This window comes from Phoca vitulina, unplaced genomic scaffold, assembly GCF_004348235.1.
Source record: "Phoca vitulina isolate PV1807 unplaced genomic scaffold, GSC_HSeal_1.0 scaffold18, whole genome shotgun sequence".
Classification (NCBI taxonomy): Eukaryota; Metazoa; Chordata; class Mammalia; order Carnivora; family Phocidae; genus Phoca; species Phoca vitulina.
In genome coordinates, this window is record NW_022589721.1 from 22624887 (window position 1) to 22769065 (window position 144179).

Below are 144179 nucleotides of genomic sequence, written 5' to 3' on the forward strand. Positions count from 1 at the left end.
GCTCTTTTCCCTACACGTATCATGTTCATGGACACTCAGAAATCTTGCAGTAGGCATTATGCCGACAGCATTCCCACAGCCCACTGGCCTTGGAGGACAAAGACATCCTGGGCATTCATAGCTGTGCAGGTCAGCGCTATTAGTAACTAAAAATAATCAGAATTGCAATAATAAAAACAAAGACTGTTTAGTTCAAGGCAAAAAATGTTCAAGCCTAATGACTGAATCGGGAATGACTGTAGTCAGGCAGTCTGAGAACTCTCTGGAATAAGCTGTCACCGAAGGAAGTGATCCCAAATATGTGGACATGGGCCGAGACTGGTATGGTTGGAGAGAACCAATCAGGGGAGGAGAGAGAACCAGGCAACAGAAGAGGGGGATCCAGAATAGGGATTGAAAGAGAAATTACCTCAGTAACTACTAGCTGAAGACTTTAGTCTTCATTTAATGCCAAGTGAGGAGGATCAGGAGAGATATTACTAAAATCAGACTTCATTTATTCATTTAATGACTGTTTCTTGAGAGCTTAATTTATGCCAGACTCTACAGATACCAAACAAACAAAACCAAAAGTCTTTGTCTTTATTGCATGGAAATCCAGGTGTGTGCTTGAGTGCATATAAATACTTGGGTTTCCATTTATATATAACTGTATATCATTATATATATAAATGGATATATTTATATAAACAATGTATATGTAAACCTTATATAATTAACTATGTGTCTGTTGTCTCTGAGGGGAGGAGGGTGGTGATTTCTCTTAACCAACCTTTCTGTTACGCTTTTTAAGCTCTGGGTTAGAGAATCCATTACGATATTGCTGAGGGGAGGAACCTGAATCAGATGGATTCAACCATTACATAAATTCACCTTCTTGGTGGCTCGAGTGGCTCAGTAGTAGTCTCTCCCCACAGACAATTCTTGTCATCCCATACATGGTCATTCAAGATAGGGCCATCAATCCCTTCTGAGGCTGCTTTGTTCAGCTGGTTAAAGGTTAATGTTGATGCCAGATTGGAGATTTCAGGACCTGGGTGGGTCTGCAGCCCTATCACTTGTTTGATAAGAACAGCAGGGTTCAGGGTAAGGGAATGTGAGTGGATCCCAACAACAATTGATTTTTTGTCTTGAAAGACAACATAGCAATGCAGCACAGAATGTTCCAAAGTTCTGCAGTCATTTAATTGTGGGTTCAAGCCTGGTTCAGCTACTGCTTTGTTTAGCAATCTTTAGTAAATCAATCTTTCTGAGCCTACTATTCTAATCAATGGCAAGTGAATAACAATATTCTCTTTTAGCATGGTAGTGGAGAATAAATTAACTTATATGTATATAGCCTATAGTACAGTATCTCACCCATAGCCGATAATTAATTATATCTATGTTAATCTATCTATCATCTATCTATCCATCCATCTATCCATCCATCCACCAATGTATCTGTCTATCTCACAGCTATATGTGGTTGGTCAAGGTTCAATCTGCTGCATTTTCCAGATGACCTTGAAGCCATGAATAAGGGAGTCTCTAGTTGACACATTAATACTATGATTATTGATTCATAAAGTTTGACAATGATAGGGGCAAGTAGATAGTGACTTGTCAAAATTGTATTTATTTTTGAAGATTTATTCACTTAACATTTTAAAATTAAACATAGAATTTCTATAAAATGTATTATTAAACACAACATATATTTTGAACTTGTGGAATTCACAAAAGCATTTATAAGAATTGTGTGCACCTTCTAGATTCATTATATTTTTAAAAATCTGCTTATACTTTCCAAAGCTTTGTTAACTTATAAATAATTCTTTATTGATCTCTCAAGAGTTCGATCACTAGTCTCATTAAATGTTGCCTCAGGAAAGAATAATACTGTTAATTGTGATCAAAATAAAAAAAAATAAAAAAATAAAATATATCAAAAGTATAGAAGATAGATTATATTATTGTTAACAACTATTGAGGTTATTTGGAATGCAATGAACAAGTGGTTGTTACTGCTTTTCACTGACCAGATCTACTTCTGGAGTCTTGTTGTACTTGAGATCTGTGTCCCGTGGTAAAGTCGTTGGTCACATTCACACTACCACGTGTTCTTCTCTAGTTGTATCTTTTAATTTTCACATATCTGAACATTCAGTTTATTCAGCAACATAGTGAATACCTACTTTGTTGGTCTGTTCATTCATTCATTCATTTAACCTTTGTTGGGAGTTTAATATATTACAGGCATTAAATTAGGTTTTGGGGACACAGTGTGACCCAAGACATAATCTTCATCTCAAATAAGCTTATGATACAATGTGAATGGGTGGGGAGGCTGTATATGGCTGGCATTGCCAGCCATGGATCATTTTGGAAGGCTGGTAAACCAAAAGTAAACCTGGAGTCTGGGAAGTCTTCCTGGAAGAAATGGCACATAAGCTGAAATTTTAAAATAAAATAGACCATCACCAAATGAAACTGGAGATTAACATTTTAGATAGACTGAATAGCATCCATGAATACCCCAAAAGCAAAAAACAGCAGCATTTTGAGAAACAAAGGTAGTCCAGAGTGAGTGTGTTAGCCGTTGAGATATAAAGATAAATAAGACAATTATTTGTCTTGAGGATTGTTCTATCTTCTGTAAAGGAGAGAACTGTATCGGAGGATCAGAGGAGAATATGTTAAGCTACTGTACTAATATGTACAAAGTCCTTACGATTGAGAGAGTAAAGGAGAGAGTACCTTAATGCGCCTATCAGGGAAGGCTTCACAGAAGAGATGACTTCTCTCCTCTGCTTGATCATAAGCTCCTTGAAGGCAAGGAACATGTCCTTTAAAAAATATTGCATTGTTTGTTTACCCAGCACAGTAACAGGTGCCCAGTAAGTGCTGCATAAATCCCTAGTTTAATGTTATTTGTTTCAGTGACTCTTGGGAGGCTGAAACAAGGGCTGGTAGCATAGAATGTGCCTGTGGTGGTGACAGCCGAGGTTAACACGAGGACACTGCCATGATACTGGACTGTGGCTTCTGCCCTGGGGCTGCATTCTTTCTATTAATTCACTTTTACATTCATTCATTGACCAGCTATGTGTTGGAAATTGGTTCAACGCTGGTAAATGTAAAGATTATTTGCTCATGGCCTTGCCCTTGACAAAGTTGAGCCCAGAGCTGGGAGACAGAGATATACACATATTATTAGACCAATGTGAGGTGAACAATGCTCTACCATAGCAGATAGTGCTAAGAACCACAGAAAGAAGAGCGGTAATCTTCAGGGGTTGGGATGATGAAGTGTGAGTAGGACTCATCCTTGGTTTCCTTCTCTTCTCTTCTCTTTCTAGGTCCCTGCCCTCAGTAGTCCATCTGGTGTCATATCTTCCACCAACCTCGATGCAGCTGACTCGCAAATCTATTATTACCCCAGCATGGCCTCTTTCCAGAGCTTCATCCATTTATATCTAATTCTTGCGTGACACCTCCACCTAATGTCCTGCTGACACCTCTAACTCAATTTGTTCAGTGCTGAGCTCATCGTTTCCCTGCAAAACCTGTTCATCATCCTGCTCCCTGTTGTGTGAATAGCTCCCCACTAGACCCAGTCATGTGGGCTCTAATGCTCAGGGCTAACCCTTTCCTTTCTCCACTCCTGAACCCATCTCTTTGTGTCTGATTCTTCCTCCTTGATATCACTCATGCCATCTTCTCTCATTTCTAACACGGTTACCATAATTTAAACCCTCATTTCTTCTATCATGGGAGTAAAAGACTTTCAGCCAAGAGAAAAACAACATGGGTATTTATAAAGCAAAAACAGACCTCTAAGGTTTATTTCTTGATGGACAGTTTCCAAGCAAGCAGGGACATTCTGGATTCGTGGGTCTCAACCTTGGTTACTATTGGAATTACCAGGACAGCTGTAGAAATCACTGATGCCTAAGTTCTACTGTAATTTAATTGATCTGGGGTATGCCTGGCACATTGAGGACTTTAAAGACCTCTCCAGGCAAGATTCTGAAGTGAAATTAAGGTTGAGAACCACAGGACTAGACCAAGAGGACTCAGTTCTCTGCTCTTTGATTGGCATTCCACCTCCATCACTAACTAGAAGAGTGAACAAAACTCATGTACACAGTGCTAAAGATGGAAATTTCTGAAGACTTTGAAAAAGATTAAGCAGAAGGGAAATAAACACAAGATGCATCAAGTACAAAAACATTGTTCTGATACAATGATAGTCAACTTTCTTCAGTCTGATGGATGAATATGTCACTATAGCACAATAACCATAGAAGCTGTCTAAAAAGGAATATACAAACATAATGGCATGAGAACACCCTTGTCTCATACTTGTTCTCTCTGCTTCTAATTTTCCTCACTTCACTCATTCTCAAGCATTACTGCCAAATTAATTTTCTTGTAAAATAGTTCTGAACATATCAATCTCTTTCCCAAGATATAATACCTCCTCATTACTTATAGGAAAAAAAATCAAAAGTTTTTTTCCAATTTGGCCTACAATTCACTGTTCCAATTTTGTTTACTATAATTCTCTTTCATGCATTCCTGCCTTCAGGGTTTTGCTTATGCTGTTCTGTATCATTGCTTCCTTCCAATTCCACATGTTAAAGTCCCCTCATCCTTAAAGATTCTACTCATATACTACCTCCTCCGCAAAGCTTTTCAGGATCATTTTGCCAGAAAGCAATTTTTTCCATCCTCTGAAATAGCATAGTCCTTTTGTCATCTTCATAGACTAATTTATTAACAATGAAAAACTTCTCACATTAAAATTTGTTAGTTCATAAAATTAATTATTTCAAACCATTCAGTGTTCATTGAGTACCTGCTGTATGGGCTTTGTGTTAGGGATATACATAGACCATGGCAGACATGGTCCCTGCCTACAATGAGAGTCTGAGCAGGGTACAAGGATTTTAATTAGGCAAGTGACATTATTATTTGTGATTATGTCTGGGAATTTGAGAGGAAAAAGCAAATGGGTGTCAGACTATAAACTTTCACACTCTGATAAGAAAGTGAATCATCTTTCTAGCTAAAACAAATAGGTGAGTCAGTGATGATTAGACTATTAATTCTAGAAAGTTGGTCTTAAAAGTGTGTGAGCTAATGATAAAGAAGCCCTTGATTTTGATGAAACAATCCTGGAGAGGCCAGGCCAGTGAGTATCAGTCTATTGCTTCTGGTAGCAGGAGGTTTGGGGGAGCATGTGAAACTGAGAAGATTTAGGCTTGATCATAGCCAGATCTTCTGCAGTACTCATTCAACTGATTGGATAATGTGGTATCTGGGGTCTTGCTAAGAATAAGCAGTTGATGGGGACCCACTAGCAGTCAAGTTGTGGATGGAGTGGGATCACTAACATTGTGTCTGTCACCAGCTGCATCCACCGGTAGAAAAATGTCAAGACAATGAGGGGGCCCCTGGCAATGACCAGAGGTGGGAGGTTGAGGTGGGGAGGAAAAAGTATTACTACTTCCTGCTTTGTTCACTAAAAGAGGTAATAAATTATCCTCTTTTAAAGAGCTTAGTATTTAGCCCTCATTGTAAATACCCCTTGTGGAGAGGTTTGAGAGAATTGATATCCTCTTAAATTTTCTAACTAATTTCAAGGAGCCAAGAGCCCTTTCACATGGTATTTACCACTTTCCACTTTAGTCATTTAAATAATGTTTTTATCACTCCTACTTAGACTTGGAAGAAAGATCAAATTATCTTCATATTCCTTGACATGCTTACTGCCATTTTTAGTACAGAGTAAGTGTTTGACAGCCATTATTTTTGTCAACAAATGAATGAACAATGAGTGTATTAGTTTTCTAAATCTATTGTAACAAAGTACCACAAAACTAAATAGCTTAACAAATCTATTGTCTCATGGTTCTTGAGGCTGGAAGTCTGAAATCAAGATAGCAGCAGCATTGTATTTTTAAGTATCTCTTCAGACTTCTCTTTAGCTTGTAAATGGCCATCTTCTTTCTGTGGTCCTTTATATCATCTTCCCTTTAAGCATGTCTTTGTGTCCAAATGTCCCCTTTTGATAAGAGCACATCAAATTAGATTAGGGCTCACACAAATGCCCACACTTTAACGTGATTTTCTCTATAAAGACCTATCACCAAAAAAGATCACATTCTGAGGTACTGGGGATTAGGAATTCAACATAGGAATTTTTGAAGGGACAGAATTCAACGCATAACAATGAATAAATTCTCTAAAACTCCATATACTCTTCTTTTTTCTACTTTCTCCATGTATCAGAAATATTCTAGGGGCACCTGGGTGGCTCAGTTGGTTGGGTGACCAACTCTTGATTTTGGCTCAGGTCATGATCTCAAGGTCATTGGATCAAGCTCCACGTGGGGCTCCACACTCAGCACAGAGTCTGCTTGAGATTCTCTCTCTCCCTCTGCCACTGCCCTTCCCCCTTGTTTGTGGGCTCTCTCTCTCCCTAAAATAAGTAAATTTTAAAAATCTTAAAAAAGAAAAAAGATATTCTAGAGCAACAGTGTCCAGTAGAACTTTCTGTGATGAGGAAAATGTTTTCTATGTGAGCTCTTCAATATGGTAGCTGCTGGCCACATGGGGCTATGGAGCACTTGAAATGGAGTTACTGTGGCCAAGGAGTTAAATTTCAAATTTCATTTGTTTTAACTTCATTTAAATTAATTTAAAGTTAAAGAGCCACTTTTGGCTAGTGGCTACCACATTGGAGAGCACCGTTCTAAAAACAGGGAGGTTGGGCTAATTGCTCATTAAAAGTAAAAAAATTATATTTCCATGATTTGAAATACATAGGTCCTACGTGAATTCATATTTGCATGTTTCTTTTTAAAGATTTATTTATTTATTTTGGTGGGGGTGAGGGGCAGAGGGAGAGGGAGAGCGAGAGAATCTCAAGTGGACTCCTGCTGAGCGTGGAGCCCGACAGGGGACTCGATTTCACCACCCTAAGATTGCGTGACCCGAGTCAGATGCTAAACCCACTGTGCCACCCAGGCCCCCCTGCGTGGTTTTTAATATCAGAGATAAATTAGGAATATGTACTCCTCATAGAGATAAGGATGAGGCAAGGCAGAAGATGAAAGTTGCAAAGCTACAAGCCTGTAAGGGCCAGGTGTTAACAAGCAGGTGCAGAGGCTTCAGGGGAAACCCAGTGCAGGCTGTCAAATGCAGCCATTAGACCAGTCAGTCAAATGTTGGCATGAGGGAACGTAGTTTCAGTATTCTTGAATCTTCTGATTTCCCACAAAAAGCTAGAAATCCAGGTTTTCATGTGGAATCTTCTGTTTTGTTTTTTTTTTTTTTAATGTTGGTAACTGATTTTAACATTCTCCAGGCAATCTCAATCTGGTTAAACACCAACAAAACATCTGTTGGCTGGATATAACCTTGAGACTCCCAGTTTGTGACCTCTGTTTTGAAACAAAAATTTCAGAGATTTTCTTAGAAGGATTTTCCTTGATTTTATTAGCTGAAAATAATGGGACTCTCAGAAAACATCAAGTTTTAGATAATACTCCTGAACAATGAGTTCTTTTTACACATTCCAATTTAGAGAACCAAAATGATGGACATTTGAAACAAATGTATTGTGAATTTCAGGATTGGCTTGCTTCCAGAAGCTTCCAAAACTTACATTGCGCTATGATATTCCCAGGACTAGCAGATGTGTTCCTGTCTCTGATCTTTTCCCATCAATCCAATTCAGAGAACAAAAAAGAGGAACCAACAGAAGGAAGATTGGCAATTGGCAGCTTTGCAGATGCTTAGATCTCTCCTTGACATATAGGAAGTCTTTAAAAAGACATAAGGTGATAAGTGTAGTAAATTCTTTGTCTCCTATAAAAACACTCGTTTTTACAAAAAGAGAGAGACAGAGACAGAGAGAAACCAAGAAACAGACTCAACTATAGAGAGCAAACTGATGATTACCAGAGGGGAGGTGGGTAGAGGGATGGGTGAAATAGGTGACAGGGTTTAAGGGGTGCACTGGTGATGAGCACTGGGTGATGTATGGAGTTGCTGAATCACTATACTTTACACCTAAAATTAATATAACACTGTATGTTAACCATGCCAGAATTTAAAAAAAATAAAAAAATATTAAAAACACTTGATTTTACTTAAAAATTTTTTTAGTTCATAAGATTAGTTTTTCAACCATGCAGCATTCACTGAGCACCTGCTTCCTGCCAGGTCATGGACAACATGCTGGGGATGGTGCACAGGCCAGGCCAGACAAGGCCCCTGTCCACAGCAAGATTCAGAGTTGAGCAGAATAGTTGGACTTTAGCATATCTTCTTTAAGACATCGATTCCAATTAGAAGAAGTACTGTGAAATTGAAGTGTCAAGTCGTAGGAGATCCTACTGAAGATTGAGGGCAGCAGAAAGCCCTAATGATACCTGGGGGAGTGAGTGGAAGTGTAAGTGTTAGCTCAGTAAAGGGGGAGGTGGGAGCAGGGTCAGGCATGTGAAATTCTAGGGAAGGAGATGAGGTTGTCAGTGTCCAGGAGCTGAAAGCATGCCCCATGCCTGGCAGGTAGGTGAAAGTAAGCAGGAGGCGCCTAGATGAGGCTTGTCAGATAAAGATTTGTAGCTCATGATCAAAGGCAATGGTTTAAGATGCACTCTACAGCAAAAGCAATAGGCCCAAGGAAAGCATTCTGTAGTGGCTGTGAGGGAAGAACTGGGCTCTTGCTGCTAAGTGACATGTGAGTAAGGGCTAGTCCTCTGTGAAGTTCAACATCAGCTCAAAATGCGCAATCCCAGTGCAAAACGCCCCTCCTTGAGCATTTTAGACCTCATTGTGCTGATTCTCATTGGAGGCAATTTTTCTCCCCTGGGGATATTTGGCAATGTCTGTAGACATATTTTATTGTCATGATTTAGGGGGTATGTCTACTAACATCAAGTTGGGAAGAGGTCAGGGAGGTCATGCTGCTAAATATCCTATAATGCACAGGGCAGCCCCCACGACAAAAAAGGATCAGGTCCAAAACATCAAGAACAGCAAGGTTGTGAAACCCCTGGTTAAGGTGAACATCAAAGGAATTAATGGGGCCGGGAGCAGGTAGGGTGTCAGGAAGTGGGGGCAGGGACCATACCTGCAGTTTTATGTTTCAGTTTGCAAATAGGAAATTGTATTAAGATAAAAAAGTTATGTGTTGGCTATTTGCTGCTTTCTTCTCGATCTACCACTGCAATGGCATCTCCCGAAATATCCAGGCTAGGCCAATCAGCCTTATTTACCATAATAATACTGACTATAATTCTGTCTGCTTTACCTCAAAATAAGTGTTTAGAATATTGATTGAATAAATAAATGAACATCGATTTATTCCCAGAAAATGAAATTTTGCATAATTACAATAACTATTGAGCTACTAATTTGTGCAAGGCACATTCTAAACTTCGACTGAATCCTTACAAAAGCCCCACAAGGGAATTATTAACTATAATTTACAGAGAAAGAAACAGAGGCTCAGGGATGTTCAGTCCCTTGCTGAAGGTCAAACAACAATTGAGTGTATTTGATACCACAGCCTGTCCTCTTTCATTGCTCTGAAAGGGATTTTGCATTGAGAATGGGATGTAAGCCAGATTTGATCTGCCTTACCCATTAGTTGGAATCAGGTATGGCTACATATATGAAAACCCCAAAGAGCAACCCGCCATAGAATGATTTCGTTTTAATGCACGTAAGTCACGTCCAAGGTAGAAAGAGCAACTCCAAAGATATCAGAGGTACAGACTCCTTCTATCTTACCTATCCTTCCTTAGCACCTAGCTTCCATTCTCAAGGCTGTGCCGTGGTCCATCATCATGTCAGCTGGAGCTCCAGCCAGTGTACCAGTGAGAAGGACGGAGGAAGGGCTAAAAGAGGAGGTGCTACCTCCTGTTTGATTGAACTCATTTTCAGGTAGCACCACTGAAATTTCCACCTAAATGTTTTCCCTTACATGTCATTGGCCACCACCAAGGAGCCTAGGAAATGTAATTGTTTTTTCAGCTGTTATCAAGGAAGAAGGAAGGAGGGATGCATACTGAGGAGGGGAGCTGCCCTGTCTGCCAGGCCACAGCAGTGGTGAGCACACTTGAAGCAAAGTTGGAAGGTCTCTCCTGTGATTGAAAAATCCCAAGAGAAGAAGGAAGATGACGATTTAGTTACTGTGAGTTGAGTTTGGACCCATGAAGCCCTCTAACAAGACACAATCTTTCCACGGTTAGATTTCAAAACCAGGAGGCTTTGGCTTCTCCCTGTTCTCCCTGTCTCCTCTCTCCAACATTTGGCCTGCCCTCTTTCCAGCCTTTCTCAGTTGACCTCCTTTCCATTTCTTCTTTGTCCCTTATCTTTTGCTTCTGGCCTTTGGCTTCTGTCTCTTCTCCATACAGGGAGGATCGGCAGAGCATCACAAAGGTAACTGCCATGCCATCATCCTCAGGCCTTACCTTCCTTCTCCACTGCCCCTCTTCATCCTTCATCTCTGCTACTTTGTGGAAGCCTGACTTGTGTCCTTCTGGGAAACTCTCCCTCCCGACACGCAGTTTCCATGCAGATGATTGCAACTGTCATTTCAGACATACTTGAGGGCCCCTGGGAGGCAGTCTCCACACCGCCCCATGAACCTGCCTCCCATCTTCTCATTCATTCAATCATTCTTTATTCATTCCTATGGTTATTGAACACCCTCTATGCCAGGCCCTTTGAAAGGCCTAGCAGGCTCTCCATGGTTCCTGTCTTGTGGTGCTTTGGGTCCAGTGGAGGAACCACATGCAAATCATAGAGCCGTCACTCAGCCAGTTACAGATTTTGGTAAGAACTGTTAGGGAAGGGAGTTATGAGCACATGAAACAGGAGCTACCTTGGTTGGAGAAGCCAGGGAAGTTCATCCCTAGGTAGTAAAAGGGATGAATGGCAGTTATCCAAGTGAGGATGAAGAAGCATGTTCCAGCAGAGAGAACCACATATACAACCAATACGAGATGGGAGAGTGGTTTTGTACTCTGCACTGCTCACTATTCTTAGATTGTGAATAGAAACAAAAACTCTGCCTTCAAGGAACTTATATGTGAGTGAAGAGTATTGGCAGTAAGCACAAACAAATAGGATACCTTCTGGTACTGACCTATTTAATAGAGAAAATGCATTTGTTTGAATGATGGGGAGAAGGTTAGTGTCACTGGAGTGCAGTGAGCAAGGGGGGAATGGATGAGGATGCATTCAAGACGTAGCCAGTGACCATCTGGGTCTTGTAAGTGATGGTAAGGTCTTCCAGAGGCTCTAAGAAGCCTCTGGGATTTCTTAAGTAGGAAGATGACATGATAGGATTCACACTTTAGAAAGATCACTGAAGTCTGAGTGCAAATCCATGGACTGGATGAGCTTTCTGGGCAGTGAAGGCCAGGTGCCCAGCCATGAATTCAGAGAGGACAGAACTTTCCTCTGTGACCTGGGCAAGTTAATGAAGTCTCGTTTTTCTCACCATAAACTGGAGGTTATGATAAGTGCTCCCAGATTCCTGGAAACCTTCTAATGAGATGATATTTTATGCAACCTTGCATGAAATCTTGCATAGGGTTTACACATCCAGCAACTCCTCTCCTTCCATTTGCATGCCACTCTCCTCGAACAAATGACGCAAGGTCTTGAGTGGGCACGTTTTGATCATGAGGTGCAAATTTTATTTTTATTTTATTTTTTTAAAGATTTATTTATTTATTTGAGAGAAAGAGAGAGAGCACGAGTGGGAGGGACAGAGGGAGAGAATCTCAAGCAGACTCCCCTGCTGGGTGCAGAACCCAATGCGGAGCTCCATCTAACGATCCTGAGATCATGACTTGGGCAGAAACACAAGCGTCTACAGCCAATCACCTGGCCACCCAGGTGTCCCCTGAGGTGCCAATTTTAAATGGGGACCTAATCGATTAGATGACAGGTTAGAGTCTCGACAGTTTGTCTTAAATCATTCGTAAGTTAAAAGTGAAGAATATGCTGGTGCTCCATTTGCACTTTGAACTTTCAAAATGGTTTGAAAACAACTCGATACAGCTTTCTAGTGCTTCAAAAGCCTCAGCCAACCCCCTTACTGTCTCTACAGGCATGTGAAAGGAAGGGTTGTCAGAACTGGAAACAAAAAGGGGCTCAGAGGGTCACTGTAGGGGATGTGAGATAAAGAATTTCTTCAGAGAGAGTCTTCATAAAGTCAGTTTCCTTTAATTCCTCTAACATCTCAGCTAAATCTGGTGGGCTTGGACACTGGCCCAGCTCCCCATCTTTAGCCCCTGCCTCCAGGTCCTATTATTTTGTCTTGCTTAGAATTCTCATTCTAAGTACAAGTCTCCTGCCTTGAACACACCCAAGAAACCCAATGAGCAACCGGCATGAAGGAAGAAAACCACACTGCATGAAAGCCGCATATCCTCCACTTGGCTGAAATACATCTTTTAACATTTGAAAGAAATAAAGAAGAATATTCTCTATATGAGAGAATCAATCGGTTCTAGGGGATCAAAACCAGTTATAACAACTGCTGGGATCTTGCTTCCATGAAGAGCCCTCTGAATGATAATGAGACAGCTTAATAAAGGATGGATGATCAGAAGATTGTGGTGACATAAAACTCATGACCAAGGTAATTTTTTCGCAACTGGAACAAGACTATCCTTGAGGGGTTTTGTTGTGGTTGCTGTGTTTTTTTGTTGTTGTTTTTGGGTTTTTTTGCTGATGGACACCAAAGAACATGTCATAACCCAAAGTTCCTACATGCAATCATATTCAGTCCATGGGGTGGAAAGAAGGTAAAAAGTTGCAAGCAGAACAGAAAGATTTTTTAATTCATAAAGAAACGGAGCTCCACTGGACTGGTAGAAAGATCCTTCCCTGTGATGGCTTGTGCATAATCAAATGGAGACATGTTGAAATTCGTGGAATAGAGGGACTTCTCCGATCTGAATTGTTGCTCAGGGAACTAGGTGAGGCTGGCATAAATAGATGGGTCTGCCCTCTGCATAGGAAAGTGAGTTGTTTACTGCACAAAGCCTGGATCAGATGAAGAATAAATGAGATAATGCAAGAATCAAAGCTAGATTAAGCTGTGATGGATGATAATTGAAGTTTAGTATGGGGGAAAATTACCAGCCTGTATCTAAGTGTTCATATTTCTATAAATCTTGCCCTAAATTGTGATGCATCATCTATACATTCTAGTAATGAATAGACACATAATTTATATTATTCCTTTCATACAGAGATAGATCTTGTAGGGAGCAGTCAGATATTTGCTTGTGTGTTTGTTTGGGCTTATTTCTCCTGCTCAGTCTTACCTTTAAGCTTGGGAAGTCTGACTAAAAACACCACAGTTCATCTGCTGGCAGTTTGTCAACCTGTGCCTTGGGAAAATATAATATGTTTCTTCCAGATAGATCATGTAAACCTAAAATCTATTAAACATCATAGGCAGCTTGAGCATTAGGACAGTATGTTAGAACAGGACTGCTCAGAGTCTGGTCTGTGGACCAGAGCTGATAAGAGAAATATTGAAAGCAAGCATGTAAGGGCTTTTATAATAACTTGATGTTGCCACGATACCTAAATTCAGCACCTGAAATGAGACCAAGTATCACCTGCGATGATCTGAAAACTAAAAAAACAAATACAAAACATAAGTAAGCAAACAAAACAACCAGTCCTTCATCACAAGAGTACTAGAAGCACCAGGTTCAAGAAACAAACACAAAATGGTCCACTTTGTCCTTTGATTCTAACACATGGACCTGCCTGATGGGTGCGGTCATCTACCTGCCTGCGCTGGAGTCATTGGACCTCCACTTGGAAACATGCTACAGACTCTCAAAACAGTCCTTTTCTCAAGAATGGGGAAGGTAGTGGAAATTTAAGAAGGCCAAGCTCAACACTTACCATTCCAATAGTTTTTTTCTTTAAGATTTTATTTATTTATTTGAAAGAGAGAGTGAGAGAGAGCACGAGCAGGGGGAGAGGCAGGGGGAGAGGGAGAAGCAGACTTCCTGCTGAGCAGGGAGCCTAACAGGGGGCTCAATCCCAGGACCCCAGGATAATGACCTGAACTGAAGGCAGATGCTCAACTGACTGAGCCACCAGGCACCAGCCAATAGTTCTTAACTGATTACTATGCACTGGCTACCGTGGGTTCTAGGGCTATAAATATGAAAAGGAAGCTCTCCCTGAATCAAAGAATTTAAAGTCCAGTTCGGAAGACTAATAAACAAATGATTACAATAGAATCTGATTAAGTCAATAAAACTTTGTTCTCTCTTTCCTTCCCTCCTGTCCTGTTTTCCAGAAATACTTATTTCTCATTATTTTAAACACCATGTGTTATGCTGAAGATATAGGACATATAGGGCTGAATAAAGACATTGCCTTACCTCTCACACAGGGATTTCATCTTTATCAGAAAAAAGCCATAAACTAGGCAACCACAGAGTTTAATGAATCACTTGTATTAATTGATTACTTTATTAAACGAGCAGCAATTATTACAAGGTAAAGAGAGCCATGACACATGTGCTAGAAAGATCCGAACATGACTCAACTTATGTTGAGGGTGGGAGGGCCAAGTGGGGAAAGTGTCCATGAGGGTGGAATTTTGAGCTGAGCTCCAAAGGGTGAGTGGGAGTTATCCCAGTGAAGATGAGGACAAAGAATGTTCTAGGCAGAGAGAGCAGCGTGTCCGAAGATCCGGGGGCACAAAGGAAACCAATGTGGCTCAGGTGCTATGAGAGAAGTATTTATCTTGCAAACCTAAGACTCTTACAGTCTACATCTTACTTATACCTGTTAGTCTGGCTCTCACTGTATGCCTTTTTTTCTTCCCCATAAATAAAGAAGTCCAGGTAATTGGATCCATCCCTACTCCCTTAATCAGGAGAATGCCTTGCCTTAACAAATGGGAGCCCTTTCTTTCTTCTGGGAACTCCCTTTCTCTCAGTCCATTGCTGGGACCGTAGTGATGAATTTTATTACCTCATTCTTGATCATTGGATTAAATTCACCCATTCAAAAAGGCACCACCTCCTCTGCTCTATTCTTCCTTTGCATTGGCTAAACAACACTCTTTTTTATCTTAATTTAATTTTATTATGTTATGTTAATCACCATACAATACATCATTAGTTTTTGATGTGGTAATCCACGATTCATTGTTTTCGTGTAACACCCAGTGCTCCATGCAGTACGTGCCCTCCTTAATACCCATCACCGGGCTAACTCATCCCCCCAACCCCCCACCCCTCTAAAACCCTCAGTTTGTTTCTCAGAGTCCATCGTCTCTCATGGTTCATCTCTCCCTCTGATTTCTCCCCCTTCATTTTTCCCTTCCTTCTCCTAATATCCTCCATGCTATTCCTTATGTTCCGCAAATAAGTGAAACCATATGATAATTGACTTTCTCTGCTTGACTTATTTCACTTAGCATAATCTCCTCCAGTCCCATCCATGTTGATGTAAAAGTTGGATATTCATCCTTTCTGATGGCTGAGTAATATTCCATTGTACATATGGACCACATCTTCTTTATCCATTCAACTGTTGAAGGGCATCTTGGCTCTTTTCACAGTTTGGCTAAACAACACTCTTGTTCCGTTGTCTCTAATACTAACTAATGCTGAGCCTCCCATCTCCTCTCTTAGCAAACCATGTAAATAGAACACCTGGCTGGCTGAAAGAAGTCTTCCTCTCATTGCTGGAAGTGCTGCTCACCTCCTCGGCATTTTCCCCAACTCAGGAGTTCTGGCTTTTTCTACCAACTTCAATCATCACTTCTCTGTTCAAATCTCGTCCCAATTTATAGCAGGTTCTCATAAAATATGGTATGGTGAAAAGAGAGTATACTTTGTGTCCAAATCAATAGGAATTGAAATCCAATTCTGACACTTCCTACTTGTGTGACCCTGGGGAAGCAAATCATCCTCTCTGAGCTTCAGTGTCCTGCTTGCATGTTATACACAACCAATGAATCGTTGAACACTACATCAAAAACTAATGGTGTACTATATGTTGGCTAATTGAACATAATAATAATAAAAAAATAAAATAAAATATTAGAAAGATAAAAATAAAAATATACATCTGAAAAAAAAGAAGCTAATGAAATGCTTAGCCTCTAGGCTTGTTATAACCATTAATTGAGGCATTGTACTTAAAGCATCTAATTCTCACTGAATGATTCTTTTTTTAGCCACCTAGTTTGTGTTTTAAAGCCCATTTGATCACCATAAAAACTAACTCAGATAGAAAAAACACTGCAGCCATGCAAGAGACAAATGACTAGAAACTCACATTGTTAATTACAGTCTCAGCCCTGCTCACTGAGGAATCTGACACAGATACATGTTGTGTTTTTATTAATATTTCATTTAGCCAACATACTATCACAGAAGCCAGTCTATCTCCATGAACTGCTCTTTAACTTTTTTATTAGCTTATTAATGGGGTGGGGGAGATGGATATCATTTAATGGGACATCTCTCCCTCCCTATAAAAAGCATGACATTCGTAAATTCAAGAGGTCATACATTTGCATCCAGCCGAGGGGGTCATCTGGCTGGCTCTGATTTGTAATTCTAAATTCCGCACTGCTGTGTAGTCTGGAAGGGAGAAAGAGAGAAATGAAGATAAACCGAGGGTGGGGGAAGAGACAGAGGGGTAGGGATCTATGGATGAGAAAGCAGAAACAAAGCTGTCCCTAATATAAGGAGAGTAACTCAATGCCATGTGATCATGTGAGCCTGGGTCCTGGGGAGGGAGGGGTGGAAGATCAGAGCACCAAGTTTCTTCGAATCAGGCACTTCTAGTCTGACAGGCAGGACAGAAGGTTTCAAATGAGTTGGCAAGTATGGAGTGCCTCCTGAGTGCTTGGCACCGTGCGGGGGTACAGAGCGTCAAAAGGCACAGTCCTTGACCTAAAAGAATTGCCCATCTATTGGAGGAGAGAAACTGTCAATACAATATTACCAGAACAATGCACTAAGTGCCATAATGGAAATATGTTCTATGAGCATTGATGATGAAGATGTAAAGTCTTTCTGGGGAAGCCAAGAATAGCATCACAGAGGAAGTGCCTGACAGGTCACTTCACTAGAAGCAGCGTGCTGAGATGGAGACATATTTGGGGTATACTCTTAGAGGAGCCAGGTAGTAAGGGAAGTAGGATAGGTCAGGGGAAGCACCATGTAAAGATGTGCTTTGAAATTGTACCGTAGAGGTCGTCTTACCTGAGGCAAGGGCTAGAGCTTTTATTCGCCCTCATATCTCAGTCATTTGCCCTGGGTGGGTTGTTGGGCGTATGTGGTCATGTCGTGGAAATCTCTAGGGAAGGTGGATCCTAAAAGCCAAAGGCAAGCTTGGGAATAGTTAGCATCAACAGCCAGTATCTGCAGCTGCTAGTAGTTGAGTGCACCTGTGCTGTGCATGGAAACTGGGTGGGGCACTCATAGCACCTGCTAGAGGAACACTTGAGATGGCTCCTTTGCTTCAATGAGTTGGGAAGATGCTCCAGCATCTCCTGTGGAGAAGCAAAAGCATGCACAAGAGTCAAAAGAGTTGGCAGGATTAGTTTTCCTTAGAAGGCATCAGCAGTCAGGTGTGGGTGAATGGGAGTGGGGGCTAGGCAAAGGGGATGAGGCTGAGAGATTGGTGGTTAACAATGTGGACTGGGGAGTGAAATCAATCTGGGTTTGAATTCTGAGTGTTGCTTATGGACTATGTGACCTTCACAATATACATTACTTTCCCTGGCTTCAGTGTCCTCATCTGTTGAATGGGCATGATAAGGCTACCTTTCAAGATTGTTGTGAGAATGAAATGAGACAATGGAGGGAAACCACTGAGCCCAATACCTGCAGCATATTAACTTTCAATAAATGGTAGTCATCCCAATTATTATAAAGCTGGACATACTGAGTTTTGAAAATCTTGAATTCTATTCCAAGGACTTTGGATTTTATCCAGAAGTAATGATGGTGGTATTGATGATGGTGGTAATAAGAGCAGCAACAATAAGAATTTAGAGGTGAAGTTGTAAGCCAATGCAGCCTTTTAAAAAGTAGGAAATTTGCAGGTCTGTGCTTGAGAAGGATACTTCGGTCAACTCTGGAGAATGGATTGGAGACAGGAAGAGAGGATGGGCAGGACAACCAGCTATGGGGCTCTCTCAATAGACCATACAAGAAACAATGAGGGTTTGAACTTGGTCAGAATCATGGGCCAGGAAGAGGCTGAGCAGGACCAGAGTGAAGCCAATGAAATCCCATAGCAACAAGGCTCAAACTGCATGCTTGCGGCTCTGCGGCTGCTCAGATAAGCCACTCCTACTACACGCAGTATAAAGGCAGCAGAGGGGGTGTCTGGGTGGCTCAGTTGGCTGAACAGCTGACTCTTGATTTCGGTTCAGGTCATAACCTTGGGGTCCTGGGATCAAGCCCCTCGCCCAGCTTTGTGCTTAGCATGGAGTCTGCTTGAGATTCTCTCCCTCTCCTTCTACCCCTCCTCCCATTAGTGTGTGTGCTCTTTCTTTCTCTCTCTCTCTCTCAAATAAATAAATAAACCTTAAAAAAAATAAAGCAGTAGAGAGTGGCATCCTGCTCTGGGTAAGATCTTTTATTAATGGGAAACTGGCTTTGTGGATGCAGGTGGCCCTTGGTAAAGATGATTTCAATGATGCTCCCAAGCCTTCTCCGTCACTGTATCAAGTTTCTGTGTACTCTAATTCATTAATGAAGGGACAAAGGAGGAATCTGAACATACTTTACTCTCACCATTATCTGGAAGAGTTTTGTGATGAAACTCATCGAGCATAATGAAATTGCTCTTTTCTGCTAAAATCCCATCTCTGTATAGATTGGCCTCGGTTACAATCCTTGATGAAAATGGGGAAACATGCTGTATTAAGTTGGTTTTAAAAAGGCCCTCTAGTATGACCCTGCTCTGAAGAAAATCAATAGACATATCTCAAAAGATAAATACAAATAAAAAGGTAGGTCCTGCTCAACTTTGCTGAATTTCCACCTGTCCTCAGAAGTAAGATGGTTGGAAGAAAGCTCATTACCTCTAGATTATACTGAGCTCAATTTAGTGATGTTCCATGTCCCTTCCAGCTCTAACATTCTGACTCCGTGACTTGCAGAATTATATTTATAAGGGAAGTTAACAGTTCTAACATTTATTGAGTCATCACTCTGTGGCAGGCATTGTGTTAACCACTTTATATGTGGTATCTTATTTAGAATTCATGGTAAATATAGATACAATATCTACTATTGCAATTTATAGTTTATAGCTAGGGATACTGAGGATTGATGAAGCCAAACAGAGAGGGAGGGAGGAAGATTGAGATCAGAAGTCAAATATATCCAGTTCTAAACTCTGTGAACTCTGATTTCCATCCCTTGCCTCTTCCTTTCACTCATCCCTAATGATGCTAATCTTTTGACATTCAGAACAAATCCCCCACCTGGTCACTTAGCAGATATTCATTAAAAGCCCTGGATGTTTTGTAATCTCTCTGGTTGTCAGTGAACTATCACAGTGCTTACTCTTGCCATGGGCCTCAGAGACACGAAACCCAGCATCCTGTGCTATTCTGTGCTTGTTTAATGGGTGGGATTCATTACCTCAATCACAGTAACAGCCTAAATGGTAAGACCTGCTTCCCACTTCTGTGTTTCCCTCACACCATCCATCAACAACCTGATGCAGCAAGGACTCAAAAATAGATATTTTTCTGTCAAATCAAAAATTTTTTGGAGTAATTTGACTGTAGCTTGGCAGATCTTGTTACTTGTACTTCTCTCACTGTTGAAGGTAGTTCTATAACTCCAGGGATTTATCCCAGAGGGATGCGTAACCCATTGAGAAATGACTACAAATATTTTGAAGGATAGCATCCTACATCACAGGATCTGTAGATGTGTAGACTTGTGTTTAAGTAAGAAATTTAGATAAGATTCCTTGATAAGTATAGATGTCCATTTATGTTGTAATTCCAACACTATGTAATGAGTGCCTCTTATGAGCTGAGCACATTACTAAGAGATGTCATGCAGTGGTAAGTAAATACATATAGCATTGACCTTACATGTCTTATCACCCAGTAGAGAAAGAATAAACTGGATAATTACCTATATGTATTTTTTTATAATTCCGTATGGCATATTTGTATATTGGTGCATGCATCTTGATAGATAAATATGACCCTATCTGGATATATGAAACATATAATGCATATTAATTTAGCTAATCATTCAACAAACATTTATTGATCATTTGCTACAGTATGAGACAATCCTTAGAAGTTACATACTCTCCTGTTTCCGGGGCAAGAGGCTCATTTTTACGGACACTATGTCGGAGTACATACAGAAAGATGTGTACTCCCAATATTTAACTTCCCAAGATTTAACTTCCACACACCTTTGTTTGCATCCTAGCTCCCAGCAGTTACTGAGTCAGTGACTTTGGGTACATTATTTAACCTCTACTTAATCTCACCTGTAAAATAGAAATAATAATAGTACTCACCTTAGAGGGTTTCTGTAAGGATTGAAAAATATTGTATGTTCAAAGGCTTAGTTCAGGCACACTGAAAGTCCTTATTCCCTGCCTGCTATTATTATTTAAAACTGGAGAAGCTGGGCTGCTTGGTTGGCTCAGTTGGTTAAGTGTCTGCCTTGGGCTCAGGTCATGATCCCAGAGCCCTGCATTGGGCTCCCTGCTCAGCAGGGAGTCTGCTTCTCCCTCTCTCTCTGCCACGCCCCCTGCTTGTGCTCTCTCCCTCTGTTTCTCTCAAATAAATAAATAAATAAAATCTTAAAACAAAAAACTGGATAAGTTGGATGGGGAGGAGAGGAGTGGATGCCTAGCAGTAGTTACTGTCTGATGGTTTTCTGCTGGAGACCTCTCGGAGACAACCTCCAGATTCTTCACGTCATCCTCTCTGTCCAGGAGGAGTGCAGAGCCCCAGTGAATGGGACTAGAAAAGGTGCTGTTTGTTCCATGTCACCATGGAGCTACAGCTCCAAGTGGGTGAAAAAAAATCTCTATTTCCAGAAAGCTAAACATTTCCTTTTCCTTGAGCACCTTCCATGTTAGACTTTCAGACATGAGCAGGTGGCAAGATGCTAAAGGGAGTCCTGGAGGACAAGTAAGTAGAGCCAGAACAATTCCCAGAGCTTGGGGTAAATGCTTTTACCTGGGTGATTGGCTTGCCAGATTTCTGAGACATGACATGAAGAACAAAGAGCCAGAGTTTATTAGTTGAGCCTAGAAATCACCAACTGCTTGCTACAAACAGAGAAGTGAATTAAGTTCACTTTAGCGCAAGTTTTAATACTTGACACTCAGGCATGTGTTTTCTTTCCTGCTGTCCGAAGCTATCTAAACTCTGAATGGCCATTTGGGCTTCTCTTAATGCAATTTGAACTTTATAGATAGTAGTAGAGCTATGTGTGTGTGTGCGATGTATGTTTTAGCCCCCCCAGTGGATGTTTAGAAATAAGTTCCTCTGGCCTGTCCATCTTTGTATCATTTATAGTCTATGTTGTTTCTAGTACAGGACTGGCACCCAGTAGGCATTCAATAGGATGTCATGATTACTATTTGTTGAGTTGATGAAAAAGTGACTTTAACTTACAGTGGCTCCACATTGCTTATATAAGATCAAGTTTAATAACCTCAGTTTGGCAGTCATGCTTTCTCATGGATTGAGGAATGGGAGAGTCACATCTTGAATATCCAGCTCTTTCTGCCTTTCCCACCCCAAATGAGCCTTCTCTAAGGAGCTTCTGCCCTCTCCAGATGCAACTAACTCACTGCCTACTCTGTGCTGTTTTCTTCTTAGATTTGTCAATTTAAGAATGCAGCCTCTGATCTCCCCTGCCCCATCCAGCCATCTCTCACATTTGGGGGGAAATGCCACTCCTTGTGTTACATCCATCATGATTTTTTCAGCTCACACTGATCATCTCTCTTCTAAACTTAATTACTGAGCATCTGTCTCTATCTCATGTTACAGCGTTTGTTCATATGGACCATTTTCTTCCCTTAATACTTGAAATTATATTTACCCATCTAGATCGTAGGCTTCCTGAGGGCCAGAACCAATATTTCTTTTTCCTAGAACCTTCCTCCACCTTCCCTATAGCACCTAGCATAATATCAGGCATGGAAAAGCACAATAATTATAGATTTATTAGACATTCTTATGTAAAATAAGGTGGTGGAAATACAGATGCAAAGAGAGAGAGAGAAATATTTTCCTGGAAAAGAAGATATCCTATTTCCTGTGCCAGGTAGTTTTCTTGTTAATAGTATTCCACTCTCGAAGCTCCCTGTTCAAGGATGGAGTACCTATTACAATCATCTGCATAAATAATATATGCTAAAATGCTTCTCTGTGCCACAAATATTGACCTTGTTTAATAATGGATGAGGGACTCCAGTACTACCCTGGAACCATGCTGACACAGGTTTATGCCCTTGCCGTGGGCTTATATTTATAGCTTTTGTTTCTTAAGCCTGAAATTTACCTAACTTTCTTTATGGAAGGATATTTTTCCCCTGAGGCTCTACTATGATCCTGGAAATTGAATTCAGTAAGGCAAGTATGGTGCAGATGAAAGGGAGGAATCTCACTCCATCATCAAAAAGAAAGCTAAGCTTCCTTCCTTTAAATGATGTTCCTGACATGTTCCTATTTGTATCATAGTTTTTCAAGACCTCACTATTGCCAAAATAATAATAATAATAATAATGCAAACAGCTGAAATTTAGTGAACACTTACTAAGTGCCAGGTTTGCTTCCCATAGCCCTTTATTGTATGGTCTCATTTAATCCTCAGAAGAATTCCATGAGAGAAGAACTATGATAATGTTTTTCCTACAGATGAGGAAAAATGGGATGTGGGAGGTTCACTACTGTGTGAAACACACCTCTGGGGAGGCAGTGTTCTGATTCCCACATCAACAATCTGATTCAAAACCTTAAGCTCTAAATCACTATGATAAATTGACTTTCTGTTTGTATATCCACACAGTGGAAAATGGTTGGTTTTTCTTTCTAATCATCCATTCTTATGGGAACAGCCCTTTACTTTTCCCTTAGAAACCATCACTCCTGAGCTTTCTGTCAACAGTTTGTTCATGGTGAATAATTTAATAATGGGCCTTTGACCCAAGTCCAGTGTGAGAATGATTGCAAAAATGATCTCAATTTTCCACCTTCCCTGTATCCATGCCCTTTGTAATGTGACTTGGAAGGTCTTACCATTAAGTTCCTCCCTTCAATACGCAATGACTTTGTGACTTAGTGTGGTCAATAGGATGCAGCAGAAGTGATGTGTTAATCTTAAATCTAGACCTCAAGGTGTCTTGTGAGTCTCTACCCTCTCTCTTAGAACGATGCCACTGCCATGAAAAAAGTCTGAGCTAAGTTACTGAAGGAGAGACACATATAGGAGAACATGGTTGTTCTAGATAAATTTACTCTAGAATACTCAGTCTGCCATTGCCCAAATATGCAGAGAGCCCATGCAAGATCAAAAGCTGTCCCACAGTTGATGTCAGATGTACCAATGAGCGCATCTGACACTAACAGAACTACCAAGCCCATTTGCAGACTCATTCACAAGAATGAATTATCATTGTCATTTAAATAATGTTTTAGAGTGACTTGTTATGAAGCAATAGCTAACTAATATATCTGCCTAGCAGAGACCTCCTGAAAGTTTTGCTATAGTTATTGAGAATGCTCATCTATTCACTGATATTGCTAAGCTATTAGGATTTAAGCTGAAACTGTTGATGGTCTCTTCTACCTGAGAAGAGATCGTTTGAAAAGACAAATGCCAGTGCAAAAGAAACAGATATGAAAGATTAACTAAACACATTTCTGATAATGTTCTTTGATCAGTTGGATCCACCAATGCCTTAAGTGAGTACATTCATTTTTTTAAACATTTATTTATTTATTTATTTATTTATTTATTTATTTATTTAAAGTTTTTATTTTAATTCCACTCAGTTAACCTACAGTGGTTTATTAGTTTCAGGTATACAATATGGTGATTCAACATGAAGCCAGGAAATCCTTGAATTTTCTTGTAACATAGCTCATAAATTCCCTTTATTTTTATTTTTACATTTTTGCTTAAAATAGTTTGATTTGGCTGTCTTTTATTAAACAAGAGTTCTGATTAAAATGATCACTGTAGACTTCACCATGGCTTTAACAAACATCATCAAATCCCTTACCGTTCTCTGTCCTGCTCACACATGTCTTCATCTGAGAATGTCCTCTACTCATATATCTACCCAGAACTTTAGCATTTGATGCCCAAACCTTGCTTCAAAATCTTATGAAAATAAGGTGGAAGGAGTAAAAATGGGGTTAATTAGCAAAAGTCAGAATGGAAGTAACTGAGAATGGAGTAGGAGGAATACCACACCTTGAAGCAGACACGAGTCAAGGTCTAACTCATTAATTCAAACACGGAACAAGTACTTATTGAGTAGCTCCATATATCCAGGACTGTGTTAGGTCCTGGGAATATAGAGGACAAAGCAGACAATTCTCTTGCTCTCAGGAAGCTAATTTTTTAGGGAGGAGATAGATACACACAATGAATGAATAAGCAAATGGACAAGATAATTTCAGACAAGGATACATGGTTTATCATCAACACAGCGAGGCAGCAGAAGGAAAGTGACTCATGTGGGACTGGACCAGATGGGAGCCCCGGAGACACCTCCCCCCCCACCTTAAGAAGTGATATTGATCAGAGACCAGGAGAATGAGAAGCAACCAGCTAAAATAATCTGAGGGAGGGGCATTTCAGGCAGAGGTAAATCCAGTACAAAGGTTTGAGATGAACACACGTTTTTGTGTCTTGAGGACCAGGGAAAAAGTGAAGTAAAGTGAAGGGAGTGTAGGAGGGCTTGCCAAGAGCTGAGGTTGGGGAAGTGGCCAGAGTCTTTTAGCCATAGTTAATGGGAGTTTGGATTTTATTCTGAGTGTGAAGGAAAGCTGTTGAGGGTTTTTAATAGCAGAATGGCAGGATCAATTTTATAGGTTTAAGTTATAAAAGCTATATGAAGATTGGATTATAAGGTCAAGAGTGATAACAAAGAGAGATCTGTTAAAAAGGCTTTGTGACAGTTCAAGCAAGAGCTGGTGGTGAAACAGACTACAGAGGAAGCCAAACCTACAGATGAGATGGGGAGAATTCGTATCAGTGCTGCCACATAGTAGAAGGAAGGGACTGGGAGTTATCAGCACAGCCTGACTACATAGACATAGACACTCAGACACACAGACACGCAAGTACACATGCACATACACACAGGCACGCACACACAGAGACACACCACAGACACACATGCACAAAGACACACAAACACACACAGACATACAGACACACCCAGACACACAGACATGGAAAAACAAACAGACACACACACAACTAAATCTCATGGATAATCATATTGAATTTAAAATCAAAGAAAATCACCTAAGTTTAAAAAATGAGCAGCTATTTTATTTTTAAAATATTTTATTTATTTATTTGAGAGAGATAGAGTGAGAAAGACAGAAAACACAAGCATAGGGAAGGGTAAAGGGAGAGGAAGAGATAGACTCCCCGCTGAGCAGGGAGCCCGATGTGGTACTCCATCCCAGGACCCTAGGATAATGACCTGAGCCAAAGGCAGACACTTAACCAACTGAGCCACTCAGGCGCCCCTGAGCAGCTGTTTTAAACTTCCATTATGCTTTTGCTTTTCTAGATGAAATAAATTTATGATAAATATCTAGGACATATTCAGGCTCATACATACACATATGTTTAGCTTTATAAAATTAGAATGGTCATGCTATATATCTAATTTTATCTGCTTTTTCACTTGACATTAAATTTATCCATTCAGTGAATATTTATTGAATGCCTATTATCTGCCAAGTACTTTTCTAGGACCTGAGGTTGAAAGCAGGAGACAAAAGAAACAAAACTTACTTTGACCATCCTGGAGCATACATCCCAGTTTGGGGAGACAACAATAAAGGTGATAAGAAGAATATATAGATTTTAGGTGGTGATAGGAGCTAAGGGGAAATGCAAGAGTGTTGGGAAGGGTTGACATTTTTAGAGATGGAAGCATGGCATATTTCCATTCTCTTAAATGATTAACCAAATATTTTAATGGTTCCTCAATATCCATTATGCTAACTAAATTTAAAAATCCTATTTTTAATAACAACATATATTCATTGTATTTAATATTTCTATTGAATTTGTACATTTTGATTGCTTTTAATTTTCTCTATTAAATATAATTATATATTCTTCTCTACAGACACCTAGGTTTCTCATATTTCCTTAAGCACAAACTTACTTAAGGCTCTTGAAACCTGTACCAAACTACCTTCCACAGAGAAGTCCGAATCTATATTCCAAGGCTCAGTGTTTGAGAATGCCTTACTGCTGCATATTTACTTAAGTTCCTGCTTCATGAAACTAGACGCAAGAAAACATTGTCAGATTTAAAAGGCTTTACTACATATTTAGTTTTGAGCTAGGAAATCTTATAAGATCCACTGAGCTCCTTATCAGCATTTTAGAGAGGGAAAATTGAGAACCAGGGGAAAGAAGTGCCTTGGCTAGATCATCAGAGAATGATCAAATCATTAGACTATATTCCAGATTATCTACCTCCCAGTCAAGACTCCTTGTACCCCTTGATTTAATCATTCCCATCAAGTAGGCAAACCTTAAAGTATTCAAGAGAATTTCCTATAAGAGCAGCAAAATTGCTTTTGATATAGTACCTCAAGGACTATGTACAATGGTGCTTCTTACCCTTTTCTATGACAATCTTATTTATATTGAATGATCCAGGCAGCTATCCCGTGCTCAGCACCAAGGAGAGCTCCAGCAAGCCTGTGGCCCTTGTTCTTCAGACTTTGAAGCTTATTTCCTGAATAATTTAGTATTTTCTGTCTTTGTTTCTATCTTTGGGGAAGAACTTTCTAAGCCTTAAGAGAGATGTTGTATTAATATTAGTCCTGATCTCTTAGAATAGTCATAGATTTCACAGAGACGGCTAGCTCTTCATTTACATCAGGGTGGACCATGGAACTGGATTCTTGCTAATGGAATATGAGCAGAAATTATATGTACCACCTCCAGGTCTGGGACATAAAAACCCCATGCACATTCTTCTAAGTTCTTTCCGAACTTCTGGGGTGGTGGCACTCAGAAGAAACTTAGAAGTCACATATTGAAGACAGAGCCATCACAGACTTGAACCCTAAGGTAGAGGAGTGCTGAAGAGTCACTGATAACCTGGATACCCTACCCTGGGAATGAGAAAGAAATAGACATCTTATTCTGCAAGCCACCGGATTCTTGAGTTCTTTTTATTAGAGTACTTTACAATAATTTACCCTACCCTTCCTTGACATGTTTCTTTTGTTTTCAACACAAAAGCTTTCTGCATTTGTTTGAAATCCCCCCAAATATTTGCTATTCACACTTGACTATTCCTCAAATTTTCTCTCCTTCCTTAAACTTCCTTTTCTTCTTGCACATTTATGTCAGCTTCTAACACATGCAAAATAGTAAGGTCACCTAACCTGTACTCTCAATTTCATTTCCTCTCACCTCTCCCACCAAGAGAACTTCATAAAACAATGATCTACTGTTTTTATTATAGCACCCACCTCTTGCTCTATGTTGTGCCCAAAACTTTTGCCTACCACAATGCTTTGCTTTTCATGACCAAATCCATCTTATCCTCTTCTTTTCCTTTTTTTTTTGTGTCCTCTTTCTACTGCTATCTTTACCTCCATCCTATCTCTGTTCACCACCAAACAATGAGAAAGGCCAATCCACACCTCCCGCATTTACTTTCCCTTCAGAGTCTCCTCCTTGTCCTTGAGATCTGATGTGTTCCATGTTTTCTGAGCTGGAATCCCTTTGCAGTCACATTATCAGTGGTATTGTCTCAGCTCTACTCTTCTTGACCTCTCTCTATCTTTTGACCTTGTTCATCACTTTTTCCTAATGGGATCTCTCCTTTTATCTTTAAGTTACTGGTACTCTCCAGTTTTTCCACATGTTTTTGTTTATACTTGACCGTTCTTCACCCTCTGGTTTTATGCTAAATGCATATGTTTTCTAAGGGCCAGACATCAGCACCCATGAGCTGTCTCTCTTTCCAAGACTGTATTAATCGTGGTGCTCTGGTCATATTGGAGTCATTGCTGGACTTCAAATTTGCACAATTTCTATGACATTGCTCTTATTATTTCCTCTTGCCTTCATTTCCCAAATATTTACTACAGTTATACCCCTTCTCCCAGTTACCAATTAAATGTTACATCCTCTATGAATCTTTCTCTGGATATCCCAGATGAAAATTTTATCTCTGTCTGAAATCTTTTTATACCTTATGTATATCTCTACTATGAAATATTTTAGAATGAAGTTATTTGAATAGAGCCAGATACATTGTTGGCACTCATGGAGTATCTCCTTCCTGAAAGAAATAATAATAGAACCAAAGAAAGATCCAAAGGTACTCTTTTCCTGGATAATTTTGTGAAATTGCAACCAAATAACACACACACAACCTGTGATCATCAGGATCCTGAGTATAAATTGCAGTTTACCTCACAAGGCCTCATGCATCAAGCTCTGGGTGTGTTCTGTACCACTTTCCCTCTCTCTCACTCTCCCTCTCTCTCTCTCTCTCTCTTTTTTTTTTTGAGAATGATGAATCAGACTCATCATGGTATTCAATTAATTCCACACAGCTGACTCCTGAGGGAGTTTGTACCCAATGTCCTCTAACTGATGATCAATCATGCTCTTGTGGTTGGTACCCAAGGCGGCGGGCAGCAGGCCTGTGACAGGCTCCAGGTTGTCGAACAGAATATGTCCCCATCCAAGCAGGAAAGGTTCCTGTGACCTTTGATGGCATTTGAGAGAAGTCATTTGCTCTGGCTTTTCTGAGGCCATATTGATCTCTGCCCAGGATTCAATTTTAGACAAACAGGCGACATAATTTATGTAAACTGGGCAGGTAATTAAACTCTCCTCCCAGGCAAAAAGGTCAGAGCAGAATATTTAAAGTTTCATTTCTAAGTGGAAGCAGTTAGCTAAAAAAAGAGAAAGAAATCTCGCTGGGATTGTCATGTTGCCAGCTGATACCCTGTAAATTATATGACCCAGATTATCTTCCTAAGAATAGGTCTGAATTCTCTTTGCTGAAGGAACTATAAAAGGCGAGAATACTCATGAAGCACCAAGTTTGCATATTCAAAATGACTGAGGGGCAGGACACTTAGTGCTCAGTTGCAGTGAAACAGTCAATAACTTTTTCTGAGTGATTTCTAAACAGTATCAGATTTAAATAAAAGTTGTGAGTACAGCATGAAGAATTTCCTTTCTTTTCCCCTGAACTATTTGAGAATCATTTGTTTACATGATGTCCCATCACCCTTGGTTCTATAACCAAGACCATTCTCCTGTATAATCACAGAGCAACTATCAAAATCAGAAGGTAACATTGATACATTACTAACTAATTGTCAGACCCCATTTAAGTTTCTCCAGGTACCCTAATTATAACAAAAGGATGCAGTTGAGTGTTGTATTTAGACATTGTGTCTCTTTAGTTTCTTTGAGTCTATGATAATTCCTCAGTCTTCCTTTGACTATCATGACCTTGATATTCTTGAAAGAGTACAGACCAATTATTTTGTAGAACATCCTTTGATTTGGGTTTGTCTGCCGTCTCTTTGTTATTAGGTTTGCAAAATGCACCTTTGGTGAGAATATCACTGAAGTGATACTGTGTCCTTCACACTTTTTTCTTGTTTGTCAGGACACACATGATTTGCACTTGTTCCCTTACTGGTGATGTTAACTTTGACCACTTTATTAAGTGGATTCTGCTAAACTTCTCCTCTGTAAAATTATTCCTTTTTCCGTTGTGGTTAACACATTTTTTGAAGGGAAGTACTATGTATGAAACTATGTAAATATCCCACTACTCATCAACCTTTCAATTTATTCAATTAATATATTTATATTATTATAGACACTTGGATTCTTCTTTTATTCAATAACTCATAATCCATTACTCTTATTAATTTTTGATGCTCTAATTGTCTGTGATTTGACTAGTGGGAGCCCTTTCAAGCTGGCTATGTGTCCTCCTGATATGTTCCCATCCATCTTCGAACACTTCTTTACATTCTAGCCAGTAAAGATGCTCCAGGCTCATTTTGTACTTTCCCTGTCACAGCTCTGGAATCAGCCATTTCTCCAAGGAACTCTGACTCCTTTTTAGTGGAAAAAGTATTTAGAAAGCAAGATGTGAGTGCTATGTGTGAGCGTTGCTGTTGGAATAATGCTGCTGTTAGGTCTTTTCTGTGGACAGAGCTGGGGAGTATACACATATACCCTAAATATGCATATGCACACATTTACATGGTACGCACTCCCATATGTATCTGTTTATATACTAAAAACCATGGGATTATATCCATATCTGCAATTCCAGTTCAACACTACAGGGTTCTTTGTGGTTTTCTCCCATTTTATGTATTGAACTCTCTTTTTTAATAGTGAGAATCTTGACTCCATCTTCCTTAATGCATTTATTTATTTGATCATTCCTGTCGTCTGTAACCTATCTCTTGTGAGATTGCCCCCCTCCCCCCATTTTGCAAGGACCATCTGTTCACCCTGCTTGGGCTCTCATATCCTCCACTGGACCATGCTGCTGCCAATCCCTGATCCCTCATGGACACCCTTTTCACCCTGCCCAGGCCCTGACACCACCTGTCTGCCATCATTGCTTCTCTCACTGCATAGGTGCCCTCCTCACGTTGCTTGGGCTTCAGTACCCCAGGCTGAGTTGCTACTGTTGCTCCTTCCACTGCAGAGATATCTTCTCCCTGCTGCTTGGGCTCTGATACCCTGAATTGGGCCACCCTGGGTCCCCCGTGTAGAAATTTCCCCACCTCTTTCAGGCTCTGATGTTGTGTGGGGCTAATACTCTGCATGAATGCTTCCTCACCCTTCTTGAGCTCTGATATCCCAAACCCGGTTGCCGATACAGTCATCCCCCTATGTGCATACTCCCCTTGCCCTGCTCAGGATCAATAATCTTGAAGATCATGCTCACAAACAAATGTCTTCCAGAACCCACTCTGATACTGACATCCCATGGCAGGCCACCCCTTTATTAGAGTGTCCTCCAGCAGTTGAGTGATTTCAGCCGTCTGTGTTGAGCAGCCCTGCAAGGCAGACATCCTCTTTACTCTGCTCAGGCTCCAAATCCTGTGCTGAACCACCTCTCCCTGCCCCTTCCACCCATAGACATCTTCCTTACTCAGCCACACCTTTTCACTAAATCATTTGGGAAGGGAACAGGAAGAGACACTGATATTTTTAGAGAAATTATTTTTTTTAACTTTTAATTTGAAAATGAATTCGACTTTTTTTTTAGTTGAAAAATTCTGACATATTTGTCAGAACTTGGTCCTCAAGAAACTAAGATATTCTGGCATGCATTTCTATTTTCCAAAATAATTCTTTTGTTAGCTCATGGTTCAATAAAAGCATCTGGTTTCTATAATCTTCCTAGGTAAGAATGAACTTCTGACATTATAATATTAAGATCTATAAAATCAGTGTTCCCAGCAGAAAACTGATGGCGCATGGAAATTGGGATAATTTAAGTAGAGTCTAATAAAGAGACTATTTGTAAAGCTGTGGGCTAGGCAAAAAAGTCCACAAGGGATCATGTGGACCTTGGAGTAGTAACCACAGAGAGACTTCACTGTCCCTGGGCCTTGTGTCTTTGGATACCTGCTCACAATCCTGTGGTCCTATCACTGCATCCAAGTCTCAGCATAGGTGGGCTATGCTAGCTCCCTTCTTAGGGAGCCAGGGAGCATCTGGTCTCATCTGTGTTAAATCCTTCCAAGCTACTCCCTGTGATCAGAGTCTTCTTTTCCTTAGAGAGCGTGGTTGCTCTTGATTCTATTCCTTTATTCTCCCCTGCTCCATGATTTCCTCTGCAGTTAGTCCTCCAAGTTCCAGTTCCTTATGTATTAAAAAATTAATAAGAGATCGAAAGAAAAAAACAGCAGTGCAACTTCTGAGAAATCCTTTCTTCTTTCTTGAATTAGTCTGGTTTTCAAGGTCATCATGCCCCTGTTGACATAAGCAAGCAACACTATCCTGAAACCCAGAGCTTGACAGTGATGTATTTCTTCTGAGCATCGTTAGGAAGAGAATGGCTGTAAGGCAATCAGGAGCAATCAGGGTCATTAGAAATCAACATATGTTTGCTTAAAATTTCACATAAATTCTCCATTATATGCATAAGCTGTCAGGTCAGTATTATTATCTCTATTTTACAGGTGAGGAAACTGGGGCTCAAATAAGCTAAGTAATTTGCCTGAAGACACATAGTTTCTCAGTAGCAGGTCTGGGGATTCAAACCTAGCTTTGCCTGACTCGAAATACATTCGTTTTTCACTCTAGCATGTTGTTGACCCATCTTCCTCAAAATACATGACATAATATAAGAAACTGTAATTTACTCATACAATAAATGCTTTCATAATTGCTAACATCACTCGCAAAATAATAGCTTATTGTGAAAACTGGAATCATTTTATGCCTGTGCATACAAACTTATGACATTTTCTTGTCATAGCCCTGTTTTGGCATCCTATCTAACTTCAGCCATTTAAAATGTGCAGTAGTTCAAGTTGCTTAAACTGCCTTACAAGCTGCTGATAGATCTGGAGTCAAGTTTCCAATAACTGGGAAGCATATCCATCCACATTGCTAACTTGGTGGTCACTAGCCCGAAGAAGGCATAGCAAGTGTTTGAGAATTGATGGCCAACCATTGAGGTGCATCACTGAGATAGCTCTTCATGCAAGAGCTTGGTGTTCAGTTGTAAGGAGTAGAGTCCAATGACATCCACCAGCTGCACCATGGGATTGGCCACAGGATTTGAGTGAGATCACACTCTTCTGGGGCATTAGGACCATGCCATTTTGCCCAATGGTGGCTGGTGTGTGTGTGTGTTGGGGGAAGGGCACAACTCTGACAGGCAGTCTTTGCTCTGGAACTCCCTAAGGAATTGTCTGAGACTTTGTCAGGTCTGCATTGCAGTCTGAATCCCTCCCTGCCTGCTTCTCCTTCCTCTTTTTATCTTTCACATGCTTGCTCTCTACCACCCACCCTATAAGCCTTTTACACTGTAACTCTGTCTGACAATCTCATTCCTAGTGGGCTCATTTGGCACAGAGCTACTAAGGAGAACTTTAAAAATAATTCCAGACTTTAGATAACAATAAATATTGCTTCATTAACTGAGCATATGTTGCGTTTCAGGAACTAAGTCTCAGGAACATGAAGATGGATGAGACATGGTTCCTGCCCTCAAGGATCCCACATTCTAACAAAGAAGATAGACACATACACACAAAACAATTATAATGTGAGATGCACAGCAATGCAGGAAGGCTCAAGTTACAGTGACATTGTAAAGAATGGAGACTCAACTCTCTTTGGGAGGAATGATTAGGAAATTTCACTAAGAATTCAGGGAGAAAACTTTGAATTTCCTTAATTTTGCTACATGTTGCTTCTTTTTACCTATACAATGAACAGTTTCTTGTTTATTTCTTTTTATTTATTAAAAGCTTAGAAGCTAAAGTGCAAACTTGAGATAATTCACAAATGTACAATAACTCATTCTTGTAGAATCTTGGAAATGTCAATCTTCGATGGGGTCACCCAAATCCTTGAATGCAGATAATGTCATTATGAGATATGACAGGAATTGGGATTGGGACACAAATCTTTGAGGAAAACTTACTGATTTTGTCACCTGAGTTCAGTGCAAGTGACTCACATCTTCTGTACCCTAGTTTTCTCATTGAAGTGAACGTAAGGATGCTAGCTGATCACAATACCCAATTGTTGAAGTGTCTGCAAGGTGCTCTGTTCATGACAAAATAACACCCAAATGAAGAATATTAAACCATTGTCAATCAGATCGTGCTTTGAATCTATTCCCCGATAACACACTCATTAGGAGAAGTTTAAAAATCATTAATTATGTTTATCCTGAAGAAATTATATATTGATTGATGGGAACACTTGTTTTCCCAAAAGAGAAAAATATGAGGCTCTTAAAAATAGGTTTATTTATGATTGTATTTCAATGAAGTAAAAACGTGGCAGAAATGTCTGTCTTGAGTGGCCAATCCACAGGAACAATAGTGAAGTCCTAATAAAGAGAGATTTGGCAAAGTGTTTTCACTTAAAATAATGTTTTACTTTGAAATAACTGTAAATTTACAGAGGAGTTGCAAAGAGGATACAGAAAGACCCATATAATCTCTTCCCTGTTTCCCTTCATGTTAACTTTTTACATTAACATGGTATATTTGTCAAATTGGTAAATCCCTACTAACTCCAGACTCTTCCAGGATTCATCTAATTCAGGGTACCACACTGTATGTAGTTGCTGTGTTTCTTTAGTCTCCTCTGGTCTGTGACAGTTTTTCAATCTTTCCTTGGTTTTCATGGCCATGACAATTTTAAGGAGCACTGGCCAAGTATTTTGTAGAAAGTACCTCAATTTTTGTTAGATTGGACTTTTTCTCATTATTAGATTGGGATTATGGGTCTTGAGAAAGAATAGCACAGATATGAAATACCTTTCTCATCACATTTTATCAGGGTACATGATATCACTGAGATATAACCATGATCATTTGGTTAAAGTGGTGTTTCCCAGATTTCTCCCCTTAAAGTATTACTTTCCCACTTCCTATTCTCTGCTTTTCAGATCTGAGTCACTAAGTCCAGTCCACAATGCGGGGGTTGGAATTAAGCTTCATTTCCTGGAGGGGGAAGTATCTACTTAGATTTTCACTTTAAAATCTTTCCCATATTTATTATTTCAGAGCCACAAAGGGAGGAGGATATCAAAATAGGCCCCTGGCAGTGCTGTGTGTCCCCCAAAGGTCCACCAGTGGCCCAGGTTGTCCCTGCATGGACCTGACCATGGGACCTATCCAGGGAGCCTGGCTGTGGGGTGGGAGTGGTAGGCACAGTCACATGGGGGTCCCTGCCACATCCTGCCCTGAGGTATCCAAGTCCTCTAGGCATGGGTGAATGGGCCACCTAAGCCCAGTGGGCCATCTTCCTGGGGGTGAGGGGACCCCCACATGCATTCCTGAGTGCATGGAGTGGGGAAAGACATTTGAGTCGGACCCCTATGAACCTGTGCTGGGAGGATACAAGGAGCCTCCATGGGCTGCAGGTGTCTTAGGTATGTCTCAGGCATGGAATTCCCCACCCTGCCCCTGATAGCAAAGCTAGGGAGTTCCTTGGGATCTGGCTTCAGGAGAAAAGGCAAATGTGTTTTGGAGTGGGGTGGACCTTGGCATCACTATGAGTCCCCCAGAATCACAGAGGGAGGGGGCGTTCATTTCCATAAGTCCTGGGGAACCATCCCAGGTTGCCTGGATACTGAGGGTCTGTGGCTGGTGCATGTGCTGTTCGCTTCTGCTCCAGCTGCTCCAACTCCCCTCCCCCACCCAGGCCCTTTTGGCCCTTGCCCACCAAGCCATCTTCCTAGGGCAGCCCATCGTCCCCTACACTGCACCATTAATGAGGACGTTTGAATGGTGGTTAGCATCAAACTCTATATGGCCCGGTTGTCCTTATGGGACTAGGAGCCTGTCTGGTAATCCTCAAAAAACAAGAACAGGGTATCAAAGTAGAACAACAGCATGAACCCAGAAATGCTGCAACATTTGAAAGATTTGAGAATAATAATAACAGTAAGAGTAAAGGCTTCCATTCATTGGAATGAGGGGGAGGTCTATGACATTCCCTAGGGTCTGTCCCATGTGTCTTGTGTATATTTTCTCTAATTTTAATCACATCCTGAATGTTTCTAGTTATCTGAGAACATGAAGACTCAGGGAAGTTTTGTTTTTTGAGCCAAGGCCTTATATATATAGTAACCTAAGCAAGGGTCAAAGCTGGGACTATCAGGCTCAAGCCACCTTACCATATCAGAGGAGGTAAGAAGAGTCAGTATGATAGCAGTGTGTCAGGAATCTAGAGTCCACCCAGCAAGATCGAGCTGGAGGCAGAGGGCTGTATTGAAAGGTAGAGTAAGCAAAGTGTTGAGTCCAAGCAGCCAATTTAAGCTAGAAGCAATGACATATCCAGAAGGAAAGTTAAGGCAGGCCAAACCTGCTTATTTCCCATGCAGCCAGATCATTCCCTTCTCCCTGTCCCCATCTTTCCCTGTTCACCTGTTCATCATGGCACTTATCAGATACTGTTATTTCAAACGCCGTGCCTGTCTCTCTAACATACATCCATGTGTGCCACAGCAGCAGCGCCATGCCTTACAGCCTTGTAGCTCACTACGACATAGCATGGGGCCGGTGCTTCCTAGCTGCTCAAGCAATTTTCACTGAACAAATGTGTGAATAATTATAAATGAAAGTCCCTGATGTCTCAGTGTCCAATTACGTGCTCTATTCACATTATATTATTTCTTCACGTTTGACATCAAATATTATTCACAATGAACTGACGTTAAGGTCATGCAATAGAGAACAATCAGCCTTCTCTGCAGTGGCTGTAGGTAGAGTTTATCTTCAGTCCACAGTGGCACTGCAGGGTCACCAGCACAAATGAGGTCTCAGCTGGCCTGGATGATGGAAGTTCGTCAGAATGGGCTTGCCGCTTGGAGAGTTAGCAGTAGCTATGTCATATTGGTGTTAATCACATGAGTAGCACTATGGTTCTGGCTTCCAAAAGCCATTCCCACTTCACTAACCACCCTAATGACCCCTCTTCCTGTTCATTTAACCTTCTTACCGGAAAATAAGTTTCAAATATGTGGTTAGAACATAACTTTGCATGTTCAGATTTAAATCTACTTAGATTTATCATCTGTAAAGTTTTTATTAGCATTGGTATAATTATTAGACATTATTCCATTCCCAGCACTAGTATTATTAAATGGTTTGAATGCAGTTACTTTATTTTTCCTTACTTTATCTTAAACATATTTGTGGACTTTTTTTTTTTGTCTGAAGTTGTAATCATAGAAACAGTAATGATAATCCAATGTATATATAGAAGATGCTATATTTTACAAGGAACTATCACATATATTAGCTCTTGGGGATAGGGAGTTGTAGTGCAAAACTATGTGCATTAAGAGATTTGAATGAGGTCATTACCAAGGTCCCTTGATCTGTTTAAGGATGGGTAATTATACTTTTTTATATAAATATACTTTGATGATAGTGATTATGAGGCCTTTTAAAATACTCTCAATATGTTAAATGATGTGAAAAATGTGCCTAATGAAACCAATTCCTGAAAATAATTTCTTTCTGTGGTGGTATACTGTGTGCTCTACCTGTCTGGTCATCCCTGGAAGGTGGAGACTGCAAGGCACAGCTGGTCTGGCAGGCTGTGGACTGGGAGTTTCTGGCAGGTGCCATAGCAGCATGCTTCTTACCCTTGGAGATGAAGACTAAAACCGAGGCGCCACTGTTAAATACATTGGAGGGAAATGCCTTATAGCTTATAAGAAAAGTTTTTCATGCTTTGGTGGCCTAATTAACTGGAGTTATTAGAAGAATGTTTGCTATGAGAATGAGTCAATGCAATGAGTTGATGGAAGCAGAGGCCAAACTGAGAGGCATGTATAGGTGGGTAGAGATTGGGAGCGATTTCAGGGTGAGGATGCAAATGACCAGAGTGGTGTTTTATTCAGTACTGGGATCCTCTGCTTTAGACTCTCCCAGAATATTTAAAGCCATCATCCTCACTCAGCCTAGCTTTGCGGTAGAAACGCGTAGGTTGGTTTTGCCAATATACAGATGCCTGAGCTCCCCCTCCTCGACTCCAGTCCAGTTGGCCTAAGATTGACCCAGGCATGGGTACTTTTGAAAGTTCCATGGGATCAAAAAAAAATAATAATAACGTTTAACATACAGCACTTGACAATTCTGTCTGTTGTTTCATAAGCACACAGATATTTTTGGTGGCTTCTTGGGGAAAGTGATTAATGAATAGTCAATATACTTTGCTGAATTTTTGATGCACCATGAGGTAGGTAAAATGGCAGTGAAGATCTCTTGCTCTGGTCCATTTAGTGCTAATGACTTCTGGTGTGATGAGTTCTTAGTGTGTGAGCTCCTCAGGGACAGGGACTGTTTCAGGGGGAATCAGGGTAGGGAACAGATGGTACACAATCGAATTGGGTACTTCGAGCAAAGTTTAAATACATATTTACAAACATGTTAGCAGGCTGCACAGAAACCCCAAGAATAATCACCACCTTGGGAGGTTTTAGCACTCTTGGGCTGAAGGGGGGAAAGGGAAGGAACAGTTACTGGAAACCAATCAGGAAAGGGCTATGACCCTCAGTGGAAGGAGGTACTTAGCCCTTATCCATCCTGAGGCGATTGAGCCAGGGGAACTCAGTCCCTGACCACAGTCTCCTCCTTCTCTCTAATCTCCTGCTGATGCTCCCCATTGATCAAACCCAACCAGAATCCAGGAGGCAAGAAAATCCATTAATAAAGTCCATGTAGTTCTACCTCATGGGACACAAATCAGGGAGCATGTGGGGAGTGGAGAGTGAAACCGGAAGAGCTAGTGGAAAATAGCCATACACATGGACAAAGGGCTTTTCATCTATGTGATCCCTTCCCCCTGGATGCCTACAGTAACTCATATATATGATATTCTCAGCAAAAACTGTGTGAATTATTGCAATCAATGACAAATGAAGATACAAGAGAACAAGAAATAACATTTATTGGATACCTTCCATGTGTCAGGTGTCCTGTTTAGTTTTATTGACTCTCACAAGAACCCCAGTGAAATGAGTTATTGTTATTGGCATTTTACAGTTGAGAAAACAGCAAGTCAGAAATGTTAAGTTAATGTAAGGCCACATGAACAGTCAGTGATGGAGCAGGAATTCCAGTGTGGACCTGGCTGATTTTGGATCCAAGCTCTTTCCCACACCATGCAGCCCTTTTACTCTGAACAGAAGTACAGGTCATAGCCACAGGAAATCTTGAATGATCTCTCTGTGATGAAGCAGATATAAAGACCTATTTATTCAATTCACTTGCTTAGATTTCAGGGCTCCAGAAGTTTAGAGCTTGTTCCTGTCCTCACAGAGCTAGGAATCTCATTTATATGGCAATCATCTATGGCCAGGTTACTGCACAGGTGGGCGATGCTTTAAATAGAAGCCATAATTCATCATTAATTCATCATATTTTTTTCCATTTATTCATTTCCTCAGGAGTGATTGGCATTGTTCTAGGCCTGGGCAGTGCAGCAGTACATAATCTAAACTCCCTGATTACATAGAACTCACACCTTTTTGGGAGCAAACAAACAACTAAATAAACAAAAATAGAGGGTATTGGTAAGTATTATGTAGAGGGTTGAAATAGATATGTGATTAAGAATGATGATGGGTCTCTAAGTCAGTTTAGGTGAAGCTCTTTTGAGGGGCTTATATTTAAGCTGAGATCTTCAAGGTCTGAAGGAATCAGTTCTGACGAAAATCAAGGACAATAGGACTTCCCACAGAGAGAAGAGCTAGTGGAGAGTCTCTAAGGCAGGAATTCTAGGGAATAAAAGAACGTTGAAGAAGCTGAAGCCCGGTGAGCTAAGAGGAGAGTTATGAGATATGAAATTGGAAAAATGTGCAGGGGCTAGATCACACAGGAGTGACTAACCCATCCAAGGACAACAGGAAGTCACTGTAACACGTGGAGCAGAGGGATGGGGTGACCTGACACACAGTTGAAAAGCATTAAGCTAGCTGCTGTCCCGACACCAGACCACAGAGGGAGGGTGTGGGATGAGATGGATCCGCTAGAGGACGATTGCAAGGATCAAGCAGGAGGACTGGAAGGCTGGTTCTAGGGTGAAACTAGTAGAGGTGGAGAGAAGAGGGTAGACTCAGGCTGTGATCTGCAGATACATGAGGTCAAGCAGACTTGCTGATTTATCAGATGTGAAAGATGCAGGAAACAGTCGTTAAGGATGAGCTTACTGCAATATGAAAGATGAGGGAAGGAGTGGCATGAATGAGGATGGAAATCTGGAATTTTGGCTTTGCCATTTAATTTTGAAATGTCAGTTAGAAGCTTAAAGGGAGGTGCCACATTGGTAGTTGGATGCAGACATCTGGAGGGTCAGGGCTGGGGACACATTTTGGGGCTTGCTGGCATAGAGACCCTACGGGAACCAGAGGGGAGCTGGGAGGAGAATACTTGAGAAAAGGGCACAAATAGGGAAGAGGCAGAGTCCTGGACAGAACCCTGGGGGGCAGGGGTTCCAATATTTTGAAGGCAAGCAGAAGATAAACTGGAAGAGAGTGATGAGTGGCTTTTATAATATGTTTTAAGACCCTGACATTTCAGGATAGAGCAGATTTTTTCATTGTAAAAAGAACCATTGAAATCAAATTCATAGACATGGAGACACTCTTCTCTGCCCAGCACTGCATTGTGAGCTGTACGGGGGACTATAACTCCTTTTATTCATTTTCATAATAGCAGCTTATACTTGTAAGTACATGATAGTTTACAAGACATTCTCGAAGATATCAGTTTCTTTTAACAATCTCCAGTGTGTGGGAGTTAGGTGCCATTATCCTTTATTTCACATCTAAGAGAGGTTACGTGACTCTCCTCACTTCTCAGTAAAGCTGGGAAGGGCAGCAGGAATTTGGACAGAGCATGGGATGCCAGTTTCCTTCCACCCCACTGTTTTTTTCCACCAATGCAAATTCTTTGATTCTCTCTTTGAGTGAGCTTTATGAGTGCCACAAGCGGTGGGTTAACTGCATTGCAAGAGGCACTGCTTTCTAGCTCTCTCTGTCACAAAAAAAGTGGACATGTGGGACCTGCCTTTCTAAGGCTCACTTAGCTATGCTGCTTTCTGTGCAGGCTGCCATATTGCTGTGCCACAGAAAACAGTGAACATTAGCTTTGAGGCACAGGGGCTTTGTTTCAAATTCTGGTCCTGCCATTCATGAGATGTATGATATCACAGGAGTCATTTAACTTCTCAGAGCCTCTGTTTCCTCATGGATAAAGATAATGCCAATCTGTAATGGATATTTATTGATATTGCAGCCTTGCATCCATTCTTGCCCCCCCGCCACCTACCCCCCCGCCCCGATTCCACTCTTATGGCCACAAATCACGATTTTGTTTTGATGGCCCCAGCCCACTCTATCCTCAGTTCTGGTGCTCCGGATGAAGTGTCTCTAATCCTCTCCCCCAGAGTGCAACAGATGACCTAGGTGAAGGCTAAGTTTTAAGCAATAAAACCAGGCTTTCCATCCCTCATACTTTGATAATTGGCTTAAAGCTGGTCAAGTGATTAAAGTCAGGCCAATTAGAATCAAGGAAATGTAATGCTGGTGCATCTTAGACCGAGATAATGGAAGAATAAATTCTCTTCCCTGATGGATTGGGTGCTATATTTGAGAGTTTGAGCTAATGAGAGTCACCATAGGAAACTGGAAAATATAATCTATCTAGAAGATGCAGGTTGAGAAAAAGCTTTGGGGGTCGTCATTTGAGCCCTTGGTTGGGCCATGTTTGAGGCCCCTGGATTCTGCCCTGGACTTTCATGAAAGTTAGCAAATCCTCTTTCTTATTTGAGTGTGTCTGAGTTGGGTTTTCTGGCACTTACAAGTATAAGAGTTTAAATTGATAAAATTATCTCAAAGAGTTGTATCAAGGATAAAATTAACAATTATGTGAAGCACTAATCCAACAAATGTTGGAGAGGTTGTGGAGAAAGGGGAGCCCTCTTACACTGTTGGTGGGAACGCAAGTTGGTACAGTCACTTTGGAAAACAGTGTGGAGGTTCCTCAAAAAATTAAAAATAGAGGTACCCTATGACCTAGCAATTACACTGCTGGGTATTTACCCCAAAGACACAGATGTAGTGAAAAGAAGGGCCACATGCACCCCAATGTTCATAGCAGCAATGTCTGCAATAGCCAAACTGTGGGAAGAACTGAGATGCCCTTCAACAGACAAATGGATAAAGAAGATGTGGTCCATATATACAATGGAATATTACTCAGCCATCAGAAAGGATGAATACTCAACTTTTACATCCACATGGATGGGACTGGAGGAGATTATGTTAAGTGAAATAAGTCAATCAGAGAAAGTCAATTATCATATGATTTCACTTATTTGTGGAACATAAGAAATAGCATGGAGGACATTAGGAGAAGGAAGGGGAAATTGAAGCAGGGGAAATCGTAGGGGGAGATGAACCATGAGAGACTATGGACTCTGAAAAACAAACTGAGGGTTCTAGAGGGGAGGGGGGTGGGGGGATGGGTTAGCCTGGTGATGGGTATTAAAGAGGACATGTTCTGCATGGAGCACTGGGTGTTATACGCAAACAATGAATCATAGAACACTACATCAAAAACTAATGATGTAATGCATGATGATTAACATAACATAATAATAAAAACAAACAAAAAAAACTAATGATGTACTGTATGGTGACTAACATAACATAATAAAATAAAAAAAATGTTGCTTGAATTAAAAAAAAAAAAAGAAGCACTAATCCAGAGGATGCTCTTGATAAATAAAGCAATTACCCTGATTTCATCTTCAGTTTCCTTTAAATGCTACACTCTTTCCATGATAACGATTGTAGTGGTCTCAAAAATTGAAAGCTATAAAGGTATCGAAGAAGAACAAGGTGCCGCAGGTTTGTGGGTATTTTTAAAAGTTCAAAGCATTAAGCCAAAATGCCAGTTACCTTGATGTAGACTGAATATCCATCATCAGAAGTACATACACAGAGAACACACACGTGCAGAAATGTACAGGACTCTACAAACATCCATCCTCATATCCAACGAGTATATGTCTCCCTGAGGTGAGAAAGAAAAAAAACAAAATGTGGCATATCGTATCAGATTCATTAGTGGAGTGTCCAAAGTAGATTATGTTAATTCCAGGAGTAATTTTTAATATTTGTAATGTAATATATTACTTGATAAGATTGTGAAACCTTCTGACAGCTTATTAGCTGGTGCCATTAAAACCAAATGTCAACTTTATCAACTGCTGTCAGTGAAATTAGCAATGAAACAGTCTCCAAGGAATGGAGGTTCAATTTGTGTTGGCTAATGGTATGAATAATCACTTGGATTTATATAGCACCTTTTCTCTGAAGGGTTTAAAGAGTTTACATACATCTATCCTCACCATAGCCCTGAATAGAAAGAAGGGACCAAATTTATTGCCCCTACGTGGTTTGTGGTCACTTTATAGCTTTGAGTTTGCAAATCTAGTGCTCAGAATAAGGTTTACATCCCCCAGTTGCTTTGCTTGCAGTTAGGATATAAGGCCATTAGGTGTGGAGAGATGCCCACATAAAAGAATGATAATGGGGAAAAGAGAACAAAGTGTTTTTCCACTTTATTACACCTAAAAATTAAACTGTAGCTGTTGTTAGGAATAGTTAATCGCAAAGAGATAAGAAAATAAGTAGAAATAAGTGTGCCATTAGAACAAATCTTGGAGAACTGAAAAGCAGAGCCAGAGACTATTACAACTGGAAGAGACCTTAGAGAAAATGGAGTTCAGTGCTCCAGTTGAAGCATTTTTGAATTTAGTGCCCCTTCTTGCATTTTCTCCCAAGTATTCATTCATCCTCCTGGTTATAGTATTCCGGTTTTCCTTTGGGAGTCATGTTTTCCTGCTCTCTGTCCATGCAGTTTCTTGGGGGGGGAAGGGGGAGAATGAAACTAATCCTGATTCTTGGAGTGGGACAAGACCTAGATATGGTTGATGGGAGAACTGCACCCCCTGCCTACCCCTGCTTTAGAGATAAGCATGTGATCCCAACAGGGCAGTGAGAGGAATACATGCAACTTTTCCTGAAACTGTCAGGAAAAGGATTTTTTTTCATGGAAGTTGCTAATCTGGCAAAATATAAGCCTGAAGTCATCTCACTTCCACACTAGAAGAATCTGCCTGGGAATGAAGCCAATATGAGTAAAAGAAGAGCTATAAAGGAGAAAAGAAAAAGTATGATTCTTAGTGACCCCATTTTTGCTCCTGGGTCCAGCTCTGTGTGGACCCTTACCCCTTTCACATGAGCCAAATTGAATGGGCTTTGAATATTTGCTAATCAAAGACAACTTCTAAATGTGGTGCTTACTAAACCTTCAGTGTCAACCTAAAGTTGCTCATCTCCAGGGGAGATATATAGTCAGGATGGGCTAGGGTTGGCTGTGGTAATAAACAATCCTGAAATCTCAGTGCTTTAACACTACAAGTTTTTTTCTTTTTCTCTAGCTTACATACAAGTCTATAGTGGGTGGGCTAGAGGCTCCGTTTTGTCTGTTCTTATTCAGGGTTTCAGGCTGATGGAGGAGCCATCACCCGAAGTATTTGTTATTCCTATAGCAAATGAAGAGACAGAAAGATAGGGACAGAGAAAGATAGACAGAGAGACACACACACAGAAAGAGATAGACTTAAAGCTACTTCTTGTAAGGAGAATAAATTACTTATAATAAATAGCATACTGGGGGCGCCTGGGTGGCTCAGTCATTAAGCGTCTGCCTTTGGCTCAGGTCATGATCCCAGGGTCCTGGGATCAAGCCCCGCATTGGGCTCCCTGCTCCGCGGGAAGCCTGCTTCTCCCTCTCCCACTCCCCCTGCTTGTGATCCCTCTCTTGCTGTGTCTCTCTCTGTCAAATAAATAAATAAAATCTTTTAAAAAATAAATAAATAACATACTGAATCTATGGGTATTCATGCTTAAAACCCCAGAATTTCAGGAGTCTATACAATTTTAAATTTCTACGGTCGTGGAACAGTCCCTGGACACAAAATGTACCTAAGGAGTGTTGTTGACCAGTGATTTTTAGCTGTTAAAATCACTAATAAGACTCTTTTTCTGGCTACTGAGTTAACCATTTTGCCAGCTGTCTTTTGCATTCTTCCTACCTAACCACTCAATTTCTTCTTATGGACTAATTAAATAAAGAGAAGTCTCTGGACTCCCACGTCTCAGTGAAAATAAGAAGTAAGGAAGTTCTATAGCAGCATTTCACACTAGACTCAGTATGGAATCTTCAATTACCTTTTCCCAAATCAGAAAGTCAGTTTTCCTTTTTTCAACAAGAGACTGTCTCTACTTCCCTAAGGTATTTGCCTAAAGCATGATGCAGTGCTAATGTCTGCTCACTCACCAAGAAGCAATTTCCTTCCAATTTCATATCCTGGATTCTATGTTGGATGGGAAAAATTTCTTTTGTAGTTACAAATCCCAAGCTAATTATGGCATAAGTTTAAGAGGCATTTAAACACTGAATCAGAGGGAAAATAAGTATCATATGTAGAATTCATAAATAATCTTTAGGCAACATTTGGCTATTTTCTAAAGAGAGAGGAGAGGGAGACAAAGAATTAGCAAGACACAATTTTTCATCGAATTGACTGTGCTTTGTGGAGTTTGCATCTGGAAACTAGCCAGTAATTATCATGATCTGCAAATAAAAACTTACTTGAAGATGGAAACTAAAGGAAAGGAATATGAACCCATTTTTATTCCAAGTCAATGTTCACTTATCCTGCTTTCATTTCAGCAAACACAAGAAGATTATATTCCTGTCCTCTCTTCAATTCAATTGGGGCCACATGACTGCTTTTTGAACAATGGAATGTGAACAGAAGTAGTGTATACTATTTTGGGGCCTGCTTATAAAATTCCCTACTAACCACACATTCTGTCCCCCACTCCACTGGTGATGGTGGAGGTCACATTTTCAAAATCATGAGTTGTAAGGAGCTGGGATCACCAAATCATTGTTCAGAAGAAAGCTACCTAGGGGATCCACAGATCTCAGAAAGAAATAAGCCTATGTGCTAAGCCACAGAGTTGTTTTTTTGTTTTGTTTTGTTTATAGCTAATGTGGACTTTTCCTCTAAATACACCAGAATGTATAGAAACAATCTCAACTATGTTATAGCAATTGCTACCTTGGATTGCAATGACAGAGGAGTACCAAAAAGGGCATTTTAATCTGACTAAGTAGTCAGAAAAGTCTTCCTAGATAAGGTGATAGTTGAGCATTTTTGTAGAAAGAGAAGGCAAACAGAAAGGGCACACCATGCAGAGGGGACAGCCTGTGGGAGGACATGCAAGCATGAGCTAACCCAAGGGGATTTGGGGAATTGCTAGATGACCCACGTGAAGAGAGACATTATTATCTCTTTTCCTGTATAGGGATGTAATGATGCTGGTAAGGAAATGATTATCATTCCCTTTTTGCAAATGAAGAAACAGAAATAGATTTAAAAAAAAAAGCAGTGGGGCGATATGTGATGAAGCCAGGATCTGAACTCATGCCTAGAAAATCTGAGATGAAATTGGTGTTTGGAACATCAGGAACAGGAAGGCTCCTAGAGTCTCTACCACTGATCCACAGTATTTTCTGTTAATCCCTATTCCAGGGATAACCAGTTCCTTATTTTCAGACTGTTCTCTTGAGATTACAGTCTAGGAATAGTAAGCTTCTATCTTACCTCCAGAGTAGAGTACATACTAGTTTCTTTTTGCTTCTATAACAAATTATCACAATTTAGTGGCTTAAAACAACACAAATTTTTTATCGTACAGTTACGGAGGTCATGAATTCAACCCAAGTCTTCCTGGGCTAAAATCAAGGTAAAAATAAGTAATACTGGTTCTTTCCTTGAGGCTCTAGTGAATCATCTGTTTCCTTGCCTTTCTAGCAATTCACGTCCTTTGATTCATTGTCCCCTTCATCCATGTTCAAAGCCAGCAGTGTTGTATTACCTTCACCAATCCTCCGTAATCGCATCTCTCTTTGACCACAGCTGGGAAATGTTCTCTGCTTCTAGGGTTCATTGTGACTAGATAATCTAGGATAATCTCTCTATTTCAAGGTTCTGGGAATTAGGCATCTTTGCGGGCAGTAGACATTATTCTGTCTACCAGAGTTCAATGTCAGTGTTTCCAATGAAGTTGTGTATATAATCAAATTACTGTGAGAAGTCCTACAGGAACAAGAGCACTGCTATCTATGGGGAACCTCCAGCTCCCCACATTGACTCAGATTGTGATACTCTCTTCATAATTCATCATCCACAACTACTCTACTCATCTCCCAGAAAACAATTCTTTCCTGAGCACCCAAATGCTTTGTATAACAGTCCTGAGAACTAACTCTAACTGCACCCTTGAACCAGAATAAGCGCACCTATAATTTTCTCTATTTTCTAAAAACAAATCCTCCATATTTCTTCATTCCTGCCCTCATGATTCATATTCAATAAAAAAAAATCCCCTCTTCTCGTAAACACTAGATATCAGAAGTCTAACTCACAGGAACTGGTTGAGTTGGCTCATAAATTTTTTATTTATGTTAAATGCAATTTTTGGAGGTGTCTGTGTGAATATATGCCATAGTTACAAAGCACAGCAATTAATCCATGTAGATGTAAGCACAGTGTCTCTGGCTATCTTGGGGCATCAGAAAGGACTGAAGGGTGAAAGTAGAATTGCAGGGCACAAATAGAAAATATGATAATGGGAATAGGACAGGCTTAAATTTGAGACATCTTTAATTAGACTTAATCTCATTCAATGGTAGTCTTTGAGCATAGGACTTTTTTGAGCTAGAGATTTTACTCCAAGAAAAATGCATGTATTTGCATAACCCTAATGCATTGCTTGTGATTCCAAAGGAATTACAATTTTTGAAGTCCACACATGGATTCCTATGAGTTAAGAACTTTTGATCTAGTCTACCTTAACACCTGGGCTGGAATTTGCTTGAAAAAAATCTATGTTGCAATCTAAAAGTATTTTCCCAATTCTCTAAGATTTGTGAATATTAAATTCTGAGAACATAGGACTGGTTACATGACAAGTCAGCCAAAAATGCAACCCACATACCTTTTCACTTGAAAAATGCTTTGGAAAAAATTCTGATAAAGTTTCTTCTGATATCCCCAGGGATAAAGTTTTGACAAGTGCTGCCTAGGATGACATTATTGGCAGATGAATTGTAGAATTGTAGAAGTGTAGAATGAGTTAAGTGTCCAAAGAATATTAACAATGGCTCAATGTCACAGAGGAGAAGTTTCTGGAATGGAGACTGTGGACTAAGGACTATTTAATAGTTTTGTCTGTTACTTAGGAGATGCCATATAAGGGATGCATATGGAATATAAATATTATACAATTCAAAATGACTTTAACAAATTAACATGCTGGAAGAAACCAATGAGGTGAATTAGAAAATTGAATTCCAACATTTAGGATGATGATATGAATTACTTTAATAGAAACATATTGAATAGATCGCCATCTTCTGCACTGGCCAGACCACTTCTGAGGATACTATTGGCAATTCTGCCCAAAAGACATCAGTGAATTGGAGCATGCGCTAATGTGAGCATCCCATATGGTGGGTGGTGTGGGGGTTAGGGTGGAATTGGTCTATAAATCATGAAGATTGGCTTTAGGAAACAGGGACCTTTTCCAAGAGCAACGAAGACTAAGAAGAGATATAAATCTGCTATTAAATATTTGCAGTGAATCTATGTTTTGATTGGCTCTTGATCATGAGCCTCTAGATTATGTAATGGAAGTAATGAAGAGATACTTTTCATTTGTTCTGGAGGGAAAAAGTTTACATGAAGTTCCTCACTATGTAGTAACATGTCTGGGTGTCTGGTGGGCTCATTGTGGTTTGCATGTAATCATCAGATAGCCATTGACCAGGCTTGCTAGAGAATAATGTTAACATTCAATGGGTGTTTAGATGGAGGGCCTTTAACATCCTTAGATTCTAGATTACAATACTTTGTATCTGTGATTTATTGTTAACCTTAACACTTCAGTTGAATAAGAGGGACATTAAGGGTATTAATAGTTAGCATTGGCAAGAAAATGATAAGTAAATAATGATTCACACATTTTAGTATTTATTGTTCTGTAGTCTTGTTATAGGATGTATTAGTTTTATTTAGAACCAGGTATTTGATAAATACTTCTACTAAAATAACTATTCTTTGCTGAGTGCTTGTATATGCCAGATGTTTACATAAACCTATGAGGTAGACATGCCACTATTTCCGACGTATAGAATTTAAGTAAAAGGGCCAACAATGTATACACACATGGCAGGGCTAAGATTCAAAACCCAAATGTTTAACCAATCTGCCATATTAATGCCTCTTAATTTTTCTGGGATTCCAATTTCCTGGGTCTGTAACACAGTGGGCTTGGCATGCATAGTCTTCAGGAGTCTCTATTTCTATCCACTTATTGTAGGTTGTTTTTGCTGCTTGAATCCTTTAAATTTTAATAGGGCCAATACAAATGCCTGAACTTGACAAACATTTGAAAAGCAAACATCAATGAAAAACATATAAAATCCTTTAGTGGGCTCTCAGGAGTTTTCCTAAGTGAATCAGAGGAAGCTGAGAGAGGGACATCTAGCTGACCATTAGCACACACTTTGAAAAGAATCACAGATGTGATGCTTTATAAAGTAGATTTGCATTCGTTAAAGGTCACTCTCCACTGAATATTTGCACTTATGTCTAAGACAGAAGAAGGCCACTCTACCTCATTCCTCCAATTTGTCTGTTCCATGATCAATATCAGAGTCTAGACTAGGATGGCTACAGAATCTTACTGCTGCTTAATTTCCCATAAGATTAACTGGACTTCCTGAAACATATGGGGTAGGCTGCAGAGGGAAGTGCATCAGAGTGACAAATGTCCTTATGCCACATTAAGATGCACAATTAATGGAGCTGAGTGCTTCCTGTTATTTTTACACTCTATTCTACTGGGATCTCTCAGCAAAATATTTATATCTTATTTACCAAATAAAGGAAATGTTACAAGAGTGAGTCACAAAGCCCTGCTTTTGAAGAAAAATCAAAGATGTATTTGGCATTTCATACTCTGTCTAGCAATGATCTGAGTGTCCCTGCTCCTTACCAGCATTCCTAGCTCTGATGGAGCCTCTTGTTTTCCATCTGAAGGTTCTGTTCAATGTCAGCCTGGAACACCAAGGTTATCTTTGTTCAAGGGGCTTTTAAAAGTCCCAGGTAAGTCCTCTAGGGACACAGTACTAAGTTCCTCTTGCTGCTGGTCCTATCCTACCTTTTGTCTTCAGTCCCAGTGACTTGTTTGAGATAATGCTCTACTTTATACCCAAGTTTTAGGTACTTAGATCTCTTCTTTTCCTCCGTGTCTGAAGCCTGTTGTCTTTGAAGACTAGATCCTTGGGGCTCCAGGTTGAGGTATACGTAGATATTTCTTCCATTTTATAAAAATACATTGTAAAGGGGTGGGAATTCAGTGATGAACAAGATAGAGATATTTTCTGATTGCATGGATCTTAGAATCTAGTGGAAGTAGACAAAAATAAACATATAAACTAAATAAACAAGATGAGCAAGATGGTTAAAAGAGACCTCTTTGAGGAGGTGGCAACTGAGCAGACACTCAATGAGCTAAGGGAACAAGTGTGCAAAGAAATGACAGAAAGTATTCAGGGTGAAAGACAGTTAAAACAAAGTGAATGAGGAAGACTATGCTTGGGGTGTTTGAGAAAAACTCTCAAGGCCAGTGTAAATTAGAAAAGGGCAGAGTGGGAATGAGTGAGGCAGAAGGTGTAGCATAGCCCAGGGCTCACATCAGTAAGTCTTGAGTGGATCCCAGGTATTCTTTTTTCAAAAGCTCCCAGATGGATTTGAATACAACTGATGTAGAACCTCCATCAGCCCCTGCTGTAGTGAAGTCCAAAGAGATCGTTAGAACCAGGCACTGACCAACTCATCTGTCTGCATTTAGACCTTTTGCTTGAACTTCCTTACCCTTAGAATGAACAAATGTTTAGCTCCAATTCAATCTATATCTTCATCTTCACCTTTCTCCACTTTCCCTCTTGTGGATCCTACTTCAGTCCTCTGGAACTTCTGAAAATTACAAATATGCTTTTATGTGCGCTCCTTCCACCTGGATTTTTTTCCTCCCATTTCACCGGGAAACCCCCACTCCTTCTGCAGTTCTTAGATTAAATGTCACTTCCCCTACAAACCTTCCCTGACTTTGCTCAAACCAAGTTCGTCCTCCCACCTTTTCTCTCCCAAAGCCCCCTGAATGACTCCTTTCTGATAATCATCATATCTGTGATTTTATGTAATTCTGTATTTTCCTCTGCACTGTGAGTTCCATATTTGTTTTGTTTCCTTCAGTACCCCTTATGCTTGGCACCTGGTCTAGCAGGTGAGAGAATGTAAATGACTCATTTGACATCAAATAATTAGTAAGTGGTGGAGTTGACATTTGAATCCCAGCACTTTGACTCCAGAGACCATACCACCTGACTTTTATCTTGTAGTGTTTCCTTTGAATAAATGTCCATATTCTGATTCCTCCTATGCATTGACCTATATGCCTTTCTGAAGTTTGCACCCCTTACTTTTTTCTGGCCTCTACTAATAACCTTGATTCTAAGATTAGCCTGTTCTGTGTCTAATAGCTAATGAATTTTTTTCCATCCTCTCATCCCCAGCATGGCATCTACTTTTTCTTTTTTTTTTTTAAGGCTGTGTTGATCAAACTCTCTGGGTCTTGTCCAAGGTCACACAACTGGGAAACAGGAAAGGCCACTTTCAAATCCAACTTAATTTGAGTTTCAATTCCAGCTCCGTCATGTTCCAACAGTGCTACCTAGATAACTTCTTTGCCTTCGTTAGTATGAATAGAGAGACATCACTGGCAGCTGTGAAGAGTGAGTCAACATAGGCTGAGTAACTATAACTGGTCCCTGCACATAGATGGTACCTGAATGTTAACAATAATTAATAACAAAATCCCAGATTTACCTGTCAGTTCAACTGCTTATCTGACATCTCCATTTGGTCACATATCTTAAACTCAACTTACTATCTTCTCTCTACTCTTATATCTGCTCTTTATTCAGTGTCTTCTACCTCAGTAAATGGCACCATCATCCATTCAATTATCCAGAGTGACTCAATCCTCTTCCTCAATTCCCATTCCCAATCAGTCACTAAGCTCATGAATGTGTCCATCTAGGGTGACCAATTTATCCTGGTTTGCCCAGAACTGTCCCAGCATTAACTGAAAGTCCCCTGTTTCCTGGGCAAACTGGGAAGAGGTCCATCATTCTATGTCTAACTCCTAAACATTTCTCAAATAACTTCACTTCTCTCCATTCCTAGTCTAATTTACCATTTTCTCTCACCTACTATAGCTTTCCAAGTGGTCTCCCAACTTCTACTTTTAACCTCTCTGGTTGACAATCTACTATGGCCAGATTAATCCTTTAAATGACAAAAATCTGATCATATCATTCACTTCACTTAAAATACTTCAATGAATTCCCATTACTCTTGTAATAAAGCCCTAGATCTTTGGCTGGTTTGTATTCCCGTGCATGATCTGGCTTACGTCTCCCTTTCAAAACTCATTCTTCACCACCATCATGCCTTTTTGCCTTTATCCAGTCTACTACAGTCCAGATGCCCTGGGGTCCTTTCCTTTCTCCGAGTGAACTGTACTGTACTGTTCTCTGAACTTTCCCATGTGGTGTTCTCTCTTTCTGATGGATCCCCCCATCCTTTCTTGGTCAGGTCTTCTGTTCACCCATTCAGCTTTAAATCCCAACTTAAACAGTTCTTTCTTGGATAGAAGATTTCCAGAATCTTTAAGCTAGATTCATTAAGTTATTCTATTAGATTATCTCAAAGCAGTCTATATCTTTAAACAACATATTTTCTTTTGTTTTTTTCCTTTTTTTAAAATTTGAATTCAATTAGCCAACAAATAATACATCATTAGTTTTTGGTGTAGTGTTCAATTATTCATTATCAACAACATATTTTCATTTACATTTTTTAATATCTTTTTCTTTAGCTAGGTTTTAAAACTCCTGAGGTCACAGATTATGACTGTCTTGTCCTCATATGTATCTTCAGCCCCTAGCTGTGGCTGGTGAATGGTAAACACTCAACTAATAGTTTGTGAATGAATAAATAAGAGAACTTTATCTGAAGATGTTACTTTGTAAAATTGCTGACAGGGCTATTACTCATGGTTTGCCACTTGTGTATTACTCAATTCTAGGAGCTACCCTACATCTTGTCATTGTTGAATTTTATGGTTTTTATTATGATTTTTCAGTAGGTAGCAAGTAAAGTACCTTGAGGAAGGAATCCTGTACCCATAAGAATAGGTTAAATTGGGCTGTAGTAACAATACCCACATATAAGTGGCTTAACCAAAAGTTTGTTTCCTGCTCACAGGTAATATGCTGTAGGTCCAGGGTGACTCTTCTAAGTAGCAACTCTCCATTTTTTGGGATCCCAGGATACTTCGATTGTTCCTGCTGCCGTTTGGTATCTCCATAATTGCTAAGTCAGAGGAAGAATACACTGGAGGGTTGTGTATTGAACTTTAATTAGGGTAATCTGAAAGAAGCATAGACTACTTGTCTCCAGGACCATTGACCGGAGTAGTCACTGTCCAACTATAAGTGGGGCAGAAAAGTGTAATCCTTCCATCTTCATTGTAAGAGGGAAAAACTGAAAATGAATGAGCATTAAATATGTCTTCCATAAGTGCTGTAACCTAATTTGTACAAATTTGCCCTTTGGGCTAATGGGATATATTGTTAAAGACCTAAGCCATATCTATACCATAATTTCCTTGGGGTTGGGAAAGGCATCGGGTACACTGAACCTGGAACAGGTGTGTGGGAACATGGCTGTCTAGGCAATAGGTACTCAAGATGATACCAAAGTCGAAGGAAGCCCTAAAAGGAATAAAAACATTTCACCAGATAGCAACTTTCTAGAGGGCATTTTGCCGAAGCCTGGTCTAGGGTTTTTTTATATTAAGTTAAGGCATGATATATCTGGTCAAATATCATTGAACTTACTATCACTTGAACTGGGATCAAATGTTCAGCTCCACTAACTTGACTGTGAAGACTTAGTTGCTTCATATTCCTGAGCTTGTTTTCACATCTGTAAAAAAGGGAAGATTATACCTGCCCTGCCTTCTCTCACAGGCTCATCTGGACAATCAAATGAGATGAAGTATTTTTCATGAAGAGTGGATTCTTTGTCATTGTCTGTTGAATAGGTAGGGAAGCACTATGTAAACACTAAAGACAATATAGATATATAACATGGCATTATTATTACAATAATTATTAGGGAAAATGAAAATGAATCCAGAGTAGAAGGAAGGACCATAGTGATTCCCTTTTGAGTATTCACCTGAGGGTATCTCCCTTGATTTGTATTCCTAGAAGAAAGACTGTGAAGGCCTATGTGTTTAAGACATATTGACTCCATTCCACATTTACATATTATGGATTGCCCCTAGCATGCATTGAGTGAAAATCTTTATGAAAAAAAATGGTGCTGTTGCAGCGGGCTGTACCATGGCAGCTTTTACTCACCCTTTCCTGAGTATTTCAGGCTTTTTAGCCTTGAGATAGGAAAAAAAGTAAATATTTCAAATAAACAGCTTTAGGCTGCCATATTAAAATGACAACCAAAAAATGCAATGTGCAGGTCTTGTCTAGTCCTGAGGTACATACACCAACTGAAAAAGACATCTTTAGATTATCAGAGAAATTCGAAGATAGACTGTGTATAAGACAAAATTAAGTGATTGCTGTTACTTCTATGAGGTACATTACTGTCATGGTGTTAAGGAAACCATATAAACAAAACATGACCTTATCATTCAGAAAATCATACCGAAGCATTTACACATGAAATGACATGGCATATGGGATTTGCTTTAAACTAATCTAGCAAGCAAAGAAACAAACAAACAAAATTAGGGAAGTGCTAATAAGTGAGTGGTGATAGTGGCAAAATAATGATTATTGTTGAAGCTTAGTGACTGATACAAGGGAATTTATTGGAGTATTTTTTTCATGTTAGAAAATCTCTATTATAAAAGAATTTCAAAAATTCCCATGTAAGAAGATGAAATCATTCTGGGGATGTGGAAGAGCTTCTAGAAAGCCTTTTTGAACAATCAGTGCTTTTGGGAACTTATCATAAGCAACTCACGCCAAGAAGGAGATTGTTGAGCTTCACTCTGGAACCCATTCCTTTTTTGAGTGTGACTGAAAGATAAAATCCAAATGTGTGATCATAGCAGAAGTGATGTATTAGAAAAATACAGTCTTTTCTAATTCATAGAAGAGGAAGAGGAGAAAAATGATGAGAAACAGACAGCTGGCCCTCAATCACTAAAAATAATTTGAAAGTCAAGCTTTTCTCTGGTCAACCCTCTTTCTTTCCTATGCTGGCCCCCCACCAAAGATTCTTGAATGGCCTGACATCCTGTGGACCTATTTATTCAAATATCTATAAGTATAATCATATGGATACTCAACCCACAAATATTCCTTTGTTAGAGGGATACAGACAAATGGTTCATCCCAAGCTGTAGAAAAATCTAAAGTTTCTAAAAATGGCCAGCAGCTGAAAAGGATATTAGTGATAATCGACTCACTCATATATTGGTTCTTTCATTCACTGAACCAAATTTGAGTGCCTACATGTGCCAGGCACTGTGCTAGGCACTGGGACTCAAATGATGAACCCTCATGGTGTTTACAGTGTAATGATGCAGAGACCCTACATTTTGTTATAAATGAAGAAGTGGAGGACCAAAGAAGGAAAGTGATGACTGTGTGTGTGTGTGTGTGTGTGTAAAATCACACACTGGGGAAAAACAGATATTCACACCACAACACAACCACAAAACCAAAACAAAACAAATCATGATCCACACATGCGTATAATCTTACAACCAGACTAAGCTATTTTTCTATTCCCTAAATGTATCACCCAATTTGGTGTCTTCACATCTATTTCACTGCCTGATTTGGCTTCCCTCTTTCCTATTGAAGAGGGCTAACTCCTCTTCATTCTTCAAAACCTGGAGTACATGTTATTCTCTCAATCGTGCTGTGATGCTCCCTTTCCTGCTACCCAGAGAGATTATATCCTCCCTCATCTGTATTCCCGTAGCACTCTGTTCAGACATGTGTTGCAGCACTTACGACCTGTGCTGTCATTTTTTGTTTATATGTCTGGCTTTCTTGCTGAACTCTGAAACTCTCAAAGGCAGAGTCTATATCTCATGCATCACTGTAACATCAATGCCTGAGACAGTGACTGACTCATAGTAGGTGATCAATAGGTGTGTATTAAATAAATGAACGGATGAATTAATAAATCATATCAAATGAGCCTCTTTGATATAAAGGTTTACTCCCTCAAGAGCAGTATACAACAGCTCCTTCAGCCAAAGTCATAAGATTTCAAAGTTGGAGGAGATCTTACAGATCATCTATCCCAAACCCATAATTTAGCTTTGGAGTACCTATTATGATGGACTGGGCTTTCCTGGTTGGCACAGAATGAATTGCCTTGTTATGCTTTGATTGCTCTAATGATTCTGTGTTAACAGATTCAGAGAGAAAGTAGGAGCCTGGGCATATGAGAGGGGGGGCAGGGAGAAACCAAGGCAAAGTTAAACGTTTACAAATGGGCTTATCTGCCTCAGGGAAAATGGTCACAGACTATCCTAATGACCTCACGGGTTAATACTTCAGACCCTTCCCCCAAATCCTGATTCCCTTCACCTGCTTTCCTCTAAGTTTTCTGTGCACTTACTAACTTTTAACAAGCAATATCACTTACTTATTGATCATACCCATTGTTTAATATCTTCTGGCTCTCGATTTGGTGTTCATTTCTCTGCCTACACTTTTACCTCACAAGCTTATATTCCTAGCAAGCACTGAGTTTTTGGAAGCTATATAGCATAATGCTTTAGAGCAGTACTTGTCATACCATCTTTGGTGAAGGACTTGTTTTTACATTTCCAATTGCTAATCGACCCATGTGTGGATCTATTGTGCATGACTAGCATGTAGCCTACACCACATGCATCTCACCATGTGGGTTCAACAACACCAGAATTGCTCTATCTACTGTTCACTGAGAGGAGTCTGCTGATCACACTCTTGGATGCCAGGCTAATAGCAAATTGCTGTAAAATTTCTTAGTGATTACCCTCAATTTCTACACTTACTTCATCACACACTGCTAACAGACATGAACAGGCACCAGTCTCCAGACCACACTTTGAGGAGAAATGGACTCCAGAGTTCATTGGCCTAGGTTTGAATTCTAGCTCTACCCTTTCCCAGCAGTGTGACGTTGGACAAGTTTTCTTAGCTTTTCTGGGTCTCAGTTCCTTCTCCGCAAAATGGAGATAATTATGGTAGTCCTTATAGAAGACTGTTATAAAGATGACATGAGTTTATGCATGAGAACAGTGCCTGGCACAGAGTCAGTATTCAATAAATATCAGCTCTTATTGTTACCACTTGACCTTTTCTTAATCAGGAACACTCCCTTCATCTCATGGTTACTGACTTTTACAGCCAAGAGTCATTCTGGGAGTACAAGAGAAAGTGGCAGTCAGGAGAATCTGGGGGAGGGTAGCAGGACAGGCATCACGGGCTTGAGAGGGAGATGGTCCCTCTCTTTCCTTCCTCTCTCCTTTTAAGCATTAGTAGAGGGCATTTTGTGCCTCAAGCACAAGAAAGAAAGAGGACATATTATCCTAGCTTTGAATGGCTAAAGATGAAGAGGTATTTTTCTCGGCCTAGAGATTCCTAGATGTTCTCTCCATTTTGCAATGAAGTTTTCACTTCCACGTGAAATTCAGCTTGTCCCAGAAGAGGTGAGAATGTGAACTAGGTGAGAGCCAGAGTTTTTCTGGAGAGTTCAGAACCCCAGCTTTTATCTTGACTTCATGGCCATTGCCCTGAGTTAGCACCTCTTTGGGGAAACGCTATTTTGAGTTGTTAGTAATATGCTGAGAGGTGATAATGCAGAATGTCCCTGGGGGTTGGCGCTTCTCCAACTTTGATAAACATCTATTTGTTGGATTTGTGTATATAAGCCCAGCCCACTTCCTAAAGAATATTTAATAAACACACCACTTTGACATATTGAACATTTAGAAAAGATAAAAGAGAACAGTCAAGTAATAAATAAGGAGGAAATAAAGTCTGTTTACTAAGCTGCTTTGTATTTGAGGGATGACTCAACCAAAATTATACACACATACATATTCATATTATAAACTCTTGCATAGCACTTACTATATTCTAAGGCGCTGTTCTAGGTTTTCATATGACTTAACCAATTTAACCCTCTTAAAAGCCACAGATACCAATACTATCTTTATTTAAAGATGAAGAAACTGATATGAAAATAGGTTAAGTGATTTTCCAAGGTCACACAGGTAGTAAATGGCAGAGCTGGATTTGAACTCAGTCTGGCGCTAACACCCTTGTTCCTAACCCACCTTACATACAGGATGGTTAGAGCTCCACTTAAGGCAAAGTGTATTTAAAGAAGTAGAATGATGTCATTGTCAGGTAAAAAGAGGTTGGCCATTTGGTACATGTGATGTGTATCAAAACTCTGAGTGATTTACTCCCTGACTCTGAACCTTAGTTTACCAATCTTGTAAATGGATGATTTGATAAAACAATTCTTGGGGGCTCTTCTCGTCACCACACACTAGGCTTTTCTGTCTCTAACCACTACCACTGTTTTCTTCTCAGCACCTCTGCTTTGTTCTGTCATCTCTCCATTTCCTGGCACTTCTTCCCATTCCTGTTTGCCCCCTTTATTGCCCTACTTCTGCTGCCACTGGTGGGAAGGAACTTTCCAAGTCATTTCAGCATGAAAGACAATAAATGTACCCGACACAATCCTCAGAGATCAACAAGTGTAAGGATTCACAAATGGGACAAAATTGAGGGCCACCTACCTCTTCATTAATGCTCCAGGGCTGGTATGGATGCTCCCCTCCCACCTCTCTTCACCCCCCATACAGATATCACAGGAAAGTCCAGGATCAGAGAATAATGGTAAGATGACTTAAAGAAAACCCTAAATTATAGTACCCTCCAAAAAGCTGAGACAGTGTTTATTTGATTCACTGATACATCCTCAATGCTCAGCATGGTGCCTGCCACATCCTAAACACTCAATAAATATTTGTGGTATAAAGAAGGTCACCTAGCTCCACTCCTACCCTAAGCATAATACCACCTTTACTGCTATCAATATCTATATAGCTCTGTAGAGTTTAAAATCTCTTTCATACCCATCATCTCATATATTTCCAACTATCTTACTCAATCCTTTGGTGCTAGTGCATCAAGATAAACTGGGCTCACCTCACTTCCTATTTTTTAAGAGGACTTCCCTCTGCAGCAGTGAAAACCTCCTCCACCCCACTCCTTCCCTTCTCCCACCCGAAGCAGGTCAGGGACTCAATTTAAGAAAACTTTTTCTGAGACTCTGCTGGGTCTCAGGCACTCTACCTATGTGCTAAAAAGCCAAGGAGAACAGAATAGCCAACAACATCAGCAGGTAGCAATGACTTAAAGAGCAGGGAAAGGGAAATGCACATAGATTGCCTTCCCTTCTTTAGTCAACCAGTGTGCAGAGTGTTTGCAGAAATAGATGTGACTCACATGGGGGTTGACCACACAGCAGAGTAGAATCCACCAGATAGTCTGTCTTGGTAATGATGGTAGGAAAGAAGGAACTTTGGATGCTTCCTGTGGCACAAATCAGAAACGAACAGTTCTGTTTATTCAGGAGAATATTAGTCACGTTCTCTTTTCCACTAACAATGGCTGACAGTGGATACTGATGGATGCTGAAGGTGAGTACAGAGGTGTTTATTTGATTATTTCATGTCACAAGACTTACTTGTTAAAAGCCTTGTTTTAGAGTTACTTGCCTTCCCTTCTGCAGTTGAAAGTCTGATTTATTAGAAATATAAGTTAAGTAGTCTCTAAGGTTGTAAGTTCTCCTTTTTAAGCCAGAGATGTGCATTGGCAACATGGGCAGATAGCTGTGGGCTTAATTCAGTTGGTACCTCCTTGGAAAATGGGGAGTGGGTACAAATGGTATTATGGGATGACATCAAGTCAGGTAGACACTCACTCATGCTGAGTTAAGATCCTGAAAGACAGAAGTTTGGGGCAGGAATTATTTTTTTCAAGTATCATTCTAGTTCTCCATGGCTTAATCAAGTTGGGAGAGGATAGGTCTTTATTTCTCCAAGTGAATTTTTCTTCCATAATGGAAATTAAACTCTGAAAAAGTAATTTCTTAGGTTTGGGTTTCTTTTAGTGTTGGGCCCAGTATAACAAGGGATATTTCCTTGGGAAGTGTTCATAAAGAAAACAGGAACAAGCCTTTTCTGATGCCTATGAACCAGAGGCTATGTGGATATAAGCTTACTTAATGTTTAGAATTCTTCTGTAAATGATGAAATAGATGTTTCAAGTGATTATGTCAGTGACCCCAGGGTCCAGCAGCGAACCACATGTGATGAAGTGAGCATTTGACCCTAAGATTATTGATAGTTTCATCATATTGCACTGCATCCCCAATAGATCTGTGTGATTGGGTTTGTATCTCTCTTTATCTTTTAAAGATACTCAGTTAAATAAAGGCATAGGATACCTAGTGAGAGTGAGGATAAAAAGAAGGGAAGTGGAAGATATTCCATTCTTCTGCCTTCCCACCCAGCAGAGTCCCAGCCTTGGAACCAAGTTACAATTTCTTCTCAGCTCCCAAACCTGGGAAAATGAGCACCACCAATCCAAACGCTGTGAATCTCCACACTTGCCATCAGTTCTTGGGCCAGCTCTTTCTCATTTCCCCTAGTGACTCCCGCAAACATTTATCACTCTCTCCAAGAACCTTATTCACCTCTTCTCAGCAAATTATCTCACCACAGAGACCAAGAAAAATGAAAACTTTCAATGCTCTTCCAGGAAGAATTACATTGCTATCTTCATTCACTTCCATTCTTCCTTCCTTTTCTCTAGTCTTAGAATGTGAGGTTTTCCTCCTCATGTTCAACACTAATTTGGCCTTATGTGCCCTTGACCCCACCCCTTCTACTTTTAGCTCTGGGAACCTATTAAGTTCTGCTCTGTAGATTATTTCTTCTTTTTCTTAGATTCCTAACTTTTCCTTCTGGTTGCTTCCTTTACTCCATCTTTTGCCTTTTTTAGTACTCAACCATCATGAAAATGTGGTTCCTTGGTAAGGTATCATTCATCACTTTCCAGACTCTCTTATTTCATTCACTGTCTACTTCACTTCTAATTCACTGACTTCTCTACTGACTATGATCTGTATTGGCCTCCCCTATTTTTTGTTGGAACTGCTCTCAGTAAAATACTAATAATTTTCTTTCTTTTCTTTTTCTTTTTTGATCAAATCTAAGGGGTATTTTTTTCAATCCTTAGCCTGACATGTCTATTTTCTGCATTTGAACTACTGATCAGTCTTTGCAAAAGTTTTTGTTCTCCAAGTTCTTCATATATCTTTGACCTTCTTCTTTTTGGACTCCCATTCCTTTGTCCATGTGTTAGTTGTTGGTGTTTCACAATGTTGCATCTGGGCTTATAGCTTTCATGGTGACCTATAGGTAGGTCCTGCATAGCCTGTCGGACATCTAGATTGCATTGTATGTGGGACATCTCCATCTAGTTGTCCATTGGCCATTCAAACACCATGCATCCCAACCAGAACATAGCATCTTAGCCCATGGTATTTTCTTTTTCAGTTAGTGACACCATTGTTCACAGAAATTCCCAAGCTATTAGCCTGATAGTTAATAAAGTATTTTTTATCTTCTCCCCCCACCCAATTACCTATCCAAATCTAATCATCAAATTCAAAATTCTACTTTTTAAATCTTTCTTGAATCTCTCCTCCCTCTCTATCCCATTACTTTTGCCCCAACTATGCAACTCTTACTCTTTAGCCTCAACTATTTTAGCAGCTTCTTGACTGGTCTCTCAGCTTTCAGATTCTTCCTCTTTTTATTCTTATCATAGACACCAGCATCATAGACACCAGAGTCACCTAAAATTAAAAGCTAACCTTTCTATTCAACTGAATTTTTCCAAGACTTCCTATTTTCTTATTACAAGGTTAATGTTAAGTTCCTTTATATGGCATATAACACCCTACATGATCCATTTTATGTGACTCAAAACTTGCCAAGTAGCTAGAACATGTTTACTATGTTTGGCACATAGTAAATTTTCAGTTATGTTAGTTTCCTTTCTTTGATGAAAATGGTGATGAAGATGGTCTTGTACTTCTGCCTACTGCCTTGGCATGTTTCTGCCATTCATTCTCCAGCAATTCCAAAGAGCTTATACTTTTCTCAAAACAACATGCTAACATTTTGCTTCTGTTCTTTTTGTCCACGTAGTGATGGACCCACTAGACAGTGGGCTTGAGGACAGAGATGCTTTCACTCAGTAATTTACTCTAGGCTCTGGCATAGTGCCTGGGAGAGGGTAGGTCCCAATGTATGCCAGTTTAACAGATGAAGGGACAGCAGAATGCAAAATCAAGGGATGAGGTTATAGACTGGAAAAGTGACAGGACTCTGAGAGGAGTCCCAGATCTGCCTCAGACCTCCCTGCAGTTATACAAAGATCTGGCTTTGTGATTTGCAACCACTCCACTACCTTCCAGTTTGTGTCCTTGGCATTTGCTTTAAGGACATGCTTTAATGAAGCCTGCTTTATTTAAGCTTCATTCTTTAGTTCGGGTTTTCCATTTATTAGGAATCCAATATCTTTAGGGTAATACATTCCAAACTGTCTTTAGTCTCAAACACCTGCATAGAAATAAGAAAGGAATAGAAGGCTGGTTTAGATGGATGTAAGGACAGATACAATGGGACCTGTGACCACCTAGGGAAGGGTGTGGGTGAAGGGAATATCTCCAAGGGAGGAAACTACTTCCTTCCACTCCATGGCCAATGTGAAACGACCTTCCTCATAATTTTGCCTAGGATTGGCCTTGACACTGCCTAAGTCTTAAATTACCCTCAAATTGAAGGGAGATAGCAAATCTCTAGGTGCGATTAAGAACCTTTTAAAGGGGCAAAGTTCAGAGGGAAGAAAAAACGTTCTGCACAAAACCATAAACAGTCATGGTCCTTCGGCCTTTTTTGTTCATGATTGTTAATCAGCTCCTTGCCTGAGGATGGAAGGAGTAATGTTTGTGCACATGCTAATCAAACTGTGCCAAAAGTTAGGCTTACACGAGACTTACCCTTCTGCAAAGTAAACATAGGCCGTTACTGGTTATCACCACAACTACAAAGAGTTCTAAGCCAAGTACTATTGATCCAAGTAAAAGAGATAAAACCTGAAGGACTTAGTGTGCATGTTCTTTGGCTTGGGGCAACTTCCGTCTCTCCCATTTCACATTTCACAGCATCATAAAATGAACTATAAGGGCCCACATGAACACAGCTGCCACTGACATTGCCAATAACAAAAGCTCTGAGAGGCTGAAGGTGAGCAGTAGGTAAAATATTGGCATTGTAAGAGGAGCATGGGCTCTGCAGCCAGACAGGTCTATTTCTGCAAATATTATTATAGTGTTATTACCTCTTTTCCGCTCTGGTACTGTCCACTGCCCTGATCTTTGTATGTTCTGAAGCTAATTTTTTAGGTGTATACAAATTTAGGATTGTTATGTCTTTTTACTGAACTGAATCTTTTATCATTATAACATTTCTTTATTAAAAAAAATCTCTTAATGATATTTCTTGCCTTAAAGTCAATCCTGGCTCTGTCTGAAACTAATATAACCATATCAGCTTTCTTCTGGTGTTCTCGTGGTAGAGCTTTTCCTGTCTTTTCTTCCAACTTCTAACATCCTTTTGATTTTAAGTATGTTTCATAAACAACATATCATTGGATCTTTTTCTTAAATCTAAGCTGATAGATTTTGCCATTGAATTGGAATGAGTCATCCATTTACATTTAATGTTATTGCAAGCTTGTGTTTACATCTTGATATTTATTTTCTATTTGTCCTATCTCTTGGCCTATTATTCCTCCCATTATTTCTCCTGACCTATCTTCTCCTGGATTAGTTGTGCATTTTTAAAACTTATTCCATTTTATCCCCACCAGTTTTTTGGAAGGATTATTGCTGTCCCTCAGATGTTTATCTCTGTAGGGGCACCTGGGTGGCTCAGTCAGTTAAGCGGCTGCCTTTGGCTCAGGTCATGATCCCAGAGTCCTGGGATCAAGCCCCACATCAGGCTCCCTGCTCGGTGGAGAGCCTGCTTCTCCTTCTCCCTCTGCCTGCTCTCTCTGCCTACTTGTGCTCTCTCTCTCTCTGTGCAAATAAATAAATAAAATCTTAAAAAAAAAAAAAAGTTTATCTCTTTAGCCTCCTACCCAAATAGCATCAAAATATGGCCAGTGTCTTCAGAGGAAAACCCACTGGATGCTTGTGGCAAGTTCCTTTGTCTATTGGGACTTCATGTACTAAGTACATCAAGACAATAGTCTCAGCCTCCCACCTCCCCAGCACTCAGCTCAGCCTTCCCTAGCTCCTCTAGATTCCAATATGTACTACCAGCCCCGGTAGGCTTCTTCCCCCCACCCCCAACCGGCCCCCCACCTCTGCATCCAGAGGCCATCAGCCCAGGCCAAACCCAATCCTTTGTTCCTGTCCAGAATTAGCAAATGCCTTGAGGGAAGGAAATGATAGGAAATCCCAGCTCACCTAAGAAGGACTGTTTTCTCTGTAATTATAGCTCATCCAGTCCTCTTTGCTTCCCCAGATTGCCAATGTACTTAAAATTGTGATTTTTCAGGCAATTTATCATTTTTATCTTTTCTAGCCATTTTAGTAGGAGCAGCAGCCTACTAATACCTCCCCAGAAATGGAAGTGCCCATTATCATTAAAATTACACATCTGAGATGTACAGGCATATATCAGAGGTTAAGTGGGCAGGACTGGATTCAGATTGCCTAGTTTGAGTTCCAGTTCTGCCATACAGGCTTTGTTGGGTCCTGGGCAAGTGATTTACCCACTGGGCCTCTATTTCTTCTCTTATAAAATCAGAACAATGATGGAACTTGTTTCATAGGGTCATTATGACCCTATGAGGATCTAATAACATAGTGAATGTCAGATATTTCACATGATGCCTTGTACATAATAAAAGTCCAAAATGTTAGCTATTGTTAGAAAGTATTGATTATGTTAGTTCAGAGCCCAGAAATCACCGGCTTTGAATCAGACACTACTTAGGAATGGTGTGGGTTTGAGTGACTTATTTAATCTCTTCGTGGCTTCATTGCCTCACTGTGAAATACTGGATTGGTAATATCTCATCAGGGTTTAATTTCTCAACCTGTAGAGGTTCGGCTTTGAGTCCTGGGGATTATGAGCCAGGAACATCCATCACTCTCGCAGTGGTTCTCAAACGCTGGTCTGTAAGGCAGTGTTGTTCATGACCAAGATCCATGTCGTGGGTCTACGTCTGGGCTAAGGTTTCGGATAAATTTCTAACTTAATTGAATGAATAGTATTCAGGGCATTGTTTCCATTCTCATCATATGAAAATAGATTTCTAACAACGGTATTCCATATCAAGTTGCATCTGCTAGTTCTACTTTATGTGAGAGTGTTGAATTGGATGCCCAATTTTCCAACAAACATCAAAAAATTTACACATTCTTTACTACTATCATCTATCAAAGCATATCAGAATTTTTCTGTATCTTCATATATTTGTGTTTGCTTATGAACTGTACTTCCTTTGGAAAGACTGTATTTTATTCTGAGATTATGTTCTTTCAATGTTTTTTTTTTTAATTAAAAAGATTATTGCTTTGTGAAATGATACTAGATAGTAGTTGTGTGTGTTTTATTTATTTTTTACTTTTTTATTAACATATAATGTATTATTTGTTTCAGGGGTATAAGTCTGTAATTCATCAGTCTTACACAAGTCACAGTGTTCACCATAGTACATACCCTCCCCAATGTCCATTACCCAGCCACCCCATCCCTCCCTCCCCACCCCCCACTCCAGCAACTCTCAGTTTGTTTCCTGAGATTAAGAGTCTTTTACAGTTTGTCTCCCTCTCTGGTTTCGTCTTGTTTCATTTTTCCCTCCCTTCCCCTATGATCCTCTGTCGTATCTCTCAAATTCCTCATATCAGTGAGATCATATAATACTTGTCTTTCTCTGATTGACCTATTTCGCGTAGCATAATACCCTCTAGTTCCATCCACATCATTGTAAATGGCAAGATTTCTTTTTTTTTTTTTTGATGGCTGCATAATTTTAAATGATTTTACTTAGAGGCGCCCGGGTGGCTCTGTCAATTGAGCATCTGACTCTTGATTTCAGCTGGGGTTGTGATCTCAGGGTCGGAGGATTGAGCCCCGTGTTGGGCTCTGTGCTCAGCATGGAGTCTTCTTCAGATTCTCTCTCCCTGTGTCTCCCACTCGCTCTCTCTCTCTCTCTCAGGTAAATAAATAAAATCTTTTAAAAATATAAATGATTTTATTTAGTTAAAATAAAATCCTGAAAAACTTAGCATAGTCTTTTAGTTATAATAAACAACCTTTTACTCATCCATGAAATCTGGAAGTCTAAAAACCACTCACTTGGGTATATCATAATTCATACTCCTCTCAAGCTTTGTTCCTCCATTCTCAACTTCAGATATAATGTAACACTTGCCAAATATCTACAAGTCATGGATTTCAATTTTTCATTTATATTTACCTGCATTTTATGGAAGAAGTTACATAAGAGTAGTATTCAAATTTTCATGAATTCTCAAAAATCATAGAAGTATTAACCTTGAGTTCCAAGGATTCACTTTTGAACACATATATATCAGATATCACATTGTTGACTTTTAAATTCTTTTGTTACAAGTGGGAGAAACTGAGGCGAAGAGGATTTGAATGATCTGTTTGAAATCTCACAATCAATGTTGGAGTCTGAAAAAAACACACCGAATTCCATGAATTCCTAATGATTTTCAGGCAAATACATGGTCTCCTTTCTGTTCTCCAGGCAAGGCAAATGTAAAAGAAGGTAATAAATCTTATCCCTTCCCCGACATATTTCTCCCCTGCCCAAGAAGCTGTATCACAAAATTGCCCTGTTCCTCCTTATTGACTTCTTAACCTAAATCATGCCTCTGCTTCATCTCTTGGCCTTTAGGAGACCAGCCACTCTACCGCCTCTCTGGAGGCGGCCAATTAAAGGTCTGGATTCTAGCACCTGGTTCTTACCAATGGTTCCAGGAGGAGCACAGAAGACATTCTGTCAGGCTTGCCCTGCACCTCAATGGCCTTCTATTTTTTTCTGTCATCAGCACAGAATGTTCATCTGGTTTGCACATACTTTGTGGTTTTTCTCCTGTAGAACCTGGAGCCATGGTAATAAAGTCAGTTTTCAAGGAAGCAGTGGATTGAATGTGACTCTTTCAATGAAGCTCAGAATCACAGCACTTCCTTGTCTCTTGATGTCAACAGCTGCATTTTTCTGGAAGGACTCTGGCTTGCATGTGTTTTATTTATGTGGGCCTCACACGATGACATAGTTCTGATCATTGAAAGTCAACTACCACACACTAGGTCCTCGAAGATCCCCTTCTCTGCACTGTATGAACTTGGAATTGTTGATTTTCAACCAGGAGTATCAACATTTATTTGGTTCAATTCCTTGTCTTTGAGGCAGTGGGCTATTATTAGCCCCGTTTGGTTGATGAACCAAGTGAGGTTGACCAAGATAAAGTTCCCTCCAAAGATCCAAATAAGTGGTGGGGGAAAAAGAAAGTAAAAATACTTGTTTTCAAATATTTTAGCAATGAACCCTTTTCTCAAAGAAAATTTTTATGTGGAAACCCAATTTTTTGGACCCATTAAATTGGCATGCCATTATTTCAGAAGTTCTAACTTATTACACTTGTTTTACTACCAACAAATGAAAAACTCCTGAGACTGTTTTGATGAAATAAACATGTGGCTTTGCAGATCTGAGATGATAGTTGTTCATATCTGTGTCAGCAGTCAATCTACTTTTGGTTTTTGTTTCTTGTTTTGGTTCCTCAGTACCAAGTAAGTCTCTATTCACATGGGAACATAGATATAAAAGTTATAGGAAGACAAGGACTTGCCTTGCAAATACTGTACATTCTTTGCTTAAATTGACTAAAAAGCTTCAAAGAGCATTGGTTCTTTTCTACTCTAAGTTGAATCGCTAACAATATGTTGCTACTACCCATATTCCTTATTATAAACACAACAGTTAGAGGAACCAAACCTACTAATAAATATAAAACACAAATGCTAAAATAAATATGTGATGCTCTGGTGTTTCATGTAATGCATACACTTTTTATTAGACCACCTGCACCATACTATGTTCAAAGTAGGATCTGAGCACCTAGAGCCCTGCCTGGTATTTAACAGAGTGCAGTAAATATGTGCTCATTTGTGCCATTTTAGGCAAGTGGATGTGTACAAGCCTGAATTCCAAGAGGAAGGAATTCCAAGTAAAATATTTTATAATGATATAATTTCATGAAGTTTAGCCTACATTAGAGCTGAGAGAAACTCTAAGTTCTACACAAAAACTTGTTAACTCAGTTGAGGGAAACACATCAGAGTCTCTGAGATTTTAAAATTTAAACAACATGTTTGAGTGTGCTAGTTATTGTAGTTTTTAAAAATAGTATATGTTATGGATATTTGGGTCAAATATTGCGGAACTTCTGAGACACCTTAAATTTTGGCCTATGGTCTCTGCAGCTGTCCATGCTCTGGCTCTTGCCTGTGCTTCATCTACCCCCTTCTGCAGCACTCTGTTCCCTACATCTGCAGCATACTGAGCGCTTTCCCACATGAAGGCCTTTGCATCAGCTGTTGCTTTGTGTACTTGAAACACTCCTTGACATCTGTGACTGCTTCCTTCTGAATCTTTAGTTCTCCATGCAAATACCCCTTCTTCGATGGGAGAAGCCTTCCCACCAAAGGATTACTCCTTCCCTAGTAGACCTCCCTCCGTCAGCAACTCCCCATCACATCACCCTGTTAAATCCTAAGACTCACTGCATACCTTTTTACTTACTTGGTGCTTGCCTTCCTGAATTTACACCCCAATTTATCTGGATAGTCCTGGTACATGCCTGATGTTCTGAGTGATTTGTATTATTGCCCCTTTTATTCTCTCGAGTGTGTCATTTTGGACAATAAATTATGTGGCCACTTTAACATTAAAAGGATTATTCACCACGACCAAGTGGGATTTATCCCTGGGCTGCAAGGTTGGTTCAACATCCGCAAATCAATCAACGTGATACAATACATTAACAAAAGAAAAAACAAGAATCACATGATCCTCTCAATAGATGCAGAAAAAGCATTTGACAAAGTACAGCATCCTTTCTTGATCAAAACTCTTCAGAGTATAGGGATAGAGGGTACATACCTCAATATCATAAAAGCCATCTATGAAAAACCTACAGCGAATATCATTCTCAATGGGGAAAAACTGAGAGCTTTCCCCCTAAGGTCAGGAACGCGGCAGGGATGTCCACTATCACCACTGCTATTCAACATAGTATTGGAAGTCCTAGCCACAGCAATCAGACAACAAAAAGAAATCAAAGGCATCCAAATTGGCAAAGAAGAAGTCAAACTCTCACTCTTTGCAGATGATATGATACTTTATGTGGAAAATCCCAAAGACTCCACCCCAAAACTGCTAGAACTCATACAGGAATTCAGTCAAGTGGCAGGATATAAAATCAATGCACAGAAGTCAGTGGCATTCCTATACACCAACAACAAGTCAGAAGAAAGAGAAATTAAGGAGTCGATCCCATTTACAATTGCACCCAAAACCATAAGATACCTAGGAATAAATCTAACCAAAGAGGCAAAGGATCTGTACTCAGAAAACTATAAAATACTCATGAAAGAAATTGAGGAAGACACAAAGAAATGGAAAAACGTTCCATGCTCATGGATTGGAAGAACAAATATTGTGAAGATGTCAATGCTACCTAGAGCAAATCTACACATTCAATGCAATCCCCATCAAAATACCATCCACTTTCTTCAAAGAAATGGAACAAATAATCCTAAAATTTGTATGGAACCAGAAAAGACCCCGCATAGCCAGAGGAATGTTGAAAAAGAAAAGCAAAGCTGGCGGCATCACAATTCCAGACTTCCAGCTCTACTACAAAGCTGTCATCATCAAGACAGTATGGTACTGGCACAAAAACAGGCACATAGATCAATGGAACAGAATAGAGAGCCCAGAAATGGACCCTCAACTCTATGGTCAACTCATCTTTGACAAAGCAGGAAAGAATGTCCAATGGAAAAAAGACAGTCTCTTCAACAAATGGTGTTGGGAAAATTGGACAGCCACATGCAGAAGAATGAAACTGGACCATTTCCTTACACCACACACAAAAATAGACTCCAAATGGTTGAAAGACCTCAATGTGAGACAGGAGTCCATCAAAATCCTAAAGGAGAACACAGGCAGCAACCTCTTCGACCTCAGCCGCAGCAACTTCTTCCTAGAAACATCGCCAAAGGCAAGGGAAGCAAGGGCAAAAATGAACTATTGGGACTTCATCAAGATAAAAAGCTTTTGCAAAGCAAAGGAAACAGTCAACAAAACCAAAAGACAACTGACAGAATGGGAGAAGATATTTGCAAATGACATATCAGATAAAGGGCTAGTATCCAAAATCTATAAAGAACTCATCAAACTCAACACCAAAAGAACAAAGAATCCAATCAAGAAATGGGCAGAAGACATGAACAGACATTTCTCCAAAGAAGACATCCAAATGGCCAACAGACACATGAAAAAGTGTTCAATATCGCTCGGCATCAGGGAAATCCAAATCAAAACCTCAATGAGATACCACCTCACACCAGTCAGAATGGCTAAAATTAACAAGTCAGGAAATGACAGATGTTGGCGGGGATGCGGAGAAAGGGGAACCCTCCTACACTGTTGGTGGGAATGCAAGCTGGTGCAGCCACTCTGGAAAACAGTATGGAGGTTCCTCAAAAAGTTGAAAATAGAGCTACCATATGATCCAGCAATTGCACTACTGGGTATTTACCCCAAAGATACAAAAGTAGGGACCCGAAAGGCTACGTGCACCCCGATGTTTATAGCAGCAATGTCCACAATAGCCAAACTGTGGAAAGAGCCAAGATGTCCATCAACAGATGAATGGATAAAGAAGATGTGGTATATATATACAATGGAATATTATGCAGCCATCAAAAGGAATAAGATCTTGCCATTTGCAATGACGTGGATGGAACTGGAGGGTATTATGCTGAGCGAAATAAGTCAAACAGAGAAAGACATGTATCATATGACCTCACTGATATGAGGAATTCTTAATCTCAGGAAACAAACTGAGGGTTGCTGGAGTGGGGGGTGGGGTGGGAGGGATGGGGTGACTGGGTGATGGACACTGGGGAGGGTATGTGTTCTGGTAAGCGCTGTGAATTGTGCAGGACTGTTGAATCTCAGATCTGTACCTCTGAAACAAATAATGCAATATATGTTAAGAAAGAAAAAAAGAAGAAGAAGAATGTAGCAGGAGGGGAAGAATGAAGGGGGGGAAATCGGAGGGGGAGAAGAACCATGAGAGACGATGGACTCTGAAAAACAAACTGAGGGTTCTAGAGGGGAGGGGGTTGGGAGGATGGGTTAGCCTGGTGATGGGTATTGAGGAGGGCACGTTCTGCATGGAGCACTGGGTGTTATGCACAAACAATGAATCATGGAACACTATATCTAAAACTAATGATGTAATGTATGGGGATTAACATAACAATAAAAAAAATTAAAAAAAAAAAAATTATGTGGCCACTTTAGCCATGCCTGTTTTATTGAAAGCCTTGTTCCCTAATTCCAACATGCACAGGGTACATAATACATGCTTAATAAGCCTTTGTTGAAATGAATGTGTCCTGGGTTCCAGTCCCAGGTGCAATCATTAGTGAGCCTAATAAGCCTAAATGATCAGCAGCATAGCAGGTGCAAGCTTTAGCCAGCAACATTCCCAGGTAAGTTCTATCAGCATTTCTTCTGTCATATCAACCAGATAACAGAGTACTTTCAGGCAAAATGGTTCTGTCTCTAGAGATTTACATACAAGTTCAAAGTTAATTAATGGTCCAAAGCTTACATTGACACAGGGGCAGAATTTGATTTATAATAAGGAAGAATTATCAGAGCCAGGCAAACCTCATGAGTCAGTGAGTACCTGCTGCTGGGAATGCTCACTCAACTCTCCTGAGCTGTGTATTCCCATGGAAAGAATGCTGGGTTGTACATTCTAATCCTGGGCTGTCATTTAATAGCTGTGAAGCTTAATCTCTCAGAGACCAAGATTTCTCATGTGTAAAATGTAGAATGTGATTGTGATCCTGCCTATCAGATCCTCATATTTTCTAAGTTTGCTGTTAATTATGCAAGAGTTGATGAAGTATTACTGTAAAGTGTAAATGACAAAACTGTCTGTTGACATACCAATAAAAAGGCAGGCCAACATAATATAATTCATCCAAGATGGCTGGTTGCATTTCAGGTCTAGGGATTGAGGGGTTGGGTGAACCATGTAAGGAGCTGAGACAAAACCTTTAAGAGCCCCAAAACCTTTAAGAGACAAGTCTGTTCCCACCTCTTATGTCCCAATTTGGGACTTGGTAAAATGGGTATAATAATAGTTGTTTTGCTTCTGTCCCAAGATCAAAAGAGGATTCCATATGTGAATGTTGCTTGTGGCTGAGGAAGCACTGTAGAAATGTGAAAGCTTTGAGGTGTGGTATAAATCCAGGTGGGGGGCTCTTACATGTCCAGGCAGGAGCCCTCTGGAAACATTCAGGGGTGAATGAATTTCCTTTTCTCCAATGTGATAAAGTTGGCAACGTGATTCATTCAGACCTAGGAGCCTTCAAAGGTGAAAGTGTAAGAATAAGCATATATGCAGATGGTGGGAATAAGGCAGAGTGGAAAGGCAAGAGATATATTTTTTAAAGATTTTATTTATTTGAGAGAGAGAGCAAGCACAAGCAGGGGGAGAGGCAGGAGGAGTGGCAGAGGGAGAGGGAGAGCGCAACAAGCAGACTCCCCACTGTGTGTGGACCTGACACAAGGTTCAATCCCAGAACCCTGAGATCATGACCTGAGCTGAAGTCAGATGCTTAACTGACTGAGCCACCCAAGAGCCCCAAGTGATATTTTTTAATATGTACTCTACCGGGTTCCTTTATAGCGGCCATCTCATTTAACTTAACCTGCATACAAAGCCAATGAGAATGGCCTTATTATCCTTCTACTAGAGATAAAGAAACTAAGGATCAGAGAGCTTAGGTAACTTGCCCTAGATATTGTAGGTCATGGTCAGGCCTGCTGAAGTTCCAGGATGCAGAGTAATCATTGGTAATCAGAATTATGTGAATTATGGCATGGCGAGAACTTGTTTTGTTTGTTGGGTCAACATTAAAGGTTAATGTGCCCCTCCTCCAACTTAATGATAAACACAGCAAGCCCTCCATTTTCTTACTCCTCTGATATCAAAGCATGCTCATCTGTCATGACTACCCAACTTCAGGCCAACTTGGGAGGAAAATAAGGAAAGCACAAAGAATTATGTCCACTCATCTGTATCTTTGTCTTGTGTGCCATTCAAAAGCGTGTTTACTTGTTTAGTGATGGGAGTAACCTAAAACTGGTCCCAGTCAACATTCTTGGCAATCTTGGGACCCAAACCAGTGTTCTGTGGTTTTGTTTAGGCATAAGGTCACACAGGCAGTAAGTGGTGGAACCAGAATTCTACCTCATTTCCACCAGACTCCCTCACCCACGCTCTAGCTGGGCCATAATTCATCTCCCTCAGAGTGATCTGCAGAAGGATAGACTCCACTCTGTAGAGGATTCTTTCTTTAATCATACAAGGATAGTTATGGGGGTTCAAGTTCTTTAAAAATCTCTCAAAACCACGTTGGTTTGTAGAATCTGGCCATGTTAGTAGGTAGAGTATTTGCAGATCTGGTTCCAAAGAAAAATAGTCTGAATTAAATACAAATGATGGCTATTCTTTAAATATTGTCTTTTTTGTTGGCAAAGGGGATGGAATTGATGACTAACTAGTTCTTTCATCGTCAAGGTCTATTATTTTTTCATGATGACCTCAGAGTAGCTATGGCATTTATGATCTTATTCATATGGGCTTCCAGCCCAGAAACACAGTGGAACGAATCTTTCCCTAAACTGAATAATGCTGATGACTTTCAAGCACCTCACTGCCTCCTAAAAAATGTAAGCTTTTTCTTGTTATTAATAAAGATTCTTTTTATGTATGTCCATGTTTCATTTATTCCTTCTCTGCCACTGAAGAATCTTACAGTTTCCTCCTGTGGCATCTCTAAGAATGGGAAAATTGGTTTTCAAAGTGCTTCTGGAATTATTATAGGTGCATGTGGAAAGAACACACACCTGAGGATGAGACATACCTGGGGTTAGAGCTTGGGCCTGAAGCTCCAGCTGTGTGTCCTTGAGCATATTTCTTAACCTTTCAAGACATCTATGGCCTCATCCATAAAATGCAGATCATTAGATCTACCTCAGTATCATGATGCCTAGCTTTTATTCGTGCTCAGTAAACCATATCTCTATTCCCTCCTATCCTCAATGGGCTGCTAAATAATCTGTGACACATTTTCCTATATTGGTAGTCTTTGTTGTGACTGGGTCAGATATTAATTTATTATTTAATTAAATAAAATTTATTTATTTAAAATTCAATTCTTTAAATAAAATTTTATTTTTATTGTATAATAATATATCTTCATATGTAAGACTATTCAAACTGCACAGACATGCATATACTGAAAAGTAAATCCCTCCTCATCTACCTTGAACACCTACATGCTACTCTCTTTTTTTTTTTTTTTTAAGATTCAGCTATTAATTTGAGAGAGAGAGACTGTGTGTGCTCGAGTGCACACTCATGGGGGTGGGGGAGAAGAAGGGCAGAGGGAGAGGGAGTGAAGCAGACTCCCCACTGAGCATGGAGCCTGTGGTGGAACTCAATCCCACAGCCCTGAGATCATGACCTGAGCCAAAATCAAGGGTCTGACGCTTACCCTACTGAGCCACCCAGGCGCCTCTAAATGCTACTTCTTAAATGTAACCGCAAGTAACAGTTTCATACCGAACTTTCAAGAAAATTACAACGTATATATGTGTATAAATATGGATATAATATTATTTTTAGACAAATATAATCATTTCCTATAGCTGTCCTCCAATTTTTTCACTTAATTCATGTACCTTAGTTATTTCCCATATTCGTACAAATCTGCTTCATTCTTTTTAAGACTCACAATATATCATCACATAATCACATCTTTACTGAATAACATTTTATTTTTTTTAAGATTTTATTTATTTGAGATAGAAAGAGAGAGAGAGAGAGAGCAGGAGCAGGGGGCAGGGGTAGAGGGAGAGGGAGAAGCAGGCTCCCCACTGAGCAGGGAACCTGATGCAGGACCTGATCCAGGACCCCGAGATCATGACCTGAGCCGAAGGCAGATGCTTAACCGAATGAGCCACCCAGGCGACTCCATGTATATTTTATTTTTTACACGGATTAATAATAATTTTTAATATTTATTTTTGGGGTCAGTGTGCTGGTTTTGGAAACAAATTTTGGTTCAAAATCTGGATCCACTTCCAGGATAGTGAATTTAGACTTTCTGAGCCTTGATTTTCTAATCTATAATCAGGACAAGGCCAGCCACCTCAAGGAATCATAAGGATTGCATTGGGTATTATCATTAATAATGATAATATCATTGCTCTCATTTAAGGGCGGTCCTTATGCATAGATGACTTTGAGAAAGTATGAGTAACAATGACTTCTGCAGGATGTTGTGGTTGTCACTGTTGCTCTTTCTGGTGGCCAGCAGGAGAAGGCTGTGTAAGTAAACCACAGGTCTTCAAGGGCCACTTTAAGGAATTACAGGCAGAAATATTTTGGTACCACATATCACACTGGATTTTTCATTTACTCCCCTGCTTGCCTGTGAGCTACTGAGGGTAAAAAGAGGGATGTATCTTTTCACATCCCTGGCCCCGGACATGAAGCGAGAGGTATTACAGCAGAGCTGTGGTCTTGGTGGTGGTGGCGCTTGAGGAAGAAGAAATCTTTGTAGGAAGAGATAATATGTACCAAAAACTTACTCTGTGTGTAGGACTTTACCTTAGTTATCTGAGTTTCAGTGCATTGCCTGATTTTGGGGGTCTCTGTTACTGCATACATACAGCAGGGATAATTGCAGAACTATCTCAGAGTTTGGTTAAGGTTTTAATGAAATAATTCATGCTAAGGGCTTAGAATGGGCTGAGCATATGACGAGCACCAAACAGGCACACTGAAGCTCAGCAAGATTTAGAGGCACCCGCAGGGAACCTGTGGTGTGGAAATGTCAGTCTGAACTCAGAGTCATTCTCTTCATCACTGAGGCTGATTCCTTCCCTTGCATGCAGTGAATGTGAGTTAAATGAATCACTGACAAGCCCTGCTTTTGTAGAGAAAAGAAGTTAGATTTAGGAGAGACAAATGACCCAACTGTATCTGATATTGGAAATTTTCAGTATCCTCCCAAGTTCAAGGTGTTACTCTCCACTACTATAAACAGTGCAGTCCTTGGGTTCTGGCTTAGGACATTGGAAGCTTTGAGAGCATAGGAATCAGGTGTGCAAGTTTCTGTGTTTCATCTGTGTTACTTTGAACCAGTCAAGTCCCCTCCCTCTGCCTCACCTTCTTCATCCGTACAATTAGGGACTCACTTTTTATAATCTCTAAACTCCTTACCAGGTTTACTGTGATTTGGTTCATGAGTCAAATGTATCTGACCCCCTATCCAGTGAGACTTACATACCCACCCGCCCCATCTTCTCTCACTGCTCATTTGCCAGTTGTCTTCAGCAGTCAGTGAGACAATTTTCGTGTTCAGGTTAACCTGAACAAAGATACACTGGTTACATGCAATTCCTTCTCTCCATGGACCTGGGTTTGGAAAAGTGTCTTTGAACTGTTTCCTGAGTCCTGATCCCTTGACTCTGGACCTGAAGAAGGGGCCAAGCCCTCCTGCAATGAATAAATAGTCTCCAAGCAGCCTGTCCCGGTGACATCAACCCCAGTTTTTTGGGACGATGATGCAGCCATCTTTAAATGGTTCACACCTGTTGTTACTATATGCGTGGCTAAGGCTTAGATGCTTTGACATCAAAACAAGAATGGTTGCCGGGAGACAGAACAAAGCCGTAGCATTCATGGACACTTGTGTCAGTATTGCAGAATGCTTGGCAACATGTCAATTCAGACAGCCTAGAGGCACATGAGGGAGACAACTGAATGAAACACGGAATCAAAATACATCTAAAAGAAAGTCTTAGACTCCTACTGTCAAAGGGGACTGAAATAACAATCAGCCACTTCCACTACTATTTGCAATGCTTGAATCGCCTTTACCATATTCTAGCCAAGGATGTGTCAAGCTCCTGTTGAGATATCCCCTGGGGTGGGAACCTCACTTCCTCCTCATGAGATTCTTCTAAAGTCTAGACAATTCTATTAGCTAGAACGTGTGTCCCTATAATGATCTGAAGTCTTTTGACCTCCGTACAATTCCAGATGCATCCCCTTTGACGCAGAGTTGAATTCCACTCATTCTTACACATGGCGGCTCTCAATTCTTCCCAACTGCCTTCCTCACCCTAAGACATTTCCCCTCAATCTAAACATATCATTCCATCATTTCTCATGGGGCATGATTTCAAATCCTGCCTCAGTTAGGACAGAGACCATAGCCAATTAGGAAAACAAAATCCTATATACTTGTTCACTAATTCAGCCAGTCATTAAACATAAACATCTTACATGTGTGTGCAATAAGGAAGGCATTCGGCAGAATATAGATATGAATCATATTTCATCCCTTTCTGCAAGTTGTCTCAACTTTGTCAACTTTTACTCATTGTGTGACTTTGCGTGACTCATTTAACCTTTCCGAATCTCAGTTTTCTCATCTCTAAAATGTGGATCAATTGAGCAACCTGTCAGGGTGGTTGTAAGGATCAAACACAATAATATATGTGACACTCTCAGCAAACTGTGAAGGGCCGTAAGAACGTTGAGCATCCTGATTAGAGGTGAGAAGAAGATCACAAACTAACTGTCATGTTACATAGAAAAGGATCAATATCATAAAAGAGTTATCAACAATGTGGTGAGATTGATGTACTGAGTGGTAACTGCACACTGGAATCCAAGGAAGGGAGGCCCTCCTAAGTCAAGTCCAAATTAGGAATCTGTTACGTGCACTTCCAAGTCAACAAAATTAACCCACAATAGAAGCAGTAATGATGACTCCAGGGGAGAAAGGCAGGAAATTTTTTTTTGTACCAGAATCCAAGTGCAGAAATGACTGTATTCAGAACACTTGCCATGTGGCAAATGGAAGCAAAATACTTGAGAAGGCGGCTTAAAAATAAATGCTTAAAAAAATAATGCCTTAAAAATAAATGCCTGTGTGTCTGCCTCTTTCTGCCTACATGCACCTGTGCATGTGCCTTTTCAGTGACATTCAGGCTACATGCCTCCCCACCTCCTGCAACATGTATAATACAGCAGCCAGTGGCCTGGCAAGAGCTCCACAGACTATTTTGAAAGGCAATCAGTGGCCTCCTTGTTGGAATGCCCCTGGGTCTGGGGTAAAATCCTAGCCATGGCCTCTGACTGATTTGTATCCATGGCAAGAGCCAGAGCCATCCCCAGGGAGTCAGGAGGTTATAGGCAGATGATTAGATAATGTCTGTTTAAAACGAGACACTTTCAGAGTGCAAGGGATGATTTTAATAATTGTGCCAGGACAACGGGTGGATACTGGGACTGTCCCAGGCAAACCAGGATGTGTGTTTTAGGAAATGAGCTTTAGAGTTAGTCTAGACCAGGTTTCTCCATCTCTGTCCTTAATTAACTGTGTCACCATCAGCAAGTCACAGAACCTCTCTAAGACTCTTTCCTCATTTGCAAAATGGGGTCAGTAATATCCATTTTAATTAACTCATTTTTTTAAAGATTTTATTTATTTATTTTATTTATTTGAGAGAGAGAGAGAGAGAGCATGAGTGGGGGGAGGGGCAAGCAAGCAGACTCCCTGCTGAGCTGGGAGCCCTACGTGGGGCTCAATCCCAAGGCCCTGAGATCATGACCTGAGCCAAAATCGGACTCTTAACTGACTGAGCCACCCAGGTGCCCCAGTAATATCCATTATGAGTTGTGTTCTAAGCACTGAATAACATACCATGTAGAGCAGTGCCTGGCTCTGTCATGATGACTTGCAGGCTTTCGAAATCTATTCCTCTTTCTTTCTCATATCTCTCTCTCTTCTCTTCCTTTCTTCCTGCCAGGCTGCCCTCCTCAGTCTTCATGTGATGAAGCTGAGACCAAGGGTTAGCATCCCCATGCTGAATCCATCCATGATAGTGATTCTGACTTGTAGGCTCAGGGGTAGGCTGATGGCAGGAAAGAAGGGAGATGCCATGGGAAGGAGGTCAGCTGCAGGTCAGGACACTTCATATATTGGAATGTGGACATTTGGGTAGGTACAACACAGATCATGAAAGAGGAGAAAGACAGTATCAACATGAAAGGCTGGGATTATTTCAATCGTCTACCCATCATTCAAAGATGTTGAGTACCTATTGGGTCTCTGACCCTGTGCTAGACATGAGAAGTATGGTGGTAGGTAAGATGGGAGACGTGGATTCTTCCCTCATGAAATTAATAATCTAGAGTTTCAAGAACCTTAAGTGACCCTAAAGTGTTCCACGAATCTAAACAAGGAGGAGAAACAATAATACTTATGCAAGTGTGATTAAAGCATTTTCTTCTTGCTGACCTCTTTGCATTTATTGATAAAATTACAGATGTGTATATAGCAGCATTTCACTCTGTTTTGTGGGAGAGGGATTCTATGACAAAAGTTGTTATTGTTAAATAGTATCAGCTAAAGTCACATCCTCTAATCCAGGGGGGGTGACAAAATATATTGTTTTTTTTTTTTTTTTAAAGATTTTATTTATTTATTTGACAGAGAGAGACACAGCGAGAGAGGGAACACAAGCAGGGGGAGTGGGAGAGGGAGAGGGAGAAGCAGGCTTCCCGCTGAGCAGAGAGCCCGATGCAGGGCTCGATCCCAGGACCCTGGGATCATGACCTGAGCCGAAGGCAGACGCTTAACGACTGAGCCACCCAGGCGCCCCAATATATTGTTTTTATAAATAAAGTTTTATCGAAACTCAGTCACACCAATTTGTGTATTTTTCCCCCCTCCCATATCACAATTTTATTTCTTTTACTGCTAGATATTTACACTTACATTTTTAAAAGTGCTAATTTCCTTGTACATGTATGAAAAAATTTGATTACACATTCATCTTCAACTACTGCCTCGATTTGTATATATCTATACACACACATATATACACACATATATGTAGAAGATATAGATGTATTCTTGACAACACTGTTTATGGAGAGAATAACCAATTTGTGTATTTATGGCTGCTTTCATGCAGAAGAACTGAATAATTGGGACAGAGACCCTCTGACCCACACATCTAAAATGTTCACTATAAGGCATTCCAGGAGAGAGTTTCCTGACCCCCTGCTCAAATAACCTTTGGGCGAGGTCCCAAAACACATTTGTATAGTAAAAAGCTCTGAGAAGTTTTGTACTCAAGAAATCTTTTAATGTTGCTTAACTCAGCACTTCTGTGCTAAGCAGTTCCTGAAATGGTCCTCACTGATTCCACCCCTCCTGGCATTCACGCCCTTGTACAATCCTTTGCCTTGAATATAAGCTGGACTTTGATTTGCTTTTAACAAATAGAAAATGGCAGGAGTAATGAGATGTCACTTTTGAGATTGGGTTATAAAAAGACCTTTTTTGTTTGTTTGTTTGGAGCACTCTCTGATTTTCCTTCCTGCTCTAGGACCACTGGCTGCCATGTCATTGAGGAAGCTTCTGGTGAAACCACAAGGTGATCTACAAACAACTTGCGTGTACATTCAGAGGTAGACCTTTTAGGGTTGCCAGCAGCCAGGGCATGAGGTGGGAAATGGATTCCTCAGCCCTAGTGGAGCCTTGAGAGGATTATAGCCGTCACTGACAACCTCACTGCCACCTCATGTGAGACCCTGAGCCAGAAGGGTCTTGCTAAGCAGAGACCAGACTCCTGACCCCCAAAACCTGTGAGGCAATAAGTGTGTGTGGTCTTAAGTTGCTAATCATCAGAGTCATTTTTTGTATAATAATAGATAATTTTACAACTTCCTGAAATGTTTGGCCATTAAAAACATTCTATACTTTTCTTTTCCGACTCCTTCCCATGGGTCACCCCATGGCCCTCTCTCAGGATGACAGGAAAACCCGAAAACATTTGGTTTACTGTCTTTTATTTGATATAGTATTAATAGATAATCTTTAGACAAAATATTTATTTAGGTCAAGGTCCCACACCACTATAGAAAAGAAATACAATTATGGAAATTCATCAGAAATAACAACTGCTTCAGAAAAGAGTCTACCATCTCCTGCTCTCTGAACTCTGTGTTTTTCAGGCTATAGAAAAAATAGAAATGCTGTATGATAGAGACATATGTTAGTAAGTACTAGCATCTTCCCTGCACATCTTCACCCAGACATCAAACTATGCATCATTATTGTTTATTAGCTCTGGGAAATGTCTTGGTTGTCCTGGAACCTGCTTTGGCTTCTGATTTAGCCCACAGCTGACTCAATTTCATGACATTGGTTTTGCTGACTCTTTAATCACATGGGTTAGTGATATATTTTTCCCTCCTATATGACCATAAAGCCTTTTTAATTGAGCTGGTCAACAACAGAAGAGATAAGGGCTCAGAATAAATGATTCTGGTGAGTTTAAATATTCAGCTCTACCTTTCATTGCCAGTAGAAGTTGAAGACAATGACCATCTATTCAATGATATCTTTATAATAAACTTGTCTGTAGTACTCTCTGTATCCTGAGTATTCTGTGCTCAGGGCTGGAGATGCAGAAGAGCCTGAATTCCTTGTAGTGAGGGAGGTTAACTCATTCCTAAGTGGGCCCCACATCAACTCAAAAGAATGTGCAGTTTGGAATTAGACAAGAATGGGTTTGCTTTCCAATTTTACCACTTGCTAATTGTCTGGACTGGACAAGAGGTTCAGTAGCCCAGACCTCTGTTTCTCCATCTATAAAGGGCATAAAATAATGGCTTTGAGAATTATGAAATATATAAAATGTCTTGCACAGTGGCTGGCTCATAATAAACACTTAAGAATGATAATTCCTTTTCCTGATTTACTCCCTTACATCCTAGATTTCCTCATCACAGTAGAGCACTTATGGGGCCCTTTTTCTACACCATGCCCAGGATGAGCTGAGCTACTGCTCTGCTTGTGTGCTAGTACACACTTATCTTGTCATCCTTTGGGCCCTTTTTGTGTAGCGTTTCTCCCCTCTAATTGACATGTGCTTTCTTAGACACAAAGGCTAGAAAACTGCAGCATTTTCCATAAATGACTAGAATGTTGAAGAGTTAAAAATCTTAACTTGGAGGATTGTTACTAGTTAAGAGGTTACCAGAAAGCATTATAGGTCCACCGCAAAGGGGAGAGCAAAGTATGGCCTTTGCACCAAATCTGGTCTATTGCCAGTTTTTGTAAGTAAAGTTTTATTGGAACCCAGCCATACATTTGTTTATGGATTGTCCATAGCTGCTTGCCCAATACAATGGCAGAGTTAAGTACTTATGACAGACACCATATGGCCCACAAAGCTTAACCTATTTGCTATCTGGTCTTTTACAGGAAATATTTGATGACCTCTGATTTCAAGAGTTGATTCTGGACACAACTTTAGGGGTTAGACTCTTGAAGGTCTGAACTGAGAATTACTTTTGCGGAAGTAAATTAGACTCCAGAAAATGATAAACATCAGAATGTGGAGAAGAACAGACTGGAGGCTCTAGAACTAAGATACAGAATTCTAGTGAATATAGCTAAGGCAGGGGAGAGCAGGTACACATGAATTTGGGGATTTGGAGTCAAAGACATACATTCCTTTCACAGTTCCATTACTTTCTAGTGATGTGACCTTTTGATCATGTGACCTTGAACAAATGATCTTGTTCTTGAAGAATTGGTTTCCTTGTCTGTAAAATAAGGATTGCAGTAATTCCTCCTTCAGAGAATTTCTGTAAGAGTTGATGAGATGAAGTAGTCTAGAAACTTTAAAGTTTTATACAAATGTTATTTTTATATAGTTATGACTAAAAATAAGTACTTAAAATATATTTGCTGAATTCATTGAATTAATAAAGAAATTAGATCTTTAAGCTTGTTGGTAAATTTCTAGGATTGTATATCACATATGTTGTTTTAACATGAAGTATGAGTTAAATTTATCCTTGCTCAAAGTTCCAATTATAAATGTTTTTTAACTCAAATGGTATTTTTGGCTTATAAATTTCAGATAATGTAGACACTCTAATCCCTGTAGATGATGTTCAGTGTACAAAATGTTGAAAGTCATGAAGTACCATCATGCTCACTCCATACTGATCAATGGCAGTGGGATTAAACCTCTTATTCTCTTGTAGAGATTCTATGTCTTAGAACCATTAGGGCCATATTGACTTAAAAATGGTTTCAGTCTACCTTAGGCCTGGGGCCCTGATGACCCCCTGGCAGCTCAGGTAAAGCTCTCCATGTTCCTGCCCCCATGACTCTTCTGGCCTTGAAGCAGGTACATGATGCTCACCACATTGGTTTGCAGGTGTCCGCATATAGTATCTTTGGGAAGGTCCAGGAAGAATGCAGTTGCTTCTACTACAAGGATGGGAGGAGAGGAACAATTCAGCAGTTCAGATGATGATAGAGAAGGAGGTCTGCCTTGAGGGGGGAAAATGGGGTGAATTTAAATGAAAAATTACCATTCTGGGAAGATGCTGGCAGGATTCCCAGATTTCCCTTTGTGTGAATGGCATTCGGTTCAATTAGGTTTCCAGCCTGTGATGTGCTCCAGCTGTGATTTGTGCCTGCCATGTCAGTGATTTACTCTCTGCCACTTTTAATCCACACATTTTCAGGGCTGGTGACAACACATACGGGCACCTAATTTGCAGTGACTGGTGTCGTTCTGACATCAAAGTGTCGTAAGATAGAAAGTGCCCATGGGGACAATTCCTTGTGAGTGTGGGTCATGGAGGAAATAGGGTGCCCAGGGAAAAGCACCTTAGGAAGACCTCTGCTGAGGTTCCAAGGCATGCATATTCTCCCCTCTTTGCCTCACATATATTTATCTCAAATACTCTGTATCTGGAAATATTCTAACCATTTTATAGATGAGGAAACTGACACTCAGGTAAATGACTTGTATACAGTCACTCAGGTAATAAGTATTCAAACCAGGTAGAGAACCCAGGTTTGTTCATATTCTTTTCACTTCACGGGGTTGTTCTGATGAGCCCTGGATTGATCTTTTTGTGCTAGGAGCGTCTACTGCTGTGTTCTCTTCCCATTTCCTCCTTCCCTTCCTTCCTTTCTTCCTTTGTAGAATGTTTGAGTTCCACCAGACAACTGGCCCATGCCAACAAAGTCTTTCTCTCTTGGTGGTGTCAGAATTTGGGGTGGTTATGAAAATAAGCATGGTGGCCCACTCACCACTAAATCCAGAGCCAAGCACTCTATCAGAGAGTTATTCAACTAACTTATACACCTGGGTTAGTTTGGTTAACTTTTTCATAAAGGGCCAGACAGTAACTCTAATGGACTTTGTATTTGGTCTCCATCACAACTACTCAACTCTGCAGCTAGAGTGCAAAAGCATCCATGGACAATTTGTAAACAAAGGAGTAGGGCTATATTCCAATAAAATCTTATTTACAAATACATGTGGCAGGCCAGATTTGGCCTATGGGCCACAATTTGCTGACCTCAGTACTAGAATGCCTTCAGCTCTAAGTAGCTGAGCTGGGATTTCTCTTTAGTCTATGGCAGATAGGCAGGACAAACGCAAGGAGAATGTCTGGAGGAACATCTGATTGGCATTGGTACTTTCAGAGAGTCCCAGTTTCCCTGGTCTTTGTGTTATGAGATGAAAGGGATGCTCATGGGAGACCACAATAGTCAAAGCCCAGAGCAACTGCCCTCATGAGGTTCAGTATGCAGAGGTCAACTGATGGGCCTCAGGAATCAGAGCTAGACTTGGAATTGAACCTGAGGACTTGAAGAGACATTATAGAGAAGATAAAATAAACAAGAGGCTGTCCATGGTGGTGGAGGTAGAGGAGTTTAGGAATCAGTGTAGATGTAGAAGTCAAACCACTTGAACCGTGTTCTCTGACACCAAAGTCAAACTTACTTCAAAAGACAGCATACATGGCCAACAGACACATGAAAAAGTGCTCACTCGGCATCAGGGAAATCCAAATCAAAACCTCAATGAGATACCACCTCACACCAGTCAGAACGGCTAAAATTAACAAGTCAGGAAATGACAGATGCTGGCGGGGATGCGGAAAAAGGGGAACCCTCCTACACAGTTGGTGGGAATGCAAGCTGGTGCAACCACTCTGGAAAACAGTATGGAGGTTCTTCAAACCATACGATCCAGCAATTGCACTACTGGGTATTTACCCCAAGATACAAATATAGGGATCTGAAGGGGTATGTGCACCCCAATGTTTATAGCAGCAATGTCCACAATAGCCAAACTGTGGAAAGAGCCACAATGTCCATCAACAGATGAATGGATAAAGAAGATGTGGTATATATATACATATATACATATACAATGGAGTATTATGCAGCCATCAAAAGGAATGATATCTTGCCATTTGCAACAACATGGATGGAACTGGAGGGTGTTATGCTGAGCGAAATAAGTCAATCAGAGAAAGACATGTATCATATGATCTCACTAATATGAGGAATTCTTAATCTCAGGAAACAAACTGAGGGTTGCTCAAGTGGGGGGTGGGGTGGGAGGGATGGGGTGGCTGGGTGATAGACACTGGGGAGGGTATGTGCTATGGTGAGCTCTGTGAATTGTGCAAGACTGTTGAATCACAGATCTGTACCTCTGAAACAAATAATGCAATATATGTTAAGAAAAAAAAAAAAGAAGACAACAGGAGGGGAAGAATGAAGGGGGGGAATCGGAGGAGGAGACGAACCATGAGAGATGATGGACTCTGAAAAACAAACTGAGGGTTCTAGAGGGGAGGGGGGTGGGAGGATGGGTTAGCCTGGTGATGGGTATTAAAGAGGGCACGTTCTGCATGCAGCACTGGATGTTATGCACAAACAATGAATCATGGAACACTACATCAAAAACTAATGATGTAATGTATGGTGATTAACATAACAATAATAATAAAAAAAAGACAGCATACACTTCTTTGCCCTGTGTTCTAGGCGGCCAGGACACATTCGTCCATCTATCCCATCACCCACCCACTCACTGACTCACTGATTTATAGATTCAGACTAGTCTTATTAATTATTTACCATGTGTCAAAGACTTGTTTACATGTCTCTGCCCTTGAGGGACTTAGCGTCTAATGGCATGAGTCTAACAGATAACTAACAAATGCAGTCACACCTTGTGGGTGCCATGATAAAACTTTATATAAGGTGCATAAAAGAGGCTCAGAGAAGTCAGCCGTTATCTGCCTAAGGTCAGAATACAGGGGCTGATCCATATCCAATAACCAGGGAGGAGAAGGATGAACCTGATTCAGTTTATGTTGCTTTCTGTTGAAGTTTACACTTGAACTAGTAAATAGGCAGAGGGAATGCTTCTTTGGTTTCCATGGGGGTGTGGAAAATTCAAGGATTCATATCTTCTGCAAAGAAGGTGTCCCGCCTGGTTGGAAAAACAAAGAAACGGAGGGCGTTCTGCCTTTTTGCCATCAGACTATAGGAGGTGGCCATGCTATTGAGACTTCCATGGGTTCTGTTTCTGTGGCACCACAGGGCCATCATCAAACATGGTCACACTCTCCCAGACAGTTCATGAGTTTGTCATGAGAAATAAATAAAGCATATTCATTTTGGTGCTTTTGCTAGATACAGCTTAGTCATTATCAATGTTGACACCTCACAGCTAAGGTTTGTACAGGGCTTTAGCATTTTCAAAATATTTTTACATATATCATCTCTTTTTTTCTGATCCTCACAGTAGTCCTATGAAACTGAATGGAGAAATTGAGGTTCAGGGTCCTTATGTGGCTTAGTCAAGTTCACACAGCTTATTAGTGTCAAAGAGCTGCATCTTAACACCTGGTTCCCCAATTCCAGCTTCTGTGAACCCATCATGCCGATTTCAGCTCTTTTTTTTCTCTCGCTTCCAGCTATTCAATGAGCATAAGGAAGTCTTATTTTTCCGAGATAACACACAAGGGTGGGGAAGATAGAGCGCGGTGAACTTAAAGTTGGGAGGGAAATAAATTGTTAGGGATTTGCTCTATCAGCCTCAGCCTTCCAAATGGGCAGGGTGCATTAGTGGTCATAAATGTGAGCTAATCCTCTCTCAGACCCTGGGAGGTTGTAAAAGGACCGCCTGAAGTGGTGGGGAGATTTTGAAATGTCTAAGGAGAGAGAATGGATCCAGCGATGTCATTATTTTGGGCTGTCGATGGCATTAAAATTATGAAGAAAGAACATCAACTAGGAGTTTCTAAGCATACTCAATTAGTATGGTGCTCTGACCTAGGGATCAGGAAAAGAAGGGAGTAGACATAAACATATAGGATTTTCAGACTTCCTTACAGTCTAATAGTATTTTCCCACAATTACTTCATTGACCCCTCCCAAACACTTTTGGAAGTATTATTATTATTATTTTTAAGTAGTGTTATCACCACCCTTATAGAGTAGGTAGGACACCAGGCTTAGTAACATGCAAAACATGTTCACGTTCAACCATAAGTGATGGTGTGGAGATTTGCCTCGTTCTTGGTTTTACACAAGACCCATTCTCTTCCTGGCTTATTTCTTTCTCCACTAAAAAACTTATTTGTAGGGGCGCCTGGGTGGCTCTGTCAGTTAAGTGTCTGCCTTCAGCTCAGGTCATGATCCTGGGGTCCTGGGATTGAGCCTCACTCAACAAGGAGCCTGCTTCTCCCTTTCCCTCTGCCCTTCCCCCCTGCTTGTGTGCACTTGCTCTGTGTCTTTCTCTCTGAAATAAATAAAATCTTTAAAAAGAAAACTTATTTGTATTTTATCCAGATGGAAAGAAGTCTCCATCCTTTCTGAGTCCCAGCCATTCTCACTGCTATAGCACAGGAAACCACACTAGATTGCCAGTGTCTGCACACAGTGTCTCACTGAGTGGCCTGGGCATATCTCCGATGCCTGACACGTACTCAGAGGAGATGCTCAGTACATGTTGTCATGGGAGTGTAAGTGAGAAACTGATTAATGGATTAATGGTTGGAAGCCATGGGCGTGTCATTGCGCTAGACTGCAGTTATTTAATGGGCAATGGGCATGGCTTTTGTTCTCCCCAGGAGACCATTTTTTAAATCTTTAATTGTCAGAGCTGGAAGAGGTCTGAGGTCACCTAGTCCGACCTCATGATATTGCAGGCAAGAAAAATGAAGCCACATTGGGGAGCCATCTTTACCTCGGGCCACACAAGTTTGTTTAGTTTGGTAGCCCCTGGTCATCACTTTATAAATATGTTCAAAGGTGCAAATGGTCATGAGGTTGACTAGTTTGGAGGGATATAATATTCATGGTGCCTGAAACTTGCATTAGGCCTAATAATGCATGGAATGATTGAATGAATGAGTGAATTCATTCCTATTCCCGGCAAATGAGTCTAAGTCCCTGCCTTCCTGAGAGAAAGTCATCCTATCGTAATTGCCAGGAAAAGCAAGATGTGCCTGGGTGTCCATCTAGAAAGGGATAGCTATAGAGCCCACTCATTTCTAACGTTTAAGGATTCACTGATTTCTGGGTCCAGTAAGCCCTGGCTGACAGGCCTATTTAGTTCTCCCTACATAGATCTTAAAACCTCAGAGCCACCTCGTTTGGCAAGATGTTAGTCCTTCCATTCATTCATTCATTCATTCATTTATTTATTTATTTATTTATTTATTTATTTATTTATTATTTCCTGTCTTCTTCTGCTTTTTGGTCCCTGCAGAATTCTTGAAGACCCAGCTTCCCCCTTCAGAAAATTATTTGCCTCTTCACACATAAATGCAATCACAATGATTGGTTACATTTCTCAGGGGCTTATCTGGAACAAAGGTACCTCTGTGTAAGCTAAATAAATAAAGAACCCCCCCCCCTTTTATTGCTGATTATTTTTCTGGGCATTTTAATGCTGCAGGGATACAATTTAGTTCCCATGACCCTGAAACTGCAACGTGAGCAGTCAAGAGAAATATGGGTCCAGGACAAGGCAGAAACTCCCTTGCCTGAAGGCTTTTGAAGAACCCATCTGCACCAGTGAAATCAATCTGCGTATCCTTTCAAATTGAAGATGTGTCTGTTCTGGAAATCAAGGAATCAAACTTTTACAAATAATGGGTCATTTGTGTCCACATAAGTTAGTTGAACAGGGGATAGGCACAGAGGCTGGTGGAGTGACTTCTGCTCTGTCACCATCATTTCCCATTTGTGTGACCTTGGGAAGGTAGGTCCCTTATGACCCCTCTAAGACTCCGTGTCCTTATTTGTAAAGTGGAGATGACAATACTCATCCTCAGACATTACCTGTGAACAGAACTAGCACAGTATGAGGCACCTAGCTGGTCCTTGGTTTGATTTCAAGTTGGGTATGAAATTTTGGAGAACTAGATGTCAACAGAATGAACAGTAGGGTAAGTATGACATTGGGCAAGTGGCTGCACCTCTGGATCTCAGTTCCCACACCTGTATCCTCAGGAGTTTACATGAGATGATTTCTGAGAGTCCTTCAGATAGCAGTAATTATGTGCAAATTATATTATATGGAAAGCCCCTTATATATATAAATATATATATGTATGTGTGTGCATGTGTATACATTGATTATATATACACATATTAGCTCTTTTCATACTCAGCATGCTCTGAGATTTAGGTGACATTGTCTCCACTGTCCAGAGGAAGGAGGTAAGGTTGGGAGAGGGCAAACAGACATCAAAGGTCACAACACTGAAAAGCGGAACCCTGGGGATGTAAACCAGATCCAGAAAACTAGCAGGACCCCACGTGGACCCGCCATGTGATACTCAGAGATGGCACCATAGTGGAATATGTGGCAACATGGGGGTCACTCCTTAGGCACCTTGACTCCCATGCCAACCTCTCATTGATTCTAACACTGCCCTTTGTTAAAAAAAAAAAAAAAGAAACAAAAAGCCCCAAATGGAGTCATTTGCTCCCCAAAACAACAAACCAATCTACCAGAGGAATGTGACCTTTTAACAGTCAATTGGAAAATTTTCTGATCTGCACAAGTGAGGCCCTCTGCATGATAAAAACCCTGCTGTTCCCTTCCCCCAAAAGAAGATGAAACAATCCCTTCTTTCCTTTTGCTAACAACTTCTTGACCCACCCTCCTTCCTATAAAAACCTTCCATCTTGTGCAACTCCTCAGAGCATCTCTCTCCTTGCTAGATGATGCTCCCCAATTCCAGAATCGCTTAAGAAAGCCAAATTAGATCTTCAAATTTATTCGGTTGAGTTTTGTTTTTTTAAGACTACTTAGGTCAAGTCTTCCGGCACCTAGACAAAATTACACAAAAATCAAATAGTCTACAAACTTTTCCTTGTTATTAATTTAAACCAGTAACTAACGAGTTGGTTTGAGCCCCTCTGGGGTGCGTGATGTTATGTCATTCACCTTTTTACTCCCAGATGGGGACACAAGGTGGAAGCTCAGTACCCACTGCCTTGAATTGATCTTACCTATATTTTCTCCACCTGTTTCCCACTCCTCTCTTTGTGGCCTCTTTACTGACTATTGGCCTACTTTTTGGAATGTACCAGAATCTTAAAGCAGAGCAGCTAAACGTTCCTTTATTTTAATACTTTATTGTTATAAGAGGGAGTCTGAATTCCTGAGGTGGCAGAAGAAGTCCTTTCTTAGTGCAGGGGTCTTCCTACCCCAGCACCTTAGCTCAGAGAGACTGCCCATCCCTCACTCCCACTGCCCTGAACCTCACTGCGACACCTGTTCCCAGCAACTGACAGGCAAGCAGGTGGCAAACAGCTTGTTGGTCTCACAATGTTAGAGTTGATGGGGCTATTTCTGCATCATATCAGGTGGGCTAGTAAGCTGCAGGGCTGGGGACTCCTGATTATAACGTACAAGTGTCTCTGACTTTATTTTGAAAGTCTACTGTGATGTAATTTATATAAGAAATAAATATTTGGTCTTACACCTGGGTTCCTGGTACCAGAGCTCCTAAAACCCTTGGAATTTCCTAAGTGAGGAGAGTGATTAAGGTGTCTTTTGTTATGTAATTTTTGGTAGTTTAGTAAGTAACCTAAGGCTGGGGGCTAGAGGATTGGAAATTCCATTTCCCACCCCACCCCCAACCACCACTTGGGCAGGGGAAAGGGGCTGGAGGTTGAATCTATCACCAATGGCCAATGATTTAATCATTTTTGCCTCTGTAATGGAGCCTCCATAAAAACCCCAGGGTTCAGGGGTTCAGACAGCTTCCAGATTGGTGAACACATGGAGATGGGAGAGAGTGATGCATCCAGAGAGGCACAGAAGCTCTGGGTCCTTTCCCTGCACATTGCCCTGTGCATCTCTTCCATCTGGCTCTTCTTGACGTATAGCCTGTTAAATAAATTGGTGATCTAGTAAATATAATGTTTCTAAGTTCTGTGAGCCACTCTAGCAAATTCATCGAACCAAGGGAGGGGGTTGTTGGAACCTCTGATTTCTAGCCAGTGGTTCAGAAGCCTGGGTGACAACCTGGACTTGTCATTGGCATCTGAATTGGGTGCTGGGTAGGACCGAACCCTTCACCTGTGGAATCTGTGCTATCCCCGGGTAGATAGCATCAGAGTCAGGTTTAATTGTACGACACACAGCTGGTGTCAGAGAAGAGCTTGGATGTGTGGGGAACCCCCTCCTCAGGCAACATTGGAACTGGGTGCAGAACTCTTCCCTCCCCAGCCAAAGGGGGTAATCACAAAAATCAGCCAAGTGACAGGTGCTACCCACAGCATAAGAGGGCCCTGGGGGACAGGGAGGGGAAGAATCAAATAAGAGGGAAAACATGGAGGCTAATATTTTATTCATTTATCTCTAGTGGAAACCCTCAGTGGGCCACGTTACAGCAAGACGAATTTGGCCCTGAGATATGTGTCACCAAAAAAAAAAAAAAAAGTTGTCTTCAATCTTGTAAAGATTGGGCTATGGCCAATGAAGGCTGTGCATCTGGGGTCCCCTGGGAGAGATGTGAGGACAAAATCTAATTGCAGCTTTCTGAGGAGTTAGCCAACGGCACTGGAAATGAAACCACATGGAGAGGAAGAAAGGAAGAGAGCACGGATGGAGGACTTACCACGCTTCCAGCCTGCGCAGCGCAGACGCTAAACCCACGAGCCTGCAAACCCAGATCCTTGACTGTCCACTTGTATAACCCACCAATTGATTTAATCTTCCAGTGCATCATAAAGTTTTTATGAGGCTTAAATGAGATGAATCAAATATAGTTCTTAGAACGTTACTAGCACGGAGTAGCGCTTGTGAAGTTTTATATCTCGTTATGATGGAACTTTTTGCAACGTGTGCGTGGTGGGGAGGGTTTTGTGGCTGTTTCCGTGACAGGGGCGCTACTGGAATTTGGAGTTCAGCTTCCAGAGATGTTTATTGTCCTGCAGTGTATGCAGCAGACCTTCCCAGAAGGGGATTTTCCCCACCCCAAATGTCAACAACACCCTTTTTGGGAAACACAGAGCTAGGTCTTATAATGTGGGTTGCATCATTTTTAATCATTACCAAATACTGTAAGGTCAGTTATTATTACCCCTAATTCACAGATGAGGTAAGTGAGATTTTCAAGAACTTGCCCAAGGTCAAGAATCTATTAATTAGCATCGCTCGTTTCAAATTCACAGATTTCTGTCTCTAAAATTAATGTTCTTTTTGCCGCACTCTGCTTTCTTGATTACAGGCATCCAGATCTTAGTGTTCAAGTCCTTCTGAAAAATGGAAAATTGGGGGTGAGTCAGTTTTCCTATCATAATTTGAATAGGAATATCCTAATTGGGTGGGAAAAAATAGCTAATTTACAGGGCGATTGTTGAAGCTCTGCAGCTTCAGCTGTATGAGAAGCTGCTCATTAGCGAGGAGAGAGTTTGTCTCACTAATAAAGAGTCTCTCCTGTACCAGGAGCCTCTTCTATCAGAGCTGGTATGCACACACAGTGGAGATGCCCCTGGGCATCCACACTGGCCGCCAGAGAACATTGTGAGCTTCCCATATAGGTATTCTGGAAACTGAGCCAATGTGTGGAGATATCTGATAATTAAATCAAGGGCCTAACACATCAGCTTGGTGGGGCTGAGAGCAATCAAGGAAGTCATATCTGAGGAACCTGTATTTTTCTTAGATTTAAAAAAAAAAAATCTGGAACATAGCCTCCAAAGTATAGCCACCAACTTCCCAGTGCCAGAAAGATCTCTTGGACAGGGTGGAATGCATTACCCAGCACCTGATTTGGTCTGTGTTTATATTCATTTATTCACTTAACAAGTACTTGCTGGCTATATTCAAGGTCAAGACATTGTGCCAAGAGCTGTGGGCACAAAGATGAATCTAACACGTTACTGTCTTCAGGGAGTTTATGATCTCACGAGGGGCACACATAAAAAATGATGGCAAACCACTGTGAGAGGATTGGTGGTAGAGGGCTTCCGATGCCAAGGGTGACATAAAAGTAGGAGAGGCTGAGCTCCCAGAGAAGGGGAGGGGCAGCAGGCTCCCTCTGTCAATTGGACATTGAGGAGGAACTTTGCAGGAAGAGAGGGGAGCAGGTGCAACAGGAAGAAACAGAAGGAGGAGCTCAGCTCCAAATCATTCAGCGAGGTGCGAGTAGGGGTGTGTGGACGGGGAAGTGAAGTTTAAGGCTGGAGAGCAGGGAGAGACTTTGTTGAGAGTTTGCCTTTTATTTGTCAGTCAATAGGGAACCCGTGGCAGTGTAGGAATATAATATATAAAATAAAATTAGAATCGACTATAGCATTTGGTACAGAAATAAAAAAAAGGTGCCAGGATCTGCCTTTCTTCCCATGATGTCCCTATCAGTATGTAATCGATCTGTATGACTGTTCTTTCCGGGTGTGTCTCACTGGGCCTTCTTGGCATTCCCTCTGTGGTTCCCTAATCTAAACTCCCTTTTTTTTTTTTTAATCTGTAACACTACAATGCCCTCACAATTACCCTCTCCTTCCCTTAATCAATCCTGTACTTACAAAGATTTCTAAGTCAGAGACCCCAGGAAATCTGTGCTAAGTACAAGATGGGAGCTCAGTGCACATCTCTTGATGGAATGAAAATAAACAGCAATTAAAACTCACATAGGAACTTATAATTTGCAAATCATATTCATACCCTTTACATTTTCAAACTGTCCCATGTTGTGTTGTGTTCATCAAGGACTAAATATTGTGAGAAAGACAATGAACAGGTACAGTGAACAGAATGGAACAAAGGAAAGAGTTAAAGAGTCCAGAAAACAGTACCAGGAAGTAAGAAGTTAAATGTGGGTATGGAAGAGGGGGGTGCCTGAATTAAGGTTTACTACAGTTTTTGAAATATTGTAAGACATGGAATTGTGTCCCCTCAAAATTCCTATGTTGAAGTTCTAACTCCAGGTACTTCAGAATGTGATCTTATTTGGAAATCAACTAGTTGTAGATGTACTTAGTTAAACTGAGATCACATTGGAGTGGGGTTGGGCCCCTAATCCAGTATGACTGGGGTCGTTATACAAAGGGGAAACTTGGACATAGGGACGCGAAGAGAGGGACGACGATGGGAGGAGACACAGGGAGAAGACCACCCTCTACAAGCCAAGGAACGAGCCCTGGAACAGATTCCTCCCTCACAGCCCTCAGAAGGAGCCAACCCTGCCAACACCTTGATTTTGAACTTCTGGCCTCCAGAATTGTGAGACAACAAATGTCTGTTGTTGAAGCCACAGAGTTCGTGGTACCTTGTTATGGCAGCCCTAGCAAACCAATGGGAGTATCAAGGAATTATGATGTTAGACTTTGGACGGTTGCTCCATGTGGCTGACTCTAGTGGTTACTGGTGGTACTTCACTCTTACTCCCTGAGATGCCGTCTCATATTTCTTCCAGTGCTGCCCTTCTTCATTGGGCTGTACCTTCCTCGTGGAGGCTAGCCCTCAGGCTACCGGCACAGCTTTGCAGTCCTGGACAGACAGTTCTTGGGAGTTAATAACTTCCCTCTCTCCACCCAGTGGCCCTTGACCAACAACTGAAGGGTATTGGAATAGAGCAACCAGCTTTCTGGGCTCTGAAGTGGAATCCCATACTCAAGAGATCCCTTGCAGGTTAAGGATGGATCTCCCTTCTCCGGGACTTTATCTGAGATCTCCTTCTTGCCCTGCTTCCTCCATTCCTTTACCAGATTCTCCAGGAAGTACTGCCTTCATAAATCACTTGCATCTGAATCCTCATCTCAGGATCAGCTTCTGGGGACCGCAGCCTAAGACAATATTGACTTTCTCTCCAGCACCTAAAATGACTAGAGTTGACAGCCGTAAGGCTGTGATTTCTCTGTGAGTAAGGGAGTGAGGTTGGTAAGTGCCAGCCATGGTGATAGTTGAAAGGCAGCAAGGCCAGATGGTGTGTCCCTTAGAAGACAAAGCTTTCGTACAAGAATGAAGAAGATAACACATGAGAATGACAAAAGACACCTAGGAGAATGTCAACACAACCTGCATATCCTTGGTACATGGGAAGTCATTATTTATTAAGAATAACATGAGCAGGGGAGCCCAGCTCGCTGAGCTAATAGAGTGTATGACTTTTGATCTGGGGGTTATGAGATCAAGCCCCATGTTGGGTGTAGAGATTACTTAAAAATAAAATCTTAAAAGAAAAAAAGAATAACATGAGCATAGTTGTAAGCATGATGCAACGTAAGACACGGCAGGTAGGTTTAATAGCTCACACACCCTGATCCTTAGCACATTGCTTTCACATCTTCTCTTTGTTCTCCAAAAGAGTTAAAGCAACGAGTGTAACTTGTAGCAAAGGAGTGACTTTTTCACCTGCAGATTTTGGCTTAGTGTTAGTTAAATGCTTTGGAATGTAAAGTGATTTTTTTTCTTTCTCGAAAATGTCTAAATGCTGTGTTGATAAATGTCACAGAGAATAACGAATATGATGGAATGTGCCGAGGATAATGGGAGTTACCTGCCAGTTCACCTGAACCATGACTTGTCTACATTTAGAAAGAATAATGAATGTCATTTAATACAGCACCTTTGCAGAGAAGGGACTCAAAACACTTTTCAAAGCAAATATTAAAATGTTGAATTATGCAATAAAGACATAGATTTAAGTAGATAATAATAGATCACACATTTACAAAAGCACACAATGCAGCTGAGGGTACATGTATTTAAATATGCATTATATTGTTATGGGTAGAATGATGAACATAGGAAGAGAGGTAGATGTGGAATGAGGAAAACAAAGATTATATAGAGAGATTAAATATCAATTTTAATGAATAGAGCCGGCACAAGAGATTTCAAAAGGCAGGAGAGCCAGAGTCATATGGGACATAGTGTGATCCACCATGGATGAGGTAGGTGACTTTAAACAAGTCAGGTAACCTATTTGAGCTTTAATCTCTCTACATATGTAACATGAGCTAATATTCCCTGCTTTATGGGGTTTTCATGGGGAATTAATAAGATAATATATATTTTAGCAAGTGCTCAATAAAAGATACCTTTTTAAAATATTATTCTTATTATCAATGAGATGTAATAACCACAGCCACCTTCTACTCACTCATAAGTGACACGTCACTCTAAAACAGTTAACAATCTATCTCTCTCTTTTCCAGGGAATACAGTCATAACTCATGTAGAGAGCTTGAGGGAAAAAACCCTGAATTTTTCTAATCCACCACCTTATTTTACACATAAAGCAATTGAGGCCCAATGAGGTGAAACGATTTGTTCACAATCATGCATAATTGTAGCTACTATTTTGTTCCTGGGACTCTGCCCCACACTTCTCATGCATTACAGTATTTGATTCTTATGATGAGTTCATGGGGAGATATTCTTAATTGTCCCTGAAGAAAGTGAGGCACAGAGAGAGGAAATCATTTGCCTAAACTCACACAGCTGTCAGGTGGGTGGCACAGCTGGGTTTTCAACCTAGATCCTGCTGACTCTTTAGCAGGTGCCTTCTGAGTCCCTATCTCTCCTCCCACCTTCATACCAAGGTACTTCTGCTGAATTTCCATAGGGGCCAGAAAGCAGCTCAAGTCTTGCTTTATTGGTACGCACGCTAGTGGATTGTTGGTTACTTCTGTCATTTCTCCTTCCCTAGAGATTTTCTGTGTTTCCTAGGAGGTTAGAAGGTTGGGAAGCTGCTGTAAAAAGCACTGTCTTGTGTTCGCTAGATGTAGGAACTTTGGCCAAGCGTCTTTTCTGACCACCTTCACTCTCCTTCAACTCTGGGCCAAGGGTTTGAATCCAGGTTTTCATCTGTGTCTTTAGGCAAGTCTTAAATATGTTCTGAGACTCAGCTTCCACATATGAATAATGGTGTTTAATAATATGGTTAATAATACCATTTCCATGAAGCTTTCTGAAGATCAAGTAATATAAGTGAAAATGATTCAAAAACTGAGAAGTGCTATGTATTGTTCATTTTTTAAAATGTCAAACAGGAGGTGAGACTTATAATGAGTTTTCAGATAATCCATATTTTATGAATGAGTTGTGTTTGCTAGTCCACCAACCATAGGACACAAATTCACAAAAAAATTACTCTGTTGAATTCTTAGAAGTCATTATGGCTATGCAGTATTTTAAATACAGGACAAAAGTAAAATATCAGTTGCTTTGAAATGATGGTTCTTGAAATGATGGTTAAGGACACAGAACCTTCACATCAGGTCACCAATATGACTTTCTAAGCCAGCAAAATCTTTGGCAGCAAGCAGCCTCTTCCAATAAATCAGCATGTCAAAGTAAACAATGGCCTTTCCCATGGAACAGGAATGAAAACATTGAACTCTCCAAGGTGGACTTGGAACAGAAGTCTCCAAGACAACCTTGATACATCTCATTCCTTTCTTATTCATTGAGGGCAAGTATGAGGGGTGATGGAATTCCTTCCACCCAGTCAAGAGGCTCACCAATCCAGAACGACCCTCAGAGACCCAGATAAGAGAGTGAATTAATTGCCTATTGTAAATATCAGTCTCCTTTGGCCAAGCTACCGGCTGTTATTCTGTGATGTGAGTAGTATGAAGAATTTTCATTTGGACTAGAACCCAGGAAGCAAATTAAAAACCTAACAGGTCATTTCAGATTCCTGAAAACAATCAAGGTGGGATGGTTTCCTACTGAAAATCCAACAGAAATCAGATCAACTGTGGGATGTTTTCAATTTCATAGATTTCAGAGATGAAAGGAACTTATACATCAGCCTGTCCAACCTCCTTATTTCACCCAGGAGAAAACTTGGACCCAAGAGGCAAGATGACTTGTCCAAGGGCACACAACTAGTTAGATGGCAGAATTGGGTCTAATTGCTGGTCTCCTTACTCTTTTTTCGTTTTTTCCATAACAGCATGGCCTCTCTAATTATTAATTATGACCTGGCATTCCATTGTCTATCATATATTTATTTGAGTGCTTACTATGTGCTTAGCTATGTTTTCAGGACCAGTTCTAGGGAAAAAAATGAAGTAAACAATAAAGAGCCATTTATTAATGCTTACTATTTCATTTGATCCTCTCGACAGCATTGTGAGTCTACGGTAATTATCCCATTACAAATGAGGAAGCCAAAACTTGCTTGTGGTCACACAGCTTATTATTAGCAAAGCTGTGATTCAAATTGAACCTGACCTTATATTCTTGGTTTATCACCCTACACCATGTTGCTTTTCCCAGTCCAGATCCTTCCCTCTTCAAGTCTTGTACCCCCTTATGTACTTATTTCCATAGGGCCTTTTTCTAATCTGGTTGTCAGGAAAGACCATCTTGGGAAAGCTTACAAAGCCCCCAGTCTCATGGACCTGACATTCTAGAAAGCAAAAACCAGAAACAGATACGTGTGCAATATTTCTCAGTTTGGGATAAAAGCTAAGAGAAAATAAAGCCGCAAAAAGAAGAAGTAGACTGGCTGGCTGGAGCAAAAGCTATTTTAGGTGGGATGGTCAGAGAAGGTCTCTCTGAGGGGGCAATTCTTGAACAGAGGTTGAATACAGCCAAGTCCAGGGATGGAGATGGGAAGTGGTCACCAAGGGAGATTTTTGGGAGCAGTCAGCGTAGTGTGGTGGTTAAGAGCGCACGTTCTAATGCCAATGTTCTTGGGATTAAATATCTACCGGACCATTTGTTGGCTGAGTTGAGCACATTTACTCAAATCCTCTGGGCCTCAGTCCCTCTTCTCTAAAATGGAGCTAATAATAGTTCTCACTTCTAGGGTTATGTGAGGATTAATTGAAGACACTGTCTGGTACACAATAAAAGATAAATATCAGCTGTTTTCTTTTCTCTCTCTTTAGCTCTAAATAATAGGTCCATCATCCTTTTAATTTTATATCACTGGCCTAGATTTTGTTTCCACACTTTTAAAAAAAAGCAGGACTTTTTAAAACATTTTTATCTTTTCAATAAAATATTATGAGGAAGGCTAATAAAATAGATAAAAGGGAAGCTGTTCTGGTTGACTCAAGGGAGTGGCAGCCAGACACAGCCTGCTCAGCTCCACCCTTGCCCCCATGGTGGTCCTGAGGAGGCCCTGGGCTTCAGTGAACACGGTTAATAATATCCTCACTTGACACAATGACTGGCATGAAATAGGGGTGGAACATGCAATTGTTAAAAGAATTCAAAAACTGCAAAATACAGCCTTTTGGTCTTTCATTTTTTTGAGAAAAGAGATTACTAGGCCATACCACACATAGCCATCCTTCTGAGGTGGATGTGGAGGGTTGTTTATTTAGTGCAGGCTTAGTCATGAGTTCAGAACATTCTGTGGGTTTTACTGGAACTCGATATCATGGCTCATCCCTACTCAGATCACTCTGGCTAAGGCTGCCAGTGACCTCCCTTGGGACAATGACTGGGATTCTCAGGCTCTACGAGATGAGAAGCCCTCTTGCTTCTCCTTCAGCCTCAGGGATGGGCCCTGTGATCTCCTCATCCCAAAGAGCCCAGCACGACAGGCCTGGAAGGGACCTTGGCAGGTGTGTTCAGTGCCCCCTGAGGGAGACCTTCCCATGTTAGTAGAGTCGAGAAAGCGTGCTACTTTGGATGTATAGAAATATTTCCATCACCTAAAGGTCAGGTTATGGTTTTATTCCTTTTGTATGTATTACTTGTATGCTGTTGTGAATTTGGGTGTGGTTAGACCAAATACAGGTCTGTCGTTGAGGGTTTGTTGGCCTCTTGCCTGTTTACTTCAGTTCACCTCACCACAGCACTCAATAAACCCTCTTTTCTTCAGAGTTCCTGAAACTCATTGTTTTCAAGGAAAGACACTCATATTTATAGAAGACGCTACTACGTGCTAGCGAAGATAGGCACCTTTAACTATAGCAACTTGTTTAATACCCTCAACAGGCTCATGAGGAAGAGATTACCCTCCCTCTTTAGAAAAAGAAAATGAGACACAAAGACATTAAATAAGTCACTCAAGGTCACATAGTGAGTGAATAAGAGAGAGTCATTTCAAACCAAAGTCAAAAGTAGACTCAAAAGTCTCTTTTCTTTCCACTGCGCTGTGCTCTAATGAGAAAATCCATCTAATTAGAAAAAGGTCTGGTGTGCAGTTTGATCCTCCATGAAATAGTTACATTTTTAACACCTGAGGTTTACTTATCCAAATGGATTTTTAGATGGAATAATTTCAGGGACAGTGTGTTTGTGGTGGGGTGGGGGGGGGGGCAGAGAACAAGGCAAACAAAATAAGTAGGAAATTAAGGGTAAGTCACTCAGACAAGTGCATTCCTCTCATTGGTCCTCATTTCCCACAACTGTAACATTTCCAGTGTGCCTTCCAGCTCTTCACGTTGGGTCTCTCTTGTGTGAAGGGAGGCACTCTGTTTTTTTCTTATCATTCACTTATGTTTAAAGACCTTTGTTTCTCTCGAAGACAAGCCAAGTCTGACAGAAAATCAGGTGGGACACTTGTAATATAAACCTTATAATGTAGCTTCTAGGTACACACACTATTAGGGAAGCTGGTGGACCCGAAAGGAAGTTATTTTATGGTGAGCAGATTTTTCTGGGATGAATTTCTTGAGTTGTGGTCAGGGTTGGGATGACTCTACACCTTCGGTTATTAGCCCCTCCTACCCTAGTGACTTAAGCACAGATGAGGGATAAGGGGTTGCCTGGGTGGGTAAGAAGCAACAACATGAGTGAATGAGACCAAGTTCACTGTGCCTCAGGGATGGAATTTTGAAAGACGCTGTGGCCAGGGCCAGTGTGGACTTCTAGCTGAGGAGAAATTGGGCATCAAGTGATGAGCATGGTGGAGGTTTCCAGAAGGCAATGTTAAAAGTGTGGGCAGAGATTAATGGTGAGTTAGTAAATGGAATGAGGTGGTGCAAGCAAATCCAAAGAGCAAAATCTAAGGAACAAGGTCTGAGATTGGACCAAGGGATCTTCTTTATAAAGATTGAGAAGTCTGTGCTTGTCATGGATAGTGCGGGAAATCGTGGTTTACAGCTCATACTGGGGCCAAATTAGGCCAACACATACTTATTTCTTACTTAGTGGTTTGGAAAATCTTTTTTTATAGAAACAATATTTATAGGTGGAAGGAACTGTAGAAACTACCTCCTCTAACTCCTTTTATGATACAGGAACTACTTCAAAAAAAAATTTTTCAAAACTTCTAAAAATGGTGAACATTTCCACTATTCTTTAGGCTTTCCTAATCCTTTGAAGGCCACAGTGTTAAGACCACAGGATGTAGGGAAAGTCAGATCGACTTGGGATGCCAATCATGACTCTCAGTAGTTGGATGGCCTTGGGCAAAAACTAATCTTTATGAGCCTTAGTTTCTTTAAAAGAAATTGCAATTCTTTTGCTTTAGAGGGCACGTTGTGAGGATTAAATAAGATGTTTATAAATTGTTTGGCACATGACTGGCACAAAACAGTGACCAATAAATGTTAACGTCTAATATTACGTTTATGTAAATATATCTCATTTTGATTCTGTAAGTATCCTACAAGGTTGTTATCATTAGCCCATTTTATGTGTGAACAGATTGAGTCAAAGAGAGTTTGAAAGAAGTTGATCATGGTAACAGCACTAGGAAGTAGAAAAGTTGAGAGATGAACCCAGGTTTCTGTAGTTACAACGTCTGTGTTTTCGATTAAGTCATAGTGCCTTCGAAGTGAAGTGCAATTCTGCTTTCCAGCAACTGGGAAGCAACATAATACAGTCCTTAAGGACATGAGATAATACTGTCCTTGCAGTATTGTGAAAATTAAGTGAGATAATAAAAACAAAATGCCATGCACACCAGGCATATGCTGTTCACATGTACTAAATTTGCACAGGGCCTGGTACCGAGCCGGTAGTCAGCAAGTGGGGGCTTATTAACCGATGGCATACACTTTGAGTTTGGGAAGTAGAGTCTACTTCCACTCACGAACTGTGTGTACAGATATGAGAGGGCATTTATCATGTCTTTTCCCAATCTCTTGTTAAGGCAACGTGTTGCTGGTTCCCTCACCTTCCTTCCAGCTTCTTCTCATGTCTTCACAGCCAGGGTCACCGTGGGAGAAAGCCAAAGGAGAAAGTCACAGCCTTGTTTGAGCCCTGGCTCTCCCCACCCCGTGGTCACCTAGCTTCATTTCCGTTTCCCAAACAAGACATACTTCATGAGGTGCTGCTCTGATTTCCCCCTCTCAAGAGGAGACAACCCAAAGCAGACTTGAAGAATTTAACCTGAGAGGCCCACAGAGTGGAAACATTTGATGAGCCAGTAACACTTCGAGTGCAGCTTGAGCACCACGCATTTGCAATGGGAAGTGGTTTTTTAGATCCCTCAGAAGAGCTGCCTCATTCAAATCTTCTGTCTTAATAAGGTATTAACCTGTGTTTACTCCTCAACTTTAGTTGTGTATCCTGAGACCTGTTAACCCAAATGGCTCTTTCTCTTCCAAGATTAAAAAATAGGACATTGTAATCATGTAAAAGTGGCATGGCAAATTACCTGGGAGTAGCAATATTCCCAAAGGAGGTAGGAAGTTACAGCCTCTGCCATTCTAGTACACCTGACAAACAGGAGGGTTAGAGAGTTTTATTCTATAAAGGTGTGGAGGGAAGCTAGGAAATGCTGTCTGAATCTTAAGGCCAGGCAACACTATTTGGAAGTTCTCTAAGGCCTGGATCCCAGAGGAGGCCCACATGCCTTCTGTCATAGAATGAAATCCCATTGCTCCCATATTGAGAGAACCCTGCTTTCCAGAATCTGGGATGGATAGCCCTTAATATGTGGATAGCTAAGTTTCTTTCATTTATTCATATACTCATTTGGCAAATTTCCTGATACTAATCAGCATTTATTGAAGTTATTTTTCCTCTGGTTTTGTTTGTTGTTTTGCTTTTGTTACACATTGTGCTGGTTTTTTTTTTCCCTATGAATTATTTTAGTTCATCTGCATTACACTTGTAAGAAGTAGGTATTGGTATCACCATTTTAACTGAGAAAACTGGACCTTAGGATATTTATTACTCACTAGTACTCCTACTGGCGATTGTTCAAACTTTCCAATACTAATGTTCATTACCAAATTAATAAAAAAGCTAAAATCCAAGGCCATAAGGAACTCAGTCTCCTGGGTGATACAGCTAGCTGGCTAGCTAAATAAGGGAGATATACTTTGAAATTTAACTTTTAATAACATAAAAAACAAAGCTAGGCAGTATAGCCTCACTTCAAATACATATAAATGTGGTTAAAATAAGCATTTTGTAAAGATATATGGGCAAAAGCTCAAAAGAAAGATAAATCTTTAAATACCCCAAATTAAGAAGAAATTCAAATTGGTCATGGTAGGAAATATGTGAGCTGACATTGGCAACTTGTAAATCGATACTGGATACAGAATAGGCTCTTATGGTTGGTCACTGAGATTTGAATTCCCCCCATGTGACTAGAAAGATTGAAGTGTGAGCCTGAGTACAGTACAGAGTGAAACTTTTATCTTGCAGACACAGGATCCTGTAAGGGGTTCACTTATATTTACAGGGCCCTAGGTAAATAAAAAATGTCTCCCATGAGAAGTCAAAACTTAAGGCTATACTGCTTGAGGTTATGGGTTCTGAGTTTACAGTTCCCAAGCAGAGTTGCTGGTATAAAAATTAGTTATAGATGCATGAACAAACTGGATGTCACTATAGAAAAAAATATAAAACATTCCCACCTTGGCCTGTGTGAGTCCAACAGAGAAAGAAACAACCTCGATGAAGATGAGCTCACAATCACCAATAATATACCATTTGAGGAAAGATACACCATGAGGCAAGCCAGCAAACACAGCCACTAGGGTGATACACCAAGAATTCAATATAATAGAATAATCCGAGGGGGCTATAAAATAAAAAATTGAATACATTAAAGAGAAGTGAAAAGAAATTATAACCAATATGAAAGAAGAGTGTACCATGAAAAAAGTAACAGGTACATTTTATAAAACGCACACACACACACACACACACAATTTCTCAAGATGTAGCCATGAGGGAAAACTACTAAAGGAAAGTTTTCATAGAAAATTAAATAAAGAAGAAAAAGAATTAGTGAATATAAATCTGAAGAAATTGAATGACATGTGGTTCAGTAAAAATAAAGATATAGAAAATAGGAAATAAAGATGAAAAGATACAGAGGGTAGCATAAGTTTTTCCCAACATGTATCTAGTAGGTTATCCAAAAAAGAGAAAATAGAGGGGGTAAGTGATATTTTAAAAGATCATGCCTTAGAAGTATCCCAACTAAAAGAAGCATGAGTCTTCAGAGTAAAGAAGTGCACTGAATTCCGAGAGCAATAAAAACCACAAACTTCAATTAGAAACATAATGGAGAAATACAAGCACTGAACACAGATAATTTTGAAAGCGAGCAGAGAGAAAAGACAGATACGTATGAAAATACAACAGTTAGACTGGCAGGCACAGTGGATGCAGGAAACCAGCGAAATAATATTTGCAAAGTGCTACAGAGATGAATAAGAGAAATACCAAGAGCAATAACAAACAAACAGAGAATTATGTAGATGCATCTAAACATGACTTGACTATAGAAAACAACAAGATGATGACTAATTGAGGTGTTGCAGGCAAGATGGAATTAAAATACTAGTTATCAATACCTTGGTAGATAAGAAGGGGTTATGGGAGTTTAAGTGCACTAAAATGCTTATATTTGGGGAGAGATAGGCTAATGTATTGTAAACATTGTCCTTGCTAAATCAGTGTTGAGTGGGATGATATTAAGGATAATCTCTAAAGAATAGCATAGAAATAAGAATTTTTAAATCAGTGGAGCATGAAGAGGATTACGTCAATCTGAAAAAAGGCAGAGAAGGGGGGAGGAAAGAAGAAAAGAAAGAAAGGAAGTTAGAAAGCACAAAATAATATCAATGGATAGAACACAGAGGCCAGGATTAAACTTAGTTATGCATGGAGACTACATGAAACATCACCAAGAATGAATGGACCAGCCAATAAGCAGTACTAAAAAAAACTGACCATCCAAATTGCAATAAGTAAGTACAAAATAAATAAGGGCCTTACCTCATAGCATCCACAAAAATAAATTCTAGGTGAATTAAGGACCCAAAGGTGAACAACGAAACCTTAAAACTTGTAAAAGAAAATATAGATGATGTTTACTTTTTGGCTAGAAAAGATTTTTTTTTAATAAGGCACATAAAGACCAAACTGTAAAGAAAAAGATTAACTCTGGATACCTTAAATTTCAAAGCACTTGCCCAAAAAGGGACCATCATCAAAATGAAAAGACATAGACTGGTACAAATTATTAGCAAATATGTCCCTGAGAAAAAAATTGGCATAAAAAATCAATATAGGAGAGGAAAAACAGCCTAGTTATAGAAAAGGCAGATTACTTAAGCTGGTATCTTATGAAAAAAGAGACAAAAATGGGCCATAAACAATAAAATTCCATTTCATAACTTTTTGTGTGAGTACAAATACGTTTAAAAAAATAGCACATGTTGGGGACGATGTGGATAATGGCAACTCTCATTTGTTGTCGGCAGGAGTTTAGGCTGGAGTCTGATTTGCGCAGCAACTTGTCAATAACCATATATCTGAAGAGAGCACATCAGGCCTATTATGTGACTCCTCACTCAGGCAGATCAGGACAATTGACCTCACCCCTGGGTCTCGGTGTGGCTCAATACAAAATTCTGTGTATTAGAAAGAGATGGGTGGAAATTCTTCTACTTGCTTGTAGAACCATTATAGGACTTAAGGGGGTCCAATTAGATAAGAGTCAGGACTTTTATTTGATGCATTCCTCCTTGCTTTTTGTGGACTAGGAAGCATGCATCCCAGCAGCCAATGCCAGTCATTCGGGGACCACGAGAGGAGGATTTGGCCAATGATGGAGCCAATGCTGAGCAGCTGAGGCCGAGAAATGGAGAGAAAGCAATTCTTGGTCTTATTTTGAGTCACCACATAAAGCCTCTCCTAAAATTAGTTATCTCTGGACTTATCAGTCATATGAACCAAAAAACTGTCCTGTGCTATTTAAGTCAGTTTGAGTTTTTCCCCCCTTGTAACTACTACCACTAGCACCCTGAAATGAGTAGGATCTAACTAGATTCAAGGAAAAGAGATTAACCCAGACAAGTGGGATCAAATGGATATTGTGTTAAACATAAATTTTGCTTTGCTTTGAGCATGGCCTCCCGTACCACTCTGTACTCCCCAAGCTTATCCTTTTTCACACTTAATTTTTACTGCTTCATTCCTCCATAAAGTGTAGGTGCCATATCTATCTTGCTCACCACTGTATACACAGAGCCCAGTTAAGTGCCAGGCACGTAGCAGGTGCTTAATAAATACTTGTGGGATCAATGTTGAATGAAAAACATAACGCAAAGTTGGTAGGCAGGATCAAAACCAACAGTTGGCAAAATCCATACAGAGCAGCATTGACTGGGCATCCTACCGAGCTCGTGGGCCAACAGGCAGATTCTGGGAAATAGCCAGTGCAATGCCAAGAAGAGAGACTCAGCTTAACAGAGTCATAGGAAAATTGAGCTTGCAAATTCATTCACACATTTATTTATTCTGGAGGAAATGGGGATTGGGACTTAATACATATGACTTACTTTGTGCCACAAAGTCTGCTGAAGATGACTTGCACCTTGTTTAATTCTCATGGCATCCCTCCACGTGGGTAATGTGATAGAACCTAGCACCTAGTAAGTACTCAAATTTTTGAGTGGTAGTAGTTAGATAAATGAGTAAATCCAAATCTTGTGTGTGTGTGTGTGTGTGTTTTTTGGTTTTTGTTTTGTTTTATTTTTGTTTTTGTTTTTCTTCTTATCATGTTACTTACCATGAAGATTGTTTGGGTGCCTCTCATGAGCCAGCAAAGTGGAAAGCAATTGCTGAAGCAATGAGCATAATCCTGGCAGATGGTGCTCCATGGATCTGGAACACCTTTATTGGAGCTTGATATGCACGATGCTTTAGAAGTCCCACCTGCTTCTCCTAACAAAGTTTAAATCATGGAAAGAATGATGAATCCAACTTGTGTGTGACTTCTGCTTTGATTAATAGAGAGAGTAAAGGTTTTGGAAGATGGTATTGATAGACAAGGTGAGGACAGATAATGGAGCTGATTAAAATATAAAATATTTAGCTAATAGTGGCTAATAAAATTAATTTAAAAGGGGTGGACCAGTTATAGCCTAGGAAGGAGGCTGTTTCCATGATCAGACACTTGAGAATCTGTCCCAGAGATTGTCAACAGGAATGAGGAAGGACAAATGCAGCCTTACGTGACTATGGAAGGAACGTAGGAGAGTTAGTGGATTGCCACAGGCAATACAATTGAATGGGTAAGACCGTGGACAGTAGAGTTAAACATCCAGGTTATTACCTTCTCTCCTCCACTTAACCTTTAAACTTAAATTTCCAATCTATAAATGAAGATAATAATGAGATCTGCCTTATAGGGATAGAGTGCCAAAAGCACTGCCTGGAACGTAATAAATGCTTGATAAATATTGCCTGATGTTATTGTTTAGGGGGCCTAAGAAAAAGGATATGTCAACAAGGGTGGCACAATCTGAGTATAAATAAGGAAAGAATGATATAATATAGAAATAACTGGGGAGATAGTAGGATTTTGGCAGAAGAAGATCTTCTAGATGTGTGGATTTAAATTTAGCATATGTTGACAGCTACTGTGTGCTTAGCTCTATACCAGTCTCAGGGATGCTCAGAGAGAACGGATAGGACGTAGCTTGCAGAAGCAGGTGCCAACAACAGTTTTGGCTTCAGAGTCAGACTGTCTAGGTTTGAATTCCTGTTCTGTCATTTAGTAGCCTTTTATTTCTCTCTTCACCCTCATCTGAAAAAAAGGGCATGAAACCACTCCTAGGTTCTTGAGAAACTTAAAGGTAATTTAAACAAAGTGCTTACAATACTGCCTGGCAAATACTAAAAAATGTGTAGGGGTAATAATAATAGAAGTCTGAATATAAGTAAGACTAGTCATAGTAACAACATTAACATCTGACTTACTCACCTGATCAGGTGAGAGACTCAGAGCAACAGGACACATTTTGCGGAAGTAACATGGAAGTCAGAATGGAGCCATTGTTGTAAGTCGTCTTTTCCATGGGGACTGGGATTCGAGAGGAGAAAAAGAGCCCGTGCTGAGAGCAAATGGGCCAACAAAAAGAAGAGTGGAAAAGAATGCAGGGAAGAACAAATGTCTGAGAACTGAGGAAAAATGTTTCTACAACAGGGAGCCAACAGATTTAATGTCACTGGAAGGTCAAAGAACTTGAGACTCAAGACAAGATCTGGGGCAAGTTTCAAGGGAGTTTGGGAACCATGATAAGGGGCAGGGATTGGACTATCAGGGGTTAGAGCAGGGAACACTGATTGGAAAGCTGAATGAGTTGGTAGCTTAAAAGTGTCACACAGGTAGAAGCATCATCAGGATGAGAGGCACCGCAGCTCCCCCATGCATTCAGACCTAGTTGGCATGGCATGTCAGCTGGGCCACCTACTCTGTGACCGTGGGAGAGAGCTCCCTTCCCTTCCTTGGCACATCATTGGCCTCCCAGCCTCCCTTGTAGTTAGGTGTGGCCAGGTGACAGAGATGTAGCCAAAGGATGGGAGCTGAGTCATAAGCACCACTCAGGCCTGGCCCATGAGAATTTTCCTTAGACAATCCTCCTGCTTTTTCTCTGTCCCCAGCTGAATGGGAGAACTCCAAGGACATAGAGGGGGTAGGTTCACTGGCAGAAGGTGTTTTGGTCCTTGAATACATACCTGGGGTATTGTCTTGTCCCCTCCCCACACTGTCACCAGACCATGACATGAGTGAGAAATAAAATATTATTATATTAGCCCACAGATATTTTAAAGTCCTTTGTCACAGTGGTTAATCTACTCTGACTAATGCAGTTAATAACTACTCTGAACCTCTGTTTCTTCATTTGTAAAATAGGGCTAGTAATGGCTACTTACCTGACAGTCTTTCTCTTTTCCTTGCTAATGGGACCCTAATCATGATAGGTTAATTGGCACTCTTTTGCTTTAAGGGAGTCTGGGTCCCTCCTCAGCTCTAGCCAGGGAATGGTGTGTATGTGTGTGTGTGTGTGTGTGTATGTGTGTGTGTGCACAGACTGGACAACTTTAAGCCAATGGTGGCAATCCCCCCCCAGCCCTGCCCCTTGCCTGTGAATGACTCAATAATGGGTATAGATCAGTAAGACATGGAGAGAAGTCCTCTGGGGAGTTTCTGGGAAATTTTCCTCATTCTATTTTCTTTGTGTGTGTGAAATTTTCCTCATTCTGAAAAAAGGACTCAGAGAGTGACAATTATTCTCCTTTTCTAATTGTGCATATTATTATGTGAGGATGTGATGCCAGGAACTCTAACAGCCACCTTGTGCTCATTAAGAGAAAAATCTGAAAGCAAAAGCTGACAGGCTCCAGATGGCAGAATCCCGAGATTGCAGGGCCAATCCTGTACCAGAAATGTTTTAGGTGAGATAGTGATATTCTTCTTTATTTATGCCATTCCTAGCTGGTTCTTTCATTACCTATGTCAAAAACATACTAACCAGTATTTTGGTTAGGACTGACCCTTGAAGATGTAAGAATTGCAAGCCATGTTGTAGGTGAACAAGAATGTTATCATAATAACCACCATGATCGTCACCATGGAAACATGGATCTCCTGACCCCAGCCCAATACTTGAGACCTCATTGTCTGCCGGATTTCAACAACAAAAAAATAAAATCTTTCAGACTGTGCAAAAGTATGCTCCGAGTGTGAGATAATGACCAGAGAAAGACAACCAGAGCCTTGCCTCTTTTGGAAACTGAGGTTGTGAAGGAGATTTAGTTACTGATGGCCCTGGAATGTGTCTTTTAGATAATGAGGCCTTTGAAGGGTACAGTGAAACCTTTGGATAACAGGTGTCCTATACAAATAATGGTATTACTAGCTGGATAATATTTAACCAACACTCCCTCCTTATCACAAGTAATCAAGGCAATAGAATAGAATATTACACTCCATAACTAGCAGCAGGTGGAGAGAGTGTGGAATCCTTATGTTATTTCTAGTAATTGATAAATAGGGATAGATGCAGACCCTCTCACCTCCTGCTTCTCGCCTTCATTCAGGTTGTTCAGGAAGATGAATGTTGCTTTAAGAAAGATAATGCCTATATAAAGACTGTCTTCATCCTCCCAGAACCCAATAAAGGGAATCAAATCAGATATGTGGGATGAGGAACTAGATGAAAGGAGAGGCTATTTTCTTGCCATTGAAAATGACAGTAAGAATGATTCGAATAAAAATAATAGTATCTCAAAGAGGATGAGAAAAAGAGAACGGGAACTTTTTTTTGCCAGTTTTCTCTTTATCTGCGTCTTTCGCATATAATCTCTTTAAATGTGATGCCCGATGGAAGCAGCCTCCATTATCCACACTTAACAGATGAGGAACTGACGTTGAGATCACAATCAGAAAGTACAGATGAAGGACTTAAAATCAGGTCCCTGAGTCCAAACACCATGTCGCTTGTGCTTAACCACATCGTCTTTCATTTCTTTCTCTCCGTGACAAGACTCTTGGATGGCCAGAGCCCAAGACTCAGAAATGACAGTCTTCCTCCCCTCCAAGGAGATGCCATCTGAGGGGCAGTAAGGTGCATCCAGGAGGAGCTAGCTTTGGAGGGTGAGAGAAGATCTGACTCCAGGTTCTGACTAAGTACTGTAAAAGCTTTATAATCTGGGGAAAGTGATTCTCTCGGCGTCTGCTTCTTTAGTTTTAAAAGCAAAGAGACTACTAGATTATGTCTCAGATTTATGGTATAGTGTCATAATTGCTTCTTCTGTTTTGTTTCATACCAGTTGACCCTGTTTAAAAAAAAAAAAAAAAAAAGGAAGAAAAGAAAGAAACTAAGAGGTAGAAACACTCTTGGTCACCGGGGCAACTTCTGCCTGTTCAATGTAGGTGTTTTCCTAATCTGCATAAATACATAAAGGTACCTGTGAATGTCACTTTCCATATATATTATATGCCACAAGTTCTCATTGTACAAACTGAACATGTTAGCCATGAGGACTTCTCTGTGCCACAAAGCTAACATCAAAAGAAGTAGGCCTATAAACACTCTCACAAATCCAACTCATTCCAGAAGCGAGTCGTTGGATGATTGGACGCACATCTGCTCTGTTCCAAACTCTGCTGGCTCTGTCACTTTTATGGAAAATAGACCTGCCAGAATCCCTCCTCATGCCTCAGACTGGAAACCGAGCTGGACTTCTGACATTTTTCCTTCAGATGAGTTGGATTTCCTTCTGCACCTCTCCTTCCCTTCTTCCAGAAACATTCAGCCCCAACACTAGGCTAATGCAGAGCTCCTTCTTCCTCCTAAAGTGGCGCTTCTGCTGGGATCTGGACAGTATCCATCCATGTTACAAACCACGCCTGCTTTTCAGGCACACATGTTTCTCATTTATTCTACAGAACAATCATGTCAGACAGGGATTGACAGTCCCATTTCATGGATAGGGAAACAGACTTGGAGAGGTTTGGTCCCACGTCAAAACAGATGGTGCTCCTGAGAAATTAACCTAATTTCCCTGCCTGCTCATCTTTATGCTCTAACACATCTCTACGAATTGATGCAATGCACTATTATCCTGGATGACAATCTGATTTCTACAAAGCTTTGGATAAACTTACCTCTTTTCATTATCCATTCAATGTGTTCTGCCTTGGTTTCCTCTTCTATTAAAAAGACAAAAAGTAATAAGGCTAAGTTACCTATGTTTGGTCTGTTGAAGTAGTTTGAATTCTTCTGGACTGAGATGAATGCAAATTGCCTTGTTATTTCACTAATTAATAATGTCTGCTTGGAAATGCGACTATTACCGCACAATAAATGATAAGCCTTGTAATTATGGATGACAGTAATTGCTTCTTTTTTTGGCCCTTAACTGCATCCTAGTTTATCTTCCCGACTTATAGCTATCTCTGTAGGGGTTAGGAAAACATTTTTTAAGAATCGAAACAATAGGTTCCCTTCCCAGGGGTTTGGAAATTGATGAATCATCTTACTCTGCTTGCAGCATTCAAACTAACTGTGTGCTTGACACACGGGCGGAAAAGTGGGCTCTTTGAAATTTGAAACGGGTACAGATCATGTCACCTGGCTGGCGCGTGACCTGTTCCACTCGCCACCTGACCCCCTGTGCCCAACGTCACCTGGAGCCTGAAATCTGGAAGCAGAAAGTCCTTGACTGGAGTCAGTGGAGAGAAAATCATCACCTGCTTGGGCACAAACATGCCTGGGGACTGCGTCACTGTTTGCTAAGTGGGATCAGCTAATAGTTGCACAGCGGGCCTTCAAAGTCCCGTGGTAGGGCTGATGAAGTCTCTGTAAATGCACCGCCTGTGCGGAGGCCTTGGACTTTGAAGCTCAAGCACTGGGAGCATTTTGAGCTTGCAACAGGCTTTCTGCTGAACTCTATTTGGTTAAATTGCAGGAGAAAAGAATCGACTTCATTTCCACCACCTTCAGCTGGGTCCCTCTACTCCAGCCACACTTCTGCCTCGGGGCTTTTGTACATGCTGTTCCTTCTGCCTGGACACCCTTCCCCCCTGGATGACAGCTTGGCTTGCTCTTACATTTCACTTACGAATCACCTCCTTAGAGACCTTCCACACTGCTCTCTTTCTCCTCATCCTGCCTTATATTTCTTCATAGCACGTGATCCTATTTTACTTATGTATTTGATCAGTAGTCTATGGTTTGTCTGCTCTACCGGAATATAAGTCCTCTGAGAGGAGAAGCCACATTGCTTTTGTCCTCCGATCTGTCCCATTGCCTACAGTAGGACCTGATCTATAGTAGACCCTCAAGAAATATCTCTTGAATAAATGAATACATAAAAGAAGGAAGGAACGTTTTTCCCTCCTATTACAAGTGGGAAACTGAAACACAGAGAAAAATAAACTAGTCAAGTTCCACGGCCATTTAGTGGCAGAATTAGTATTAACACTTTGATTTCCTGACTCACAAACCAGTTTTTTTTTCCTTCCATATGACACTGTTCTCCAAATATTTGGCAACTAAGACATCCCTTGACTAACGATTTGTTCACCAATCTTTAGCCACTTCACATCTACGGCACCAACTAGAACTTCACAAGGGTAAGTGCTTATTAACCAAGTTCTTACTGAGTTCATCGGTCTTACATAACTCTTTCAAAGGCAAGGGTGATTGAAAGTTACTTAAGCTATCTATTACATTTTTGAAACATTTTCAATATAAATGGTTATAAATATTTACTCTATAAATGTAGATATACATAAAGAATAAGGAAGTACCACAATCCCATACAGAAGTAGCCTTCTTGGTATATTTAATATATGTTTAATAATTGCAATCATGCTATATGCAAAGTTTTCTAATCTGTGTTTTACATGGTATATTTTAGACTTGTTCTGATGTCACTAAAACTAACAGTTTAGGGACTGCTTATATTCCGATATCTGGGTGTGCCATAATTTTACTTAACCATTTTCTTATTATTGGTAATTAAGGTTATTTCCATTTTTTACTTATTGGGTTTCTAGGTTTGGGTTCTCTTATATTTCTGGGTTCAGTTATTGTATTAACATTTCCTTACTTGTCAAAACTATGCAGAGAATGAGTTATCCAAGTTCTTACCAGAAATGCTACATATAATCTAAAAAATAATCCTGGGCCGCAAGCTCCAAGCTTCTCTTTGAATCAATCAACATTGAAGGTTTCCCTCCTCTGCACTTCCAGTCTTTGAGGCTTGGTGTGGAAGGTAGGAGCATGGGGATAGCGGGGCTGGACACAGTGACGAATTTGAGAGCAAACAGAGGCTTGGGTCATGTGTTTACCTTTCCGTCCTGTGTGTGTGATTCTGGCCTGTGTAGCAAGGGGATGAAAATCCAGACTCACATTTGTGGCGCCTGCAGACCTCTGCCCTTTAATGACGGTGGCACGAGTTGTCCTGGGCTCTAGTCAGCATGACTCAGCCCCGGAGTAAAACTTGGCAGCTCTGCATGGCCAGGGATTGGTCCTACCTGGCATTTCGGTGGAGAAGGGAAGAGCTCCAAAGGGTCTTCTCAGTCTGAGAAAGAACTCTGTGTTCAGAGTGCGATACTCTAGCCATAATGCTGGTTAGTGGTAGCCGTGCCACGTATCTATCATGCTTACAAAACTCCAGTTGATCCTACCACTGCCAGGGAGCCTTGCAGCAGTAACTACTGCTGCCGTTGGTTGAGCACCTCCTACATGCCAATGTGCTACACCAGGCTTAGCATGCGACTCCCAGATGGTGATAGGCTGTCTTCTTTTACCCTACGACCAAGTCCTGCTGCATTTTCCAGATAAAGACATGGAAGTTCAGAGAAGTTAAGGAAGCTGCTCAAAATCATACAGAGCTGGGATTTCAAACTGGATGATTTGACATCAAATCATCCAGGACTGCGTACCTCTGGTTCTGCAGAGTAGACGTCTTTCCTTCTGTTCAGATCCCATAGTTCTTGGGACAGGTGTCATGAGATGCACTGGGTTAGACTTATCCATTCAGCAACGATCCCATTAACTGCCCACTTAATGAGTCCTAACTTTGTGCCAGGCTCTCTACTAGTTTCCACTGAGAATGAACTACACTCCTGGTGTTAAAGGAGGAAGAAGATAAACACAGAGAAGATTGTGGGCCATTAAGCCTCCATCCTTAGGACCTAGAATACTATATTCACCAGAGGAACTAGGTCATTATGGAGACTCAATAAATCTTTATAGAAGGAAGGAAAGAACAAAGGATGGGTAATACATTATAAAGGACTTAGATCCTAGTCTGAAGGTGTGGAATCTGCTCTCAGCTTTACTTTGTATTTGCTGTGCAACCTTTAACATCTATCCTTACTTAGACTTTCTGAGCCTGCCTCCCTATATGTAAACATGGGGATGATGATACTTGCCTGATTCCACTCATAGGATTTGTGTGGATCCAGTAGACCAGAGGATCATCTATGGGTATAAGAGCTACTAAAAAATGTAACGTCTTATACCAACAGTTGAGCCTCTTGTTCATTATTTTCATCTCACCCTCTCAAATCCTCTCTCATCCCCAGCCAATGCCTACATGCCCAAGCCTCCTGCTGGTCCTTGAATTCTCCATTGCCTTTTCCAGATCCCTCTGTGCATCCTATTACCTGGATCTGGACTCCACTTTCTTTTTCCATTTTGCTTGGTCATCTGCTATTCCTTAAAGTTCAAGACCAGCCATCAGCTTTGTGTGTCTGGCCTTCTAGGTGACACTATCTTGCTTCTGGCTCTGTGTTCTTGTGATGCACGTTCCTTAAGTCAATTCTGACACACCTCCCATTTTACAGTCACGCTTTCTATATGTGCCTGTCCTTCCTGCTGGGCCAGGAGCTCTGTACGTACAGGGATGGTGTCACACTCATTTTCATATGCTTGTTGCCTAGCACGGTGCCTGGTACATAGTAGGTGCTCAATATGTGCCTGCTAAGTTGAAATGAATCAAGAGCCCCAGAGATGAAAAGCAGCTGACAATAATTGTATAAAACTTGGGGAAGAATCTGAGTAGTCTCCAGCAATTATCAACGAATGGTAAATTTTTTTTATAATGATCTTTATGTTGGCTTTTAAAAGATAAGTTTTGCGGTATTAGAATACCTGAAGCAAAACAAAGAACCAAAAAAATGCAAATGTAAATTTTTATTTTTGGTCTTCTCCCCACCCCACCCCACCCCCTCCCCCCATACCCCCTACACTCTAGACTTTCCAAGAGGTCAGATTCTAATTATGTATTTAATTAACCTCTATCTCCTGTGGTTTCTTTTGATGACTTTCTGTTTGAAGGGCTTACAACCTTGAATAGTCCTGACATGGTGACCGGTGTTGGCTTAGGTAGACTGCCTTCTGGATTCTCAAGGATTGCCATTAAAGTTGTTTCTTTTTTTTTTTTTTTTTAATTTTTTATTGTTATGTTAATCCCCATACATTACATCATTAGTTTTAGATATAGTGTTCCATGATTCATTGTTTGTGCATAACACCCAGTGCTCCATGCAGAACGTGCCCTCCTCAATACCCATCACCAGGCTAAACCATCCTCCCACCCCCCTCCCCTCTAGAACCCTCAGTTTGTTTTTCAGAGTCCATCGTCTCTCATGGTTCTTCTCCCCCTCCGATTTCCCCCCCTTCATTCTTCCCCTCCTGCTACATTCTTCTTCTTCTTTTTTTCTTTCTTAACATATATTGCATTATTTGTTTCAGAGGTACAGATCTGAGATTCAACAGTCTTGCACAATTCACAGCGCTTACCAGAACACATACCCTCCCCAGTGTCCAACACCCAGTGACCCTATCCCTCCCACCCCACCCCCCACTCCAGCAACCCTCAGTTTGTTTCCTGAGATTAAGAATTCCTCATATCAGTGAGGTCATATGATACATGTCTTTCTCTGTTTGACTTATTTCGCTCAGCATAATACCCTCCAGTTCCATCCACGTTGTTGCAAATGGCAAGATCTCATTCCTTTTGGTGGCTGCATAATATTCCATTGTATATATACACCACCTCTTCTTTATCCATTCATCTGTTGATGGACATCTTGGCTCCTTCCAAGGCTATTGTGGACATTGCTGCTATAAACATTGGGGTGCACGTACCCTTTCGGGTCCCTACTTTTGTATCTTTGGGGTAAATACCCAGGAGTGCAATTGCTGGATCATATGGTAGCTCTATTTTCAACTTTTTGAGGAACCTCCATACTGTTTTCCAGAGTGGCTGCACCAGCTTGCATTCCCACCAACAGTGTAGGAGGGTTCCCCTTTCTCCGCATCCCCACCAACATCTGTCATTTCCTGACTTGCTAATTTTAGCCATTCTGACTGGTGTGAGGTGGTATCTCATTGAGGTTTTGATTTGGATTTCCCTGATGCCGAGCGATATTGAACACTTTTTCATGTGTCTGTTGGCCGTTTGGATGTCTTCTTTGGAAAAATGTCTGTTCATGTCTTCTGCCCATTTCTTGATTGGATTCTTTGTTCTTTGGGTGTTGAGTTTGATGAGTTCTTTATAGATTTTGGATACTAGCCCTTTATCTGATATGTCATTTGCAAATATCTTCTCCCATTCTGTCGGTTGTCTTTTGGTTTTGTTGACTGTTTCCTTTGCTGTGCAAAAGCTTTTTATCTGGATGAAGTCCCAATAGTTCATTTTTGCCCTTGCTTCCCTTGCCTTTGGCGATGTTTCTAGGAAGAAGTTGCTGCGGCTGAGGTCGAAGAGGTTGCTGCCTGTGTTCTCCTTTAGGATTTTGATGGACTCCTGTCTCACACTGAGGTCTTTCAACCATTTGGAGTCTATTTTTGTGTGTGGTGTAAGGAAATGGTCCAGTTTCATTCTTCTGCATGTGGCTGTCCAATTTTCCCAACACCATTTGTTGAAGAGACTGTCTTTTTTCCATTGGACATTCTTTCCTGCTTTGTCAAAGATGAGTTGACCATAGAGTTGAGGGTCCATTTCTGGGCTCTCTATTCTGTTCCATTGATCTATGTGTCTGTTTTTGTGCCAGTACCATACTGTCTTGATGATGACAGCTTTGTAATAGAGCTGGAAGTCCGGAATTGTGATGCCGCCAGCTTTGCTTTTCTTTTTCAACATTCCTCTGGCTATGTGGGGTCTTTTCTGGTTCCATACAAATTTTAGGATTATTTGTTCCATTTCTTTGAAAAAAGTGGATGGTATTTTGATGGAGATTGCATTGAATGTGTAGATTGCTCTAGGTAGGATTGACATCTTCACAATATTTGTTCTTCCAATCCATGAGCATGGAACGTTTTTCCATTTCTTTGTGTCTTCCTCAATTTCTTTCATGAGTATTTTATAGTTTTCTGAGTACAGATCCTTTGCCTCTTTGGTTAGATTTATTCCTAGGTATCTTATGGTCTTGGGTGCAATTGTAAATGGGATCGACTCCTTAATTTCTCTTTCTTCTGACTTGTTGTTGGTGTATAGGAATGCCACTGACTTCTGTGCATTGATTTTATATCCTGCCACTTTACTGAATTCCTGTATGAGTTCTAGCAGTTTTGGGGTGGAGTCTTTGGGATTTTCCACATAAAGTATCATATCATCTGCAAAGAGTGAGAGTTTGACTTCTTCTTTGCCAATTTGGATGCCTTTGATTTCTTTTTGTTGTCTGATTGCTGTGGCTAGGACTTCCAATACTATGTTGAATAGCAGTGGTGATAGTGGACATCCCTGCCGCGTTCCTGATCTTAGGGGGAAAGCTCTCAGTTTTTCCCCATTGAGAATGATATTCGCTGTAGGTTTTTCATAGATGGCTTTTATGATATTGAGGTATGTACCCTCTATCCCTATACTTTGAAGAGTTTTGATCAAGAAAGGATGCTGTACTTTGTCAAATGCTTTTTCTGCATCTATTGAGAGGATCATATGATTCTTGTTCTTTCTTTTGTTAATGTATTGTATCACGTTGATTGATTTGCGGATGTTGAACCAACCTTGCAGCCCAGGGATAAATCCGACTTGGTCGTGGTGAATAATCCTTTTAATGTACTGTTGGATCCTATTGCCTAGTATTTTGGTGAGAATTTTTGCATCCATGTTCATCAGGGATATTGGTCTGTAATTCTCCTTTTTGATGGGGTCTTTGTCTGGTTTTGGGATCAAGGTAATGGTGGCCTCATAAAATGAGTTTGGAAGTTTTCCTTCCATTTCTATTTTTTGGAACAGTTTCAGAAGGATAGGTATTAATTCTTCTTTAAATGTTTGGTAGAATTCCCCTGGAAAGCCATCTGGCCCTGGGCTTTTGTGTTTTGGGAGATTTTTGATGACTGCTTCTATTTCCTTAGTGGTTATAGGTCTGTTCAGGTGTTCTATTTCTTCCTGGTTCAGTTTTGGTAGTTGATACATCTCTAGGAATGCATCCATTACTTCCAGGTTATCTAATTTGCTGGCATAGAGTTGCTCATAATATGTTCTTATAATTGTTTGTATTTCTTTGGTGTTGGTTGTGATTTCTCCTCTTTCATTCATGATTTTGTTGATTTGGGTCATTTCTCTTTTCTTTTTGATAAGTCTGGCCAGGGGCTTATCAATCTTGTTAATTCTTTCAAAGAACCAGCTCCTAGTTTCGTTGATCTGTTCTACTGTTCTTTTGGTTTCTATTTCATTGATTTCTGCTCTGATCTTTATTATTTCTCTTCTCCTGCTGGGTTTAGGCTTTATTTGCTGTTCTTTCTCCAGCTCCTTTAGGTGTAGGGTTAGGTTGTGTACTTGAGACCTTTCTTGTTTCTTGAGAAAGGCTTGTATTGCTATATACTTTCCTCTTAGGACTGCCTTTGCTGTATCCCAAAGATTTTGAATAGTTGTGTTTTCATTTTCATTGGTTTCCATGAATTTTTTTAATTCTTCTTTAATTTCCTGGTTGACCCATTCATTCTTCAGTAGGATGCTGTTTAGCCTCCATGTATTTGAGTTCTTTCCGACTTTCCTCTTGTGATTGAGTTCTAGTTTCAAAGCATTGTGGTCTGAAAATACGCAGGGGATGATCCCAATCTTCTGGTACTGGTTGAGACCTGATTTATGACCTAGGATGTGATCTATTCTGGAGAATGTTCCATGGGCACTAGAGAAGAATGTGTATTCCGTTCCTTTGGGATGGAATGTTCTGAATATGTCTGTGAAGTCCATTTGGTCCAGTGTGTCATTTAAAGTCTTTATTTCCTTGTTGATCTTTTGCTTAGACGATCTGTCCATTTCAGTGAGGGGGGTGTTAAAGTCCCCCACTATTATTGTATTGTTGTCAATGTGTTTCTTTGCTTTTGTTATTAATTGCCTTATATAATTGGCTGCTCCCATGTTAGGGGCATAGATATTTACAATTGTTAGATCTTCTTGTTGGATAGACCCTTTAAGTAGGATATAGTGTCCTTCCTCATCTCTTATTACAGTCTTTGGTTTAAAATCTAATTTGTCTGATATAAGGATTGCCACCCCAGCTTTCTTTTGGTGTCCATTAGCATGGTAAATGGTTTTCCACCCCCTCACTTTCAATCTGGGGGTGTCTTTGGGTCTAAAATGAGTCTCTTGCAGACAGCATATCGATGGGTCTTGTTTTTTAATCCAATCTGATAGCCTGTGTCTTTTGATTGGGGCATTTAGCCCATTTACATTCAGGTAACTATTGAAAAATAGGAATTTAGTGCCATTGTATTGCCTGTAAAGTGACTGTTACTGTATATTGTTTGTGTTCCTTTCTGGTCTATGTTGCTTTTAGGCTCTCTCTTTGCTTAGAGGACCCCTTTCAATATTTGTTGTAGGGCTGGTTTCGTGTTTGCAAATTCCTTTAGTTTTTGTTTGTCCTGGAAGCTTTTTATCTCTCCTTCAATTTGCAATGACAGCCTAGCTGGATATAGTATTCTTGGCTGCATATTTTTCTCATTTAGTGCTCTGAATATGTCCTGCCAGTCCTTTCTGGCCTGCCAGGTCTCTGTGGATAAGTCTGTTGCCAATCTAATATTTCTACCATTGTAGGTTACATATCTCTTCTCCCGAGCTGCTTTCAGGATTTTCTCTTTGTCTCTGAGACTCGTAAGTTTTACTATTAGATGTCGGGGTGTTGACCTATTTTTATTGATTTTGAGAGGGGTTCTCTGTGCTTCCTGGATTTTGATGCCTGTTTCCTTCCCCAAATTAGGGAAGTTCTCTGCTATAATTTGCTCCATTATACCTTCTGCCCCTCTCTCTCTTTCTTCTTCTTCTGGGATCCCAATTATTCTAATGTTGTTTCGTCTTACGGTATCGTTTATCTCTCGAATTCTGCCCTCGTGATCCAGTAGTTGTTTATCTCTCTTTTTCTCAGTTTCTTTATTTTCCATCATTTGGTCTTCTATCTCACTGATTCTTTCTTCTGCCTCATTTATCCTAGCAGTTAGCGCCCCCATATTTGATTGCACCTCATTAATAGCCTTTTTGATTTCTACTTGGTTAGATTTTAGTTCTTTTACTTCTCCAGAAAGGGTTTCTCTAATAACTTCCATGTTTTTTTCAAGCCCAGCTAGTATCTTTAAAATGATGATTCTGAACTCTAGATCTGACATCGTAATGATGTCCGTATTGAGTAGGTCCCTGGCGGTCGGTACTACCTCTTGTTCTTTTTGTTGAGGTGATTTTTTCCGTCTTGTCATTTTGTGCAGAGGAGGATAGATTAATGAGAGAACAAAATGCTAGCAGGGTAACAACGTCCCCAGAAAATATACTCTAAACAAATCAGAAAAGACCTGAAGCAGTGGGAAAAGAAAGGGAAAGAGAGAAAAAAGAAAAAAGAAGAAGATAAAGATAAAGATAAAAACAAACCAAAGCAGAACAAAACAAAACAAAACAAAAACAGAATGTGATCAAATATGATCAGGCTGGTTTATAGATCAGTGCCACACACTAGATTTTGGGTGTATTTTGGTCTGTTAAAAGAAAGTCCCTCCCAAAATTTTAAAGAAAGAAAAACTTATATATGTACAAAAATAAGGGTTGATATGATGAAGGGATGGAATATGACTGTAAAGATGGAAATTATAAAAAATTTTATAAAAGGATTTGATAAGTTGTTTGAAAAAAGAAAGAAGAGGATTTAAAAAAAAAAGAAAGAAAAAAGGGAGAGAATGTGATCAGGCAGGGGAGTAGAAAAAAACCATACACTAGAGATTTAGAGTATATTTTGATCTGTTAGAAGAAACTATCTCAAAATTTTAAAGAGAGAACAACTTATATATATATGCCAAAAATACAGGTAACTACTATGAAGGGGTAGAATATGACTTTAAAAATGAAAAATAAAAATGTTTTTTTTTTTTAAAAAGGGATTGATAAGATGTTGGTTGAAAAAGGGAAAAAGAAAAATTCAAAAAAAAAGAAAAAAAAGAAAAAAGAAAAAAAGACAGTTAAAAAAAATAATTTACTTTGAAAGACTAAAGAATCATGGGGAAAAAAGCAATGAATTCTGTGCTGTATTCCCCTAGCGCTGGAGTTCTGCCGTTCTCATTGATCGGTAAACCTGGTCTTGGCTGGCTGTTCTCGCTGATCTTCTGGGGGAGGGGCCTGTTGCCCTGGTTCCCAAATGTCTTTGCCGGAGGCGGAATTGCTCCGCCCTTGCCGGTCCGGGCTAAGTAATCTGCTCGGGTTTGTTCTCCGGAGCTTTTGTTCCCTGCAAGCTTTCCGTACAGCTTTGGAGGCGGAGAGTGAAAATGGCGGCCCCCCAGTCTCCGCCCCGGAGGAGCCGAGAACTTGGGCCCCGCTCCTCAGCGAGCCCCCAGAGAAAAGCAGTCAGTCACTCCCGTCTCCCCGGTCTCCGGCCACACTCCGTGCTCACCCGGCCTGTGACCGCGCCTTTCTATCTGGCACCCGACCCCGGGTGGAGTCTCCAAACCCAGCAGATCCCCGCGGTGCGCTCCCGCACCTCTCCTCCCGGGGGAAGAAGGTGAGTCTCCCCGGATCTGCCGCTTGTTGGGTCCCTGCTGGAGGAGCAGTGGCCCGACTGTGCCGCGGATCACGGTTTATAGCAACCCCGAGCTGAGAGCCCGCGCCTGGGCTCCGTCTCTGCAGCCGGCTTCCCCGCTCCGATCCCTGGGAGCTCTGCCGCACTCAGGCACCCCCATTCTTTCTGTGACCCCGAGGGTCCTGAGACCACACTGTCCCGCGAGGGTTCCACCCCCCACTTCGCCACCAGAGTGACGTCCCTCAGCGGAGCAGACTTCTAAAAGTTCCAATTTTGTGCTCCGCGGCTCTATCACTTGCCAGAAGCGGCCGACGGAACCCCCTCCCCCGCCGTCTATCCTCCCGAATATCGCCTCGGATTCACTTCTCCGCACGTCCTACCTTCCAGAAAGTGGTCGCTTTTCTGTTCAGAGAGTTGTTGCTATTCTCTTCTTCGATCTCCTGTTGAGTTTGTAGGTGTTCAGAATGGTTTGATCCCTATCCAGCTGAATTCCTGAGAGGAGACGAAATCCAGGTCTCCTACTCCTCCGCCATCTTGCTCCGCCCCCCCAAAGTTGTTTCTTCATTAGGTTTCCTGCTATCACCTCAGTCCCTCAACCTCCGGGTCCTGACACCAGCAAGGAAAAGGAAGGAAAGAGGAAGTGGAAAAGGAGGACAAAGAGAAAGAGGAAGGTTGCTGGATTGCTTTAAACACTTTGAGCACCAGTGGATGAGCATAGTTACGTGCCCAGACTGCTGCCAACACTAGATATTCTCATTTTACTTAAAAATAAGTAAGTATAAATCCCCTTTAATTGCTTTATCATTATATTTATTTGAATACTCATGAAGTTAAGGATTTTTCCATATCTTTCTTAGCCAATCGTATTTCCAACTTTATGAGTTGTCAGTTCACAGAATGAAACAGGTTTTAGTATGAAGACCATCATCTTCAGAGATTTACAGCTATAGGATTTCTTAAAACACACCAGAGTTTCACTGTGCCTGGATAAAATTATTATTCTCAATTGTAAAATAAGATGAGTCTCTCTAATAAGTATCTATGCTTTCAGAATGGAAACACGGTCATTGTACTCATGCTAGGTGCCAAAGCAATATATTAGTTACCTAAAGCTACTCAAGACTTGGTCCCTCAACTCCCACAGCTCACAATCGCATAGAAAGACACACCAGAATAATCCAGTGCAGTATATTATGATAGGTGCTAGGATAGAGCAGCCACATTGTGCTATGGAGTCCAGAGAATGGTCACCTGAATAAGATACACAGTGAAAGGAAGGGTAAGGCTCCAAACAAGGCAGTGCTCTAAGTATTGTAGGGAGAGAGGAGGAAGTGGGCAACTAATGAGGCAGAAACTTCAGGACTTGGGAGTGGAGGCTGAAGCAATGTGTTGATTTCCAGGTTTGTGGACCCTTCTTCCCCCCAAAGTCTCTTTATCTCTCCCTTCCCCACATGTGTGACAGGAAGGCGTTAGTTGTTTGGGACAGGCTTGGTTCCTCTTACATAACCCTGAGTGAAGTAGGGGTTTCTTTTGGCATGAAAACACATCAAAGTTATCTATGACAGGCCATTGTCATCAACAAAAATATTTTAAAAAGAGTTTGTGGGCTATGTCACCGCTCTAGTCCGAAGAACACGAGTCCAGGGAACAACTGAAATTACCAATTTGGGCCTTGGACTTAAGGAACATCCACTTAGGAGTGAAATGGATTAAACAAAAGGGGCAATCTGGATGAATCTGGACTCTTAGGGAGAAGAGGAGTATAAAAAAAGCATGATGGGGAATCCATCAAAAGGGGACTCGCGGGTGCCTGGGTGGTTCAGTTGGTTAAGCATCCTACTCTTGGTTTTGGCTCAGGTCCTGATCTCAAGGTCATGGGATAGAGCCCTGCATCGGGCTCCAGGCTCAGCATGGAGTCTGCTTGAGATTCTTTCTGTCCTCCTCCTCCGCCCCTCCCCTGCTTTCCTGCTCTCTCTCTTTCTCTCAAATAAATAAATACATTTTTAAAAAAGGAGGGGTACTCGGCATTGAATAAGGGAAATAAAAACATTTGCACCATCCTCTGGTGCAAATATTTCCTATTCAATTATCAGCAAGATAAGTTTCTTTCAATTATCAACAAGATAAGTTTCAATTATCTTCCTATTCACTGATCAGCAAGATAAATTTCTTTCAGTATGTCCTTCCTTCTGGCTGTCCCATTGACTGGGTTACACACATAATTAAACAGAAAAATGAATTGATTGCAACTGTGAGAGTTGCTACAAAGTAGAAAGGCCAAGTGACTTGAACTGCCTTATCTAGTTAGGGAGATCAAGGAAGACTTCCCAGAAGTGACCAGTAAGTGGAAATCTGAAAGATGGAGAATTAGAAATGATCTAGAGCAGAGTTTCTCTCTCTTGGAGTTATTGACATTTGGGGCCAGATGACACTATTCTGTAGAGAGTTGTCTTGTGCATTGTAAGATGTACAATGACATCCCTGGTCTCTACCCATTAGATATCAATAGCATGCCTACCCAGTTGTGACAAGCAAAAATGTCCCCAGACATTTTTAAATGTCCTCTGGGGAGAAAGACTGATCTAGAGGGAAATGCAGGGGGTGTGGCATTCTCAAGACAGGCACACCTTATGTCACTCGAAAGCAGGAAATGAGATGATGAGCAGGGCAAAACTGCTGTGTCTGGCTCCTGGAACCCCAGTGGACTGGCAGCACAGGGTGACATAAACAAGGTAGGGGTAGAGAGATTGTGCAAAACCTCAAGCATGTGGAAATGTTAGAGAGATGAGATGAATAACATATACAGCATTCTTGCATGATGGAAGAGCCATGCTTAAGCATGTACCCATTTTATCGCCTCTAAAGTCCATTTATCTGGTTATGGTAATGGACCCACACTGTTGGCAAACCATCAGCATCATTTCCATCTTTGATCACAGAGTCCCTATAGAATTTTTGGTTTTATGGGCTCTTTTATATTACTTATATTATTTATTTATTTATTTATATAATATTACTTACATTATTTCACTTTCAAGCTTCACTCAAGAGCTTTAAAAGAAAAAAAAGAAACTCCAATCTGTTAACCTTTTCAGCTACAATCATTTTTTGTAGATTGCCTTTTCTTCTGCATTTCTCACACATATTAAATCTGACATGATGGCCTGACCATTACCCCTTCTGGGAGCCAACGTACGATCAAAGGCTCTCCAGGATCATATCTTATCTCTTTGGCCACCTTCCTTTCCCCATAGATTTGCTGTTCATATCCCCAAAGAGATGGATAGACATTTTATACACTCTCCTGTCATTCATTTGCTTGCATCTTCTTATCATGAACTTACTGTGTAATGGCCAACATGGCATCTTGGAGAGGTGACCCTCCAAAAAGAAGATGACAATTCCTCATGATTGAATCAAATCTACCTTGAGAGATGGTGTTAATTAGATTACTCCTGTAGAGTCCATTTTTTTTTTTAAGTTTGTCTTCTTTTCATGTCCCCACTCACTCCACCTCTCCTTTGTTTGTCATTTCAGACCATTTTCTAAAAATCCACTCTGAGGGGCACCTGGGTGGCTCAGTCAGTTAAGCATCTGCCTTTGGCTCAGGTCATGATCCCGGGGTCCTGGGATCGAGCCCCGCATCAGACTCCCTGCTGGGTGGGGAACCTGCTTCTCCCTCTCCCTCTGCAGCAACCCCTGCTTATGCTTGCTCTCTCTCTCTCTCTCTCAAATAAATAAAATCTTTAAAAGGGTAAAAATAAATAAAAAAATAAAAATCCACTCTGAGCCTCATTAGGGGAAGCTCTCCCTCTCATTCATCTCTACCTAAAACTCAGAGATTGCGTCCCATGAATTGAATTTGCCATTATTAAGTCTCTCTTCTCCTGTGTCACAGGGACCATACCTGTTGTGCCACAGTTGGGGTAAAGTAAGTTCTTCCGGACTGGCAGGGATCCGATTTTGGAGTCAAATTAGGACATAAGCAATTGGTTCGAGGCAAATTATTTGTAAGGAGTAAAAGATACTTTGCAGATACTTTTTCCCTAGTCCTATACAATTATATATAATCAGGTGTAGAGGAGTATGGCAAATGTGATCAGGTGGGCATAAGACCCCAGAATCCAGGCAAGATCCGATCTAAGGTGAGTATAAGCATAGGAAAGGTGGTACAGAAAAAAAAAATCAAAAACAAAAACAAAAGAGAAGGCTCCTTATTATGGATAACCAAGACAGCTTTCACAAGTGGCCCCAAAACATACGTATTTTATCATCCATCCATCCATCTCATTCATCCTTGCATATATCCACCCATTTAATATTTATTGGAAGCCTACTATAAGCCATCAATGAAGCCTCGGGCTGTAGCTGTCAAACTCAGTGAGTTTAAATTTACTCAGGAGTGAGAGGATATATACAAGCTCAGCAGCACTCAATTCCAAAACACTCTACTGAATGTTTCCCACCAAAAGAGAAGTAGGTACATTTGGATGCTCAATGAAGTCACACACTTGATAAAAACAAGCAACCAGGGGTAGCTGGGTGGCTCAGTTGGTTAAACGTCTGCTCTAGACTCAGGTCATGATCCCTGGGTCCTGGGATTGCCCCTCCCCCTGTTTGTGCTCTCTCTCTCTCTCTCAAATAAATAAATAAAATCTTAATTAAAAAAAAAAAAGCAACCAAAGAAAAGAGGGGGTCACAAACAATGAAAATTTCTGTCCATTCATTGGGATGGATTAGGGAATAGTAAAGTCCCTCCATTTCTTTTTCTTGGTAAATCTGCTAGCTTCCTCTGATTTTATCAGTTTTTTTAAGTAAGCTCTACACCCAACGTGGGGCTTGAACTCACAACCCCAGGATCAAAGGTCATATGCTCTACCGACTGAGTCAGCCAGGTGCCCTGTAGCTTCCTCTGATTTTTAGCGAAGAAAAAACAAAAGTTCCAGGGTGAAGTTTAACAATCAAATAGGTGGAGTCAAGAACTACTGGGAAACTTTCTGACTTTTATTAATCTAGAATTTAAGGTAGCTGGGCAAGAAACCCCTTATCTTTTCAACATTTTCCCTTTCCCTAAAGGACATTTATGCCTATTGCAATCACGAGGAGTGTTACAAAGCAGAGAACATAAAATAAGTACATTTGAGAACTGAAAGATAATTAGACTTGACTAGGTGAGCATGGAAAGAATGAGGCCCAGGCAAAAGAAATAGCATGTGCAAGAGCCCTGAGGTCCGATAGAATCTGGCCTATTCCAGTAGGGGAAAGGCCACTGTGACTGGAAGGTTGAAAATAAGAGGAAGATAATGCAGAAAATGTAAGTTATGACTTTATTATAAGCTCAGTGGGAAACCAAGTACTTTGAGCTTAAGAATGGTGTTGTTTTTTGAAGTTGAAGAGATGGAAGAAATGGTTGAACAATGAATCAAAGGGACAGAATTTAGCTGGAGAGAGAAGGTAAGGCTAGGAAGAGCATAGCAATGGCACGTTGTGGAAAGGCTTCCTTTATACTTGACCTGTGACTGGAAGAACATGTAAATTGAAGAGGAAGAGGGGCCTTAGTTTCACAGGGGCCTTAGTTTTCTTCACCCATAGTGGTCAAGGAGGGGAGTAACATTGTCTAAGCTGTTTTATGTATATCTCCTATATGTCCCACTTAACTCTTGCAAGAAGAGAAGGCTACAGAGGCAGTCCATGGTTGAGCTGAGATGCTCATGGAAAGACCTTTAATGGGTACTATCTTGAATCTTGAATGGGGAGGAAAGGAAGGGAAAGTGGAGTAGATGATTTTCAAAGTCCATGTATATCTTGTTGAAAGAAAAGCATACTCCCAGAGATAGGTCTGGGGGCAAATATTGCATGGTTCTCCTTATTTTTATAATTCGCTAAATCTCTATCCTCCTTCTTTCATTATGCTCACTTTTCAGCAGAGAAATTTCAAGATGTTGTTTTAATCCACAGTGTAGAATGCATGATCAAAATCAACAACTCAGCCCACTTTGTTGCATTTTTATACATCTATTTATCTTCTCCTATCTTTGACCTCTTACTTTAACTAATTTCCAAATCATTAGCAGAAATTGCCTTCCCACCTCATCATTTGCTTACTACCACTCAGATTTTAGTAGCTCATTCATTGGTTGGTCCCAGCCAATCAGCAAAAGGCTGAAGTAGAGCTGCTGCTCTCCCAAATGGATGGGTGGAGTAAGAAGATGGGGGGTTAGCTTTGTCCGTCTCCATTGCTAACCATCATATCAAGGCTGTTTCATGTGTCTGAGCAAAAAGATGGCAAAATGACATTTTTGAACAATTTCCTTCTTTTTTCCTGAGCCTAGGCATGGAGTCTCATTCACTGATTAGCTTTCACAGGATGATTAGTTTCCCAGAGAAATTTTAATTACAGTTTTCTTTTTTTATCTAATAACTTGTTCTGTATTGGATATGGGCTAAAAGTAGTTTCCTTAGAAACATTAGCCACTTTTCCCAGTCTCCTTTAGTAGACATTATCTGTGACAAAATAGTACACATACTTGCTTGTACAGTGTAACAGTTAAATCACAGGCTTTAGAATTTAATTGCTTGGTTTAATTCCTCACTGCACTACTTAATTATTATTTAAAATTAATCAAATTGCTTAAACTCCCTGAGCCTCAGTTTCCTCATCTGTAAAATGCAAATAATGATAATTCATGTCTCATAGAGTTTTGGTAATATTTGAATAAAATAAGTACATATGGTTTCCCTAATAATGCTAGCTATTATTACTCTTTGGTTTTGTTATTGTTGTTGTTGTTGTTTAAAAGATTTTATTTTTAGGTAATCTCTGCCCCCAACATGGGGCTCAAACTTACAAACTCAAGATCAAGAGTTGCATGCTCTATGGATTGAGCCAGCCAGGCACCCCTATTGTTGCTCTTTGTAACACACACACACACACACACACACACACACAGAGAGAGAGAGAAATGAGTAAACACAAAGGAATATGTATCTGGAGGCTACTTACAAAGCAATGCACCATCAGGACACATCTAGGAAAGTGGAAGGCAGCCAAGAGAAAGCTTCTGTGTTTCAGTAATTGAAGGTTTAATGAAGACCCACTGTGTGACACCTCCGGTCTTACTAGTTGAATAAGTCCTAACTCTTACCCTCAAAGAGTTTAAATTCTAACAGAAAAGACAAGCCAGGAAACACTGCAACAAGAAGTAGGAGGAGAAAGAAAAGAAGAGTAGGGGATGGGAAGAAGAAGGGGAAGGAGAAAAGGGAGAAGAAGATGGGGAGGGTGGTTGAGGAGAGCAAGGGAAGGGAAAAGGATCAGCCTCTGGAGTTGGCTTTGTCTTAGAAGAAAACCTATTTTCTACTTGTATGAAAAGTCATGATCCCAGACTAAAATTCGGCCTGAGTTGAACTGAAGAAACCATGATTTTAAAACTCCCTGCTCATTCTGTCGATAGTAACAACACAAATAACCACCTACACTTACTGAGCTTTCCCTGGGCACCAGACACTGTGCCAAGTGCTTTGTAAGTAATAACCCACTTAAACTTTACAACAATCCAGAAAAAGTCCCAGTATTTCCCTTTTACAGATGAAAAAATTGAGACTGCACTGCATGAAGCATCTTGTGAAGAAAAGTAAGTAGGTTGGTGAGGATAGCATGGCTAAGGTGGCGTGAGGATAACATGGCTAAGGTTTGGGAACTGGGACTTGAAAATCCAAAGGAGCAGAAGTGCAGGGTGAGCTGGAACAAGTAAATGCAATACCCTCCTCCACCTTCCCAAAATTCTTGGACAAATTGATCAGGTCCTGGAGTTTCCCCAGAACTTGGAATGGTTGCTCATGGCATGTTAATTCTACTGAATGGAGTCATTCCAGTTGTGCCAATCATTACAGCACAGGTCATGACAGTGGCAGGCCCAGGGGGCTGGGTAGACATGAATGAGGGAGGCTTAGCCAGGCCTGTGCAGTTAGAGAAGACGTCCTTGGAGAGAAGTTTGGATGTGGTTTCAAGGATGAGCAGAAACTCTGCAGGCAGAGAATTAGTGATGGTAAGCAGGGCGTTCCAGATGTGGCGGATGGCATTGGCAAAGGTACCATGTGAAATAGGTTGGTGTGACGGAAGCCACAATTAGGCAAGCAAAATGAATGCTACCAAATAAATTGTTTCAAGTTAAACTCTACAACCATGGAAGAACCCATAAATCCTCATTCATAGTCTAATTACCTACTTTCTAGGAAATTCAGGCAACTGATTTCTCTGCTTTCCTAAGCTTCAGCGAATGGTAGGTGAGGAAGAGAACATGGTATTGGGGATAAGTACTCTCAAAGGAAGTGGAAAAATGTTAAAATCATAAAATTAGAGACACAAAAATTTAAAATAATAGACTGTAGCTAATAGTACACAGACGGACTCACAAACTCCAATAGAACCACTGTTTTACCTGAGAGAATCATAATGATGGGCTCTAGCCCAATGTGATGGACTAAATGTTTAGGTTTAGATGAGGTCATGAGGGTGGGGCCCCCATAATGGGATTAGTTCTTATAAGAAGAGGAGGAGACCAGGGGTACTCTCTCTTACTAATGTGAGGACAGAGTAGGAAGGCAGACATCTGCAAAGCAAAAAGGCCCTTTATCACCAAGAATCCAACCATGCTGGCACCCTGATCTTAGACTTCCTAGCCCCCAGAACTGTGAGGAAACAAATGTCTGCTGTTTGAGCAATTCAGTTAATGGTATTGGTTGCATCAGCTGGAGCTCACTAAGACACCTAATCCCCCTTCCAACGCGCAAATGGTTTCTGAAATAGTCCCAGAGCATGGTAGACCATTCATACCTTAATGTATGCCAGTGATGGGTAGCATCACTTTAGCAGGTTTGGGAGCTGAGGAAGGAGAAGCTCAGATACCTCTCAGGTTTTTGATTTGGGAGCAGGTAGAAGGTACTCTATAAATGGAAAGGTGCCGGCTTAAGCTGGAAGTACCTTACAAGATAACCAGGCAGTTTATGGGACATGTGCAGCTCAGGGAGAGATCTTGGAGAGCAATTTGGATTTGGGAAATCAGTGGCTGATAGCAAGTCATGGGAACAATGAGAGGGGAGAAGCCTAAGGGGCTATGATTATCCAATGACAGGGGATGTTGGCTGCACGGTGAGTTCTAAAGAATGCCCATGTCAGGCCATTGAGAAAACCCACCAGGACAGTAAGATGGCCTTTCAGCATTTAACCTTTCCTTCCAGTACCCTGCAGCTTTGGTATGTACTTAATGCTGGTGTCCTAAAATAAATAGATATTTTAGGTCCAGAGGAGAGAGGAACTTCCACTTTATTTTAACATCTGTATTTCTGTTAATGTAACTTATGTCTATATTAATGTTCCAGCAGCCATAGTCTGCTGTTGACTCATTTTGAATTTTTAGTCAAACTAAAACCCCTGAGTTACATTCTCATTAACTGTTATAAAGCCAAGTTTCTGTAACTTATGCTAGTACAGCTGGTTTTTGACCTTACATATAAGTCTTGTCTGAATTAAATATTTCATCCTTTGTTCTTTGGTGACTTAGGTCATCAGGGAAAAAAAATGATGTTATATTTTATTTCTTCAATGTAAGAAGTCAGGTAAATGATTAACATGAATTATCACCCAAAATATTTTTAATGAAAAACTGTGGTTTAAAGAGTCAGGTTTCAAACAGATTACAAAATATCATTCTTTCCTTAGTTCATTCTATAAATATGTGCTACCAGGCACAGTACTAGGGGCTGAGTATTCAGGAATGTAAACAGTCCAGTCTCTTCTCTCATGGGGAGATAAACAGTAAGCAAATGAATAGATACATAAAATCATTATAAGTTCCATGAAGGAAAAATACAGGCTTCTAAGAGAAAGAATGACAGGGGATCTCCATTAGATGGGTGAGTCAAGGCAGTCTTCGGAAGAAGCAGCATTAAGCTAGACCTGAAGTATGAGTAGGTCTCAGCTAAATGAAGATGGAGTGGAGGGGCAAGGCTTCAAGACAGCCTGGGGCAAGTACAAGATCCAGAGGCAGGAGAGTGCTGCTGTGTCTGATGCCCCAAATGAGGGTTAAAACAACTGCATGGCAGCAAGGGGGTCAGCCTTGGTGGGACCGGTAAGTAAGGAGGCAGCCAGGTCATCTAGCCTGCTACATCATGTGAAGGATTGTTTTTTGTTTGTTTGTTTATTTTTGTCAAATGCAATGGGAAGTCCTTGAAGGGTTTTCAGCCAGAAAGTATATTTTTTGTTTAAGAAAGATGACCCTGGGGGAGCCATTGAAAGGTCATTGCCAAGGTTCAGGGGAGTGATGCTGGTGGTTGCCCTTGGATGGTGGCAGCAGAGGTGGGGAGATTTGTGATGGGCTTTGACAGGATGTGTTGGGGAAGGTCTAACTAATGATGGCCAGGTTTGGGGACTGTTCAGCAAGGTGAATGGAAATAAATTTACGAAGATAAGGAAAACAACGGTAGTAACAGATTTACAAAGGCAGTCTGAGATTTCCCACATTGACATGTCTAGTGTGAAAGCCTGTTAGTTGTACTACTAGTCTTAAATGTAAGAAATCACATTTCTGGCTAAGGATATACATTTTAGAGGCCTTGACGTGAGATGCAATTTAAAGCCAATAGATAAAGTTGTGTAGGAGACAATATAGATCATGACTTGGCTTGAGATCAAAGCTTTAGGAAACACCAACATTTCGAGATGGTGTAAAAGGACTTAGCCGGCCAAAACAATAGAGAAGGAAAGCAGGGAAAGAGAGGAGCAACACCTGGACTGTGCTATCTTACAACATAAGAGAAATGGGTTTCGAGAGGAGGACACAATTAAATGCTAAGAGGTCAGGTAAGTTTTGTGGCATTAAGTGCTTCTATGGGAAGTCCTCGTGGGTGGACGTGACTTTATTTACGTGTGGGCCCCTAGACCTTGCCTCGTGTTCTCACATAGCAGATTCCCAATAGGTTTTTGCTAAATCAATGAATAAGTAAGATAGGGAAATCATATTGCCTGTCACTATCTGCAGAATGGTTTTTAATGCATAATTAAAACTCACAATCACACTGTGAGAGTCCTGTTTTCCAAATGAAGGATTTGCTTCCTGGAAAAATTAGGTTTCTTGGCAAAAGTCAGATGTCTAGTGGTATGGTATGTGGCCAGAACAACTCTATTGTTCTGTACCAACATCCCATTTCATTAGGGGTGATGAATAAATGAAGTCACATAACTAGAAATTAACATGGATTAGTATATATTAACATATGTTAAGATATATATCTTGGAATGTGTTTGTATATGGCTCTGTGAGTGTCTATGTGTGTCTATCTAGCCCAAAACTTGAAAATACAATCAAAGATGAAAACCATGGGGTTGGCAGTCAGCTCATAGAGATGGCAGCCACATTCCTTAGTATAAAGGGGGATGGGATCCTAAATAGTGTAGTCTGGGTATCCAGGCAGTTGATAGAGGAGAAGAGTTTGAGGGCATGAAGGACAGTTGCAGAGGGTTGACGGTGAGTGGGGTTGGAAACCAGCGGCCATCATGAAAAAAGAACTGCCCATCACTCCCACAGACATTGTACAGGAGACAGACTCGACGTGCCCTTGGACTAGAAGGGACCGAGCTGCACCTCAAGGATTCTAGGCACACTCAAACATGGGAAACAAGAGCAGGTGCAGTGACTTCACAGAGTGAGTACAACGACCCAGGGTGAGGGAATTAGTCATTCTTCACCTTCTTGTCTCACGTTGTTCATTTGCTGTTAACAACGGTTAACGGTAGGAAGGATTGTCCCTCCCACCATGACTTCCAGTTCCCATCACATCTGCAAACCCACATTAACCAGCCCCAAACGGGGAATGTGGGACTTACAGGACATCTAAGATTCAGGAAGTTTTGCTTCAGTTCAATGGATTTTATCAAGACTTCTGCACTGTCCTTTCTCCTGATTCCTTCTCAGCTGATCTGGGAGTGAGCGAGCTCATAAAGAATTTCTTCTCCTGGGGCGCCTGGTGGCTTAGTCGTTAAGCGTCTGCCTTCAGCTCAGGTCGTGGTCCCAGGGTCCTGGGATCGAGCCCTACATCGGGCTTCTTGCTCAGCGGGAAGCCAGCTTCTCCCTCTCCCACTCCCCCTGCTTGTGTTCCCTCTCTCACTGTCTCTCTCTCTCTCTCTCTCTCTGTCAAATAAATAAATAAAATCTTAAAAAAAAAAGAATTTCTCCTTTGAGCACCTGGGTGGCTCAGTCGTTAAGCATCTGCCTTCGGCTCAGGTCATGATCCCAGGGTCCTGGGATCGAGTGCCACATCGGGCTCCCTCCTCGGGGGGAAGCCTGCTTCTCCCTCTCCCACTCCCGCTGCTTATGTTCCTGCTCTCGCTATCTCTGTCTCTGTCAAATAAATAAATAAAATCTTTAAAAAAAAAAAAGAATTTCTTCTTCTTTGGACACATATTTATTTATTTATTCATTTTTATAAAAGCATCATATTTATTATCAGTGCACAATCATCTTACATTTCCAATCTTTTATTCAATAAAGTTTTCATATTTTAAACACTACAGAAATTGAAATTTAAAAATAAAAATATCCTCTTTTAACCCTCACCTGCATGCACACAATCGAATTACTTGAATTATTTTTAAAGAAATCTTTTAATGTGCTATTTTTTGCAACAGTATATGAACATATCTCCAAGTCAATAAATGCATTATTTAAAAAGAGAAGATCCTCATGATCTTTTGTCTTTATGAGGACAAGAGTCTATTTCTTCCCAGAATTTTTATTTCTATAAAGTTCTAGCAGAGAATCACAGAATGGAACATAAAAAGTCCCTTCATGGCTCTTGGAACCTATGTTCTTAGAAAATGCAGTCTGTAGCTCACTCTATTAGGCGTTTCCAAATTCATGATTGGAAATAAAGTATCCTAGTGATGCTTTTGGATAAGCAGAGATGCTTGAAATAAGCTCAGCAGGATCTATACCCTGTGGGCTCTTAATGGCTTTTCAGGTGTAGGTCATGTTTTTCCAATGACATCTTTAATGACTTGAACAGTGGGATTGTGCTGTGAAACAAAAGGGCACTGTCATTCTTTGAGATATTGTTTAAAAAAACTCAGCAAATAGAACACAAGGTTAGGCTATGATGCAGACAACATTTCCCAACAAATGTTGAGTCCTGTGAGTGGCTCCTTATTAGAAAGGATTCCACTGGTAAAGTGTTTGGGATATCATCCAACCGTAGGCTCATCTTGGCTACTATGAAATCTCATTCTTGGTGCTAAGAAAATCTTACGCTTAAGAAACCAGCTAACTTTGCTTCATTCCATGCTTTCCAAATGTCTTTGCCCAGAGGACTTTTGGGTTGTTTTTGGTTTCTTTCTTCAATAGGAGTCTGGGTTATTGAACACAGATTTGGCAAGGACAACTCGTGCCTGCGCTGGGAAGACTTGGGTTCAAATTCCAAGTCTGCCATTTTTTTAAGTTGCTGCCCTAGCCACTGAGAGTGGAGTGAGTTGGGCAAGTCACTTTAACCTCCAAAGCTCACGGAAACAGTAATGCATGCCTCAGCAATCATTTCAAGGATTAAGTGAGGTACTGTAAGTGAAATCCAATCGTTAGTATTTGGCACACAGAAGGGACGATGACAAACTCACTTAGCTAAATCTCAATCTGAATTGCTGCACTGAAGGAATCAAAATAAAAACAAGCCAACAAAAGGCACTTTTCATGACGATAAAGACTCTTGTGGCAGGCTCTGTGAAGCATCAGTACAAGCACACCACGATCGCATACCACTGTCTAATTCTTCGTAGCAGGTGCATGCAGTAGAGATGCTTAAGTAACCCGGTACATGTCCTTGAACACTTTCAGCCTTATTGTCAAGCTAGATTAGTGAAGTAGACTGAAAGCCAGACCTTTGCATTGAACTTCCTTGAGGAAAAGCATCCGGAATCGGAGAGCTAGAAAAGCTGTTCAAATACTTTCCTGGGAGATGCAAATCATTTTCTGAATGCTGAATAGAAACATCATGACTCTCCATTACAACACTGATGTCGGGCAATAGAAAAAAAAAACAAAAAAACCATTTTGCTAAGGAAGCTCTTGTGGCCTGACAGGTTCAAGTTTAAAAGGAAGTTTAACTTCCGGCTCTCTTTCACTTTTAGAATAAGTGAAGGCATTATTTTTTAACCAGCAAGGAATTGATTTTCCATCTACTTCTAAACAGAATCTCCTTACACTAGGGAAGTCCAAGTCAACCCTGTATTTGAAAATTAGCATATGTTTACCAGACTTCCGACCAGAATGGAAATCCCTAACTGATCTTTTAACTGCACAGCACAATTTTGTCTTTGAAAAAAAAAAAAAAAACCAGCTTTCTGGGAAGGGTTGTCTTGTCCCAGCCTGAAACTGGAACACATTAGTCACCTTCATACCTTATTAAAAACTAGCAAAACAGTGGGTAAAATAAAATCTCCTGGTCCACTTAATTTGACTAGAAATTGTCAGCTTCCTGAGAACAGCCTGAATCGAGAGGAAAGGTTGGATTCAATGGGTGAGAAATTTAGTAACAACTTACACCTTCAGGCATTTCCAATAAAAACAGGGCAATATTTTCTCCAGACAGGTCTGGAGTCTGGAGGATATGACTCAGATTCATAAGCTATCTCAGACACTTTATTGAGAGGCCATGAATGTGAAATGGGACATTCAGCATTGTTCCAATCAACAACAACCCATGTTAGATACATGAAATGCACTGAGCAGAAAGCTGAACCTGAACAGAGTCTGAAACAGAGTTTCCTCTACTGATGCAGTTTGAAGCAACTTTGTGATGAAAATGTGTCCAATCTATGCAAATATCTAAGCACTTTAAAATAGGGGCTCCTGAACTGGTTTTAGGGAGGAATGGTCTTGACTTAAAACCACTGAGAAGTGTCATTGCTCAAGTATCCAATTTAGACAAATGATAAACTATGACATCAGAATCTGAGGAAGGAAAAGAAGGTGAGGAGAGTATTTATTTAGGACCTTCCGTGTTGCCTAGAGGCACTGCGTTAGTTAACTTGCATGCCCTGCTCTCATTAATCTCCATTACCACAGGGTGAGGTGGGCATCGTCATTGCCATTATTGCCGTTTTAAAGACAGAAAGAGAAGAAGTAACTGGCTCAAGATCACTCAGGGAAAATTCAAATTCAGTCCTTCTGATTGTAAAACCAGGACTTTTCTCTTCTCTCAGTTACATCTCACATGTGTTTTATCAATCAGAGGTCTGGGTGTCATTTAGTAGGATAGCATTCTTGTCAATTTCCTTGAGTTACTTCAACAGGTCTTCATTCTTCTAAGTTAAAGAAAAGCATAATAGCTAACTATTGAATGACAAAAACTGCTAGGAAATTGGCACAGACAATCTACTTTAATCTCTGCAAAGGGCCTATGCCAAGATCTAACGCTCATTCTACAGATGGGATAGCAAAAGCTCACAACACAATTTGCCCAACATTATATAGTTCAGAAGTGGCAAGACCAGGATTTGGGCCCAGGTAGTCTGATTCCAGGTTTGTTCCCTCAGCCGTTATGCTGAAGTTAAATATACCTGCATACTCTATGCGTTTGCTTTTTAAAATTGCTCTGGACTTGTTTATTCTCTACAGAAGTACAGCCATACGATCGATGGAATCAATGTGGAACCTCACGCTTTGTCCACACACATGCTATGGCTATCTACTTCCCAAATGATAAGAGAATGTAGTTGCTTTGCAGTTGAGTGGCTCATTTTGGTTGACGGACTGTCATTAAGATGATGAACCTACAAGTCAAAGCTAGTGGCCGGTATTTTTATGTATGTATATTGGCAGATCAACTATCAAAAAATTTCAAATATAGCTTGACAGAATTGCTTGCCATAAAAGGCCAGTGGGGCACCTGGGTGGTTCAGTCAGTTGAGCATCTGCCTTCGGCTCGGGTCATAATCCCGGGATCCTGGGATCAAGTTCTGCATCAGGCTCCCTGCTTAGTGGGGAGTCTGCTTCTCCTTCTGCCCCTCCCCCTGCTTGTGTTCGTTCACTCTCTCTCTCTCAAAAATAAACGAATAAATAAAAATTTTTAAAAAAGGCCAACGGACTGCTGTGGGTAGCTTGGATGCACATTCTGATACACTAGGCTTGAGCCATGCATGTGATGACCTATATGTAGTAGGGATGAGGAGGGTGCCTTCTTTAGAACTTTACAACAGAAAGCTTTATCAACATAAATTACATGAAGCCCAGAGGCTTCAAATTTAATTTTAAATAAGCCAATCTCCCATATACTTGGATGCATTTATCATCATTCTTAAATATTATCAGTAACAGCTTAAGTGTTACTATAATCTTGTTAAAATATCTCAACTCAAATCATTTGGAGACATCATAACAACTTCAGTTGTCCCTAGAATTTGTGTTAAGAGCAAGGAAGACCTGCTGTCTCTTCTTGAAGAGGTGTTGCCATTCTTTCTCCCCCAAACACCAAAGAGAAAAATATAGTTGTTCATTTCTGTCTTCACACTGACAGCAAAACCCAGGTCTTAGTCATACAAAGAGTGATTTTGAATACTTTAACAGAACACAGAGAAAATATTCTCTCCAAAATGAGTCTAGCTAATAGAAGCTCTGTTAGATGTCTCTTACAGTTTATTTTTAAACAGTTTATCTTTTAATATGTGGGTTTGCCTCCAGAAGGAGCCTGTAACTTTTCTAACTCATTTTCTTTTTTTTCAAAGATTCTCAGTGATTTTCTCAAAATGGCCACAATGTTTTCATCCACATTTCCCCTCACAGAGGACAGAGATCCCACAGCCTTGGTCTGGGGAGGGCACTCAGGAGGCCGGGCTGAGCTTGCCAGGGAAGGGCTGGCCTCTGGTTCTGAGGGGCAGAGCTTGAGGAGAAGCCGGAATCTGGGTTTGGAGTGAAAGCAGACCTAGGAAGCATGGCAAGTTCCTAAATGTCTGTCCAAAGAGACAGTCCTGACGGAAGAAGAAAATGCACACTGAGGTCGCAGCTGCAAGAGGAGGCGAGGCTCGAGACTCGGAGACTGGACGGATGCCCTGAGCCAGGGTTAGTGGCAGGACTGGGGCCTTTCCAGTTAGGCCAGCATATTTTAACAAGACTTGCAGGTTGACCACAAGCTTGTGTAGACATTCTCAACTGTAAACACTTCCAATGTAATTGAACAGAAATGAGACAAGATTCTATGCTGGCCTCAGAAGCTACTTCTCCACAAGTTGAATCTTCACCTAGCAATTCTCTGTTTAACCAGAATGCTTCCCTCACATTTTTGTGCTGAGATGTATCGCCCCGATGATCTTGCCCTGCCCTCGAGAGTTCAACTGCGTGTCTCTCTGGTCCTTCCCACGACGCCAATACAAAGAGCTTAGAAATGAAAAAGGTTATTCGTCAATGTGTATGTGGCATTATAAACATAAGACAGAGTGTGGGGGAGTTTTGTTTCTTAAATATAACAGTTTGTTTCGGTGAAATTATTATAACTTTTAAATCTCTTTTATTGTGTTCCAAAATCTGAGCAATTCTTTTAATTAACGTAATTGTTTTTGTTTTTCAATTACACGTATGTGTTGCGTAAGCAACCCAGTCATTTTCTCTGCATTAAGTAACATGGTCATTTTCTCTGAGCTTGGACAGGTCTGGGCCCCAGATAGACAAGAGTAAAAGTGCAGTTAATTCTAACCAGTTCCCTGCATGCAGCAGTATTCAATGTGTGGGAACAACTAACCAGTTCAACCTAAGAACACAAAGATTCCTTGGAAAAATGAAATCCATAGATTATAGCAAAATTCCTTTGCAGTTCCCATTTTAGCTCCTTTCCCAAGATTTCATACGTTTAACTCTTGTCCAGGAGCTTTAAGGATCCATGAAAAAAAAATCAGGCTTAAGTTTCTCTACTGAAATAAGATGGGGAAATAGTTGTATTTGGCATCAAAATTTCTGAGATCAAAATTCATTTTCCCCAATTACTGCCTGGGTCAACATGGAAAGGTCACATTATCTCTCTGAATCTTTACTACCTAACCAATCACATTCTAAGGACACCAATCCTTTCTTTTTCTTCACTGTACCATAAGACTGCTCCATAGAGCAACTAAAATACTATAAAATAGTTCGGTACATTGGAAAGCAAAAGGCAAATATAAGTAATATTTATTCTATTTTCTCCTCTTGCTATTTCATCAAAAAATATAAAATCCACAATGTCCTCAAATGGCTAGGTCAGGATCAGGGCTGCCAGAATACAGCTGCGCAGTCTGGACACTGCACAACTAGGGCCATCAAGATGGGGTTGAGAGGGGCTGCTCTAACCTGAGGTCTACTGACGCAGCCATGTACCCTGGCATGGGGCTGCTTTACTTATTTATTTTTGCTAATTAACCCAGAAGGACTATTTGTGTTAACAGAAGTCTGGATGGTGCAAGAGAAATCAGGGCTCTGTGGACTAAATATATTTATAACTAAATATATTTATAATATCATTCAATTATGCACATCTCAAAGTAAGAAATTAGAATCAGGAAATGTGGATTCTAGCCCTGGCTTTTCTGGAAATCAACATTTAAGCAACTCCCCTAGTTACTTTGGGCTTCCATGCACTCATTTGTAAAATGAAGAAGTTACTTCTATCTAATCTGGATAGTTAAACGCAAAGTATGTCTCTTTAGTACTCTGAAAACGTAGACCTGTTCTTCATTCAGTGGATGGTCTGCCAGTATCTCATCCAGTTATTGGCCTTACTTAAAAATTCCTGACAAGCTGTAATTGGTTCCTAAGAACAATAAGCCCAGTATTTAAAATGCAGAAAGCTCACGTAGTCAGCCCCCAGCAGGTGCAGATGAGGGCTGGGGTTCTTTACCCAGGGCAAAAGACGCACATCTACCTTCTATCTTCTCCCTTACTCATCTCACTAAAAAATTGCTCACTGGCTATTGTGTTAAAGATAATTGATTTAATTATTTTCACCTAAACAAACAAAGCCAAACATCACACGGTGGGATTAGCCGCCGGCGTCTCCAAGGCCTGAAGTTCTGAGGCACCCACTTTAAATTGCATGTTAAACAGTAAGTTCACAGAACTGTGAAGGGGGCGGGGGATGGGCGTGATGGATCAAGTTCAGCTTCCTGGTTGTATAGAAAAGCTACTTGGGCTCCTTGGAGAGCCAGAGCCAGCCCTGAATCTCTCTGTCCTGAGTGGCAGCATCTGATTCAGAAACCAGGACATCTGACTTAGGTGTATTGCTTTTCCAATGATGTCACGGTTTGGCTTTGCCAATTACATCTCCTGCCATCCTCCCTCTTGCTCACAAAACTCATGGACCTCCCACGCTGCATCTAGTGTCTTTGGGCAACTTAGAAACAGCAAGCCTTCCTCTGGGAGACCAGACACCTGGACACACAGCTTTGTGAATAGACCATGAACTGGCCTGCCAGAATTTCCGCATTTATACCAAAGTTGTTTCTACCTCAGGGCCTTTGTACTGACTGTTTCCTCTTCTTTGGAGTACTCTTCTCTCCACAGATTTCTAGAAGGCTCCTGCTCTTCCTTGGAACTGTTCCTCAAATACTACCTCTTCTGAAAAGCTGGTATCTGCCATTCCATCTGAAATCCTTGACCCTGTCATTATTCTCTATGTCCTGACTGTGTTTTTTTTCCCAAAGCCCTTATCAATCTTCAATATTATACTTGTATTATTTATTTTTGCACTTGATAATTATCTCTTTTTCTCCACGTGAATGTGAGTTTCAAGAAAAATAAGAACTTTTTTCTTGTATCTACCACTTCGTCTGAAAGGTTCCTAGAAGAGTGTCTGGCACATAGTAGGTGCTCAGGACATACTGCTGAACGGACGAATGAATGAATGAATGAGTTCGTGAGTGAGATAATCTTTGTAGTTTCCAGATGGTTTTCCTCCTACTCTCTTTTGGTAATTAAGCTGGTTGATTTGGGTGCTTCTAAGAAATTAGATTAGCATAATTCAACCTCAGTTTGACACTCTTAAATGTCAACTCCCTCTTTTTCTCTTAACAATAAGTCATTCTTACTCTTTTTACTTTTATTCTGCAAGGCAGTATAGTATATGTAGTGTAGACTACCATGTTTCTTCTTGAAACATAACGAGAGATTCGGAGCTCAACAGGCTGTTTGTGCATCATATCTCTTTCAAATTGGTTAACTTTGACAAGAAACC